The sequence below is a fragment of the Physcomitrium patens genome, chromosome 16 (assembly GCF_059467195.1).
Source record: "Physcomitrium patens ecotype Gransden chromosome 16, ASM5946719v1, whole genome shotgun sequence".
NCBI lineage: Eukaryota > Viridiplantae > Streptophyta > Bryopsida > Funariales > Funariaceae > Physcomitrium > Physcomitrium patens.
This window is the reverse complement of record NC_143425.1, coordinates 6,726,031-6,870,209: the sequence shown is the minus strand read 5'-3', so window position 1 is coordinate 6,870,209 and position 144,179 is coordinate 6,726,031. Positions and strand designations below refer to the sequence as shown.

The window sequence follows — 144,179 nt, the reverse complement described above, 5'->3', positions numbered from 1 at the left end:
CTCTACGTCTCAATCAATGTTGCTTATCGAAGCGTGCCTTGTTTTGTAACCTTGCTCTTTTTAACCTTTCCAATGCTATCTGCACATCTTCCGATCTTTGCTCCAATTGTCAAATCCTAATAGCCAGAAGTTCTTTTCTTGTCAATCCATCTTCCTATGGTAACATACTCCAAGTAAGGACCTTTTCTTCAATCGACATAATTGGTTTTCGACCTGTCATAAGTTCTACTCTCATATATCCTATCACCAAACTATGTACTGTTCGATCACTCCATAATGCAAATGACAAAAGCCGTAGCCACTCTCTAACATTCCCATTACAAGCTTTAACTAATGCTTTCACAATCGGTGGGTGACCACATTTACTTTTTGCATTCCCTTCCATATTATAAGCAGTACTCAGTGATAGTTTAACTCCAAATCTTTCAAAGAACTTACGAGCTTCTTGTGCATTTAATTATCCATGATCTGCAGTGATTTTTTCTACGCATCCGTAGCGGCAAATGACATCTTCAAGCAAAAACCTACGAATCCCCTCTATAGATTTTGTCCTCAATGCTCTTCCTTCTACTTGATTTGATAAATCTTCACGACCTAAAACCAAATATCTCATTTGTCATAATCCAACTAGCATAATAATCAAATCAACAATCCATTTAAAATGAATAGCCAGAGGATACGTAGGATGAAGACCATCTCGATGTCGGATATTAGAATACGATTGACAGATTTCACATGACTCTACAAATGAGAGCACATCTCGATACATATTTTTCCACCAATATCGTTCCTTGAGTTTAGCAAAAGTAGCCCAGATTCCTCTATGCCCTGCCCATAAACTATCATGAAACTCCTTTAATAATTTTAGTTTTTCTTCTTTTTTGCCTATCACTCGTTGTGGCATCCCAATTCCTTTCTTCGGTCTCTTCCATAAGAATCCATCTCGAAGCAAAAATCCATATGCTTTTTTTTTAATTTTTTTAAATTTTTCTGTAGACCAATTCTCCTACTTTGTCAAGGTATTCAAATAATGACCAATATCTAATAATTCTCTTTCATAAGATTCTTCAAAAAATAGCTTGTCTTCTTTGTTGAGATTTGATATTGAATAGAATTTCAATCCGATGTCATCAATGTCTTCAACCATTTTGTCCTCCCTCTTGTATCTTGCTCGAGATAGCATGTCTACTACTAAATTGTCCTTCTCAGTAACATACTTAAATTCAGGATTTAGTGACTTAATATAAGCAATCCATCTCAACATTGCAATATCTAGCGTTGAACAGTTAATAATCATTCCAAGCAATGGCAAGCAATCTGTTTCAATTACTACTACTGCCTCAATCAAATAGTCGTTTTCAGCTTCCATAGCAGAAACAACTCTCCAAAGTTCTCTTTTGACTTGCGAATATGCACACTGACGAATACTTAAAACTTTAGCTCCAAATCAAACTGCACATCTATTTCACTTGAATCATCTTGATCCATAGCCCATCCAATGGCAATAAGACTAGTGTCTACAGTAAGAATCACTGGTCTATTGCACTTATAATCAATCTTCCTCAATATTGGAGTTGACATCAATAATTTCTTCAATCTTTGCATTGCCTGAATATGCCTTTCTTTCGATTTAAATCGGTAGCCCTTGCGTAACAGTTCATATAATAGATCCGCTATGTGAGCAAAATGACAGATCCTGATTCCATAAAATACAAATGCACCCAAAAACCTGCGAACCTCTGTTAAAGAATCACAATCCTCTTTCATCCTTCCAATTGCATCAACTTTAGTCGGATCAGGTTTTCTTCCATAAGATCCACATAAATCTCCAATAATCACAACCACTCATACTCCAAATACAGACTTCATATCCAATAATGTAAGATGAACTTCTCTAAGCCGAGTTAAAATCTTTTTACAATCTTCTATATGATCAACAATATATTTGCGACACCCCCTCTTATCTAAAGTTTCATCCTTGTCTCCTTCTCAGCACCCTTTTATAGGAACATCATCCAAAAAAGGCATAGTTTTTTTTGGAATAAAATCTCTCAATACCTTATTCATCCCATTCATCATATGCGCAACTGAGTTGGTCACGCCTTGAGGAAGAGTGCACATTCTAACCAATCCAAGTGGTGTCCTCATTATTGTCATAACTCTAATTACTTCGACAAGTTGAAATTGATCATAACCTAAATACAAGTCACCCATAGAATAGATCGCCCTTTCAGCACACGCCTCAGCAAATTCATCTACAATAGGTCCAATTCCTGCATTCTTGACAGTTACTGCATTCACCGGTTGCATATCTTGAATAAACTATAGTGACCCATTCTTCTTAGGTACCGTAAACCATCGACTAGAATACGGCGCAAATGAGGGTTCCAATATTTTCATCTTCATCTTTTCTTTTAATATTTCTACCAATTTAGAAAAATGTGCCCTCGGTACTGGAATCGGTCTTAGATTCTAAGGTACATGCGATACAGTGAAGATCACCATAGGTGTTATAATATTGGATCCACATACCCAATTTCATGAGATTCAAGGGCAAACGATCTACCTTGTTTAGCCAACATCTTTTTGAAGCAAGTAATTTCCTCCCGCAATAAAAAACTATCAGAACCAATCTTCAATTCTTCAAACGTCTCTTTAGTAAACTAATGTCCAATACTCATTGGATCTCTTAAACTTGCTTCTTTTGATGCTTCTCCCATTTGTTCCTTAGAATCTTCTAGTAATGCTCCGGCAACAGGCTTTATCTTCTTATCTGCTATTTTATATCTCGTCTCGACAGTGACTTTTGGTACTTGAAAAGATTCAAGTATGGTATAAATCACTCTTGAATGAATCTCAACAATCTTATCATTATCCCCTAACCCAATAGATGTAATCGATTCCAATGAATCTTCCTGTCCGTTTTCTTCATAAACACCTAAAATCCTCTCATCATCTTGCAATGTACCTAACTTGCATAACTCTCCTTCAATATTATATAAGCTTTTTTTTTTTTTTCTTTTAACATCATCAACTTTCTTATATATAATATTTCCATTCTCCAAAATACCAATAAAACTCGCATCAAAGGCACCTTCATCTCGCGAGAGTACCTCCTCTTTTGTACCTCCATAATCTTGCTTTATAGTGGTACCTCCCCAAAATCCTTAAACCCTTCAACAATCTTTGGCAATGGTTTCTCCCTCAACCTATCTCGATTCTGTTCATGGTTAGGAGGTACTATTAGAAATTGTACAGCTTTCCTCCCATCTTTGCTACGTACCCTTGCATAAGCAAAGCCATCGTCAAGTACGTTTGTTTCCATCCGTGTTGCTGTAATATAAGGTTGTCCTAAAATCAACGGATAAGACGTTGTATCTTGAACAAAAAAATGTTGCTCTGTCCCAACATCCCCAATCCAAATTTTGACATCTTGACAAGCTCCATATAATTCGCCCTGTGTGTTATTAGCTGCTCGTATTGCCCATCCATGTTCTATATCAATTAGCCATTTTTGCTTCTTATAAAGATTTTTAGACATGAGATTTATTTCAGAACCATGGTTGACTAAAGCAACAATTGGTTCTTCTATATCTCCTACTTTCACCAATACCTCAGTAGTTGCCCTTGTCCAATGCTTTCGAGTATAATGGCTCAAAGTTTCTATTTCCTTATCACTATAATCTTCGAAATGTACTCGTTGATTATACCCATTCTTTTCATTTGTTGGTTGCTTGTAACCAATATCAACCTCTTCTTCATCTTTATATATTTTTGCATCGATAGCATGACTCATTCTAGTTTCGCCCATTAATTGCCTCTTTCGCTTAATGTTGTAAATGGTAACATCATGAAACTCCTTCTTTGCAATTCTCAAGACTTCTTTTAATGTAAATTCCACCTTAGCATTTAATATACGTTCTTCCAACACCCCTTTCAAATTTGTTGCCGCTTCAATGTCAGAAAGTACTTTATAAGCAATTGATTTGCCCTTATTTTATGTCTTCCTTGTTTTTTCTTCCAATAATGATGAGGTATCCTTTACAGGCAATTCTTGTGAAGCTGCCTCCCAAGCCTTGTCTCCTCGAGGTTGCCTCTTAGAAAAATTTCCTTCTCTCGTATTATCAAAATTTCCTTGTCTCTTTTCTTCCATCAAAGCTTCATGTTGGCTCTTAGCAACATATGCATGAACTGAAAGAGACTCAACAGGAACCTCCCAATCTGTTGCACCTTGTATTGTAGCTGCAGTCCTTAATAACGCTTCTTAAGGTAATTTCTCTTCTTGTATTGTAGAAATGGCAGAAGCCCAAAACTCACTAGTTTCCGTACTTCCACCAAAGTCATCATCTACTCTAGCACCATAACTTGCACTTTCTCGTGCTACTGTTTCATGCTCTTTTAAGTAATCTTGAACCAATGCTCTCAATCCCATTACATCTTCAAAGTTCTTCCACTTTGTTGTCAATCCTTCATCTTCTTCTTTGTCTTCAAGAAGGAGTTCTAATTTCCCTTGCAATTTTCCATCAGCAGCTTAAAGAAATAGATCAACTTTGTTCAGCTCCAATGTCAACTTTTCTACCTTCGATAATTGAGAGTACTGCCTCTCAAATTCCCTTAGTAGCTCTGTTGCTTGAAAATTCTTATTAGGCCGTTCAATCCATACCATAAACAACTTCTTAGTAATGTGATCAGCATCTTTCAAGAAATATTCGTCTTTCAATGCATGTGAAAAAACCTCCCATGAATTTCTATAACGATCTGTAATCGATGTAATATGGTCTCTTATCTCCGGTATCGTGGCAAGTCTAAATAATTCAACCATTTTCTTCTTAGAAACCCGATTTAATTCCATTTCACGAACATAACATCTTAAATACCTTGAAATATTCCTTCCATCAAATTGATCAATTTTATTGACCACTGCTTGCAATGCTTGGTTGCCAAAGCTTCCTTTCGATCATTGCTTTGCTGTTGCTGCATTGATAATGAAAAGGCTTGAAACATACTAGCAATAGACGGATCCATATCCATACCTTGTCCTTAGGAAGAACCCCCACCAAAAACTCCTCCCAAAGATCCTTCAAAATTTTTATTTTTATTTTTCATAAAAATAAAAATAAAATCAAACGAAATCCAATACCTTCCACCTCAAGCTTTCAGGTCAGGTTCACCACTTTATGTCGTATTACATGCTTTCCTGCTCGAGAACACGTCGAGCATCTGGGTGTAGAAGGTAGTATGGAGATTCGCTAATATTCAAGTAGTTTATCAATTTTTGATTGTTGAAATATAAACAACTACAAGAATATACCGTAAATCTATACGGATGTCCTTCGACTGCTCACCAAAGTCCTTTTTATCCCAGTCAGTAGGTCTCTAGACGTTAGAGAGAATCCCGAACAACCCAAACTGCTAATCTTCGATACCACTTTATAGTCACGATCTTGTAACCATTGACTGTCTTATTAGATTAATCCAATAAATTTCATTCACTCCGCATACTCAATCCTATAAACACCCTTTTAATTCTTCATCCTAGACGTAACTCAATTTCATAAAACAGTCAAGAGTAATCACCCCTACTTCATTAAAATCCCAATATACCAATACAACACTTCGACTATTTAGCAACGATTGCCTCAGTCTTCCCAAAACCCTATGAAGAAAAAAAAAAAAAAAAAAAAAAAAAAAAAAAAAAAAAAAACCAATTCTCTATCTTTTTTTTCCCCGCCCGAAGCATGAAGCTAGCTCTCCGACCCTTCTTCCCCAAAAACTTCTTCTCTCCCCCTTTCATTTCTTAACTTAACCTCCCCTTTAACCCTAATTCTCTCCTCTTTCAAACCCTAGCCTCTGAATTTCTTCAATCTTCTGTCTTAGATCCGGAATTGGCTCCCGCCATCAGAGCTTTCTCCTCCGTTTTTACCTTTAAGAGATCCTCTTACCAAAAGGACGTTCCTGAAACGGCACAAAGGACAGAACAGCCTGAAACGGAATCGAAACCCCATAATCGGGACCACATTAAGTCGCCCGACCAATTCAGGTCTCATATTGGCTAAGAGGCTCGTAGTAAGACCTGGATGTTCCCGCAATTGGATCAAATTGGTCCTTCACATCAGATTGGCTAAGAGGCCCGTAGTAAGACCTGGATGTTCCCGTAACTAGGCCCAATTGGGTTGCCTGACCAAGTCAGGTCTCATATTGGGTAAGAGGACCCGGATTGGATGTCTTGAAATTGGATCCAATTGGATCTTCGAACCAGGCTCACCCGTTGTCACGGCCATAATCATGTAAGCTAATAATTACATATAGAAAAAGATAGAAGTAAGTAAATATAGGTAAAAGTAAATTAATTCTATATTATTTATTATGGAAGCTTCCTAGAATTTTTCTAGACGCTGCTTTGACTTCATAGGTGTCTTTAATTGATTTTTTGGATTAGAAACGTGGTCAACAAGTTGGCCATGTGCCACACATATTGTTAGCTTGAAGATCAAGCTAACTATGTGGCCCACACGTAAAAAAACTTGCCTTGTAAGTCAAGGCATGTACCCTACAAAGTCAACACATATTGAAGGTCCTATAGAATGTCGCCACGTAGCCCCTAGTTAGATAGTATATATAGAGACAAGAGTGAAGGCTTCTTCACTCTTGTCAACTCCTTTCTAGCTTCCAGTCTAGTTTCAAAGATCTCTAGTTTTCTTGTCTTTTGGCAATAGCCATTCCAGTTTCTCTTTCAATATACATACTTGTTTATTTATATTTTGTTACCTTTCTTTGAGTGAAGGCTCACTTGTCTGAATTTTTTTTTTCATCGAGTTCTTGTCCTTGACGGATTGACAAGAGTACACCTACAATATCAAAGCTTTGTCTAATCTTGATTAAGAGTAGATTACCCCTTTTTCTTGATAAGATTTAAGCATATTAGAAGTTGCGGATTACCCTCTTCTAAATTGATATCGTCCTTAGCATTTTCTTTGTCCGCAAGTCCTCTCTTCTATTTGTCTTGAGCGATATTAGACATCTTCTCTCTTCTAAGTGTTATCATGGCAAAACTTCTTGAAATGAAGAGTGCAATGGCACAAATGCAAGAGCAATTGAGGGAGTTAATGCTTGCAATGCATCAACTCAATTTACCACCACAAGGAGCAACAAGACTGGCAGGAAGTGAAGATATAGAAATGGTTGGAGCTGCTTCAACATCTGCACTAAACCATGTCCTATCTCCTATGGTGGAACATCCTTCAAATGTTAGAGAACCAAGAATTGCCCTACCCGAGAAGTTATATGGCACCAGATCCAAGTTTCAATGATTTATCAATCAAGTGCAACTTATGATTGAACTTCAACTCCAAAGCTATCCAACTCCAAGATCACAAGTTAGATTCATTGGTACGCTTCTTTCAAGTTCGGTACTATAGTGGTTTTCATCTTTTCTTGAACGACGAGATCCAATATTAGATAATCTAGAAGCTTTTTTGGTGGAGTTTTGATCCATGTATGGAGTACATGATGCAATTCGTGTTGCAACCAATAAGATCCGTATTTTACAACAAGGCAATCGATCAGTAACGTTATATGCTTCACAATTTTGACAACTTGCAACTGATATCAAGTGGGATGATGCTGCACTTATTAGCCAATTTCTCTACGGATTATGAAATGAGGTAAAACAATTAATGCTCAACTTATCTGATCCTCAAACATTGAGTCAAGCAATTGACTTTGCTGTGAAGTGCAACAATCACCTTTTTGAATTTCGATCAGAAAACCGTATAAGTGGACTTCAACATTACTATAATTCAATGGCAACACCAACACCTCTTCAACACATACAATCAAAAGTAGAGGATATACAAATTGATGTAGTACATTTCAAACCTCTTACTGAGCAAGAAAAGATTCGTCGTCGTCAAGAAGGATTATGTTTATATTGTGGAAAACCAAAGCACACTGCTCAATATTGTCCAAAGAAATGACGCAATTATAAAATGAGGAGTATGGCTGTGAAAGAAGATAATATGTCGAAAAACGAGTTTGTCCAGCTACAATAGGGACCCTGCGGCTGGAACCTTGTACAACTTCTAGTAAAGGTCCTATTCTCTCCTCAGAGCCCTCTCCTTGTTTTACATTAAATGTTATTTTAGGACCTAAACATTACAAAGTCTCTGCCTTGTTAGATTTAGGAGTCTCAGCGTATTTTTTAGATGAAGAATTTACTAAAAGACATAGCATATCTTTAGTAAAGAAAACTAAACCTGTTCATGTAGAAGTCATAGATGGTCGTCCATTGTCTTCTAGAGATATTACTCACGAAATCCTTCCTATAGAAGTAATAATCAATAGTCATAATAGTTTTGTAGTATTTAATATCATTAGATCGCCCTCTAATCCAGTCATTTTAGGTTTATCGTGGTTAGAAAAATACAACCCTCAAATAGATTGGATTTCCCGAACTCTTATTTTTTCTAAAAGTATAACTAACAATGTAGTTAAGCAAGTAGAGAGTCATAAGTCCAGTTCAATTAAATCCGTACTTATAGGTGCAAAAGCTTTCTTGCATGTTGCTATGAAAGAATCACCATACATTATTTATGCTACACCCGTTTCTACTGGTGAAAAGACTTCAAGTCGCATTCCAAGCCAATGTCAAGAATTTCAAGATGTATTTGAAAAAAAGAATGCAGATATACTCCCGGAACATCGTCCCTATGATTACTCAATTGACCTTCAAGAAGGAGCACAACCGCCATTCGGACCAACCTATAGTTTATCACAAAATGAATTGGCTGAACTCAAGGAGTATATTGAAGAAAATCTAGTCAAGAATTTCATACGCCATTCTAAATCTCCGGCAGGGCTCCAACTCTATTTGTGAAGAAAAAAGATGGATCATTGCCAATGTGTGTTGATTATCGAGGACTCAACAAGATTACCATCAAAAACAGGTATCCACTACCTTTAATATCCGGACTTCTTGATCAGCTAAATCAAGCTAAGATCTATACAAAAATAGATCTTCGGAGAGCATACAATCTAGTACGCATCAAAGAAGGAGATGAATGGAAGACTGCGTTTTGAATTAAGTATGGATATTTTGAATACAACGTCATGCCTTTTGGACTTACAAATACACCCGCAGCTTTTCAACATCTAATGAATGATGTTTTTCGAGAGTTTTAAGACGATTTTGTGGTATGTTATCTAGACGACATCTTGATCTATTCTAAGAATCCAAAAGAACATGAACTTCATGTTCGTCGTGTGTTACAAAAATTAAGAGATCCATGACTCTATGCCAAGATAGAAAAGTGTGTATTCCATACTACTCAAGTCGATTTCTTAGGTTACATCATTTCAAATGATGGACTTATGATGGATCCTAAGAAAGTTCAAACTATTATAGATTGGAAGATCCCAAAAATGGTAAGAGATGTCCAATGTTTTTGGGATTTGCCAACTACTATCGGATCTTCATCAAAGACTTCTCTCGAGTTGCAGCTCCACTTACACGTTTGACTTGTAAAGACAAACTCCAATGGAATCAAGAAGCGGAAGTTGCTTTTGAATCTTTGAAGACAGCATTTGTTTCTGCACCAATCTTGTATCGTGTTAATTTTTTCAAAGCATTCTTTATGGAAATAGATGCATCAGACTTTGTTTTGGATGCGGTTTTATCACAAATGGGAACAGATGACAAACTTCATTCAGTAGCCTTTCATTCAAGAAAATTCTCAGCAGTAGAAATCAATTATGAGATCCACGACAAAGAACTTCTTGCAATTGTGGATTCTTCTCAAGAATGGCATCATTATCTAGAAGGCACTTCTAGTCCAGTCACCGTGTATACGGATCACAAGAACCTCGAATATTTTATGTCAGCACGCGTATTAAATCATCGCCAAGCTCGTTGGACCATGTCTTTATCAAGATTCGAGTTCATCATCACTTATCGGCCAGGAAAACAATAAGGTTTATCCGATGCCTTGTCTAGACGTTCTTATCTTGTACCAAAAGAAGGAGATGCAGCTTTTGAGCAACAAAGAATGGTTTTCTTGAAGTCGGAATAATTTTATCTTCGAGCAATAAAATCAACATTGACTGTTGATTTAACTTTCCTTAAACAAGTCCAGTTAAGTATGTTTGCAGACCCTCTTGTTCATGATATCAAGAACAATTCTTCTAAATCTCATGATCCATCTAAATTTGAATTCAAGAACAACCTACTCTATTTCGAAGGACGCCTATATGATCCAGAAGGAGAAGCACATTTACGTGTTCTTCAAGCTCGTCACGACTTCCTAGCAGCAGGACATTTTGGATATAATAAGACTTTGGAGTTGATATCTAAGGATTTTTGGTGCCTCAAATGTGGAAGGCAATTAAAGATTTTGTACAATCATGTGATGTTTGTTCAAGATCGAAAACTCCTAGTTATCAACCTTTTGGACTTCTTCAGCCATTACCCATTCCAGAACAACCATGGTCTTCTGTTTCTATGGACTTCATCACGGATCTTCCAATCTCAGGTTCTTATGACTCTATATTCGTGATAGTAGATCGTTTTACCATGATGGCACATTTTATACCATGTACAAAATCTATCACAGGTGAAGAAACAGCTAAGCTCTTTCTTGATAATATCTATCGCTATCATGGATTACCCAAGGATATTATATCAGATAGGGGAACTCAATTTGTATCAAGATTTTGGCGGACTCTTTTCAAGATTCTTAAAGTGGATATAAAACTATCTTCGACATTCCATCCTCAAACTGATGGACAAACGGAGCGTGTTAATCAAGTTTTGGAGCAATATTTAAGATGTACCATTAATTACGAACAAGATGATTGGACAACTCTTTTGCCATTAGTAGAGTTTGCTTACAATAACACGGTACACTCTTCTACAAAACAAACACCTTTCTTTGCTAATTATGGTTATCATCCACGACTTGATACTTTTGACTTTTCAAAAGTTGATAATCCAGCTCCAAAAGATTTGGCAATTCATTTATCAGAGCTACATGCAACGATGAAGGTGCAGTTAAAAAAGGCTCAAGAATAACAAAAGGCCAATGCAGATGTCTATCGAAAGGAACAACCATCATTCATCTTGGGTGATAAGGTATGGGTACTTTGTCGCAATATCAAGACCACTCCTCCTTGTGACAAGTTGGACTATCGAAGGCTGGGACCATTTTCTATTTCTGCACAAATCAATCTAGTTGCATATCATTTATATCTACCGGAGTCAATGAAAATCCATCCAGTATTCCACGTGTCTCTTCTTGAACCATACAAGATAGTGGACATACCAAGAAGATGACAAGTTCCACCTCCTCCTATAGAAGTGGACAATAATGAAAAGTTTGAAGTAGAAGAAGTGTTAGATTCAAGGCGACGCCGAAATAAATTAGAATATCTTATCCATTGGCGTGGATATGGTATTAGTGAATGCACATAAGAGCCAATAAAGAATCTTACAAATGCAGCAAAGGCGGTGGAGGCTTTTCATCGACGACATCTATCAAAAGCAAGATGAAAACCTTCTTTATAAAAGAAACAATATCTAGGCAAGATAACATTCTACTTTCAATTCTTCTTTATAGCTTCGTTGTAGTAGTGGCACTCAGGAGATGGAGAAACAACTACCAACGGATTCAACTCAAGAGCCTTCATTTACTGACCTACCGGACGAGACATTACGATTGTCACAACCTTGAAGATGACGCAATTGAGATGAAGATCTTCAAGAACGACATGTTCTTCCTCGAATAGATGGTGAGATACAACGTGTTTGGTATCACGATTTGGAAAGGGACTCCCGATGTTTGGTGATTTTACTAGAGGAAGAAAAACTCCTGATGGTATTCCAAATATTCTATTCGAAGGAAGTTACGAAGGCCTCAACAATAATCAAATAACTGGGTAGTCTTCCCGCCCTGGTATGGGATACTACCAATTGTTGAGAGGCCCTATCAATCATCTTCGAAGAGAACAGAGATCAGAGTATGTGGCGAATACAATTCATCGCATCATAGATTTTCTCAACATATGATGACCGCTCCTCGTAGAACTCGTCCCTAGAAGGGGGGGTAATGTCACGGCCATAATCATGTAAGCTAATAATTACATATAGAAATAGGTAGAAGTAAGTAAAAGTAAGTAAAAGTAAGTTAATTCTATAATATTTAATATGAAAGCTTCCTAAAAACTTCCTAGATGCTGCTTTGACTTCATAGGTGTCTTTAATTGATTTTTTAGATTAGAAACGTAGTCAACAAGTTGGCCATGTGCCACACATATTGTTAGCTTGAAGATCAAGCTAACTATGTGGCCCACACGTAAAAAAACTTGCCTTGTAAGTCAAGGCATGTGCCCTACAAAGTCAACACATATTGGAGGTCCTATATAATGTCACCACGTAGCCCCTAGTTAGATAGTATATATAGAGACAAGAGTGAAGGCTTCTTCACTCTTGTCAACTCTTTTCTTGCTTCTAGTCTAGTTTCAAAGATCTCTAGTTTTCCTGTCTTTTGGCAATAGCCATTCCAGTTTCTCTTTCAATATACATACTTGTTTATTTATATTTTGTTACTTTTCTTTGAGTGAAGGCTCACTTGTCTGAATTGTTTTTTCATCGAGTTCTTGTCCTTGACACCCGTTGTTGAATTGGTCCTTTCCCTTTCTGCTGACTCCCGTTATTAGAATCGAACAGAGCATTTCAGTATGCCCCGGTTCACTGTAATGGGCTGACTGAACCTAGCCTCTCAGTATTTGCACTGGAATTGGTCGTTGCCCCTAATATTCGAGGTAACTGGACATTAATAAAAGTCCCCTCTCTTTATATTTTCACGGTATACTTGTGTTCCAACACGACAACGGAGCATTTCGTTATTGCATAATATGCCCCGGCTGACTGTAATGAGGTGACTGAACTTGGCCTCTTAATATTTGTACGAGAATTGGTCGCCGCTTCTAACATCCAAGGTGACTAAATATTAATAAATCTTCTTCATTTATATTTTCATCATATAGACGTATTACAACACGACACCGCACTCTTCATTTTAAAGTTGTGTCATTTCTTTGGACAATGTTGAGGAGTGTGCTACATTCTCCATAATATAAGCACAATCCTTTCTGATGACAACGAGTCTTTTCTTACTCAATAAGAGGTTTGAAACGTATCACATCAATTTGCATATCTTCTACTTTTAAATGTATGTGTTGAAGAGATGTTGGTGTTGCCATTGAATTATAATAACATTGAGGTTCAATTGTAAGATTCTCAGATCGAAATTCAAAAAGACAATTGTCACACGTCACAGCAAAGTCAATTGTTTGACTCAATGATTGAGAATTAGTTAAGTTGAATATTAAAGTTTTACTTCATATTATAAATTATAGAAAAATTGGCTAACAAGTGGAGCATCATCCCAGTTAATATTAGTTATAAGTTGTCAAAATTTTGAAGGGTACAACATTATTGATTGATTGCCTGGTTGCAAAATATGGATCTTGTTGGTACAATACGAATTGCATCATGTTCTCCATACATGGATCAAAATCTCACCAAAAAAGTCTCCAGATTATCAAATATTGGATCTCGTCGTTCAAGAAAAGATGAAAACCATGATAATACTGAACTTGAAAGAAGCGTACCAATGAATCTAACTTGTGATCCCAAAGTTAAATAGCTTTGAGGTTGAAGTTCAATCACAAGTTGTAATTGCTTGTTAAATCCTCTAAACTTTGATTTGGTGCCATCAAACTTCTCGGTAGGATAATTCTTGGTTCTCTAACACGAGAAGGGCGTTTCACCATAAGAGAAGGAACATGATTTGATGCAGATGTTGAAGCAGCTCCAATCATTTCTATATCTTCACTTCCTATCAATCTTGTTGCTCCTTGTGGTGATAAATTGAGTTGATGCATCGCAAGCATTAACTACCTCAATTGCTCTTCTATTTGTTCCATTGCATTCTTCATTTCAGCAAGTTTTGCCATGATAACACTTAAAACAAAAAAGATATCTAATATCGCTCAAGACAAATAGAAGAGAGGGATTGAAAGCAAAGAAAATATTAAGGATAATTTCAGTTTAGAAGAGGATAATCCGCAACTTCTAATATGCTTATGTCTTATCAAGAAAAAGAGGTAATCCACTCTTAATCAAGATTAGATAAAGCTTTGATATTGTAAGTGTATTCTTGTCAATCTATCAAGGACAAGAACATAATAAAAACAAATAAACAAGTAAAACTTCTCTCAAAGATAGATGAAAAAATAGAAATAACTTGATATGTATAATAAGAAAGAAACTAGAATGGCTATTGCCAAAAGTCAAAAAAACTAGAGATCCTTGAAACTAGACTAGAAGCAAGAAAGGAATTGACAAGAGTGAAGAGGGATTCACTCTTCTCTCTATTTATACTATCTAATTAGGGGCTATGTGGTGATGTTTTATAGGACCTCTAATATGTGTTGACTTTGTAGGACACATGCCTTGACTTACAAGGCAAGTTTTTCTACATGTGGGCCACATAGTTAGCTTGGTCTTTAAGCTTTCAACATGTGTGGCACATGGCCAACTTGTTGACCACGTTTCTAATCCAAAAAGTCAATTAAAGACACCTATAAAGTCAAAATAGTATCTATAAAGCTTTTAGGAAGCTTTTATAGTAAATATTATAGACTTAACCTATTTCTACCTAAATTTACTTACTTCTATATATTTATACATGTATTAATTGACTTACATGTGTATGTCTTTAACAGTCTTCACTTTCATTAATAATGTCTCAAAGTTCTAATAAAGCCAAGAAAAGCTCCATTTTTTTCTTCCAATGGTAAATGTTGTCACTCCTAAACTTCTCAATTACTCTTAAATCCTCATCATCACTTATAGCCATGTCTATAGAAGGGATGTATCAAAGAAAATCAAGAAAATGGATGAATGAACTCTCAAAAATCAAGAAGAAGATGTTTGCTGCCTTTGAAACTCAGAGTGCCTTCTTAATGAATAAACTATTGTTTATTCTGTGCAATCACTGCCAACTTTACTTGTAAGACTTTTCACAAGTCTGAAAACCTCTTCAATAAGCTTTGCCTCTCTTTAATCACCTCTCTTCTTTCATAAAATGCTTCTAACCTCACAAAGCACCTCTTATCACAATAAGTTGATCTCTTAAGGAGATTAATATATAAAAGTACAAAATTAGAGCACCAATGATGGAACTCAACAAGAATACACATTACAAGTATCCTTAAACATCAATCCAAGATATCTAAAAACCTCCAATATTATGAATACACATAACAACAAGTAAGAGCAAAACTACATCAACAACTAGATGCAAAAGGAGATTTAGAAGATACCAAATCCTAACATCAGCAACAACTATAAGATCTACTCTTAACACCAACAAAAGCTTCAAAGAACTTCAAAACTCTCACCTAAAGGTGTATTAGCCCATAATCTATTGAAGAACAAGCACTTTGAAGTCACAATACTTAACATCAGCAAGGTTGCACACAAAAGGCCGTATGGAGTAAGATAATTCTTACTTCATATAATTGTTACTGATAGGTGGTGGTTGCCAACCAACAAGACAACTTCCATCGACGTTACATCCATTTCTACTTCATTCAACTAAACCTTAGATTCTTTCTTAAGCTAGCCGCCACCTACAAATCCTAGAAGCCACCATAGTAACTTCCTTATATTCTTTGCTTCCTTTTGATCAATAGCAACTTACTTAAGGTAATACCTTTTATTAAGTGACTTACTTCAACAAACATTTCATCCATAATAAGAAAAGTCCTTAAGACAAGAATATTTATAAAACAGCATTAAAGGTCTAAAGTTGGATTTTATAGCCCATATTAAAACCATCATACGACTAATTAATATCAAGATAATTGATGTGAATATAATTGATAAAATCTTATTACACAATGGTTGATGGTGATAGTAGCTTAAACATCAATTTAATCCAAACTGCAAAAAAATTAGGATCAAATACTAATAGAAATTTTTTATATGTATTAAATATAGCTATTCAATGCCAAGATATATTATTAGGATAAATTAGTTGTTCTAAAGTAGTAATGGTGGCAAAAAAATAATCCTTTGTCTTTTATATTATTTAAATACATTCAAGTAGGAATTTATATCCTTTATTATTAATGTGTCTTTAATTGAGAGTTACAAATGCTAAAATAGATTAAATTTAAAAAAATCCCGAAGATAAGAAATGAATTTGCTGTTTGTTTTTTTGGTGATAAAAGTTAAAGGTGAATCTACCTATCCTATAAATTTGAGACATACTGAACGGCTAGATCAAGAGATATGAATTTCTAAAGTTCAAGACAAGAAAACTATTTGCGGAAAAAATATGTTTTGAAGGGATTTCGTTATATTTTGAGTTTTATGCAAAATAAAGGAGCTTTGGAAGCTAAGAAAAGATTAATATAAAGGTTTAAGCTACCTTCTCTATGACTAGATACCTAGTATATTCTCAGATAGCAAATCACGCCATATGACAATGTACAACTAAATTATTGGAGATTATGCATTTTGATGTTTGTGGACCAATGAAGATACCATCAATTGGAAGAGTAAGGTACTTTGTCACATTTATTGATGATTTTTCAAGAAAATTATAGATTTACATCATTAAAGCTAAGAATGAGTGCTTTTCAAGATTTAAGGAGTTTAAAGCTCGTGTAGAGAAACATTATGAGTGCAAGATCAAAATATTACACATGGACAATGGATGTGAATACATATCAAAGTATTTTGATGAATTCTTGAAGATTCAAGGTGTTGGAAGATAAACCTCTACTCCTTACACTCCACAACAAAATGGAGTTGCTAAAAGAATAAATTGCACAATTGTGGAGATGACAAGGAGTATGCTTCATGCACAACACTTTGGACATGAGTATTAGGCTGAAGCTGTAGTTACTTCAGCGTACATAAGGAATAGGTGCCCTACAAGTGCCCTCACATCAATGAGTCTATAAGAAGCTTGAAGTAGCAAGAAACCTTATATTTCATACATGAAGATCTTTGAATGCGTTACTTATGCAAAGGTACTAGATTGCATGAGGTCCAAACTTGATGCAAAGAGTACAAAATATGAATTTGTTGAATATTGTGAAGATACAAAAACATACAGGCTAATGTGTTTAGAAACTTAGAAGATTTTTAAAAGTTGTGATGTTGAGTTTTTGGACCATAAGAGTATTTGTGAGCACTTGGAGATGTATCCAAGTAGAAGTAATAGCGTGTTTGTGGACACATCATCTATTTAGGCAAAAAAAAGAAGAAGAAGATGATGGTGATAATGAAGATGGAAGAAATACAAATCAAGGTGAAGTGTCAAAGAAAGTAGACCATAATATGCTTTCAGTTGTTAGAACCATCAATGAATACAATGAAGATATTGATGATAATGATGATGATGAGGAGTATCAACCTTTAAGTGAGAAAAGACAAGCTTTAAGGAAAAAGAAGCTTGGAATAGAGCATGAAGTGGAAGAAGATGAAGCCTCTTCAAATGAAAGAAGATATCCTTTGAGAGAAAGAAAACCATGTTGTGAATGGTGGAAGGACCATATTTTTCCTCAAGTAAGTCAAGAACATGCCAATGTTGCCCTTCTTCGTGATCTACTACATTTGTGTGATGCAATGAAGTCCACGGATGCTATGAAGTAGAAGAATGCTATAGAAGAAGAATATAAATCACTCATGGACAATGAAACATGGGAATTGACTCAACTTCCATCAAATCAATCTTCAATTGGTTATAAGTGGGTGTTTAGAACCATAAAGGATGCAATGGATAATTTTGTGTGATACAAGGCTAGATTGGTTGCCAAAGGACTTTCACAAGTTGTTGGAGTTGATTTCAATGAGACATTTGCTCCTATGGCCAAATTCACTACTATTAGAACCATTGTGGCTATTGGGGCAGCGATGGACTTGGAGATGCATCAAATGGATGTGAAGACGGCATTCTTCAATAGAAGCTTGAAAGAAGACATTTACATGGATCAACCTCAAGAATTTGTACAAGAAGGCAATCAACATCTTATTTGTAAGTTGAAAAAATCTTTGTATGGACTAAAGCAATTTTCAAGGACATGGTACCAATGCATTGATACATTCTTTGTAACTGAAGGATTTGTAAGGAGTGAGGCTGATCATTCCTTGTATGTGATGCAATCAAATGAGTTCATATTGATTGTCATCTTATATGTTGATGATCTAATTATCTTAATCAATACTATGAAGATGATGGATTGGTTGAAGGTAAAGTTAGAAAGAGAGTATGAGATGAGTGATTTGAGAGAGCTTCACTATTGTTTAAAAGTGGAGTTTGTAAGAGGTCATGCTAAGAAGACCATTACGATGAGCCAAAGCAAGTATATTGAAGAGGTATTGAAATGATTGAACATGGAGAAGTGTAAGCCTATTGGAACACCTTTGGAGGCCAATTTGAAGTTGATGAAGCTCACGGATGAAGAAATTTGTTGAAGTTGAAAGTCAAATACAAGGAATTCCATACAAGGTAGTAGTGAGCTTACAAATGTATGCAATGGTTGACATAAGGATGGATCTTGCATATGCAGTGAATGTTGTGAGCCAACACATGTCAAAGGCTGGACCAATCCATTGGACAACCATCAAAAGGATCATAAGGTACTTAAAAGGCACTTTGAACTTCAAATTGTACCTTGGAGGTGATAGCATTACTTTGCATGGTTATTGTGATGTAGATTGGACTGGAGATATAAATGATAGAAGATTAACAACAAGGTATGTGTTCTTTGTTGGAGTGGGAGCTAAATCATTAAATTGTAAGAGACAACTAATAATTACAAGTTCAACAATGGAGGCAGAGTACATGGTAGCAAGCCATGGTACAATGAAGGCAATATGGCTAAGACAACTTTTAGAGGACATTGGAGATGTGCAAATAAAAGCAACTCTAATGGAGTGTGACAATCAAGGATGTCTTGCATTTACAAAGAATCCCAAGCATCATTGAAGGACAAAATATATTGACATTCAACATCACTTCATAAGAAAGAAGATTGAAATGTGAGTGATTGATATGAAGTATTGTGCAACGAAAGACATGCTTGCTGATTTATTGATAAAGGCATTAGTAAAGAATAGACACCACATGTTGACAAAGGCATTAGGATTGAAAGTCTTTTGACTAATAGCAAAGTAGGAGTATTGAAGTAAGTCACTTAGTAAAAGGTATTACCTTAGGTAAGTTGATAGTGGTCAAAAGGTAGCAAAGAATATAAGAAAGTTATTATAGTGGCTTCTAGGATTTGTAGGTGGCGGCTAGATTAAGAAAGAACCTAAGGTTTAGTTGAATGAAGTAGAAATGGATGTAACGTCGATGGAAGTCTTTGTTGGTTGGCAACCACCACCTATAAGTAACAAGTGTATGAAGTAAGAGAATTATCTTACTCCAAACTCCTTTTTGTGTACAACCTTATTGATGTTAAGTGTTGTGACTTCAAAGTGCTTGTTTTTTAATGATATCAAGGAATTGAACAATTTATGCCTTAATTATATCTCAATTAGTCCATAAATCATAGGACTTTGCTATTACTACACTCTTAGAGTATAATAATAATCTTAATTGCATTCTAAAATTTTAGGTCCTTACCACTTTTCTTCAAATATTTCTATATATACCTCAATATATCTTACATAATTTGATAAATCTTTTACTATAATTTTTAGCTTTTGAGATCAATTATTGGAGCTTTCAATGGTTGTCATTTCATCAATGGTAGCTTCATTAATATTTAAAAAGTAAATACAATCTTTTGATATTGTTGTTATTTTTTGATTTATTGTGTTTTATTTTGTTTATTTTTAGATAAAATTCTTGATATTTTTTCTTATATTTTATCTCATCTAATAGATTTCAATGTTTTTTTCGATAAAAAAATATACCTTTTTTTTTATAGACCATATGAAAGATGAGAATTTGGTTCTTTCTATTCTTTTAAATAGTTCCAAATAGTTGTCATATGTGAATTCTACCAATGGATCTTAATTAATACATTGGTTAAAAGTATAATATTATATCATTTAGTTGTGAAAATATTAATATTAAAAAATATTTTTAATTATTTAATTATTTATTATAATTTAAGAATATTTATAAGTTACAAAAGTCTTTTAGAAGAAAAGTTATAAGAATAGAATTTGAATAAGTCTTGGAAGCAATTATCTTAATTGATTTAATAATTTTTCTTATTTTTAAATATTAAGATTTAATTATTAAGACCAATGTCTATATTTAATTTTTATCTATATATTACTTATAAAAGGCCTATAAATTTTAATTAATAATTAAAAATATCATAAAAAAGAATTTTAGGTCTAACTAATTATTGATATAAAAAATTAAAATTTTAATTTATTTAAATTTATTTTATTATTACAAAAAAATCACCAATTTAGGAAAATATAGCCTTGATTTGATTTTAGAACTATAAAAATTTATGATAATTTTAAGTATTTATTTAGAATTTATTTAGAATTTTTAAAGAATTTTTAAAGAAAATTTCAAGACTTTTCAAAAATTGAGTTTTACCACCTTGGAAGCTATTATGAAGAAATGGAAGGAGTTTTGAAGTCCATACAAGGTTCCTAAGCCAATTTGATGTTTTAAAAAACTATAATAAAGTCAAAAATATAAAAAATAATTATACTAATAAAAAATAGGAGGACTAGCAATTAGTATAGATCTTGTAAGAACAAAGATACAGAAGTTCTATATAAATTGTAGTACCTTAGATGTATATAGGAAGATAATACAAAGACATTGAGGCTTTTCTAAGACATCCTTATATATTACATGTGAGCCTTGGTAAAAGTCGAATTCTTAATCTATAAGCATGTTATCTTTGAGGTAAAATATTTACTTTTACTTTTATTAATTATTTAATTCCTATCTTTAAAACTTCATAAATTATTCATAATAAATTGAATTTAGAGATCTCTTATATCTCTTATATCATTAGATAATTAAATTAATTATATAAAAATATAATTTTAAATTTTTATTGGTGTAAACTTGTAATAAGGTATAGATAAGATATTTTTTATTGTTGACATATAAGGATAGATAGTTGGAATCATGGTTGAAAAGTTATAGAGGTTTTTAGAATTGGAGTTAGATTAGTGGACCATGTAGGATCCATTGTGGAACATTCTACAAAGAGCTTAAGGTGGTTATCTAGATAGGATCCACCATGGAACCTTCTAGAAGGAATTTAGAGTAGTTATCTAAGTAGGATCTACTATAGAATCTTCTAGAAGGAATTTAGGGCGGTTATCTAAGTGCGATCCATCATCTTAGAATATTTTAAAAAGTCTAAGATAATAGAACAAGTATAAATAGGATTGGCCAAGGCTTTTTGGGCATTTAGTCACATATGGCTTTGAACCTTCTCTTTTAATAAAGTTTGATTTTGCATCTTTTTATTTAGTTTTTTTTTTTTTTTTTTTTTTTTTTAAATTTTATTTCAATTTATACAATCTTTTTTTTTATATTCTATTCTATTTTATTCTATTCAATTTGTTTTTAGTTTATTTTATCCTATTTTGTGATGAAATTTTATGTTGTTGTGGATTAAAAGAGTTTTAGACTCTTAACATAGACTGGTTTTGTTTCATTGGTAATAGAGCGAATATTAGATTGTTCTTTGGTAGTATATCAATAGCCATCATCTAGTTTGAGGTCAATTGTTATGATTACACTAGATATTGTATTGAGGCTATTATGAGCTACTTTTCAAAAGTCAATCAAAAGATGAAAATGTATTATAATAGTAGAATTAAACAAAGAAATTACAATATGAGAGATATAATAGAGCAATTCCAAATAGAAGCTCAAATACAACATCTCTTAGGCCAGACAACTACTTTGCAAGGGCAAATAGAAGCCTCTAGGATAAAGAAGTCAAAATTTGCTAGGCTGAAATTAAGTAAGCTTAGTACATATTTTGGGACTTCAAGACAAGAAGATGTATGTCAATGGCTCTTCAACATGCGATAATACCTCCAACTATTTGGAACAAATATCACTAAAAGAATTATGTATGCACTCAACTATTTGAAAGATGTGGTAGCCATTTGGTGGCCACATGAAATTTAAAGCTATGGAATTTAAGGTAGATTTTGTGATTAGAAGAAGTTTGAGACAGAGTTTAGAAATTAATTTTGGCCCATCAATATAAAGAAGATAGCACGCAATCACTTGGCAAATCTTACACAATTTAGATTGATACAAGATTATATCTCTTGAATCAAGTTCTTATGTCTCTAAATTAATAATGTTATAGAAGCAAAGATGATAGATCAATTTCTACGAGGTTTGAAACCTAAGGTCAAGCGAGAGGTGGAACTAATGAATCTATAAATATTTGAAGAAATAATTAAGATTACTAAGAGGGTCGATGCTATAGATTTTAGAAATTGTGGAGTACAACCTATAATACAAAGTTCTATGTTGTTATCTAATACTATGGCACAACAATTAATACTAATAGAGTTTAATCCCTTACAAGGATCATTGATACTACAAAGATAATAAATATTGGTGCAAAAAAAATTATATTTTTATTATTGGAAGCTTTGCAATTAGATCAAATATTATCCAAAATATCAATATTAAATCACCAAAAAACAAGGCGAGTTCATAGTTTCAAAATTCATCAAGTTAATAATGAAAAAAAGTAAAAAATGAGGCTTTCCAATAAAGGTGCCAAAGGTCAATATTGGAGATAGTTATTGTCTCTCAAAGATAAATGGCATGATCTCAAACAACTATAAAAAGAATCAATTGATGCATCTAATGAGACTATTAAGAGGACAACTACGTCAAATGCTTATGAATTGTGGCTCTACAAAAAATTGCATGTTGATTGAAATTATTGATTGACTTGGAATCAAAACTAAGATAATTAAGAAAAAAAAAATATACCTTATAGATGATCAAGAAAACGTACTAAGTGAGATATATGAAGAAGAAATCTTGAAATTGAGTAACATGTACATCTTAAGATAGAGGTTCAAGGTAACAAAGCTAAGATATGATGTTATCTTTGGTATGCCATGACTAGAGGTGAGAAATAAGCAAGTTGATTGGATAGCAAGGACAATCTTCTTCAAAGTTGGTGGATGCAAGATGATTCTTCATACCTCTATATTAAGTATAGAAAAAAAATAATCTATAATTAAAGACTTATTTGTAGAGATGATCTTTATGAAGAAGAAAATATACCATAAGCAATTGGTGTATGTAGTGGTTCCAAATCTTGAATCAATGATAGAAAAGATATTCAAAAGAATAGAGTAGGCAAAGTAACCCATACATAAATATTGGGATGTCTTTTTAATTGACCTACCTAGTGGCATGCCTCTTGATTAAGGTACTCCCTTTCAAATAGAACAATCATCTAGAGCCAAACCAAAAAATTAGCCAATTTATTACCTAACACCAAATAAATTTGAAGAATTACAAAAAATATTAGATGAATTTTTAGAGAAGGGCCTTATTCAAAAAAGCACATCACTATGGAGAGTACTTATATTCTTTGTACTTAAGAAGGATGGTGGACTTTAGTTTTGCATTAACTATAAAAGCCTCAATAAATAAATTATTAAAAATACATATTAATTTTTATAGATGGATGAACTTCTTGATTAACTTCAAGGTGTGACCATCTTTAGCAAATTGAATCTTTAGAGTAGATATTGGAAAATACCTATTGCAAAAGAGGATATTAAAAAGAGAGCATTTTGTATGCGCTATGGACATTTTGAATGGCTTGTTTTATCTTTTGGAGTCACCAATATTCTAGTCTCTTTCATAGATCATATGAACAGATTGTTTCAGGATCTTTTAAACAAGTATGTAGTTGTTTTTATTAATAATATCCTCGTATATAATAAAATATTTGAAAAGCATGAATAATACCTATAAGAAGTATTATATCGACTATAAGATAGTTGCTATTATTGCAAGCAATCAAAATATAAACTTTAAAAGTCAAAAGTCACCTTTTTGGGACATATGATGTCCTCCAAAGGTATTTACATGGAGCAAAATAAGATGATAGCAATGGAGGATTGGCCAACTTCTAAGAATGCTTCTGAAGTCCGCTCATTTTTAGGCCTTGCTGGATATTATTGCTATTTTTTTGGCAATTTGTGTACATTATTACTTCATTGACAAATCTATTGGAAAAAGTTGCCCACTTGAATGGAAACTGGAGCAAGAAAGTGCCTTTGATAGGTTGAAGGAAGCACTCATTACTACTTTAATATTGCAATCATATGATTCCAACCTTCCTTGTATACTTAACATTGATGCTTTTGACTTTGCTATTAGACTGACCATTGATCTTTGTTGTTGAGATTGACCATCAATTTTTGCTATATAATTTTTATCTTAAAAAATATGAAATCACAACATCATTGTTGGAAAGAATAGTTGTAATTTTTTGATATCTAACTTAAATATAAACAAGGGCAACAATTTATTGTGTTAGATAGCTTATCATGGAGACCAAATTTCAAGGCTAAATCAGAAGATAAGACAAAAATCATTGCCATTAGTAGTGTTATTTCAAATTTAACCAAAGAGGCAAAATAGAAAGAAGCTATGCATCAAGATGCTTATTTCAAGATGGTTAGCAATTGGCTCAAGGTGGATAATATACAATATCAAGCTTACAATCTTAGTGATGGCTTACTCTATTTCAAGAAGCGGATTTATATACTTGACAATGCTATACTCCGAACATGCATATTTCAAGAAAGATATGACATCTCAATATTTGGACATCTAAAGTGAAATAAGATTCTAGAATAGATCACAAGGATATAATTTTGGATATATTTGGATCATGATGTTTAAAATTTTGTACATTCTTGCAAGTCATGCCAACGTAATTAAACATACAATGTAATGTCTCTTAGACTATTGCAACCAATTCCACTACTTACAACATATTGGAAACATGTGACTATAGATCTCATTACGTATTTGGTACAAATGCCTCATAATCACATTGTAGTTGCCATCTTTGTAGATTGGCTTTCAAAAAAACTTCACTTGGCTGTAATATACTTGAATATAATACTCTAGCACTTACATAAGTCTTTTTTGATACTACCTTTTGTCACAATGGATTATTTTGTGTCATTTTTTTAGTTAGTGATCCATGCTTTACGAGAAGCTTTTGGCAAGCTTTGTTCAAGCTATTAGATACGTGACTTGATAAGTCTATAATCTTCAATTTCTAAACAGATGGATAAATAGAGCATGCAAATTGGACCTTACAAGATATGGTGCAAGCGTTTGTAGTTATTCATCATAATGATTGAAATGAATATTTAATGCCCTTGGAGTTTCATTACAATGATAGTATTCAAGTAAGTATAGATCATTCACCATTTTTGTTTAATATCAATTAAAATCTGATTATGCTAATAATTCTTTATCGTCCCATTCATACCAATAATCTGACAATGGAAGAGTTTATAAAATGACTTACAACAACCTTACAAAAGACTTAGCATTGCCTTTTTACTACACAAAATCAATAAAAGCAATATGTGGATAACCACTAGCAATAAAAGATCTTCCGAGAGAGTAACTAGATGTTATTTTTCAATGCCAACTTGCTGCTTGCTACATTAAACCAAATCTATAAATTAATACTTTGGTGGCTTGGACTTTTTTGTATTTTTATAGTAATTTTTGATGTTGTATACCGCATTGAGCTTCCACTACATATTTGGGTCAATCTAATCTTCTATGTTTCATAACTAAAGGAATTTTATACTGAGTCAAAGCACTTTTTGGATTGACACCAACCACCATCACCACTAATTATAGTTGATAATCAACAAGAATATAAAGTAGACAATATTTTGGAGTATTGTCACTTTTGTTGTGGCAGTGGACGTCCACAATTTCAGTACAAAGTTCTTTAGAAAGGTTATTCCATCCATAATATGATATAAGAACGTGCATAAAACATCACCCATTGCCAATAAATGATTTGGAGATACCATCAAGAGCAAAACGAGGATGTTCTACATTAGTAGAAGGAGATTAAATGTAATAGGGTATAAATAAGATATTTGTATTGTTGATACATAAGAATAAATAGTTGGAACCATGTTTGAGAAGTTATTGAAGTTTTTAAAATTATAGCTAGGTTAGTAGACCATATAAGATCCATTGTGGAATATTCTAGAAAGAGCTTAGGATGATTATTTAGGTAGGGCCTACTATAGAACCTTCTAGAAAGAGTTTAAGATACTTATGTAAGTAAAGTCCATCATCTAAGAACATTCTATAAAGTCTAGGATAATAGAATAAGTATAAATAGGACTTCTTAGGGCTTTTTGGATATTTAGTTAGGTATAACTTCAGACCTTCTTTCTTAATAAAGTTTGATTTTGCATCTTCCTATTCAATTCTGTTTTATTTTATTTTTGTTTGCACAATTTTGTCTTTAGTATCTTATTTAGTTTTATTTTATTTAGTTTTATTTTAGTTCATTTTTTCCTACTTTGTGATGAAATTTTATGTTGCTATTGATTAGAAGAATGTTAGAATTTCAAGATAAAATGGTCCTATTTAAGAACCAAAATAATTCCTCTACTAGTTGATAGATTATTTTAATTTATAATATGAAGTTAGTAATAATTTTATTATTTTATGATTATTATTTAACTAATACCTAATAAGTTCTAATATTTTTTAATTATAAATTAAATAAAATCTTTCTAATTAGTGATTTATTCTAATCCATCACAATTAATTATTATATATTTTTCTTGTATGAAATATTAATCTAGTTCTTATTAAAAATCTCCATGTTTTTTAAACTAGTTCAATGAACTATTAACACATACTATAATAATAATACAAGCAAAAAAAAATAATTCAAGAACCACATAATTTAAACGGATTTTTATTTTATTTTATTATTATTTATTTTTATTTTATAATAAATAAAAATCTTCCAAGATTAAAATTTTATCTAAGGATTATTTTTCATCCATAAATAGTAATTCATCTATTTTTATTCATCTAAATTCAAAAAATCATGTAATTCAATATAATTTCATCCAATTTTAACTTAATTTATCAACTTTATTTAAGTCAATTCTTAGTTAATGATTCAATCATATTCAAGTATTCAAGTATTCATTGATTTTTTGTTTTTATATTTTTTTTCTCTTAGAACACTACTTTGAGACCCCTTATGTCTAAAAGATTGTACATAGCAGGGAAACTTGTACTTTGAAATATAATAACTTTAATGTAGTAGTGTTGTATGATAACATGATTATAAAGTGAAAGAAGAAAAGAAAGATTATATTATAGAGGAACTTAAATTAAAATATTTTAACAAATTATCTTAAAAATATAGATAATAGATAAAGAGGTAATAAAAATGAATAAATATTAATAATAATTTTTTTAAAGAAGAGACTTTTATTTACTCTATAAGAACATAAGTGAACTAAATCAAAATAAATGAGATAAAAAATTGATATAGGTATTTTTAAGAAAAAATTAAGAATAGGTTTTAATAAAATTTACCTCAAAATATGAAGAATTAATATCTAGAATGGATTAGTTGTGAACCAAGATCAAAATAAGATCTCAAGGCACAAAACAATACATCTATAATAACTTTGGGATTCTTTGGTTGATTAAAGAATAGGACTTGAGAGCAAACTTGTGAGAAGATTTTTTGAGAGTTTATTTTATGTGATTCAAAGGCATATTGAGGTTTTGAGGGCTTTTTAAATTGATAGATGTATTCAATGGCTTTGGATTTTGAAAAATAAAAAGAAATTCACAAATTTGAGGATTTTATAAGTGACCTAATATATTTAAGGATAAAATTTTATTAAACTATAATTGTATTTTTCTTAAATATATTTAAAAAATTTGATGTTAATTAAATAGTTAATTTGATGGTTATAAGAATTTTTATAGGTTATAATCTTGGATATTTAAAATTTAGGATCAGCAAAGATTTTTGCAATCTCTCAACATTTATCAATTCTATTGAAGCAAAAATTGGTGATAGCTTTATGGACTTAAAAAATATATACACCAATCAATTTTTAAAGTAATTTAATAATTCAACAAGGAGAAAACATTGTTGGAAGATCAACATTCAAATTAGAGAAGAAAGGCAGCTAACATTCAAGAGATTTTGGAAGTGAGCCATAAATTATGCACCAAAATTTTATTTAGTTAATTTTTGGTGTTTTGATAAGACATAGTATTATTTATTAATTGTCAAAAAATAGAGGTTGTTAGGAAAAATGAAGTTAGTTGTAGTCGGAGTATAATTGAAGAAGATAGAATTACTTTGCTCTTGAAGCCACAAGTGATTGTGAAGAAAGAAGATGGAGAGCTATTTTACTCTTCAACCATTACTTCCATGATAACAAATCAAGTTGTTTCCTAGAGTATCTCTTTCAAAGGTTAATATTTCTAAATTAGTAAATTATTTTGCATAAGTTTTGGCTAATTAAGTTATTAGGAATTAAAAATCTATGCATTGATTGATATCCATGGTGATTTTTCATCAGCTTGTTACAAATGGATGCCAACCATTGGTCCTTTCCATAAAAGACATTGGTTGGAGATTATGGAGGGTGTAGGTTGAATTCTTAATGACAAGTTGTACTACTTGCATGGATTAGCTTGTAAAAAGGTTCTTAAATCAATATATTTAAGGATAAAATCTTATTAGTTACCAACAATGATAATTGCCAATAAATAGCTTGAAGGCTTGGGTATATAAGGTCCTTTCAAAGCCTTGTTCTTCTTTTCTCACCTTTGGTTTGAGCCCTTGGTAAGGGTGGCCCATTGAAGAACCAAAGAGTTGTAGTATTTTTATTTGTTATAAACTTATGAAATAAGTTGTTTGTTCCATACCCTTGCTGATCCTCTTAGAGCTCATTATTAGTGGAATTATTTTCTTGTTTAGACATGTCCATTGTGTAGGAGAGAATTAGTAAGGTTGGGTGAAAGAATCATCAGATTTGGAATTGAAATGAAAAAGTTATTAGGGTTTGAAGTTGGGAGGTTTTATTTGTTGCTGCTGTTGCTCTGCCCCTGGTGGTGGCTACTGCTGCTCTATCCTTAGGCTATTTTCATCCATCTGCATCTGTTTCCATCCAGCAGTGCTGTCTTCATCCGACTGTGCTGTTTCCGTCCAATTGAATCTGTCTTCATCCGACTGTGCTGTTTCCGTCCAATTGAATCTGTCTTCATCCGACTGTGCTGTTTCCATCCAACTGAACCTATCTTCATCCAATTGTGCTGTTTCCGTCCAACAAAGCCTGTTTTCATCTGATTGTGCTATTTTCATCCAACAATACCAGTTTTCATCCGATTGTTTATTCTATCCATTTTTTTCCTCATCCGGCTACTTCCATTTGCTAAATCTATCTAATTCTTTTCTTTTTCTTATTTTGTTATTTATCACTTGTTCTATGTTAAATCAATTGGTAACCATTGCTTGGAAGGCATTATCTAGGTAATTACAAATCAATTGATTAGATAATCAACCATTAAAGTAATCATACAATTAATTCCTACTACCTTCCGAACTTGTTGTATAGTTATTTTTTTATCTTAAAGTAAAGTAGGGAGGATTTTTAGCTCACAAGAAGTTTTTTTTTTTAATTGGTGAGTTTGATTCTCCTCAAATTTTTTGTTCTTGTTAATTGCTTGTGGATTGAAATGAAGCTGAAACTTTTATTAAGATTAATAATTTGATTTATATTTATTGAGATTTTAGAATAGCTTTAGGAAATAATTAAGATTTATTCAAGATTTTTTTGGATTATTTAGAGTTTAAGAATTGATTAGGATTTTATTAAAATTTGGTTTAGGATTTAGGATTTGATTAGAATTTAATTAATATTTGGTTAGGATTTCATTAGGATTTCATTAGGATTTGATCTAAATTTTTTTTAGGATTTATTTAGAATTTAATTAGAATTTTGTTAGAATTTTATTAAGGTTTGATTATAGCTATATCAAGATTTTGTTAGGATTTACCTTAGATTTACTCAAGGTTAATTTAGGATTTTTATTTTTAATATTTATTTTAAATTATTTGATATATTTTTAATTTTTTTTATTTTTAATATTTCTTTCAGATTTTTATTTTTATATTTCTTTGGGATTTTTTTACTATTATTTTTTTGAAATTAATTTATGAATTCTTTATGTTTATTTTGTAATTTTGTTTGATTTTTTTTTGATTAATTAACGTTTGATTACACAAGAATTCACGTTATATAACAACAATATGACAAAGGTCTAACCAGTGGCTTTGCTACTACCATCAGATTGTAAAGAAAAGATGACTAGAGCATCTATACCACTAAATTTAACGGATCCTAGAAAGATAGGGCATGAATTTAAGGATGCTACATTAGATGGATTAAATGTTGGATATGATGGATTTTTGACAAAATATGAAGAAAAATGTTTTAAAGATATGCTTGGATGACATAGAAAGGCTTTTGCATTTGAGGCACATGAAATTAGATGTGTTGATCCAAGTATTGTAGCACCTATTGTTATTTTTACTATTCCTTATGAACCATAGAATTTGCAACTAATTTTAGTATTGAGAGCATATTTATCCAAGCTAATAGATTTATTTAATGAAAAAATTAAAATAAGAATTTTGAAATTGTCTATAGCACCTTATTCTAATCGATGGTTTATAGTGTCAAAGAAAAATGAAACAATGAGATTTATACAACACATGCAACCTGTGAATAAAGTGATTATTAGAAATATAAGTTCAAGTTCAATTGTAGGTGAATTTATAGAAGCATTTGTTGGAAGGACTACCTATTCAATAGATGATCTTTACTCAAGTTATGATAAATTTCAATTGGCAATGCAAAGTAAGGATTTGACAACTATAAAGACACCATTAGGATTGGTCAAAATGTGTACATTACCACAAGAAACTATAAATTTTGTAGCACATATGATGAATGGAATACATAAGGTGTTAATTGAATTTATTCTATAACAATACGTTTTTTAGATGATGTGTTAATTGAAGAATGTGAAGAAGAAAGAAAAGATGAAATATTGGATTCAAAGGGATATAAGAAGTTTGTAGCAAATCATATTGATGATTGTGAGAAGATTTTGATAAGATTAGAAGAAGTTAATCTAACCTTATTGGAGATAAAATCAATGTTTGGAATAAAGGAAGTTTTGGTGGTAGGACTCATATGTAGATCATATGGATGCAAGCCAAGTATGGAAAAGGTTGATATTATTAAAAGGATGAAAGAATGTGCAAACACAATGGAAGCTCAAAGGTTTTGAGGAGCATGTATTTTCTATTATATATGGATACCTCATTTTGCAAATGTATCAAATCCATTGTATAAGTTGTTGTGAAAGAATAAAAAATTTCATTAGAAAGAAGAACAAAAAAAAACTAGGGAAGAATTGAAAGAACTTCTTTCTTCACCTCCAACTTTGAAGAAAGTAAATTATTCATGTAGAAGGTTAGTGATATTAACAATTGATGCAAGTCCAATTGAAATAGATTAGGCAATTGGATAAGATGATGAACAAGAGAATAGATATGTAGTAAGATTTGGGCAAAGGTTTTAAATGCTAGGCAAAGGGCATATGCACAAATTAAAAAAGAATTTTGGAATATAATAATAGCTATGAAAAATGAAAAGAAGTACTTGATTGCAAGAATTCAAGTTATACAACAACAGTCTTATTGCAAGATTTCCAAGCAATAGCCAAATCATGAAATATGAAGAGCCAAATGTCCATCTTGTTGATGATCAGAACTACTCTACCGGTGGTGCAAACAATCTCGCATCCACCCACAATGTTACCTACAAGACACTTTACTCTTGCTTGAAGGAAGTCTATCTTAGATGCCAATTCCTGAAAAGAAGACTTTCACGAGCATTCTGCCAGACCGAACTGGTCTCTGTGGTAGATCAGGTGCTCGTTTTTGGTTTCCTCCCAGTTCCGTTGTCCTCTCAATTACAACACATTTGGTTGGGATTCCTTCCTGAGGTTGTTCTAGATATAGATCTCAACCACCTTCAAACAACGAAATGTAACTACGACCAACAAGAGGCTGGACAAAGTCACAATTGACAACCTTCGATCGCAAACCGACCAAATCTACCCACACGCTTCAAAATTCATTCTGCTAAGCAACTCCACAAGCACTTCGACAGGCCGAAACTCGGGAAAACCCACGACAATGTGTTTTTTTTCCTGCTTTTGCTTGTGGTGCTTAGGTATACATCTAGTAAGTTAAGGGATTCATTTTATGCCACTATTTCCACACTCAAAAGGTTGATAGAGGACAAATCTTTAGGTGGAGGTGCTCAGCTGAATGCACATTGATTGACAACGATGACACTAACAGCGAAGACACGAGCAACGCACAAGTTCAAGTGTCACCGGCAAAACCGATATCTTAGATTGCGACACAGACTACTTGAAGAACTTGACGACGAGCAGCTTGGTTCCACGTCCACGACCACATGCAAATAACATCTTGAAATAAGTTCTTCGATCGAGTCCCTTCTTAATGCAAACTTGTGGAATTCGCCTCCGAAGCACCGCCACTTCAGCCGATCAGCACTCATCCACACCGAAATTACATGGAAAGAAAATAATTGCACGGACAACCTACAGCCACTGCTCCGGACCTTCAAAGCGAAACTTGAGTGGAAACTAAGCAACCGCACGTTACTCCTGCGAACCGAGTTGTCGATTGCTCCTTGATGAGGTTGCAGCTTCACCCGACATTAGTGCACACCCAACAGCTCTACCGGCAACGTCCTTAGAACACGTAGCCAACCCCGAGATGCGACACCCAGATCATCGAAGGCATAAATGGTTGATGCATACACAAAGACTGCCACCACGAAGGTTCTTCAAAACTATCATGCGCACTGTATGACTTGGAGATATTCCAACTGGAATCAATTCAATAGAACAAAAGATCGTCGTAAGGTTGTAGCTCTACCATAGCAACCGAGCCACAATTGATCCTTGCTCGTGGCAGTGGCAGATCCGTTAACTAAGGACCTGAACGATATTTTTATGAATTGATGCGAACAGTAGCAGACGTCATAGATACGCTCAGTTGAGTTGTGCCATCTTGGTGATATAATTTCTTGTGTGTTGCAAAGGTACTCTCCTATAGCTACTGCAATATTTTGTTGATACCTTCTTGTAGCGGATTGCTGCCGAAATAAGCACAAACCGTATACGAAGAATCAATCAATTTTTTCTTGAATACTGGTCCAATTGTATATTGATCTTCTCGAGCTGCTTCGTATCTCCAGTGAGGAGGTGCCTATACAATTTTGACGACGGCTCTATTGAAGTACCTTTTGTTGCACAAATTAAGTTTGTAGTATACATGGAAAAACTTTCTGAGTTGTGGGTGTCGCATTCCAAGGGCAATGAACCTCCTTAGCCCTCTACGAGCGCTGTGATGCACAAGAGCTTTAAATGGAGGAAAGAACAGCTCTAGCCGCAGTACTCCAACACCTCCCAGAGCTCTGACAATCCAAGCCGCTCTCCAACCAGCAACCTCGGCCAACCGTATCACCACTGCAGTCACGTAAAAAAAGCCCTTGGTCATTGGCAACAACTCAATCCAGCCACAATCGCCGCCGGTAAGAGAACAACCTAGATCCGCCTGATACTAAGTTCTTCCAAAGCATAGAACGTAATAAAAAAACTGATCACCACTGCACTTCGGAGCTCCACGTTGACCAAACCCGAACAAACCACTACACCGTAGTGCCTCATCAAAGGCGGACACAGCCGCCACCACCCCTGAAGACGAGCAACTTGCACAACCGGAACAGTAGCGAAAAAAAAAAACACAGATTCTTTCGGCCACCAGCACGAGAACAACGATGTAGGTAAGCTGGTAGTATCCCCATAGTCCTTGCGAATCCAAAAGAAGAAATAGATACAATGCCCCAGCTTTCAATCACTGCGATAGGCACAAAAGGGGAAAAAAAAAAATTAAAAAAAAAAAACTCCGGAGCTCTTAACGACGTGAAGAAAAAAACCAAAAATAAGAGAGGTGGGATTCGGGCGGCCCAGACCCCTATCAGCAGAGAGGCTACCAAAATTTAGGGGCAGCCCCTTGCCTCTCTTCCTCATCGTTCCTTCTCCATTTTTTCTATTGTTTTGTTTGTTTGTTTTTCTTTTTCTCCTCCCTTCTTCTCTTATTTATTTATTTATTTATTTATTTATTTATTTTCCTTCTTCTCCTTTTATCCTTCTTTTATATTTTATATTTTCTGATTTTTTTCTTCTTATTTCTACTTTCTTCTAATTTTATTTTTCTTACCTTCCTTCTTTCTATTTTCTTTCTATTCTTTCTTTTTTTTCTTCTATTTCTTTCTCTATTTTTTTTCTATTTCATTTATAATTGATTATATTCGATTTATATTTAGTTTTTAGTCCAATTAACCTTTTAATGACAAAATCTACTATAAAAAACATCATAAATTTCTATTAGCTAAATTAAAAAAGTTGTGTAATTTAAAATCTTTTTTTAAGGAAAATTCTACAAAAGATCCATTTTTGCAACTAACAATATATTTTATTTTTTATTTTCTATTTATCTCAAAACTATTATACTAATTTGCTAAATTAGTCACTTAAAACACCTCAAGTGCATTTTTAATACTAAAACATACCAGTGAGTCAATTTTGTGATACATATACATATAGATGACTTGCCTTTCAAGTTAAGATATGTGTTTAATAAGTCAATATATGTTGAAGGTCCTACAGAATATTGTCACATAGCTTCTAGTTAGAGAGTATATATGGAGACAAGAATGAAGATTTCTTCACTCTTTTCAACTCTTTTTTAGCCCTTAGTCTTGTTTCAAGACTTTCTAATCTTCTTGTCTTTAACAATAGCCATTTTAGTTTAATATATTATCATCTTTGAGTGATTTCTTAGTCTTTCTGTAGCCCTTGATATCACGCAACGTGTTAATAATGATAAGTTCAAGGTGGAAGGAGACCTTTTATACTTTGAGGAGCGGTTGTATATTCCAAAAGAACGAGCACGACTCCGAGTTCTCCAATCTCAACATGACTTTCTAGCTACGGGACATTTTGGATTCAATAAGACCTTGGAACTTATTTCCTGAGATTTTTGGTGGCCCCAAATGTGGAATGATGTCAAGGATATTGTCTTCTCATGTAATATTTGTTCAAGATCCAAGAACCCTCGGCATCGTCCTTATGGTCTTCTTCAGCCATTGCCTATTCCACATTGGCCATGGTCTTCAGTTTTCATGGACTTCATTACGGACCTACTGCCATCAAATTCATTTGACAACATCTTTGTTGTGATAGATCGGCTTACAAAGATGGCACACTTTGTCCCTTGTAAGAAAACATCATCAAGCAAAGACACAACAAGGCTCTTCATTGATAATGTGTATCGATATCATGGTTTATTAGATGATATCTTGTCAGATTGAGGAACCCAATTTGTATCAAAGTTTTGGAGATTTTTCTTTGAGATATTGAAGGTGGATATCAAGCTTTCTTCGGCTTTCCATCCTCAAATTGACGGCCAAATGGAATAGATGAATCAAACTTTGGAGTAGTATTTACAATGCAGCATCAACTTTCAGCAAGATGATTGGACTACATATCTATCGTTACTTGAGTTTACATATAACAACACCCTTCATGCGTCGACTCAACAAACACCATTCTTTTCCAACTATGGATATCATCAGAAGCTTGATTTGTTGAATCCGTCAACCAATAACAACCAGGCAGCTGAAGAATTTGTGAAACAACTATTGGAGCTTCAAACTACATTGAAACTTCAATTACAAACTGCCCAAGAAGCTTACAAGGGATCCACAGACAAATTTCGGATTCAGGCACCTACTTTCAAAATTGGAAATAAAGTATGGCTACTTCGACGGAATATCAAAACCAAGTAGCCATGTGATAAGTTGGACTATCGAAGATTAGGACCATTTGTCATCCAAAAGCAAATCAATCTAGTGGCATACCATCTGGGATTATCGGCTGCTATGAAGGTACACCTAGTCTTTCATGTTTTTTTATTGGAGCCTTATCGAGAGTCGTCTTTTCCTAGAAGAGTATAATGTTCACCACCTAGTATTGAAATTGAGAACCATGAGGAATACAAGGTGGAAAAGGTACTAGATTCACGGCGTAAGTGAGAAATTGGAATACCTAGTGCATTGAAGTGGCTATGATATCAATGAGCGGACATAAAAACCAGTAAGAAATCTTACCAATGCGTCGCAATAGGTATAGGAGTTTCATTGATGCTATCCTCAAAAACCTAAGCCCTTTTGATGAACTTTAGAGAAAAACTTTTAGAGAAAGGATTAAGAGGCTTCAAGGATTTTTGAAGGTTTTTTTGAAGTTTTTCTCTGAAGTTCTCCTTGAAGCCTCTTAATCCTCGGCCTTACAAAGAAATGGAAGAAAGAACCTCTAAAAGACATAGTTAGAGACTATAAATCTGTAATTTGAGCCCATTCTTCCATGTTTAGTGCTTGTATTTTTCGATGTGATATAGATAGTCAAGAGATAGATACTATATCAGTTATGTCTTTTCAACCGAGTATCTCACAAAGACGACCCCGAGATGAAGAACAACCTCTACAACAAAGACGATGAAGGATACCTAGTAACAGGTCACTAGTGATTGTGTTTGAGATAGAACCTACCTACGGTGATCTTCTCGAAGGAGTGTTTGCAAGGCATTTTCACAATGAAGACACAGAAGTTCATGCCTAGTCGAAAATTGAAGGCATAGGATACTATCGTTGTTTACAAGGATCAATGAACTACTTACCACGCAAATAATAATTGGAGTATATTACAAACACTATGCGACAAATTTTCAACTTCTTACGTTGGTATTGACTTACAATAGGAGTGCTTCTCGAAGACCTCGAAGCTAAAGAGGAGGTGATGTCAAGGACATACACTAGGAAGTTGTAGAAGATTCTAGAGAAGCTTTTTAGTTTGTGGAAGCTACTTGAGAAGCTTCCTAGCTTGTGGAAGCTGCTTGAAAAGCTTCTTAGATTGAGGAAGATGCTTGAGAAGCTTCATAACTCATAGAAGCTGCTTGAGAAGCTTCTTAGTTTGTGGAAGCTACTTAAGAAGCTTCTTAGCTTGTAGTATATATAAGAGCCGAGACTGAGGCGATCCTCAGTCTCGACAATACACCTCTTGGAGCTCTAGTTCACCTCTTTAATGTTGTTCTTGTACTCATTTAATTAATCTAGTTCTTGCCAATTCTTCTTGAGCTTCTTGTGTAGATTTCTAGTCAGTATTCTAAATTTGTAACACAACTTGATTTATATATAAAAACTTTATTAAAAAATAAGAAATATCATTAATTAAAAAAACTAAATCTATATATGTAGAAGTCATAGATGGTTTTTTGCTATCTCTTAAAGATATTACATATGAGATTGTTTCTTTAGATATAACAATTAAAGATCATAATAGCATAGTAGTATTTAAATTAATAAGATCTCCATCAAATTCAAATATTTTAGAATTATCTTGATTAAAAAAATATAATCCTCAAATAGATTGAATTTTTTTTAACCTCAATTTTTGAGATAGTGTAATCCAAAATCTTATTAGTTAAGTAGAAATACATAAGTTTCGTACATCCAAATCCTTATTGATAGATGTGAGAGCTTTCATGCATATTATAAAAGAAGGGTCATCTTTTGTTATATATGCCATGTCCATTTTTTATCGTGGAAAGATGTCAAGTAGTATTTTTAGTTAATATCAAGATTTTTAAAATATATTTGAAAAAAAAAAATGCATATACTCTTTCAAAGCATCATCCTTATAATTATTCCATCGATCTTCATGAAAGATCTCAACTACCATTTGAACCAATCTATAGCCTATCACAAAATGAATTGATTGTACTCAAGAAATATAATAATAAAAATTTGGCTAAAACTTTTATACATCATTCCAAATCTCTAACCAAAGCTCTTATCTTATTTGTGAAGAAAAAAAAATAAAAAATCTCTACAAATGTATGTGGACTATCAAAGACTCAACAAGATCACCATTAAGAATAGGTATCCTCTATCTTTGATTTTAAGACTTCTTAATCTACTCAAATAAGCAAAGATCTATACAAAAATAGATTTACAAAGAGTATATAATCTAATACGTATTAAAAAAGGAGATAAATAAAAAACTATATTTCAAACCAAATATCAACATTTTGAATATAATGTCATGTCTTTTAAACTCACAAATGCACCAGCTACTTTTCAACCTCAAATGAATAATGTCTTTTGTGAATTTCTTCATAATTTTATCATTTGTTATTTAGGTAACATCTTAATTTATTTTGAAAACATAATAAAGCATAAAATTCATGTTTGTTGCATATTACAAAAATTTAGAGATACATGATTATATGCCAAGTTAAAAAAAGTGTATATTCTATACTACTCAAGTTAATTTTTTAAAATAAATCATTTCTAACAAAAGACTAATGATAGAACTAAAGAATGTCTATAATATCATAGATTGGAAGATTCCAAAAACAATAAGAGATATGCAATACTTTTTGGACTTTGTCAATTATTATCAAATCTTCATTAAGAATTTTTTTCAAGTTGCAACTCTATTTATATGTTTGATTGGTAAAGACAAAACTTGAGTAGAATAAAGAAGTCAAAGCATTGTTTGATACTTTAAAAAAGAAATTTGATTGTGAATTAATTTTATATTGAATTGACTTTTCTAAGGTATTTTTTTAAGGAAATAGATGCATCAAACTTTGCCTTGAATATAGTATATTAGCAGATGACAAATTCCATCTAATAGCTTTCCATTCCAAAAAAATTTCAGCAACCAAGATTATTTAGAAGATCCACAACAGAGAACTCCTTGTAATTGTCGAGTCATTTAAACAATGGTGTCAGTATCTAGAAGGCACCTTGAGTCTAGTCACTAGATATACAAATCACAAGAACCTCGAGTACTTCATGTTGGCATGTGTTTTAAATCATCACCAAGCTCATTGGAGTATGTCTTTATCAAGTTTTGAATTGAAGATCACTTATTGAACTATAAAATATCAAGATTTGTCTGATATTCTTTTTAAACGTTTTTATCTTGTATCAAAGAAATAATTACATCTTTTAATCAATAAAGAATGATTCCATTAAAACTAAAGTATTTTCACCTTCGAGCAATAAAATCAACATTGTCTATTGATTCAACCTTTTTTAAGTAAATTCAATCAAGTATGTCCTCTAATCTTCTTATCTATGATATCAAGAATAATTCTTTTAAATATCATGATAATTCTAAGTTTAATTTTTAAAACAACCTATTCTATTTTGAGGGATGATTATACATTCTAAAAGTTGAGAGATAATTACATATTTTTCAAGCTCATCATGACTTTCCACCAATCGAATATTTTAGATACAATAAGACTTTGGAACTAATATTAAGAGATTTTTAGTGGCTTCAAATATAAAGGGCAGTCAAAGACTTTGAACAATCATATGATATTTGTTCAAGATCCAAAACTCCTCACCATTGACCTTATGGACTTCTTGACCTATAATTTATTCTAAACCAATCATGGTATTTTCTTTCTCTAGATTTTATCACAAATCTTCTAATTTCAAGTTTGTATAATTATATATTTGTGATAGTAGATTGTTTTATGAAGATGGCATATTTTATATTATGTATAAAATCTATCAAAAGTATAAAATGGCTAAGCTTTTTTTAATAATATCTATCACTATCGTAGATTGACTAAAAATATTATATTAGATAGGAGGATCCAATTTATATCAATATTTTATATAATCCTTTTTAAGATTCTAAAGGTAGATATAAAGCTTTCTTTGGCTTTTTATCCTCAAACTGATGGACAAATAAAACAAGTGAATCAACTTTTAGAGTAGTATTTGAGGTGTACCATCAATTATTATCAAGATGATTGGATAATTATTTTGCCATTAGCAGAGTTTATATACAATAATTCAATACATTCTTCTACTAAATAAATACCTTTCTTTACCAATTATGGTTATCATCCATGGCTTGATACTTTTGAATTTTCAAAAGTTGATAATCTTGCAGCAAAAAATTTTACAAACCATTTGTCAAAGTTATATGCAACAATAAAGGCAAAGTCAAAAGAAGCTCAAGAAAGACAAAAGATCAATACAGATGCCTATTGCAAGCAACAACTACAATTCAACTTAGATAATAAGGTATGATTATTCCATTGTAATATCAAGACTATTCATCATTGTGACAAGTTGGACTATCATAAGCTTGGACTTTTTCTTATTTGTGAACAAGTCAATTATGTTGCTTATTAATTACATCTACCAGAGTCTATAAAAATCCACCTCATATGTCATGTATTTTTTCTTAAATCATATAAGATAGTGAATATCTCAAGAAGAAGATAAATGCCACCTCTTCATATAAAAGTGGATAATAATCAAAAAATTTAGGTGAAAGAAATTTAAATTTAAGGTTGCATTGAAATAGGTTGAAACATCTTATTTATTAGTACAAACTTGATATTAGTGAATGCACATAGAAGTCAACAAAGAATTCTATAAAAATAATAAATAGAATTGAGACTTTATATTGACGACATCCATTAAAATCAAGATAAAGAATGGAAAATATTTATCATTAAAGAAATAAGATCCAAAAAAGGTAGCATTCTACTTTCTACTTTTGTTTCTAGCTTATGTATATTTGTCACATTAAAGAGATGAAAAACCAATAACCTGCAAATTTAACTTAAGAGCTTTCATTTGTTCACTTATTAGACAATACATTGTGATTGTCACAATCTTTAAGACTACGTAATTGAGATGAAGATTTTCAAGAATGACATGTCTTACTTCAAATAGATGGTAAAATACAATGTGTTTGATATCATGACCTTAGAAAAGACTCTCAATGTTTGATGATTTTATTAGAAATAGGAACAACCTCTAATGGAGTTTCAAATGTTTTGTTTGAAGAAAGTTACAAAGGTCTCAACAATGTCCAAATAATACGATGGTCTTCCTGCTCTTGTATGAAACATTATCAATGGCTGAAAGGACCTATCAACCGTCTTTGATGAGAACAAAGATTAGAGTATGTCACAAATATAATTTGACGCATCTTGGATTTTTTCAATATATGATGATTGCTCTTCATGGAACTCATTCTTAGAAGGGGAATAATATCACAAACATATATGTTTATTATGATATTTACCTATATGATTAAGTAGAAGTAGATAAAAATAAATTTATTTCATAATATTTTTTAGATGAGCTTTCTAAAAGTTTCATAGAGGTTGCTTTAATTTTACATATATTTGTAATTGATTGGTAGGTTAGAAACTTGGTCAACAAGTTAATCACATATTAGTAGCTTACAAAATAAGCTAATTATATGGCATATATACAAAAAATTTGCCTTGTAAGTTAAGATATGTGTCTTGCAAAGTTAAGATGTTTTAGAGGTCCTATAAGACATCACCATGTAGTTCCTAGTTAAGAATATATATGGAGGATAGACTAAAGCCTTCTTCACTCTTGTCAATGTCTTTCTAGTCTTTAGTCTTATTTGAAAACTTTCTAGTCTTCTTGTCTTTGGCAATAGCAACTCTAGTTTAATACCATATCATCTTTGAGTGACTTTCTTGTTCTTTTAAGTAATACATGACTGTATTAAGGATTTATTTCTTCAAGATTCATGTCCTTGACATTCTTAGTATTGTAAGGCTTATGACAACCTTATGATTGTTGTTACGTCTACTGCAATTATCCATGTAGATAATCTATGCTTCTAATATATTGACCTCAAGAAAATTGTGTAGTTAAGAATGAAGTTCTTTAAGCTATTTTAGCCACACTTCTTTTATTATGAAGGCTTTCTTAATCAATTAATAAGATATGCTAAGAATATTGTTTGATATGTCAAAGATTAGATCTAATTATTTCTTGTTTTAGAAAATTATAAAGAACATGTATATTATTAAATACAAACCACTAATCATATGGACAACTATCATTATGCCTATTCCTTCAAAACCTTCATGTACATAAGCATTATTATTACCTTGAAAGTTGAGGATTCTTCATTATTCATATTAATCACAAAATACAACTTATCAACGTTTTTGAATAGACTCTTATTTAACACCCTTAATTGAAAATTGCCTAAACAACACAATAGAATGTTAGTGATATCAATTAAATTGAAGTATATCTTATTGAATGGAATATTGGATAACTTATATTTGAGGAATAGAATATTGAATAACTTATTGTATTGTGTAAAAACTAATTTGAAAATGACTTGAGCATTTGATTTGATTGTAGTAGGTAAATTGTATTTGCAACAAACAAAGAACATAACAATTCTGTAAAAAAAAATCTAAAAAAACCTTAATTCAACCATAAAAATTTTAATCAAACTTTGATGGCATCTTCATACGACGACCTCCATTGACCTAGCTCCAAGCAGGGTAGGATCCGGACCCACAAGCACGCAATCCCTGTACCTCCATACCCAAACCTTCACGTTTTTCATCTTCGTACAAAACACACACACACACACACACACACCCCTTTTTGACAACTGACAGGCAAGTGAACACCTTGCAATTCAACCATCTCTTATGCCAGAAACAACAATCGCGATCAACATTCACCATGCAATCGCTTTTGTCCGCAATCCACCATCCGATTGTATTTCTGTTTCCAAACAGATCGTTGAGTGGAATGATCCGTCTCCTCTACTGCACTCTTTCCTGCAGAACGTGTGGGGACACACCACCTGACGGCATTGAACTGTCAAGTTACTTTTGGGAGGCAGAATTCAGACCCTGAGTAGAGGAATCTGCAGGTGGGATCGTTCCGACCTGCCGGTGAGCCATTCTGAAGTCGCAAGCTGCGGGGCCACCATGTGGACGGTGCCGATGGGCAGCTAAAACGAGACTGGTGCCAGCGGATGCGATTATGGCGTCCAGTCGCCAGCCACTTGGGAATGGAATCCGTCCCACCTGCTTGAATCTCGCATAGACTCGATCCATATTCTCTCTTTCTCGCGCACACACTCGCACCCACTTGCAGTGCAAAACATCATATGTGGGGTCTGTGGATGAATCCTATGCCACTCTGTTCAAGGAATGAATCGAGGGCTTCGCATGTATTTCGTGTCCGAATACAACAATCGTAGTCACTTGCGTACAAAACAGGCTGGAAAGGATCGTCATCGAGTGTTTGTGCTGCAGGAACTATTGAGGGGTGTGTGACTTATGGGTTTTATGGCAGAAGCTGTATTAAGGGTTTAAGATAATGAGTTTTGGTGATGCTGTCAGTCGTTAATTGTGGATCTTGGGTTTTGCATAATGAGCACAGGTAGTGGTGTTGGTAGGTACTTGTGGAATTTTAGGGAGCTGTTCCAGTGAGGATTCAATCACTTTCTTCCTTCTATTCTTTTGATCCTCTCCTTCGCTTGCTTGAAGGTTTATCCGGATTATTAATATTTTCATAAAATTCCAAACAACTTTAACTTCAAATACTACAACTAATGAAATAATGAAATATAGACAGTGAAGAAAGTTTTCTGGTTTGTCAATATGTTGTGTACTTCTTTCAGCCCATCATGGCCATTGCAATTTCTACTATCATTTTTTTACTTTTTTATTTGATTTCTTTCTTATTGAGTGTTAAGTCTTATCAATCTTTACAAGTATGGTAAGGTAATTGTTAAAAGGTTAGTGTATCACAAAATATTGATCATCTTTGACTGGTTGATGGCCATCACTAAAAACATGTACTATTTTATCTATAGTACGATAGAACCTTTCTAATTGAATAAAGCCGAGATCTGAGGTTGGGCATTCACTTAGGGAGGTTATTCACTTGTAGAGGTCAAGCAGGTACTAAAACATAATGCACATGTAACATATTGCTACATCTATAATATTTGCATATGTGAATGCCTCATATTACACTTGAAATCTATACATTATTTAATTATTCAATGTAGATGGACCTCAATAAAATAATGCAATAACCACTTATGTAGGTTTATTCATTCTAAGTGTGTGCCCAAGTTTAGAACCAAGACGCTAATATGCATTTAAAGAGGTTATGTTTTAGTATATCACACAAATTATACTCATTAAATCAAAAATATATTTTTTTATTCACTTTTTTCAATAAAAATTTATAAATATATATATATATACATATTTATTTATTTACATATATATACAATCAAGATTATAAATATGAATAATCTTTTTATTATATTTTGTATACAAAAATATATAAATTATATTTTCTGTTACATATAAGTATAAACATATGAATGTTTATGGATAAATAACCTTAATGTACATATATTAAAAATATTATATATATATATATATATATATATATATATTTAATATCTTTTTCTTTTTTTTTCTTTACCTTCTCTACTTATTACAATCATGAAATTTAATATATGAAACAAAATTATAGATATATATCTAAGAATTTACTTTTGAACATCAATAAATATATATATAATTTATATTTAGCTATATATATTTATACACAAAATTTAAAGAAGGTTTAGCCATATTATTAAAATAAATAGGATCATGTTGAGTATGATAATATAATATTTACACAAACTACAAAATAAAAGTTTTAAAATTAAATCTTGAATTAAAAAATATAGGAGTTTTGTACAAAAAATAAAATAAAAAATATAATTTCATTTCTTTATTTTTTTACATATTATTTTGTATCGTTTTGCATGTGAATCTATAAAAATATTATCATATGAGAATGATATGTATATATCAAATATTATAATTAATTTCAATGATTTAGTTTTAAATATAAATATATATATATATATATATATATATATATATATAATTAAATAATTTTTTTTGTACTTAAGTTTTAAATTAATTTTTATTAATTTAATTTTATAATTTTTTTTAAAAAAAAAAAAATTTTGGTTTACTTTTTGTTTACATGATTCAAAACTTTAGAAGCAACTGTTAGAGACATAGTCCTTAGAACCTTCTAGAGACAAGTTTCTAGAACCTTCTAGAAGCAAGTCTCTAGAACCTTCTAGAAGCTTCCTAGTTGATAGAAGATGTTAGGGACATAGTCCTTAGAACCTTCTAGAGACAAGTTTCTATAACCTTCTAGAAGCAAGTCTCTGGAACCTTCTAGAAGCTTCCTAGTTGATAGAAGTTGCTTGAAAAGCTTCCTAAATAGGAGTATATATTGGAATCAAGGTTGGAGAGTTCTTCAGTCTCGACAACACATCTCTTGGAGCTCTAGCTCACCTCTCTAGTGTTGTTCTTGTATTCATCTGATTAATCTAGTTCTTGCCAGTTCTTCTTGAACTTCTTGTTAGATCTCGAGTCTATATTTCTGTGTCCGTGACAATTTGTTGAGAATTCACTCAACTCAGATATCAGAGCTAGTTTCTTCCTCATTAGAGTGTGGATTACCCCTCTTCTTGGAAGTGTACTAGCATTTTAGAGGTTGCGAATTACCCTCCTCTAAACTGATACTTCTTTTGTTATAATATTGGAGTCTTATTCTTGTTGGAGAGAGTGGATTACCCCTTTTCTTGAAGCTCTTAAGGCATTTTAGAAGTTACAGAGTACCCTCCTCTAAACCAATATTGTCTTCTTGTAGAGTCATTTTTGTCCTTCTCTTAGAATGGTCGGGGGCCAAGACATTAGTATGACGGAAAGTTCAGAGTCCAAGTTAGATGCTATCATGAATGCCCTCGCTACGTTATCGCAAAGAACTGCAGAGATTGAAGGAATCGTGGCAAGGCTTCATAATGATGGAACATCTGGGATGGCACAATTTAGATTGTATCAGCCTCAAACTTCTGCACTTGGAGAAGCAACTTTTCCTCAGATTCGACAAGCACCGCTGGTTCTACAACATAAAGAGCCTCGAGTTAACCTTCCGGACAAGTTCGATGGTACGCATTCTAAATTTTGAGGATTCGTCAACCAAATCAGGTTGATAACAGTTTTACAGCCCGAACGCTATCCAACGGAGGAGTCACGTGTTGGGCTTATTGGAACCTTACTTACATGGCAAGCTCTATCATGGTTTGCTCCTTTGTTTGAGAAATGATCGTCCATACTAAACAACTTTGAAACCTTTTTGGAGGCGTTTGCGGAAGCATTTGGTAAACATGACAAGGTTCAATGGGCTACAACAAAGATCTAGTCACTACGACAAGAGATGCGTTCTACATCAATCTATGCATCGGACTTCAAGCAATTAGCATGTGACATCAATTGGGATGAAGAAGCGTTGATGAGTCAATTCTATTGGGATTTAAGGGACGATGTGAAGGATTTGCTATTTACTCTTCCTGATCCGTAAATGCTCAACAAAGCTATTAGCCAAGCTGTGAAGTACGATAACCGCCTATTCCAACGTTGTCAAGACCAATGTTGAAGACAACATACGGTTCACCACGTCCCAACTATGTCGACAAGCAACGTGAATTCACATTTAGAGGTAGAAGACATGCAAATTGATGTGGTACGTATCAAATCCCTTACTCTAGAAGAAAAAAAGCGGCATATGGAAGAAGATCTATACTTGTATTGCGGTGAAGAAGGCCACAAAGTTGGAAACTGTCTCAAGAAGAAAAATCGACGTATTATCAGGACTACGGGCACGTTTGTTTAGGAAAACGAGGATGCCCAGCCACAATAGGAACCGTGCGGCTAGACAGTGAAATATCGCAACAACAATCAAGTTCATTTCTTTCTGCTCAACCTGTCCTTTGCTTTACAATTCCTTTGCTTATTGGCCCTCATAAACTGAGAACCTTAGCATTATTAGATTCAGGAGCATCTGCTTATTTCTTAGACGAAGAATTTGCGAAGCATCATAAGATCCCTTTAGTATAAAAATTCAAACTTGTTCACGTTGAGGTCATAGATGGGCGACCTTTATTGTCTGGTAGTGTCACCCATGAATCAGAACCTATAGAAGTGATGTTTACGGGCCATAGTAGTCATATTATTTTCAATATTATTAGAACTCCATCAAATCCTGTTATTCTTGGTCTTTCCTGGTTGAAAAAGCATAATCCATCTATAGATTGGAAGTTGCGGAAGATGACCTTTCCCACAAAACCACCTAAGAGCAAGCCTAGTAGAAAACCCTGAATAGAGAAATCCTTATTTATTGGAGTAAGAGCGTTTATAAGATCGTCCAAGGAAGGCACACCGTTTGTCATTTATGCGGCTCCAACTACCGAGGAGAAGATCTCAACAGCAAGTATACCTAAGCAATATAAGGATTTTAAAGACGTGTTTCAAAAGAAGAATGCCGACATGCTACCGGAACACCGACCATATGATTGCACCATAGACTTGCAGGAAGGATCACAACCTCCTTTTGGCCCAATCTACAATCTATCGCAGACGGAGTTAGCGAAGTTGCGAAAGTATGTCGATGAGAATCTAGCCAAGAACTTCACTCGTCATTCAAAATCGTCAACTAGAGCACCCATCTTATTTGTGAAGAAGAAAGAGGGCTCTTTGCGGATGTGCGTGGACTATCGAGGCCTCAATAAGGTAACAAAGAAGAATCGTTACCCATTACCCTTGATTTCTGGTCTCTTAGAACAACTTGGACATGCAAGGATCTTTACAAAAATTGATCTAAGGGGAGCTTACAACCTCGTACGAATCAAGGAAGGAGATGAATGGAAGACAGCATTTCGTACAAGGTATGGCCATTTTGAGTATAATGTCATACCCTTTGGTCTTACCAATGCTCCAACGGTCTTTCAACATATGATGAATGACATTCTCTGAGAGCACGTTGACAATTTTGTTGTCATCTATTTGGATGATATTCTGATATTCTCCAAAAACGAGGAAAAGCATCAAAGCACGTTCGTTTGGTCTTGGAGAAACTACGCGAGTGAGGACTATATGCCAAGTTGGAGAAGTGTTTATTTTACCAAATAGAGATGGAGTTTTTGGAGTTTGTTGCGACTACGGAAGATTTGAAGATGGACCCCAAGAAGGTGGAAGCAATCATGTTCTGGGAGGTTCCGAAGACAGTTAGAGACGTACAATGCTTTCTTGGTTTTGCCAACTTCTATCAGATCTTCATCAAGAATTACTCTCAAATTGTTGCTCCTCTCACTCGGTTGACATGCAAGGATAAGCTAGAATGGGGACCTCTAGCGGAGAAGGCGTTTCAAGACCTGAAGACCACATTTACTACGGCTCCAATCTTGGTACATCCAGACTTTATAAAGGCTTTTTATTTAGAAACTGATGCTTTGGATTTTGCTTTGGGAGCTATACTTTCACAAATGGGAGAAGACAAGAAGCTCCATCCGGTTGCATTCTATTCTCAAAAATTCTCTGCTGTTGAAATCAATTATGAGATCCACGATAAGGAACTTCTTGCTATAGTAGATTCTTTCCAAGAATGGTGTCACTTTATTGAAGGAGCTGCACACCTAGTGATCATATACACAGATCACAAGAATTTGGAGTATTTCATGTCAACTCGAGTTTTAAATCGACGTCAAGCTCAGTGGAGTATGTTGCTATCTAGGTTCGATTTTGTTATCACTTATCGACCTGGAAAGTAGCAAAGACTATCTGATGCCTTATCGAGGAGATCGTATCATATACCAAAGGCTGGAGAAGCAACGTTTGATCAACAATGTACGACATTGTTGAAGCCAGAGCAATTTTGGCTTTGCGCTACTATTATGCCAATTGATGCTGACTTCTTGAATCAGGTACGTGTCGTGACCATTGAAGATTCAGTAGCCATTGATATCAAGCAGCATGCCAATGACCACAAGTTCAAGGTGGAGGAAGATCTTTTATACTTTGAAGAGTGATTGTATATCCCAAAAGGACCAACACGACTTCGAGTTCTTCAATCTCGCCACAATTTTCCAGCTGCGGGACATTTTGGATTCAACAAGACCTTGGAGCTTATTTCTCGAGATTTTTGGTGGCCCCAAATGTGGAAGGATGTGAAAGATTTTGTCCTCTCTTGCGACATCTGTTTAAGATCCAAGAATCCTCGGCATCGCCCTTATGGACTCCTACAGCCATTGCCGATTCCACGTCGACCATGGTCTTCAGTCTCCATGGACTTCATCACAGACTTGCCATCATCGAACTCATTTGAGAGCATCTTTGTCGTAGTAGATCAGCTTACAAAGATGGCGCACTTTGTCCCTTGCAAAAAGACATCATCCAATAAAGTCACAACAAGGCTCTTTCTTGATAATGTGTATCGATATCATGGACTACCAGATGATATCATATTCGATCGAGGAACCCAGTTCGTATCAAAGTTTTGGAGATCTCTCTTTGAGATACTAAAGGTGGATATCAAGCTTTCTTCGGTTTTTTATTCTCAAACAAATTGCCAAACGAAACGGGTGAACGAAGTCTTGAAACAATACTTACGATGCAGCATCAACTATCAGCAAGACGATTGGATCGCATATCTGCCGCTAGCCAAGTTTGCATATAACAACACCCTCCATGCGTTGACTCAATACACACCATTCTTTTCCAATTATGGATATCATCCGAAGCTTGATTTATTGAATCCGTCAACAAATAACAATCCAACAGTTGAAGGATTTACGAAACAACTATCAGAGCTTCAAAATACATTGAAGCTTCAATTACAATCCACTCAAGAATCCTATAAGGCATCTGTAGATAGATTTTGGAATCAAGCACCTACTTTAAAAATTGGAGATAAAGCATGGCTTCTTCGACGGAATATCAAGACCAAGCGACCATGTGATAAGTTGGACTATCGAAGATTGGGACCATTTATCATCCAGAAGCAAATCAATCCAGTGGCATACCGTCTGGAATTACCGGCTTCTATAAAGGTACATCCAATCTTTCATGTTTCTCTATTGGAGCCTTATCAAGAGTCGTCTTTTCTTGGAAGAGTGCAATGTTCACCACCTAGTATTGAAATCGAGAACCACGAAGAATACGAGGTTGAAAAGGTACTGGATTCACGACAAAGATAGTATAAGTTGGAGTATCTTGTTCATTGATGCGGCTACGACATTAATGAGCAAACGTGAGAGCCAGCTGAAAATCTCGCCAATGTGTCGCAAAAGGTACAGGAGTTTCATCAACAACATCCTCATAAACCTAAGCTGGTTCGATGATAGCTTCCTTCTAAAGCTTGGTCACCCAAGAATATAAAAAAAGGGGAGAGCACCATCAAAATTCGTAGTTGATGTAATTATTTTCTCCAAGATAAAGTAAATTTTTTTCAGTAGCCATAGTTTGGTCTTCTGATATGGATAGCCAAGAGATAGATACTATGCCAGTTAGATTATCTCAACCAACTAGCTCACGAAGGCAACCCCGAGATGAAGAACTGCCTATACTACGACGACGACGGAGGATATCGAGTAACCGATCATTGGTGATTGTATTTGAGTTTGAGCCTGCTTATGATGGTGAGCCAGAAGGCGTGTTTGCAGGATAATTTCACAATGAGGACACGGAAGTTCATGCTTAGTGAGAAGTCGAAGGCATGGGCCACTACCATTGGCTTCAAGGGCCAATGAACCACTTGTATCGTAAACAACAGTTGGAGTTCATAGGAGCCGTTATGCAACAGATCTTCATTTTCTTGCGTTGGTACTGATTAATAATAACATTGCTTCTTAGAGACCTTGAAGCTAAAGGAAGGGGTGATGTTAGGGACATAGTCCTTAGAACCTTCTAGAGACAAGTTTCTAGAACCTTCTAGAAGCAAGTCTCTAGAACCTTCTAGAAGTAAGTCTCTAGAACCTTCTAGAAGCTTCCTAGTTGGTAGAAGATGTTAGGGACATAGTCCTTAGAACCTTCTAGAGATAAGTTTCTAGAACCTTCTAGAAGCAAGTCTCTGGAACCTTCTAGAAGCTTCATAATTGATAGAAGTTACTTGAAAAGCTTCCTAAATAGGAATATATATTGGAATCAAGGTTGGAGAGTTCTTCAGTCTCGACAACACATCTCTTGGAGCTCTAGCTCACCTCTCTAGTGTTGTTCTTGTATTCATCTGATTAATCTAATTCTTGCCAATTCTTCTTGAACTTCTTGTTAGATCTCGAGTCTGTATTTCTGTGTCCGTGACAGTAACATGCTAAAATCAACATATTTATAATTATGATTTAAAATAAATTTATAATTTTTTTATATAAAAATATTCTAAATGACTAAATTTTATATATAAAAAATAATATATTCTTTATATAAAATATTATTAGATTATATATGTACAATTAATGTTGTGAAGTTAGAAAAAGAATCTAGTCAACACGTAAGTAATTTATGAAATTTATCTCTTACTTTACATTTATAATTTTTCTCAAATTTTTCATGCTTGTTTTCAACTAAGAAATTAAAAAATGTAAATATTTTGAGTTAAAATCAATGATTAAATTATTAATTATTGAGGTTTCAATTTGCTTTAAGATTTGATAAAGGTTTGATTATGATTACTTAAGATATAATTCGAATTTGATTAGGATTTTTTTAAGATTAATAGAATTTATTTAAAATAATTGAAAGCTTATCTAAATTATTTAAGGTTGCCAAAGTATGTTTCTAAACACTTTATGTATTTTTTAGAATTATAAATCAAATTTTAAGGCAAGTTCAAAGCTTTTCACAATCAAATGCTTAAAATACTCCTAAGTTATTTTTTACATTATATGACAACATGCACTTATAATCCTAATTAGAAGAAATCTATCAAGATATTGGAAATAATATAACATCAAATAAAACTTGATTTGTTGTTGAAATCTTTAAAATAATAATCTTATTCCATCAAAAAATATTAGCACACCAATCTTTGCATCTTACATATACATTTACAATAAGCCTTTTTAGATTTACTTGTGAAATTAATCTACTTGCTTCTTTCAATAGTAAAATTATTTAGTATGGATGTTAGACCTCATTATTAACTTCTTCTATTTGCATAGGAATAATACTTCCATGGTTATTATTGGTAGTTTGTAAAACTTTTGCTATAAAAAAGCTAATAAGCTTGTGAAGATCTATAAGTGAGTGTAAATATATACTCACTTATATCAACCATAGAATCTATAATTTTACCATCTATTTTTGTAATAAACCACTTTAACAAATATATAAGTAAAACTATAGGAAAGTGATTCACAACCTTTAATATCAAATAAAAATTTCCACAAAGAAAGATAGTATCAAAGACAAGAACTAGATAAAAATAAATTCAGACAAATGAGCCTTCACTTGAAGAAAGGTAACAAAATATAAATAAACAAGTATGTATATTGAAAGAGAAACTGGAATGGCTATTGCCAAAAGTCAAGAAAATTAAAGACCCTTGAAACTAGACTAGAAGCAAGAAAGGAGTTGACAAGAGTGAAGAAGGCTTCACTCTTGTTTCTATATATACTATGTAACCAGGGGCTACATGGCGACGTTCTATAGGACCTCCAATATGTGTTGACTTTGTAAGACACATGCCTTGACTTACAAGGCAAGTTTTTCTATAAGTGGGCCACATAGTTACCTTGATCTTCAAGCTAACAACATGTGTGGCACATGGCCAACTTGTTGACCACGTTTCTAATCCAAAAAGTCAATTAAAGACACCTATGAAGTCAAAGCAGCGTCTATAAAGCTTCTAAGAAGCTTCCATATTAAATACTATAGAATTAACTTACTTTTACCTATTTTTACTTATTTCCACCTATTTGTATATGTAATTATTAGCTTACATGAGTATGTCCGTGACAAATAGTCTATTCTTTTTAACAAAAAAATTGCTATTAAAAATTTATTTTTTAAATTTCAAATATGGATAATTTAAAAATTTTAAAACACAAAAATAAATTATATTATTTTATAAATTTTAAAAATAAAATAATAATAGCTAATTAATATTTTTATTAAAATTTTAGAAATATAAATCATCAAAAAATCAAAGACTCAATATACTCTTGGGTCTTTAGAAAAGAATAAATATGTAATTAAAGATAGTTTTAACATTGAACTAGAATGATTATTGCAAAAGACAAGAAGACTAGAGATACTTGAATCAAGGCTAAGAACAAACAAAGCATTAACAAGAGTGAAGTAGACCTCACTCTTACTTCTATAAATACTATCTAACTAAGAGTTATGTGGCGATCTTCTATAAGACTTCTAATACATGTCTAATTTACAAGACCCATGTTTAACTCGCAAATCAAGTCTCCTGTCTATGCAACACATGGATAATTTATTGGACTAGTTTCAACCTATTAATCACTTATAGACACATTTAAAGCCAAATTTGAGTCTATTAAGCTTCTAAAAAGCTTTTTTATAATATTTTATTTAATTTACATATTTTTATTTAATTCTACTTAAGTTCTTTTATTTAATTAATTATTAGAATTCATTTTATTTGTGATAATATTCATCTTTGTTTATTTTCTCCAAATTGGTGATATTTCTTTTATATTTTGTATTAGAATTGTTAAATCTTATACATATTAATAAATTAATAAAAAAAAAAATTCATCTAAAAAATATTAATTTTTTTCCAAAGAAGTAATTACATAAAAATTAATTGTAATAATTGAGTATTTATTTTAAATATATAAATAAAAAAAATTCTATTAGATACATGGAATTTTAGAAAAAAATTTAAAAATCTTAGAATGACTTCAAATTTTATTTTAATATTTTATATAGAAGATTATAATTTTTTTTAATAAAATTTTTAATATTTTATTATCTAAAATTTTATATAAAATATTCATAATCAAATTATTTTTACAAGTCTTTTAAATAATATAATAAAATAATAAAAATAATGATAATAATCTCTTAAACTTCTTTCTAAACTATTAAAAGAAATATTTTATATTAACTTATAAATATAATTTATGGATTTTTAAGCTTCATATTCTAAGTTTTGTAAGTGGTTAAAAATACCACTTTCTTGAGAGAAAACAAGAGAGGTTCTCTTAAAGGACCTTCAAGAACCTATATCCCTTTTTGCTCTAAAATTCCATTCTTTGATGGACAAAAGATTCCCTTATTTGTTGTAAGCATATAGTTTTATATCCTAAGATTTTATTTTGAACCTCATTTACGACCAATCCTCCTTGGATATTATTCCATGGTTTTTATAAGAAAATTTTATCAAAAAATATTCTTTATAATTATTCAAAGATGCCTATAGTATTATTTTTTAAATTTATCTTATTTTATTTTATTTATGGTTCTAAAAAATATTAGTATTTTTTATTAAAAAAATTATGTTAATACTAATTTTTTTATCTTGATATTTTTATCTATATTTTTTTAAAATAAATTTAATACTATATTTTTAATTAAATTATTATATATTATATATTATATATATATTTTATCTAAAAGCTATATTAAAAAAATATTACATATATGATAGAATTCTATTTTGATTTGAATCTTTAATAGAAAAGAATTTACAACCTTCATATTATCTAAACTCATTTTTGGAAGTATTTACAATCTTATTTAGAGAAAGTGATCAAAAAAGGTTGACATAAATAAAACTTCTATCTTTACGATAAGAATTACAATCAACTACCATCTATGCTTATAATATTCCAAAACCTTGCTTGCAACATAGATTGAAATAATAAAATCCTTATCAACTAATTTTAATATAGATTAAAAGATAATGTCAAAGATTTATTATTAACAATGTTGAAAGCAAACTTATTGGAAAAATTTATTATTCAAACTATTACATCTAATAATTATTTTTTTGAAAGATGTTAAGCACAAAGACTTGGTTGAAGAAGAACAAAACAAGTCATGATAATAATCCTTAAGTTTTCAAAAAATTATTTTTTAAGGTTGAAACTTATAGAAATTAATATAATATATTTTAAACCTTTAATTGAGAAAGAAAAGACTTAATTTTATCAAAAAAGATTGTACTGTTATTATAGAATTATATACTAATATTTTATAATATTATACTAATATTAGAAAATATAAGTTTATATAAATAGAAATAAAAATTATATCATAGATGTGGTACAATTTATATTAAATTAAATTTTATAAATTTGTTGATAGATGTGGTACAATTGTTTTGCTATTGCTGCATAGATAATGAAAAATCTTGAAACATACTTGCAATGGTTGGATCCATGTATATACTTTGTCCTTTAGAAGAAACTCTACTAGAAGCTCCACTTGAAGCTTCACTCGAAGCTCTTCATATAGCTCCTTTATAATTCTTATTCTTGTTCTTTATTAAATAGAAATAAAAATAAATAAATTCTAATACGTCCTACCTCAAACTTTTGTATCAGGTTTATTACTCATTTTTTATTATGTGAAGCCTAACTTGAGAAAGCACTGATGTCATATTACATATTGTCTTGCTTGGAAATGCACCGAATACCTAGTTGTAGAAGGTGAGGTTGTGTTTCACAAACATCCAAAAAACCCTAATAAATTTTACCCATATGAGAAGAATATAATCCAAATTCCAATTCAAAAGTGCTAAAAAATACTCTTCTTAGTAGTTTCAAATACACATAAACCTCAATTATCTTATTACTTTCATATTCAAGAAATTTAGATTTTTTTTATAAGCCCCAATCCTAATCAATGAGCTTTAATAAGCTATAACTTCTGATCCCACCGTCCACTTGATGTAAAATTTTGCATGCAATTGTCAATATAAGTCTTCTATACACTTACAAATTTTCAGTCGAATCCAACTTATAGATTGTGAGAAAACCTCCAAAAATTGCACTAATGTCACTCAGCTACCAACTTAAAAAGTGAAGCAAAAATCTCAATAGTGATTTCTCCTTCTCAAACCGTTAACTTTGACTTAAAATTGGTGTACAGCTTGATCTTCAAGTCCTTCAACATCATGCCAAATTTCATCTTGATCCAACTAGTTGATCTCTACATATCATATAAATTCTAGCCAACTCTAAACTACCAACTTCTGAAACCCTCTCGTACTAAAAACCAAATATTTGTAAACCACACTATTAGATTATTACAAAATTTTGTATACACTTAGCGCACCTAATAATCCAAATAATATCAAAGTTTGAAATGTAGATGTTACACCAATTGCACAAGCTAGCCAAAATTGTTAATCTTAATTATATTATATAAAATCCAAATCACCAAAACAAACCCTAACTTTGAATAACAATTATCAAATCTCTAAGAATCCTAAAAAAACAATCCTTATGCCTCTAAAAAGAACTTTAAGCTAGCTCTTAAATTCTAATCTTTGATCTCTAAATGAATCCCTAATTTGCCCTAGGTGGTCGTTTTAGTGACCAAAGGTTTGATTTCGACCTTGTCTCACAAATAGTCGATCCTTGGGTATCAATCTAACCTATCCTAAGGATTTTTTAGCCCAATCCTACCCTCAACTTGACCCTAGTATCAATCATATCAACCATTTACCTCTTCTATCTTGATTTTATCAATTAATGACCTTTCTAAGATAAAAAAAAAGAATTTCTATATCTTACAAGATAAAATTACTGACTAATTTTTATCTACTTGCTATTAAGACAAAAAAAATAGGCTAAGAGACTTTCATAAAAGACTTATTAAAATATTTTGAATTCTTGTTTAATTAATATAATAAATAATTAATAAAAAAAATATTTTAGTCATATTTTCACCATATAATCATGTCACAACATGATACCAAGCACCTAGCTGTGGAAGGTAGAAGGAATATTGCAAAAATAAGATTTTAATTCTAATAGGATCCTAAATGATTCCAATTAAACCTTAACCATGCTAATTAAGCTTTAATCAATCCAAAAAAACCTCAAAGAAATTATAAAAGAGGCATGAAGAAATCCTAAAGAAATTCAAATAAAGTATTAAAATTAAATCTAAAATATATCTTAAATAAATTTCAATAAAATCCTATTTTAATCTTATTTAAAATCTTAATAGTTCATACTTAAATCTTAATTCAAATCTTAACGAAATCCTTAAAAAATCCTAAATCAAACCTTAATTAAATTAACTTAAGCTTAGGGTGGTGTAGAACCTGAATATCTATCAATTAAACCTGTTGATCTTGCTTAATATTTTATACACCTTTCAATAACTAAGTTGGCAATAATCACACAAAATTTGAAGTAAATCAAACTTACCAAATACAAGATCAACTCTAAATTCTACTTGGGTGTTGGCTTGTCTCCTACTCCAATTTAAATGTTAAACTTTTAGTACTATTGTCTCCTTCTTGAACCATTAAATTACCCCTAAAATACACTTAATTATAGAAAATAAAGTCTAGTCTTTATAAAAAAAGGATTTCACTTTAATCTAATCAAAAAATTGCTAAAGATCTTAAAAATACTCGCTAATCTTTAAATTCTAATTTTTGAAACCTCAACCCAAAAAAATCTTCATATAATTTGATCTAATCGTTCAATTGACCTCAAAATCTTCACAAACACTAACAACTAGAACACCAACACATTGCTCAAAATTCACTTGTATACACCACAAAACTCAAAAAACCTTCAATTTTGTAAACATAATTTTATTTTTCAAACTCTAATCTAATCAAGAATATTACTAACTTTGAAAATCTTCCAAAACCTAAATATTAACTTGATTGATATAAAACCAATGCTTAAAATTCTCTTAACTAGTCTACTCTCAAATTCCACTCTTCAATTTATCAAAGAACCTTGGAGTTACCATAGGTATGTACTTTTATGCCTCAAGGTCTAATTTTGATCTAAGTTGACAATTGATCTTTATTGGATATCAATATTTGATAATTTGAGATAACTTTTGCTTGAATCTATTGATAATTTTCTTATAAATATATTTATATTAATTATTTATCTTATTTACTTTTATTTAAGGTATTTATGCTCCTACAAAGTAAATAGAAGTTTCTCCTCTAAAAGACAATATTAAGACTAATCTTTTTATTATCTTACTATCATTTATCCTTATTTTTCTATCACATCTTTCTACTAGGCTCTTCTATAAAAACATCCATATTTTTATTTTTTACCATATAGTCATAGTACTATACAACATTTATCTCCTATGAACTTGTTCATCCTTTGATATGCACCAAATAATTCAAACATTATTTGATTCACATTATATTCTCTATGCCTTCATTCAAATCTTTTTTATCATTTTTTTTGTTCAAGTTAAATTCATCCTCTTATCTTGGAAGATTCATGTCATCAATAAGGTCTTCTATATTTATTTCTATTTGTCTTTGTTTAAAAATCTTCACTTATTTCTTTGTAATTGATATTTTTAACCTTATTCAATCTAATTCTTGTAATAAATAAGTTATATTATCATGCAATTATTACCACATATGGTCCATTCCATGGTAGCACATTCCAAGTCAATACCTTCTCTTTAATTGATATAATAGGTTTTTGACCTATCATGAGTTTAATAGGTATATATTCTATTATTAAACTATGAGTTGTTTTGTCAACTTACAATGCAAATGGCAATAGTCATGGCCATTCTCTAACCTTTCCATTAGAAGCTTCAACTAATATTTTACAATTAGTAGTTGACCACTGTTGTTCTCGTTGCGTTTAAGCTTCAGTAGACCAAAGCAATTGAACTAATAGAGGTGGGTTCCAACACGAGGAAAGATTGGTTATATGAATTGGGTCTGTTAGTGTCACAATTGATTGTACTTTGGCTATTTGAAATCAATTATCAAACTACAAAACACCGAAGCTTACTACTTCCATCTTAATTCAACTCATAATCCATTCTATGATTATCAATTCAACAATACTTCTCTCAATCACAATTCTTCATAAGCAAATAATAAAGAAAATAAAGAAGTAGCACTAAGCTTACCTCGGCTTATGACTCTCATAGTCTAGCTCTCGGCTTACCTTTTCTTAACCTATTTATCCTACCAAAAGATGATCCGTCGGGCAGTGAATTCCAAAGGTTATCATCCTTTGAATTTTTAACTATTTATTCTACTAATAACCTACTGTTACTAACTAAACTGCCTAGCCATCAGTCTAATTCTCAAGGTTGTCAATAACCAACCAGTAACTTATCACAAAGTTTATTTACCTATTCTACATAGCCTCACTCTTAATTGTGCAGCATCCTCGCAAATATTATTTAGCCTCAATTTATAAAGACGTAACAGCGTTGGCTTACCACCCTTTGAATTGGTGACCTTCTCTTCTTTATATCTTCGTCATGTGCCTTAGTGTTCGAGGATTCTCCATCCAAACGCACCGTCAGATCTTCATTCAACAAATCCAATTTCCGTACCTGAGACTCACATCGGGCAATTTAATTGTCATACTCCTCCAACATCTTCTGCCATTCTTCTATCGATTTCAAAGGTATCTTCGAAGGTGTTGTCACTAAAACTGATATATTGGTTTGCACTAAATTATTGGCCTCCTTTGCTAATGCAGCTAGTTTAGTCTCCAACATCGTAACCTCTACCTACACTCGTTCTTGCCGTTCCTTCCAATCGATCTCCATCCTTGCTTTCTTAGACACCATGTTTGCCATCTTCTCCTTAACCACAAAAGAAAACACGATGCTTGTCAAGAGCCCCCCTCCTACTTCTTACTATGGTCCAATCAATTGGGTCGACTCTCCCTTTTGTAACAAAAAACCTATCCTGGATTTATATATAGTAAAGTTTAAGCCGATTGCCATTGATCTGTGTCATAAATTTAGCACCCATAAAATCTTCCAATTGTACTGAATCATTTGGAAATCCGTCAATAACTCGATATGGCCCATGCCATCAAATTTGAAATTTTCTTAAAAAAATTTTAAATCGACTATCATAAAGAAGTACTAAATCATTTGGTATAAAAGCCTTTGATCTAAGCTTACTATCATAATAAGTCTTCCTTCGTTTTTGGATAGTTTCCATTACCATTAATGCATTAGCTCTAGTTTCATCCAATTTTTCTAATTCTTCTAAATGGTACCATAATGAATCATGATCTCCCAATCTTATATCTATAGCAATTTGTAAACTTTGGACTTCCAATTCAATAGGTAATATTGCTTCTTGGCCATAAACCAATTGGAAAGGGGTAGCATTGGTAGTAACTTTAAACATAGTACGGTATGCCCATAAAGCTGCGAACAACTTAGTATCCCAATTTGTTCTCGCTCTTAAAACCGTTTTTGTTAAGATTTTATATAAAATTCTATTAGTCTTTTTCATTTGTCCCTTGGCTCTAGAGTGATACGGTGTAGTCTTCTAATGTTTTATCTCATATTTAGCCATGAGTGCTTCGATTGTACTATTTATAAAATAAGTTCTTTGATCACTAACCAATTCTTGTGGACAACCAAACCATGTAATAATATTTTCATACAAAAAGGTTGCTATTGTACTTGCACTATCGGTTTTTGTAGCTACGGCTTTAGCCCATTTTGTTACATAATCCGTTGCTATCAATATATACCATTTTTGTCTATTTCTCGAGGCTAATACAATTCGTCCTACAAAATCAATTTCTCATTTTTTAAAAGGCGCTTGAGCCAGAATTGGTACTAATCGCATTGCTGAAGTTCCACTAGGTCGACCCGTTCTCTGACATGGATCACAATGACAAACGAATTGGCGGGCATCTGCAAACATTGTTGGCTACTAATAACCAGCTTGTAAAGCTTTAGGAGCCGTACCGTCCCCCGCAAAATGTCGACCACAACTGTCCAAGTGGCAACCTTCCAATATAGTACGCACTTCAATCTGATAAATACAACATCACAAAACTCCATCATTGCCTTGTTTATATAAAGCTTTATCAATCATCGTATAAAATGCTCATTTTAATATTAAGCATCGTTTAAACTTTTCATTGAAATTGGGTAGGAAGGTTTGAAATGTCAAGTATTGAATTATTTCACTATACTTCGGAGTAATTACATCTACCGCAAACAGTTTTGTATTGGATAGTGTATCGTTAATGGATTCATTATCCAATATATTAGATGACCGAGATAAATAGTCCGCATTGGAATGTGATTTTTTTGGTCTTACCTGAATAGTAAAGTCAAATTCCTGCAAGAGTAGAACCCATGGTACAATATGACCACTCAATTGAGGCTTATTAATCATATATTTTAAAGCATCATGGTCGACATGGAAAAAAAATTTATAACCAAGAAGATAATGTCAAAACTTTTGTACAGAATAAATCATCCTCAATGCTTCTCTTTCAGTTGTTATATAATTTCTTTCAAATGCTACCAATTGACGACTTACATAATAAATAGGGTGATAAAAACCTCGGTCATCTTTCTGGCTTAGCACAGAACCAATCGTGACATTAGATGCATCCACATAAACTTGGAATGGTTTTGTCCAACAAGGTGCCACCAATATTGGTGTTGAAACCAATTTTTGTTTCAATGTTTTGAATGCAATTGTACATTCTTTTGTCCAAAATAGACTGGTCCCATCAATTGGTGGTTTCTTTAAGAGATTTTTCAAAGAAAGGCATATAACTACGAATAGATAGATAAATCATCGATAATAATTGACATGGCTGACAAATACTTAAACACCTGTAACAGTGTCTGGTTGCTTTAATTGTACTATAATCTTTATTTTATTCAAATCTGTAGCAATGCCTGCCATCGAAACTATATGATCCAATAGTTTACTAGAAGACACACCAAATTGGTATTTTTTTGAATTTAAAGAAATTTCATATTTGGCACATTGATTCAAACATTGACCTAGACATTCTAAATGCTTGGCTCTTGTACTAAATGTATAAAAATCATCTAAAAATATTTCCATTGAAATTTTTAGATAATCTTGAAACGCTTGCGTCATTATCCTTTGAAATGTAGTTAGTGCATTATAAAGCCCAAACGGCATAGCCTTATAGGCAAAGGTCCCCTAATCCGTAATAAAAGCAGTTTTTAACTAGTCTTCTTTTGCAATCTTAACTTGATTATAACCGGAGAATCCATCAAGAAATGAATAACATTCATATCCAACAACGACATCCAATATACTATCCGTGAATGGTAAAGGAAAATAATCCTTCTTAATAGCCGCATTTAATTTTTAAAAATCTTGACAGATGCAAACTTTTCCATTTTTTTTTGGTACTATAACAATTGATGAAATCCATTCATTGAAACGAATTAGATAGATAAATCCAACCTCCAAGAATTTATCCAGCTCTTCTTTTACCATAAATGAGTATTTTGGATTAAGTCGATGTTATCTTTGGCGTACTGGTGTAGCATTCTCCTCCAATATAATTCGATGCTCACAAACTTCAGTTGAAATTTCTTTCAAATCTGCATATGACTATGCGAAAGTAATTTTATGCATTAAAAAGTAATCCACCTAAATTTCTTTCTTCTTGTCTTTTATATCGTTATAAATCTGAATGATTTAGGGAGCCTCCTCTATATCTAAATTAATTGGTTGGCATCGTGGAATTTCAGGAGTCCATGGACTGATATTCTACTCAATTCCAAAAAACTTTGTAAAATCCGACACATTAGAACTTTTCAACTCCAGTTCTATAGCACTAACGTGATTAATATCCCATTTATTCATCCAATATGTAATTATATGATCAAAATCGTGAATAACATCTGGAAGAACTAAGTACTCTCTCGGTCCTCTGCATTGGTAGTTCATTCTAGTGTACTCAACAACTTTCCTTGTATCAGCATAAATTGGATCAAGTGCACCAATTTCTTCTTTTGTAGACTCATCTTTACAATCCGACATGAATTCTGAACTGACAACTTGAGTTTCTCTGTGATATTGAACAAGGTACATTTGAAGCACAATTTTATCATTACCTTTCCTAATTGTCAATATACCATGGCCCCAATCATTTCGAGCTTTAACTTGATACAACCACGGTCATCTCAATAAAATTGGGTATGACAATATAGAGCTTCGCAATTGAAAAATAATATAATCAATTTTGTAAGTAATCTCTGTAATTATTATATCAATACTTCGTAAAATATCCATAGATTTAACTTGACTGGAGTCAACCATTTTTAAAACCACTGTAGTAGGCAATAAGTGATCCAAACCCAACTCTTTCATTGTAGCGGCATTCATAAGATTTACACTAGATCTTCCATCTACTTGCACTCCCAATAGTAACACTCCATCAATTGAGACATCAATCGTAGGTGCACCCGAATCGGGATTCAAATTTACTTCTCGAATTTCTTTATTTCAAGTTTTGTGACAAATTAATGAGAAATTCAAGATAGTTTGGCACTCAGGTCCTACCGCCAATAGTTGCTTCATCGAGATCGTGGACTGTATGGTGCCCAAATCTTTTAAAATATCATATGATTCTATATTAGTGGTAATTTCTAATGTTTGTTTCTTCTTCCCAGTCTTAGACACCGACACAGGTAAATTGATTTTCTCTATATTGGAAATTGGTAAAGCTACTGGAATTGAATTTGACGGAGCTTGTAAAATCGTTTCTTTCAATAGGTAAGATTTTTCTCCCAATTAGGCTAATATTGGTTCCTTGGAATTCACGTCTCTTAGAGGATCTTTCAACAGAAAGGATGTTTCCTAAAATTGTGTAGAGAACGGAACAGCTTGACACGGAACCGAAGCCTCCGTAATTGGTACCTCATTAAGATGCACAACCGATTCAGGTCTTATACTGAGTAAGGGGCCCATATCAGGACTTGGATTGGATGGCCCCATATTTGAATTCAATTAGCCCTTCGCTTCAAGATCACCCAAATATTGAATTGGTCCTTTTCCTATTTGTTGACTTCTTATAAGGACAGCTTGGACTACTTCTACCCGATGAACTGGTGAATCTTGAGGACCTGTCAGGGACAAGAACTCGATGAAAGCTAAAGAGTAAGTGAGACTTTTCTCAAAAAGAAATAGGACAAAATAGGAATATGTATATTAAGAAAGAAACTGGAATGGCTATTGCCAAAATACAAGAAAACTAAAGACCCTTGAAACTAGACTAGAAGCAAGAAAGGAGTTGACAAGAGTGAAGAGGGCTTCACTCTTGCCTCTATATATACTATCTAACTAGAAGCCACGTGGCGATGTTCTATAAGACCTCCAATATATGTTGACTTTCTAGGCCACATGCCTTTGCTTGCAAGGCAAGTTTTCTATGGATGGACCACGTAGTTAGCTTGTTCTTTAAGCTTCCAACATGCGTGGCACATGGCTAACTTGTTGACCAAGTTTCTAACCTAAAAGTCAACTATAGACTCCTATAAAGTCAAAGCAGTGTCTATGAAGCTTCTAAGAAGCTTCTCTAGAAGATATTACACAATTAACCTACTTTTACATACTTTTATCTATTCATATAGGTAATTATATGTATGTCCGTGACATTACCCCCCCTTCTAGGGACGAGTTCCACGAGGAGCGGTGATTATATATTGAGAAAATCTAATATGCGGCGAATTGTATTTGCTACATACTCTGATCTTTGTTCTCTTCGAAGATAGTTGATGGGTCCTCTTAGCCATCGATAGTGTCCCATTCCAGGGTGAGAAGACCACCCTGTTATTTGATCACTGTTGAGGCCTTCATAACTTCCTTCAAATAATACATTTGAAACACCATCAAGAGTCGTTCCTATCTCCAATAATATCACCAAACATCGAGAATCTCTTCCAAGGTCGTGATACCAAACGCGTTGTATCTCACCATCTATTCGAGGAAGAACATGTCGTTCTTGAGGGTCTTCATTTCGGTTGCGTCGTCTTGAAGGTTGTGACAATCGCAATGTCTCATCCGGTAAGTCAGCAAACGAAGGTTCTTGAGTTGAATCCGCTGGTTGTTGGCTCTCCATCTAATTAGCATCACAAAATGCAAAGAAGTTACAAACAAGGATAGGAAATTGAATGTTATCTTGCCTCAATCTTGTCTCTTTTATAAGAGAGGTTTTCATCTTGGTTTTGATGGATGTCGTTGATGAAAAACTTTGACTTTAGCTGATGCATTTGCTAGATTCCTGGATGGCTCCCATGTGCGCTCACTAATATCATATCCGCACCAATGAACAAGATATTCCAGCTTATTTCGGAGCCGCCTTGAGTCTAATATCTCTTCCACCTCAAATTCTTCATTATTATCTACTTCTATAGGAGGCGGTGGCATTTGTCTTCTTCCTTGTATATCCACTGTCTTATATGGTTCAAGAAGAGACACGTGGAATACAGGATGGATCTTCATTGACTCCGGTAGATGTAACCGATATGCAACTGGGTTGATCTGTTCAGAAACAGAAAAGGGGCCAAGCCTACGATAGTCCAATTTGTCACAAGGTCGAGTGGTCTTGATATTGCGACGAAGTAGCCATACCTTATCACCCACGTTGAGTTGTGGTTGCTCTTTACGATATACATCTGCATTTATCTTTTGTCGTTCTTGAGCTTTCTTCAACTGCGCCTTCATTATTGCATGTAACTCTGACAACCGATTTGCCATATCTTCTGCTGCAGGATTATCAACTTTTGAAAAATCAAAAGTATCAAGTCGTGGATGATAGCCATAATTGGCAAAGAAAGGTGTTTGTTGCGTGGAGGAATGTACCGTATTATTATAAGCAAACTCTGCCAATGGTAGAAGGTTTGTCCAATCATTTTGTTGGTAGTTGATGGTACACCTTAAATACTGTTCCAAGACTTGGTTTACGCGCTCTGTTTGTCCATCAGTTTGAGGATGGAAAGCTGAAGATAGCTTTATGTCCACTTTTAAAATCTTGAAAAGAGTCCTCCAGAATCTCGACACAAATTGAGTTTCCCTATCCGATATGATATCTTTAGGTAATCCATGATAGCGATAGATATTATCAATGAAAAGCTTAGCTGTTTCTTCACCTGTGATAGATTTTGTACATGGCATAAAATGTGCCATCTTGGTGAAACGATCTACTATCACAAATATAGAATCATAAGATCTTGAGTTTGGAAGATCTGTGATGAAATCCATAGAAACAGAAGACCATGGTTGTTCTGGTATAGGTAATGGCTGAAGAAGTCCGTAAGGTCGATGTCGAGGAATTTTTGATCTTGAACAAATATCACATGATTGTACAAAGTCTTTGACTGACTTCCACATTTGTGGCCACCAAAAATCTCTTGATATGAGTTCCAGAGTCTTATTATATCCAAAGTGCCCTGCTGCTGGAAAGTCATGACGTGCTTGAAGAACACGCAAACGTGCTTTTCCTTCTGGAACATATAGGCGTCCTTCAAAATATAATAGATTATTCTTGAACTCGAACTTAGAAGAATCATGAGACTTGGAAGAATTATTCTCGATATCATGAACAAGAGGGTCTGAGGACATACTGGACTGGATTTGCTTGAGAAAAGTTGAATCAACAGTCAATGTTGATTTCACTGCTCGGAGATGAAATTGCTCCGGTTTCAAGAAGACCGTTCTTTGTTGCTCAAAAGCTGCATCTCCTTCTTTTGGTGCAAAATAAGAACGTCTAGACAGGGCATCGGACAAACCTTGTTGTTTTCCTGGCCGATAAGTGATAATGAAGTCGAATCTTGACAAAGACATACTCCAACGAGCTTGACGACGATTCAACACGCGTGCTGACATGAAATACTCGAGGTTCTTGTGATCTGTATACACAGTGACTGGACTAGAAGCACCTTCTAGATAATGACGCCATTCTTGAAAGGAATCCACGATTGCAAGAAGTTCTTTATCGTGGATCTCATAATTGATCTCGGCTGCTGAGAATTTTCTTGAATGAAAAGCTATCGGATGAAGTTTGTCATCTGTTCCCATTTGTGATAAAACTGCACCCAAGGCAAAATCCGATGCGTCTGTTTCCATAAAAAATGCCTTGGAAAAATCAACACGATATAAGACTGGTGCAGAGACAAACGATGTCTTCAAGGCTTCAAATGCTGCTTCCGCTTCTTGATTCCATTGGAATTTATCTTTACTAGTCAAGCGTGTAAGTGGAGCTGCAACTCGTGAGAAGTCTTTGATGAAGATCCGATAGTAATTGGTAAATCCCAAGAAACATTGGACATCTCTCACAGTCTTTGGAATCTTCCAATCCATGATTGTTTGGACTTTCTTAGAATCCATCATAAGACCATCATTTGAAATGATGTATCCTAAAAAGTCAACTTGAGTAGTGTGAAATACACACTTTTCCATCTTGGCGTACAATCCTGCATCTCTGAGTTTTTGTAATACTTGACGAACATGTATTTCATGTTCTTCAACATTCTTAGAATAAATCAGGATATCGTCTAGGTAGCAGACGACAAAATTGTCTAAGAATTCACGAAATACATCATTCATGAGATGTTGAAAAGCAGCTGGTGCATTCGTGAGTCCAAAAGGCATGACATTATATTCAAAATGCCCGTACCTGGTTCGAAACGCAGTCTTCCATTCATCTCCTTCTTTGATCCGTACTAGATTATATGCTCCTCTTAGATCTATTTTTGTATAGATCTTAGCTTGATTTAACTGGTCAAGGAGTCCTGATATCAAAGGTAATGGATACCTGTTCTTGATTGTGATCTTGTTGAGTCCTCGATAGTCAACACACATTCGTAAAGATCCATCTTTTTTCTTTACGAATAAAATTGGAGCTCCTGCTGGAGATTTTGAATGGCGTATGAAATTCTTCGCTAAATTCTCGTCAATATATGTCTTGAGTTCAGCCAACTCATCTTGCGATAAACTGTAAATTGGTCCAAATGGTGGCTGAGTTCCTTCCTTGAGATCGATTGAACAATCGTATGGGTGATGCTCAGGAAGAATATCTGCATTCTTTTTCTCAAAAACGTCTTGATAATCCTGATATTGACTTGGAATGCCACTTGAAGTCTTTACGCTTTCAGAAATAAGTGCAGCATAAATAGCAAAAGTTGATCCTTCTTTTGCTGCGTGTATAAATGCTTTTACACCTATAGGTGTGAGTTTTACTATACTAGACTCATGGTTTTTTACTTGGTTAATAGAACTGTTACTAATGCTCTGAGGAAAATCAAGTTTACGAGAAATCCAATCTATTCGAGGATTATACTTTTCTAACCATGATAAGCCTAAAATTACTGGATTAGAGGGAGATCTAATTATATTAAAAATTACGCAACTACTATGACCATTTATTACTACATCTACAGGAAGTGTTTCGTGAGTTACATCTCCAGAAGACAACGGACGACCATCTATGACTTCTACGTGTACAGGTTTAGTTTTTTGTATTAATGATATTCTATGACATCTAGCAAATTCTTCATCTAAAAAACAAGATGAGGCTCCTGAATCTACCAAGGCAGAGGCTTTGTAATTATTAGGTCCTAAACGCACATCTATTATAAAACAAGGAGATGGTTTTGAGGAGAGGATAGGACCTTTATTAGAAGTTGTACAAGATTCCAGCCGCACGGTCCCTATTGTAGCTGGACGTACTCGTTTTCTGACATACTGTCTTCTTTGACATCCGTACTCCTCATTTTGTAGTTACGTCGCTTCTTTGGACAATGTTGAGCAGTGTGCTTAGGTTCTCCACAATATAAGCACAATCCTTCTTGTCGACGACGAGACTTTTCTTGCTCAGTAAGAGGTTTGAAACGTACCGCATCAATTTGCATATCCTCTACTTCCGAAGGTATGTGTTGAGGAGACGTCGGTGTTGCCATTGAATTGTAGTAACGTTGAGGCCTACTTGTGCGACTCTCCGATCGAAATTCAAAAAGTCGATTGTCGCACTTCACAACAAAGTCAATTGCTTGACTCAATGTTTGAGGATCAGGTAAATTAAGCATCAATTTCTTTACCTCATATTGTAATCCGTAGAGAAATTGACTCACAAGTGCGGCATCATCCCACTTGATATCAGTTGCAAGTTGTCGAAATTGCGAAGCATATAATGTTACTGATCGATTGCCTTGTCGCAAAATACGGATCTTGTTGGTTGCAACACGAATTGCATCATGTTCTCCAAACATGGATCGAAACTCCGCCAAAAAAGCCTCCAGATTATCCAATATTGGATCTCGTCGTTCAAGAAAAGATGAAAACCATGACAATGCTGAACCTGAAAGAAGTGTACCAATGAATCTTACTTGTGACCCTGGAGTTGGATAGCTCTGGGGTTGAAGTTCAATCACTAGTTGGACCTGATTGATGAATCCTCGAAACTTGGATCTGGTACCATCAAACTTCTCGGGCAAGGCAACTCTCGGTTCTCTAACACTCGAAGGGTGTTCCATTCTGGGAGAAGGGACATGGTTTGGTGCAGATGTTGAAGCAGCCCCAATCATCTCTATATCTTCACTTCCTACCATTCTTGTTGCTCCTTGTGGTGGTAAATTGAGTTGATGCATCGCAAGCATTAACTCCCTCAATTGTTCTTGCATCTGTGCCATTGCACTCTTCATTTCAACAAGCTCTGCCATAGTAGCACTTAGAAAAGAGAAGATGTCTAACAACGCTCAAAACAAATAGAAGAGAGGAATTGATAACAAAGAAAATACTAAGAACAATATCAGTTTAAAAGAGGGTAATCTGCAACTTCTAATGCGCTTATGTCTTATCAAGAAAAAGGGGTAATCCACTCTTAATCAAGAAAAGACAAAGCTCTGATATTGTAAGTGTACTCTTATCAATCTGTCAGGGACAAGAACTCGATGAAAGCTAAAGAGTAAGTGAGACTTTTCTCAAAAAGAAATAGGACAAAATAGGAATATGTATATTAAGAAAGAAACTGGAATGGCTATTGCCAAAATACAAGAAAACTAGAGACCCTTGAAAGTAGACTAGAAGCAAGAAAGGAGTTGACAAGAGTGAAGAGGGCTTCACTATTGCCTCTATATATACTATCTAACTAGAAGCCACGTGGCGATGTTCTATAAGACCTCCAATATATGTTGACTTTCTAGGCCACATGCCTTTGCTTGCAAGGCAAGTTTTCTATGGATGGACCACGTAGTTAGCTTGTTCTTTAAGCTTCCAACATGCGTGGCACATGGCTAACTTGTTGACCAAGTTTCTAACCTAAAAGTCAACTATAGACTCCTATAAAGTCAAAGTAGCATCTATGAAGCTTCTAAGAAGCTTCTCTAGAAGATATTACACAATTAACCTACTTTTACATACTTTTATCTATTCATATAGGTAATTATATGTATGTCCGTGACAGGACCTTGATTTATCTCCTCTATTTTTCCTTGGCTTTCGATCTACTGATCTCAATTATTGAAATTAAACAGAGCATTACATTGCTGATGAGTATTATCTACCTGCTTGTAATTTGTACATACTAACACATAATCATCACTGGCTCTAGAATTGGGACATTCACTGGCATAATGACCAATCTGTCTGCAACGGAAACAATGAAGTGGTCTTCTTGTACCCCCATCCGGCTTATTCGGTGTCTCCATCGATATATACCTATTAGGCTTGTTCCATGTAGGGTTAGAAAATGATCCTGGTTGTCCCATTTGTATGGAGGATACTTGATTCGATGATGCCGGTCGAGCATATTGCTGATACCTCTGTTACTCCTTCCTGTAGTTTCGGGGGATTGATATAAACCCCTGATTAAAATTGGAACTTTGAAAATTATTGAATGTTCAATTTTGACGATTAGATCGATTTCCATTCCATCCATATATATTTTCCATTTGAACTTGATTGACTTTCCACTGAGTCGGTGAGATCATGATCTGATTACTGAATTATTTTTGCCTTTGTAAATCCTAGCAGTCTTGAGTAGGGTGCTTTCCTCCGCAAAATGTACATTGAACACCCATTTGTCTAGGTGATGGACATTTCGTATCAAAATGACCTTGTCCCTTACAATTATTACACCATACATTAGGTCTCATATTAGAAGGCTTATGTCATTTCTCCTTATCTTTAGCCAAATTCACGGCCAATTCTTCCATTTTTTTTGTTAGATTTAATAGCAAGGCTTCATTTGGATCTTTAACAGTCGCATTTGTGAACAACTCCAATTGTTGATAGGTTGGCAATGTAAAATAAGGTGTCATCGTTATTGGCGCTATTGCTTAGAATGGTGTAGCATTAATTGGTTGTTGCAATATAACATTCTTCACATTGGAGGCAGCCATTTGTGGATAATTAACCATCGACACATTTTTCGGTTATATTTGTTGGCTTTCTAAACTTGGAATCATCGTGGCCCCCACTATTAATAATTGGTCATGATGACATTCTTTCTACACCTTTGCTCGTGCCAATGATGCCTCTATCCTAGCTGGTCGAGTCTCTTTTACAAACATTTTTAATTCTAGTAGATGCAAATTATTAATTAATATCGACAATATAAACGCATCTTACATTTGATTATTTGACCATTTACAAACTATATGCGTGATCCAACCATAATAAGACTCTACAGATTTTCCCACAAACATCCTGCTATTCATAAAACTTTCTCGAAGTCGATCTTCAAATCTAATTGGTCTAAAATGGGTTAGGAAGGCGTTGCTCAAGGCCTTCCAATTGAGAAATCTACCCACTAGTTATCGAATATACCATTCAAAAGCTATATCTTTTAAAGTTGTTGGCAACCATCTCAACCAAATGTCTTCAGTTCTACCATTATTAGCCACGTAGGCTGTCAAGAATTGAGATATATGGTGATCGAGATAAGAGCCCTGCCAACCACTAAAAGTAGGTAATGGTGCCACACTTGTAGTTTGGTCTCCTACTGCTCCTATTTGTACTGCAATTGGTACTTCTGGTACTCCTGCAACTATTGGTGTTATCACTAGTCTCCTTACTATTTGAATCTGAATTTTTCTTCTTTTGGTTTTTCTTAGACCTGCAATTCTTTTTTGTCATTCTTGTAGGATATTTCTTATGCGTAATCGCTCCTGTCTTTTTTTTGTTTGTCAATTAATTCTTTGATAATCCTCCCCTTCCATGATTATCACTCATAATCTTTCATTCTTCTCGGTAAAATCAATACTGCCTTGAATTATAACTCACATATTTGTAACCCTAAAATTGGTTCTTCTCACGTTTTCATTCAACATATAATTCCATCTCCTATATAATTAATTTCTAACATTTCATATTGTTATCATTTCCCCGGCAGCTGGGCCAAAATATTGTTCTCGTTGCATTCAAGCTTCAGTAGACCAAAGCAATTGAACTAATAGAGGTGGGTTCCAACACGAAGAAAGATTAGTTATATAAATTGGATCTGTTAGTGTCACAATTGATTGTACTTTGGCTATTTGAAATCAATTATCAAACTACAAAACACCGAGGCTTACTACTTCCATCTTAATTCAACCCATAATCCATTCTATGATTATCAATTCAACAATACTTCTCTTAATCACAATTCTTCATAAACAAATAATAAAGAAAACAAAGAGGTAGCACCAAGCATATCTCGGCTTACAACTCTCACAGTTTGGCTCTCAGCTTATGACTCTCAGTCTGGCTCTCGGCTTACCTTTCCTCCACCTATTTATCCTACCAAAAGATGATCCGTCGGTAAGCGGATTCCAAAGGTTATGACCCTTTGAATTCTTAACCATTTATTCTACTAACAACCTACTGCTACCAGTTAAACTGCCTAGCCATTAGTCTAATTCTCAAGATTATCAATAACCAACCAGTAACTTACCACAAAGTTTATTTATCTATTCTACAACCACGTTCACTTTTTATATTTCGTTTAAGATTATAAGTGTTAGTTAATGATAACTTAATTCTATATCTTTCATAGAATTCACAAGCTTCTTATGTATTTAATTCTCTATAATCTACAATGATTTTTTCTAAACATCTATAGCAACAAATAATATTTTCAAGCAAAAATCTAGAAATCCCATTTGTAGACTTTATTCTTAATATTCTACCTTTTATATGGTTTGATAAATCTTCATATGTCAAGATCAAATATTTTATTTGCCATAATCTTATTGGTATAATAATCAAATCAACAACCCACTTAAAATGAATAGCTTAAAGATATGTAGGATAGAGACTATTTTGGTATTATATTTTAAAATACATTTGACAAGTTTCAAACAATTCTACAAATAAAAGAACATTTTGATACATATTTTTTTTGCCAATATTACTCTTTAAGTTTAGCAGAAGTAGTCCAAATTTTCCTATGCTTAGTCCATAAACTATCATAAAATTCTTTTAGTAATTTTTGTTGCTCTTCTTTATTTCCTATCACTTTTTGTGGCATTCTAATCCCTTTCTTTGGTCTCTTCTATAAAAGTTCTTCTTGAAGTAAAAATCTATATGTTTTTTTTTCTTATTTGTTTAAATTATTCTATAGACTAATTTTTTTTATAGTAAAGGTATTCAAATAATAATTAATATCCATTAATTCTCCATCATAAAGTTCTTCAAAAAAATAACTTATCTTCTTTATTAAGATTTGATACTAAATAGAATTTTGATCCAACATCATCAATGTCTTCAACTATCTTATCTTTTCATTTATATCTTGCTTGAGACAATATATCCGCCACCAAATTGTCTTTTTTAGTAAAATATCCAAATTCTAGATTTAATGATTTGATATAAGAAATCTATTTTAATATTTTAATATTTATTATTGAATAATTAATAATCATTCCAAATAATAGCAAGCAATCTATTTCAATTACTACCACTATTTTAATCAAAAAATCTTTTCGAGCTTTCATAGTTGAAACAACTCCCTATGGTTTTCTTTTGACTTGAGAATATGCATGTTAATGAGTATTTAAAACTTTAGCTCTAAATCAAACTACAAACCTATTTCCACTAGAATCATCTTGACCCACAATCCACTCAATAGCAATAGGACTAGTATCCATAGTAAGTATTATTTGCCTATTACATTCATAATTAATTCTTCTTAAAATTGGATGTATCAATAATAATACCTTTAGCTTTTTCATTCTTTTAGTATACTTTTTTTTACTAATAATAATATTTAAATTATAAGAAATATAAAAATTTATATTTATTATTATACTTATATAATATATATATATAAATAATAAATTATCATTGACTAATACTTATAATCTTAAACGAAATACAAAAAGTGAATGTAGTCATCTGCAAATTGTAAAGCATTAGTTGAAGCTTCTAATGAAAAGGTTAGAGAATGGCCATGACTATTGCCATTTGCATTGTAAGTTGACAAAATAACTCATAGTTCAATAATAGAATATATACCTATTAAACTCATGATAGGTCAAAAACCTATTATACTAATTGAAGAGAAGGTATCGACTTGGAGTAAGCTACCATGGAAAGATAATTTGATAAGAGAGGAACTTTTAGCTATTAAAATTCAACAACTAGAACAAAAACTAGAAAATATGTAAATAATATTAGAAAGATTAAAAAGTACACAATTACAAAACAAGGCATAATTTGATAAGCAACATTGATTGACACCTAAAGCAATTGAAGAAGGTGATTGGATATTGGTCTATGATAGTAGCTTGCACAATCAATATAGTTCTTTAAAAAAGTTTTTTAAACAATGGTTTGGACCATATGTGGTAATAATTGTATGATAATATAACTTATTTATTACAAGAATTAGATTGAATAAGGTTAAAAATATCAATTGCAAAGAAATGAGTGAAGATTTTTAAACAAAGACAAATAGAAATAAATATAGAAGATCTTATTGATGACATGAATCTTCTAAGATAAGAGGATGAATTTAACTTGAACAAAAAAAATGATAAAAAAGATTTGAATGAAGACATAGAGAACATAATGTAAATAAAATAAGGTTTGAATTATTTGGTGCATATCAAAGGATGCACAAGTTCAGAGGAGGTAGATGTTGTATAGTACCATGACTATATGGTGAAAAATAAAAACATGGATGTTTTTATAGAAGAGCCTAGTAGAAAGATGTGATAGAAAAATAAAGATAAATGATAGTAAGGTAATAAAAAGATTAGTCTTAATGTTGTCTTTTAGAGAAGAAACTTCTATTTATTTTGTAGGGACATAAATGCATCAAATCTACTTATTTTGTTTTAGACTACCTACTAGATCTTTTTTGCCTTAAAGAAATTATTTAAAAATCTTATAGTTATTTTTATACTACCTAGAACTAAGTCTAAGGTAGCTTATCTTTTTATTATCCTTGTTTTATGATTTTGGATATATTTTATAACCTAAAGTAGATATCAAACATATAATTTTAAAAGATTATATATTAAATTTATATAAGATGTTACAAACTTCTATTGGAATAGAATATAATAGAAAGCATCCTTCACTATTTCTAATTTTAAGAATTAATATAGCAAATGAAAATAATCATAACTTTTAAATTAACATCTATATTGATCTAATGATGTTGTTTAAGAGATTCTCTATTGTATTACCTCCCAATACATAAAGGGCATCAATTTCACCTAATTTCTTAAGATTTAATGGATTTATCAATAAAGTTCAAATAGTCCATATAAAAATATTTATAAAGGTACTCATCACAAGTTTAGTAATTAATTACAACTACTATTTAATATAATTTTTAACAACCTTGATGGATATTATATATACTTGATATAGATTCTTTATAGAAGAAGCATTCACTAAATGGAAAAAACTTCTAGCGATATTATTTTGTTTGTATAGAATTACGATTGGCTAAGAATAAGCCCTTTTAGCCTTAACAAACATGAGACAAGGTACTTCTGAAGATATTACCTCTTATATGAGGCAAATTTAAATAGTATATACTTAATATATTAGTAATTTTTTAAATAAAGATACTAAAAGATATTATTTTATCCAAGATTTTATCATAACTTTTATAATTTGAAATATTATAAATAAGAGACCTAAAGATTTAAAAAGAGTCATTTAAACTGCTTTAAAAGTAGAGGTCATTGATAAAAAAGAATGATTGCATGTTTAAAAAGAAAAAAGAACCAATATCTCCTATTATGTGGTAATACGATTATATAGTAAAAAATAAAAATATGGATGTTATTATAAAAAAACCTTGTAAAAAGTTGTAGTAAAAAAATAAGAATAAAAGATAAAAAGGTAATAGAAGATTTAATCTTAATACTATCTTTTTATAGAAATATCTTCTATTTACTTTGTAGAAATATAAATGAGCCAATTAAAAATAAATGAGATAAGAAATTAATATAAAAATGTTTGGAAGAGAGTTTAAAATATGATAATACAAAATTTACTTCAAATTATCAAAAATTGATATCAGGTGCTTGGTGTAGAAAAATATTAATGAAAATTTGGCTAAAATTTTCATACACCATTTTAAATCTCCAACCAAGGCTCTTGTCTTATTTATGAAGAAAAAAGAGAGATCTCTATGGATGTGTGTAGACTATTGAAGATTCAACAAGATCATGAGGCACTGATATTCCACACTACTTAAGTTGACTTTCTAGAATATATCATTTCTAATGGAGGACTAATGATAGATCTAAAGAAGATCTATAATATCATAGATTGGAAGATTCCAAAAAAAATAAGAAATATACAATACTTTTTGGACTTTGTCAATTATTATAGGATCTTTATCAAGAATTTTTTTCAAGTTACAATTCTATTTATATGTTTGACTTATAAAGAGAAACTTGAATAAAATAAAGAAGCCAAAGCATGGTTTGATGCTTTAAAAAGAAAAAAAAATACTTAAGCATTAATTTTATATCAAGTAGGCTTTTTCAAGGTATTTTTTAAGAAAATAGATGCATCAAACTTTTCTTCGAGTGCAGTATTGTAACAAATAAGAGCAGATGATAAATTCCATCTAATAGCTTTCTATTCCAAAAAAATTTCAGCAGCCAAGTTTATTTATAAGATCCACAACAAAGAGCTCTTTGCAATCGTGGATTCATTTTAAGAATGGCATCATTATCTAGAAGGTGCCTCAAGTCTAGTCACCAAATATACAAATCACAAAAACCTTGAATATTTTATGTCAATATTAATTTTGAATGGTCTCCAAGCTTGTTAGAGCATGTCTTTATGAAGATTTGATTTCAAGATCACTTATCGACCTAAAAAACATCCAAGTTTGTTTGATGCCCTTTTTAGATATTCTTATCTTATATCAAAACAAGGAAATGCATCTTATGAGTAATTTTTTCTCTCATCACTTAAGTTCAATTTGATTCAATTGTAACTTAGATTAAAATTCAATATTAACCAATATAGATACTTAAATCATAAATATAAAAAATAAATAAATAAATAAATATAAAAATAAATAAATGATATAATAATCACAATTAATCCAATTAAATACAACAAGTTAAGTATATAATTTTTATAATTTCTTAAATATTATAGTCTAATAAGTTAATTGCCTTCCAAGGTTTACTTGATCAAGCTTAAATTCTGAAAATTATGAAAAAAAATAAAATAAAATAAAATTAGAATTAGAATTAATCACTAAAAATTGAATGAAGAGTTTTAAAATAACCATAATAAAATAATTGAAGGTAAAAATTAAAAGTTATAAAGTAAAATAAAAAATGAAAGGTAAAAATAAAAAAGATAAGATTAATATTTATTTTGTTTTACCTTTCAAAGATAAAGATAGATGAAAAGATGAAACTTCACCATTAATTATTGGAATGAAGGAAAAATTCTTTAAAATTATTAAATAATATTATTTAATAGAAATAAGATTAATGAGAAATTATATAAAAGACTAGATACTAAAAGAATGTGATTAGAGAATGATTAGAGAAGAAAAAAATAACATACCTTAAGTATGTCAAGTTGTACGCAGCCACCCTTGCTACTCAAAATTTTACCAAAAATTCCTTGAAATTCCAATGGATGTGAAATTTTATATAATCAAAGTTAACTCTAGTATGCTTTTTTTCTTTAAATCTTGTGGAAATCTGGCTCAAAATACTTGAGATATGGTTTTTTCTAAATAGAGCCACTTGAGCTACCTTGGTAGCAAATCCCTTCTATTTAAAAATTCACTAAAATTTGGTTAGTGATTTAAAGTTAAGAACTCTAATTTTTTCTTAAAATTATATTTAATAAGCTTCTTCTCCAAAAAAATTGATGAAAAAATTTAAGTAGATATTAAGCTACATTTTTCTAAAGTTGATTATTCTAAATTACCAAGGTAGAAGATCCGTCCTCACTTTAAAAATTATCAAAAAATTATTATAACTTGAAAGTTAAAAAATCAAATTTTCTAATAAATGAAACTTCAAATTTCATTCATAATAGAAAGTCGTATTAAAATTGAGTTAGAGGTCATCAAGTTACAAATTTTCAAAGTTGATGCTCTTATTTTGCCAAGGGCAATAGACACCCTACTACTTGAAAATTCGCCAAAAATCCGTCTAAGCTTCAAATTGCTTGTGGCTTATATTGTTGAAAAGTTGTTAATTAAAAAAAGAAGAATATCAAATATTGCTAAAAAACATAAAAAAAATTAAGTAACTGAGAGAAAAAAAAAATACCAAGGCAGGGACAAGATTGGAGAAAATTCCTTCAATTAAAAGTCTAAAAATAATTTGGCAAGGCTTTGCTTTACAAAAGGGGATTCAAGAGAGAGGGAATTTGGCCACCCAAGCCTTCTTAATCAGGTGGTAGGAGGCCCAAAGGTGGTGGCCACATCTCCACCATCCAAATAAAAAAAATCCCTAATTAATCACTTTAAGCCTAAATCCAATCTTAAGGCTGGAAATGCCTATAACTCAAAAACTAACACCTTTACGGAAAAATGAATACTACCAATGTTTCTAAAATAAATTTTTATCCTAGGGTTGACTATTTACAAGCCCAAATCCGAGTTCTAAATCATAAAAACCAATTAATTTGCTAATTTAGTTGTAAGTTCCAACTATAATTCAAATTTAACTCATTCAACTTGGAGATCAGCAAGGTTTCTTGCCATCAAAGCCATCATGATTACCATTCTTAAATTTAAACTCCCTTAAATACAAACTCTTAGCAAATCTAAGATCCAATTTCAATTTGGCCTTGAATTAATACACTTATGATTTTTTTCTTTTTCTTCAATTTTCAACTTCAAATAGTGATTAAAATCACTAAAAGAGAAAATTCCACTACAACAATTAGCTCACCTCCATCTTCTAGAAATCATCATTAATTTAAGAATTAGACTTTATATTTTTAATCTATTTAAATTATGGCATCAAATTTAAGATTAAAAAATCTTAAAATTAAACAAGAAGATAGAACAATTAGACTAAAAAACTATTTTTTAATTATAGCCAAATTAGGAATTAGTCTTACAAAAGAAAACAAAGATTGTGGATAAATTCAAGATATAATTTTTAAGACTTAGAAGAGAAATTCTACCAAAATTCTAATTTGAGCACTTAAAAAGAATTTAAATCAAATAAAAAAAATTATAAATCTTCTAAATTTATTATTCTTAAAATTTTAAATAATAATTTAATCTAATAATTAAAAGTATCTACCTAATTAAAAACTTAAAAATACGAATAAAATCATAATTTATTAAAAAAACTAATTCAAATCCATAAATTAATCATATTAAGATTAAAATTAATAAAAATATGTTAAAAATTATAAAAGTGATTATAATTAACTATTGTGGCTATTAATTAAGTTCACACATCTTTTAATCAACAAAAAATGATTCCATTAAAACTAAAGTATTTTCACCTTCGAGCAATAAAATCAACATTGTCTATTGATTCAACCTTTTTTAAGTAAATTCAATCAAGTATGTCCTCTAATCTTCTTATCTATGATATCAAGAATAATTCTTTTAAATATCATGATAATTCTAAGTTTAATTTTTAAAACAACCTATTCTATTTTGAGGGATGATTATACATTCTAAAAGTTGAGAGATAATTACATATTTTTCAAGCTCATCATGACTTTCCACCAATCGAATATTTTAGATACAATAAGACTTTGGAACTAATATTAAGAGATTTTTAGTGGCTTCAAATATAAAGGGCAGTCAAAGACTTTGAACAATCATATGATATTTGTTCAAGATCCAAAACTCCTCACCATTGACCTTATGGACTTCTTGACCTATAATTTATTCTAAACCAATCATGGTATTTTCTTTCTCTAGATTTTATCACAAATCTTCTAATTTCAAGTTTGTATAATTATATATTTGTGATAGTAGATTGTTTTATGAAGATGGCATATTTTATATTATGTATAAAATCTATCAAAAGTATAAAATGGCTAAGCTTTTTTTAATAATATCTATCACTATCGTAGATTGACTAAAAATATTATATTAGATAGGAGGATCCAATTTATATCAATATTTTATATAATCCTTTTTAAGATTCTAAAGGTAGATATAAAACTTTCTTTGGCTTTTTATCCTCAAACTGATGGACAAATAAAACAAGTGAATCAACTTTTAGAGTAGTATTTGAGGTGTACCATCAATTATTATCAAGATGATTGGATAATTATTTTGCCATTAGCAGAGTTTATATACAATAATTCAATACATTCTTCTACTAAATAAATACCTTTCTTTACCAATTATGGTTATCATCCATGGCTTGATACTTTTGAATTTTCAAAAGTTGATAATCTTGCAGCAAAAAATTTTACAAACCATTTGTCAAAGTTATATGCAACAATAAAGGCAAAGTCAAAAGAAGCTCAAGAAAGACAAAAGATCAATACAGATGCCTATTGCAAGCAACAACTACAATTCAACTTAGATAATAAGGTATGATTATTCCATTGTAATATCAAGACTATTCATCATTGTGACAAGTTGGACTATCATAAGCTTGGACTTTTTCTTATTTGTGAACAAGTCAATTATGTTGCTTATTAATTACATCTACCAGAGTCTATAAAAATCCACCTCATATGTCATGTATTTTTTCTTAAATCATATAAGATAGTGAATATCTCAAGAAGAAGATAAATGCCACCTCTTCATATGAAAGTGGATAATAATCAAAAAATTTAGGTGAAAGAAATTTAAATTTAAAGTTGCATTGAAATAGGTTGAAACATCTTATTTATTAGTACAAACCTGATATTAGTGAATGCACATAGAAGTCAACAAAGAATTCTATAAAAACAATAAATAGAATTGAGACTTTATATTGACAACATCCATTAAAATCAAGATAAATAATGGGAAATATTTATTATTAAAGAAATAAGATCCAAAAAAGGTAGCATTCTACTTTCTACTTTTGTTTGTAGCTTATGTATATTTGTCACATTAAAGAGATGAAAAACCAATAACCTGCAAATTTAACTTAAGAGCTTTCATTTGTTTACTTATTAGACAATACATTGTGATTGTTACAATCTTTAAGACTACGTAATTGAGATGAAGATTTTCAAGAATGACATGTCTTACTTCAAATAGATGGTAAAATATAACATGTTTGGTATCATCTTTCGTCTTGTTTCAAGGCTTTCTAGCTTTCTTATTTTTGACAATAGTCATTCTATTTCAATACTATATTATCTATGAGTGACTTTTCAAGTTCTTTCTAATGACATAAGAGTTTATTGAGAATTTCTTTTTTTAAAATTCATGTCCTTGATAGTTAGTAAGGGATATTATATCTAATAGAAGAACTTAGTTTTTTTCAAGGCTTTGAAGATTTTTTTTTGAGATATTTAAGGTAGATATAAAATTATTTTTGGCTTTTTATTTGTAAATTAATGAACAAATAAAATAAGTATATCAAGTTTTAAAGCGGTATTTATGATGTTCTATCAACTACCACAAAGATGATTGGACAATTCTTTTGTCATTAGCAGAGTGTTTCTTATAATAATAAGGTACATTTTTCTATTCAATAAATAACTTTCTATGCTAATTATGGTTATTATCTACTACTTAATACTTTTGACTTCTCAAAAATTAATAATTCTATGGCAAAGGATTTGACAAAATAATTATCAAAGCTATATAGGACAATAAAGATATAACTAAAAGAAACTCAAGAATGACAAAAGATCCATGCAAATGCCTAACATAAAAAATAACTTCAATTCTATATTGGCAACAAAGTATGATTACTTTGTCTTAATATCAAGACTAGCCATTCTTGAGACAAGTTGGATTACTATAGATTTGGACCATTTTTATTTGTAAATAATTTAATCTAATTATATATTAATTATACCTATTAAAATCTAAAAATATTTATTATATATTCTATATATTTTTTGTTAAATCATATAAGATAGTAAATATTTTATAATAAAGATAATTACCATTTCTTTCTATTAAAGTAGATATTAATCAAGAGAATGGAATAGAAAAAATCTTAGATTTAAGGTGATGCCAATTATGAGTGTAAAATTCATTCTTCAATCCAATTACAAGATGGCCTCAATTAAGAGTTGCTTGTAATTGGTGGTATGAAGTGGAAGTAGCAAAAACAAGAACAAAAGAAGCAAAATACAAAAACAAGTGAAACAAGTACAATCAAGCAATTGCACACTACAAAACTAGTCCCAATAAGTTCATTGAGTTTTTATCCAATAAAAAGTAAAAAATAAAAATAAAAAATATATTTTTTAAAAGATAATTTTTTATCTTTTGAATGATATAAGAAAAATATAAATCTGAATTACTATAAGTAAGTTATGAAGATTTAAAAATAACAAGTAAATAAATAAAAAATTAAATAAAAAAAATTACCTCAAGGATAACTTATTTAAGAGATCAAAAATTTGAGCCTCACCAAGGCTCATAAGTAGTGCATATGGATCTCTAAGAGAGACTATGAGGCCTTAGACTTATCCTCCTAACTACCTTCAAGGTGCTACAACTCATATGGGACTTGTACACCTCTATTCTTACAAAGACTATACTAGCTACTAGTCCTCCGATTTTCTACTAGTAAAACCATTAATTTTATATTTTTGACTTCAATATGTTATTTAAAAACATCCAAATAGTCTAGATACCTCACTTGGACTTCAAATCTTACTCCATTTTATCATAATGGCTCCCAAAGTAGTAAAACTCATTTTTATCAAAGTCTTGGAAATTACTCTAAAAAATCCTAAATAATTCTAAATAAATTATAAAAATTCTTATAATGGTTCTATAATACTAATATTAGTTTAAGGCTGTAATTTTCTATCTTGATTATTTTTATAGTAATAAAATCAACTTAAATCTACTTTAAATCCTACTTCTTATATAACTAATTAAAAAGACATGAGGTTCTTTCTCATGTTTCTTTCAACTACTAACTAATATTTATAGATTTTCTTATAATTAATATGCATAAATAGAAGACCAATATAAATATTGATCTTAGTAAATATCCCTCAATATTCAATAATAAATAAAAAATATTAAACCAACTAAGATAATTATCTCTAAGACTTACTAAGATTCCAATTCTACAACTAACACTCTAATTTTTTATTTTTTTAAAGAGTTTTATACTATTCACCATATATTATAGTTCTAAGTATTCTAAATATATTTTTTTATTCTAAAAAAATCAATGAATCAATTTGATGATTCATACCAACTTAAATTAGAATATCTTATTCATTGATAAAGATATAATATTAATAAATGTACATAGGAATCAACTAAGAATCTTACAAATACAATAGAGAAGATCAAAGCTTTTCATCAATGACATCTATTTAAATTAAGATGAAGATTCAAAAAAAAATATATCATAAAAGAAACAATATTAAAAGAAGATTATATTATATTATCTATCTTTGATTGTAATTTCTTTTTGTATCATTAAGGAGATGAAAAACCAACAAAAAGTAGATTCAACTCAAGAGCTATTATTTGTAAAATTATTGAATGAAACATTACAATTGTTACAACCTTCAAGACAATGTAATAGAAATAAAGACCTTTAAAAACAACATATTCTTCTTCAAATAAATGATAAGATATAATGTGTTTGGTGTTACGACCTTAGAAGAGGTTTTTGATGTTTGGTGATACTATTAGAAGTAGAAACAATTCTTAACATTTTTATAAATGTTTTATTTGAAGAAAGTTATAAAGGCCTTAATAATAATCAATAATTAAGGTAGTCTTCTTGCTTTGGTATCGCATACTATCAACGGCTTAAAAGATCTATCAACTACTTTTAAAGAAAATAAAGATCAAAGTATGTAGCAAATACAATTTGATACATCTTACACTTCTTCAACATGTAATTACTACTTCTTGCCAAACTTTTTTTTAGAAAGGGAGGTAATATCATGAACATCCATATTTATTTCAATAATTACTTAAATAATATGAATAGATAGAAGTAGATAAAAATAGATAAATTTGATAATATCTTATAGAAAAGCTTCATAGACACAACTTTACTTTTATATGTGTCTACAGGTGATTGATAGATTGAAAACTTACTCAATAAGTTGGCCATGGTTTGTACATATTGATAACTTATTGTATAAATTCGACATATTGTGCACATATAAGAAGTTTTTTTTACAAGTAAGACATATATCCAAGAAGTTAGACATGTATTAGAGGTCTTGTAGAATGTCACCACATAGCTTTTAGTTATATAGTATATATAGAAGAAAGACTAAGGCCTTTCTTACTCTTATAAATTCATTTCTTGCTTTTAATTTAATTTGAAGGATCTCTAGTTTTTTTTGTCTTTTAGTAATATCCATTCTAGTTTTTGTTTTTTAATATATGCATATGTACTTATCACTCTTTTGTTATCTTTTTTTATAAAAATTTTTATTTGTTTATTTTCATTCATCAAGTTCTTATCTTTGACATCTATTTGATTCTCTCAATTGTACAACTTCTTAGCATAGATATTAGACTTCATTGTTCACTTCTTCTTTAGGCATAGGAATAGTTTTTTAATAATTGACATTAATAAAATGTGAAATTTCTACCTTAAAAGTATTAGAAAATTTCTAAAGATCTACAATAATTATAATTCAATTTTTATTTCTTCCAAATATAGTCTCCATATTTTTTTCTTTGATTTCTATAACAAAATATTTTAACAAATCTACAAATCAAATTAGAAGAGGATAATCTATAATTTCTAATATCAAATAAAAATTTCTACAAATATATATATATATATATATATATATATATATATATATATATATATATATATATAATAAAATTTAGAAAATAAAATTTATTAATTTAAAGATGGATAATCTATAAATTTTAAATTATAAAAAAAAATCATCGACTTGTTTCTAAAATAAAATAAAAATAATAAGTTAATACTCTTATTATATTATCAAAGATACAAATAAAAAATAACAAAAGAATTAATATAATCTTATGTCATTAAATAAAATAGATGTTCACTTAAAAATAATATATTATTAAAATTAGAATAGCTATTATAAAAGACAAGAAGACTAGAGACTCTTGAAACATGAATAAAAAGAAAAAAGACTTTGATAAGTTTAAAAAGGCATTATTTTTGCTTTTATATATACTATCTAATCAAAAACTACATCATAACATTTTATAAAACCTCTAACTTGTTTCTAACTTGTAAAATAAGTTTCCTATATGTATGCCATATGGTCAACTTGTACCACAAGTTACTAGCATGTGTGACATATGGCCAAATTTTTGGAAAAAATTTCAACCTATTAATGACCTATAAATATATATAAATTCAAATCTACATATATAAACCTTTTCAATAAAATATTATCAAATCTATATACTTTTATTTACTTCTACCTAATTCTTCTTTTCTAGGTAATAATAATTGTCAATTATGCCCATGACAATGTATAACAACTTAGAGTATATTTATATCTTAATCTTAAGAATAATTCTTCTAAATCTCAAGATTCTTTTAAGTTTGAATTAAAGAGTAATCTTTTCTATTTTAAAGGATGCTTATATATTCTAAAAGATGAAGTACATTTATGAGCTCTTCAAGCTTGTCATAATTTTTCAACTACATGATATTTTAGATGCAACAAGAACTTAAAATTAATCTGAATAGATTTTTAGTGGCTTCAATTATAAAAAATAGTTAAGAACTTTGTATTTTTTTACATTTTTTAAAAATCAAAAATTCCTTGTCATTGATCTTATGAAAATTTTCAACCACTATCTATAGTAAAACAACCATAATCTTTTGTTTCTATTGATTTTATCAAAGATTTTTTAATTTTAAGTTCTTATGATTTAATATTTATAATAGTAGATTGTTTCATTAAGGTGTAATATTTCATATTATGTATAAAGTTTATTATATGTAAAGAAACAACTAAGATTTTTTTTAATAATAAAAATTATTTTTGTAGATTACTAAAAGATATTATATCAAATAGAGGAATTCAATTTGTATTTAGACTACAAAGGAAAAAATTTAGATTTTGAAAATAGACATAAAACAACCTTTGGCTTTTCATTTTCACACTAATGAATAAACAAAATAGATAAGTCAAGAATTGAAGCAACATTTGAAATGCACCATCAACTACCATCAAAATGATTATATAATACTTTTGCTATTAGCAAAGTTTTTCTATAATGATGTGATATATTTTTTTATTTAATAATTATATTTTTTATATTATCAACCATAATATGATATTTTTAGTTTTTTAAAAGTTAATAATCTTATAAAAATAGATTTAATAAATAATTTATTAAAATTATATACAATAATAAAGGCATAATTAAAGAAAGATCAAAAACAACAAAAGATCTATACATATGTCTATTGCAAGAAACTACCTTAATTCTAAATTGGCAATAAGACATGATTATTTTGCCTTAATATTAAGATTATTTTTTTTTGGGACAAGTTGGATTATTATAGATTTAAAATATTTTTTTATTTATAAACAAATCAGTCTAATTGCATATTGATTATATATATTGGAATCCATGAAGATCCATTTCAAATTTTATATCTCTTCTTAAGCCATACAAGGTAGTAGATATATTGGAAAGAAGATAAATATCATCTCTTTTTGTAAAAGCAGATAACAATGATGAATTTGATATAGAAGAGCTTTTAGATTCAAGGTGGTGCCAAATAGGTTAGAACATCTTATATATTAGTATGGATATGATATTAGTGAATATACATTTGTGTTATCTAGAAATAATAAAATTGTAGCAAAAAATGTCAATATTTTTATAACACCATCTATCAAAATCAAGATAAAAAGTCAAGAAAAGCTTTGCTTTGAAGTAAAGAAGGTTTAATGAAGATTGCATTCTATCTTCTATTCTTATTTGTAATTTTTTTTATTTGTAGTATTAAAAAGATAAAAAAATTGGTAATTGATATATTTAATTTAGAAACTATTTTTTATTAAATTATTACACAAGAGATTGGGATTATTATAGTTTTTAATATGACATAATAAAAATAAAGACTATCAAAAATAATAAGTTCTTTTTTGAATAAATGGTAAAGTACAATGCATTTGATATCACAACTTTAGAAGAGACTCTCAATATTTGGTGATACTATTTAAGATAAAAAATCATTCTTAATGGTATTTTGAATATTTTATTAAGAAAGATACTATGAAGGCCTCAAAAATGACCAAATAACAAGGGAGTCTTCTTGCCTTGATATAAAATATTATCAATGGCTGAAAAGGCCTATCAACTATTATGAAAGATAACAAAGATCAAAATATGTAACAAATATAATTTGTTACATCCTAGACTTCCTTAACATGTGATTATTGCTCCTTTTGGACGTTATTTCTAAAAAAATAATAATATCATAAGTATAATCAATATTAATAATTATTTAAACATAAAAATTTTCTTAAAAGCTTTATAGATTCAAATTTGACTTCATATGTATTTGTAAGTGATTAATAGATTAATAATTAGATCAATAAGTTGGCCATATATTGCACATATATAAAACTTGTCTTACAAATTAGACATATGTTCTACAATTTAGACACATGTTAGAGGTCTTACATAACTTTTCCATGTAATTCTTATTTAGATAGTATATATAGAGATAGAAGTAATATCTTCTTCACTATTATCAATGCCTTTTTTTGCTCTTTGCCTTATTTCAAAAATCTTTAATCTTTTGATCTTTGACAATAGTTATTCTAATTTAATATAATAACTATCTTTAAGTAAATATTTATTCTTTTGTCAAGGCACAAGAGTGTATTGACTCTTCAATTGTTTTGTAATTCATGTCTTTAGTATTATTACAATTAAAAAATATTTAATAACATAATTTAATTATTTAAAAATAAATAAAGATTACAATAATAATTATTCTAGTCTTTTTGTTAATATATGATAAATTATAATAATAAATGTAGCAATAATATTATTGTTATCTATTAGTAAAAAAATAAATCAAATAAATAAGTATTGACTAATTGTATTATTGAATTTTCTATTGACATTGTAAAAATTGTATTATGTATATAACACACATATCAAAATTACATAAAAACTTAATCCAAGTTTCTATGGTTAATAATTATTATTATAAAGAAAATTGAGTAGCTTTATTAGATAAAGATAGAACACATTTAATTTATAAAGGTTGATTATGCAACTTATAGTGGTTTAAATTCAACAACTAAAACAAACAATTGTTTGTAATAAATAAATAAATAACAGAGAAGATAGCAAAGATTTGAAAAAAGGTTGAAATGTTTTAGGAATTTTTGTAATTTCTTTACAGCAGCATGTTAATCATTAACTACAATATAGAATTGAGTTTACCTATCCCAATTGTATTTTATGTTCTAAAAATATCATCAGTATTGTTATTATTTTTTTAATCTTCTATCGTCACCATGATGAGATTATTTCTACAACACTTTGATTTGATACAGAATTAACACACAAAAAAAAAAAAAAAAAAAAAAAAAACGAATGTAGACGTCACTCTAATTATTCTGTTTTACATCGTCAAAAACACAAACAACGTCCACCACTCTTCCAACACACGAATCACTTCAGAGTTTTTGAAAAACACAGACATGCAATAAAATAATAATAATAATAAAAGCTTTTTCGTATACATTTAAATTTCAACCTAGGTCACCACGTTATCCAAATGGTTGACACGTGGACACCACCACCGTCAAATGTTGTGTCCAATGCCCCAATCTATAAATACAAACATGGCACTGGACCTGGCATGTAAAGCATCCCCAACTAGGACACATTCCACCGCCCAAATTCGCCCAAATTCGCCCAAATTCGCACACTTCCTCGTTTCATTAGAACTATTCATCTTATTCTTCTTCTTTTGATTATTAAAAATGTATTATGGTTCCCCCCCTCTCTCCCTTGTTCAATCAGCCTAGTGGGGGTGCCCTTGAACCCACGGTGCAGTTGCAGTGATTTTGCAGGCAGTGGCGAGCTCAGATCAGTGAGCACATGTCGGCTGAAAAAGGGAAGAAGATGCGGACGCCGTAGACTCACTGAAATCTGCGCTGTCCACGACGAGAGGGACACAGGAAGTGAAAAAGAAGCTATAGAAGAGCAGATTTTTGCTGATGTAAGTGAAGATGTTGTTTGAAAGCATGATGTGAGGTTTGATCGGAGGGCTGGGGCGGTAAAACAGTTGCGGGGGGGGGGGTATTTGAATGTGGCCCACCGATGTTGACCCATATGCCAGCTGCCAGGACGGCGGAAGCGGAGGGCCCATTTATCGCACTCAACTGGCACCGTTTTAAAACTTTAGGTTGCTATGGAGCCCGAAACAGAGCTCTACCAGACGTCTCTATTGTTGACATAGTCTCGGTTTCGTGCTCCTGCTCTGACGCTTGGCTGCAGTTGCAGAAAAACATTTCGTTTGGGACAGAGATTCATCGTTGTCGATTTTAGTGCCAATGTGTGAGGCGTATTTGAATGGTGTAGTATTTGCTGGTGCTGGTATGGCGTGGTAATCACTTTCAGATTGAAGGAGTCGTGCAGATCGGGAGGGGATTTTTGGGCTCTAGTGTAATGAGTTCCGAGGAGATGGATATGGCGGCGCCCGTGGAGGCAGGGGGAAGCGAGGGTGTGGTGGCGGAAGAGGTTAATGATGTTGCTGCGGCTGTTGACGAGCGTGTAGTGAAGAGTGAACCTGCCTTGGATGAATTGAATCGTAAAGTATCTCACGATGTTGAGAAGTCTGAAGAAGTTGAGGGGAAGGTCTCTGATGAATCTGTGAACGAGAGTGTTGATACAACTGTGGAAGCTCCATTGAGTGTCAGTGCAGAGGAGCCTCTTGAGGTAGATGCAGAGTTTAACCCTTTGAATCACATTCAAGATGCGGCGGAGATCACAGAAGGCGAGGAGTTGAGTGAAGCTATTGAAAAAGCCGTTCTAGATGATGAAGAGAGCTTGAAACCTAAAATTTCTGAGGATGTCCCTGCTCCAGTATCGGATAACTCTGTAGAGTGCGTTGATTCGGTTGTAGATTCGGCAACCACTGCTGAGCCTTTGGAGGATTCAGTAGTGGTAGGACCTGTATCTACTTCTAATGATGTCGAAGATGAACCCAAGCATTCTGAAGATGCCTTGGAGCCGCACTCAGTAGTATCTTCGGAAATTGGTGACAATGAGGGCGTGAGAGCGGAGTCTTCCGGAGAAAATTTACTTGAGAATACTGATGGTGATACAGTCGATGATGTTGGCGAAGAGGACAAGGAAGTTGTGGAGGCAACAACGAGTGAAGATCTCATAGAGGAAAATTCAGAAGGAGTGGAAACTGTGCCTTCTGATGATATTGAAATGAAAGTCCCTGATGTGAATTCTGAGGACCTGAGTGAGACAAATGCAACATCAGAAAGTCCAGACAATGCGAAGGAAAGGGCTGAAATTATTGGTGAAGAAACACCTGCCACAGTTAGTACTGATGCTGTTGATCCATATGTTGAGGAGGGCGAGGAGACTGTGGAAGCAACCACCGGTAAGGATCTGAAAGAGGAGGTATCAGCAGAAGTGAAAACTGTGCCGCCTCCCTCTGACGATGTTGCGGACAATTCTGTTGAGGTGAATTCTGAAGATCTCAGCGAGGTGGCTGCTGAAATGCCTTCGAAGAGTACTGACTGCGAGGACGTAGGAGCTAAAGTTCTTAGTGAAGAATCAGCTGACGTAGTTGACAATGAACCAGTCGAAGCTCCTGGTGAGGAGGCTGTAGAAGCGGCACCCAGTGCAGAGCCTATGGTGGAGTCACCAAGTTCGACATCAGTGTCTGCTCCTCCTGATGAAGTCGGAGTTAAAGATGTTGAGGTAAATTATGAGGAAGCGGCACCTAGTGCAGAGCCCATCGTGGAGTCACCAAGTTCGGAGGCAGCGTGTGCCTCTCCCGATGACGTCGAAGTCAAAGATGTTGAAGTGAATTTTGAGGTTGCGAGTGGGATGACCACAACGTTGGAGACCGCTGACCGTGAGTACGTAAGACCTGGAATTTCTGCTCAAGAATCAGATGACAAAGTTGATAGTGAAGCAGTTGATGCCACTGTCGAGGAGGTTGAGAAAGATAACGAGTATACGGAAGTGACAACTAATGGAGACCCCGATGAAAAACCAGTAAGTGTTGAACTCGAGCTTGCTCCCTCTGATATTGTTGATGACAAATCGGTGGGGGAGAGTCCTGAGAGTGCTGGTGAAGTACGGTCTTCGAAGGGTGCTGGAAATGAGGACCTAAGCCCTGCACTTCCTGCTGAAGGATCAGTTGACATCGTCGATAGTGAGTCAATTGATGCTCAAGTAGACGAGAAGGAAGTTGTTGGAGAAACAACTAATACGGAGCCTGAGGAAGAATTGGTTGAAGCGGGACCTGTTCCATCTCCCTCTGATCATGTTGAAGACGAAGCAATAGAGGCGGATTTTGAGGATGAGTCTGATTTGACTACAACGTTGATAAGCGCTGATAGTGAGGACACAATAGCTGGAGCCTCCGCTGACAGCGTTGACAGTGAAGCAGTTGATGCTCTCGTTGAAGAATCTACTGAAGTTGCAGATGCAGCCACCAATATGAAAACCGATGAAGACTTGGCCAGTACAGAATTCCGTACTGTTCCTGATGATGCTATTAGCATAACTGAGGAAGTGAAATCTGAAGTGTCTGCGCCAGAAATGGATGACGAAAATATCAATGCCACTTTTGCTCCCTTGCCTGTTGAAGAGGACATCTTTGATCTCAATGAATACTTATTGTCAACTCTCGAGCACGAGGGTATCTCTGATGATTCTCCTAAACAAAATGGTTTGGATATGGCAGCTGATGTAAAAGAAATCGTCGATGCTGAATATTCTCAAGTATCTTCACAGGTTGCCTCGTCTGCAGATTTTCTGGAGGAGGCAGACGATGTGTCTTCAGAAAGACATCATCAGAACTCAGGGCTAGCAGAAGAGGAAATTGTCCAAACTGACAGAAGCTCGCACGAGGAGGAGCTTCCACAAGAGAGTGATGCAGACCCTCCAAGCGAAAAATCAGTTTTAGTAGATGCTGAGGTAAATGCGAAGGATGCAAAGAGTGTTGCTGAGGGGAAGGATTTTATCAATGAAGAGAGACCTGATACCCAATCTGAGGAGTTCCCAGAATCTTCAGTAATCCCCAGTCCGGAGGAAATTTTGAGGAGTCCTGTTGTGCTTGCCTCTAAGGACCGGTCTGATGAGTTCGCTGAGCCATGTGATGAGCATCCTTTGGCTGAGGAGGTTGAACATCCTACAACAAAGGCTTCTATTGTGCCCAGTAGCATTGGAGTCGAGAGGAAGGAGTTACCCAGTATTGAATCAGTTGACGATGATGGAACAGATGTGGCCCCTAAAGATGTATCCCGTTTGCTTCAGACCGAGATGACAGACGATGAAGTCAAGTCAGCAGTCATCCATGTTCCAGAAGAATATGTTGAAGTTGAGCCGTCACTGCTACTTGCTGATGCTCTTGGAGTTCCCCATTCAAAAGAAGTTGAATCCATTTTGAGAGAAATCAACTTAAACGATTTTAGTGAGGCTCCTACCACTAACAAAATATTGAGGGGTGAACCAAGCGTTGATTCAGACGGTGGCATGATTTCTGATGAAGTGGTCACTCCACTATCTGTTACATCACTTGGAACTGCGAATGGTGAGAAGGAGCAATCTCTGGATACAGCTGGAAATGAGAGTGAGGTGGCATCCAAGTCAAGTTACAATCATCCAGACCTTGATGAGGTGGCTGCTAAACTTCACCATGTTGCTGAAGATATTATGTTAAGTGACAATGGGGAGGCACGAGGCTCTGTGTCGCAGAGCGTGGCTCAAATAGTGCTCGACGAGAGTAGCAGAGCTGCAGACTCGGCGGAGTATATTACAGGAGTCGTCCAACACGTTGCACAATTTGCACAGGATGCAAGTCGGGCTAATTTAAATATGTTGTCGGAGACTGTGGCTCGTGGCTTTGTTGATGACACCACTGATTCACCTGCAGATCGACCAGTCAGCCAACCCCAGGTGAGTTTTTCGATTCCAGAAATATGTAGCACCTGCTGGTGTTGGTTGTCTCCTATTATGATTCACGAACTGAGGATCTTAATTTTTTTTGATACGTGCTTCCATACATCCTCGCATGGCTTTGTTTGATACTGCTTGTGCATGGTTACAAATGTCTCTCTTGACGATTAATTTCTTTTTTCTGTTATAGGGAACTACAAGTTTGGGAAACATGGTGTCACTTTTCATTGTGTGGTGTGTATCGCTTTGTGCTTCACACATTTCGAGCAAAAACATGCCCGCTCCTGCTCTCAAACTTGGAGCGGAAGAGGTAACTGCAGTCCTTCATTCGAATGTTCAATCACCACCTGCTCCAGCCCAAGAGACTGCTACCTCAAGCCATTAAAGAATCCACAGTCCAGTCCTCGTGAATTCTGCAATGATAAACCTAGGTAAAAACCTGTTTGACTACTAATAGTTTTAATTGAGCCACTCATTGTAGTCGCTCTTTTGTTTCTATCATGAAGTATCAATTAGGCCTAATTGCCAAAACACGGCCTTGGTAATCAACAATCGTTGCATAGACTGCATAAACTGTGTGTTTCCACCTATTTGTTTCAGAAGTGGCTTGCTCACTGGAGTTGTAGAGAACTATTACACTTGAGTACGCAGCAGGTAGAAGTGGTTTGGTATATGATCTCCAGCATCGTTAAGAGGGTTTCTTGTGAGTCGCTTGTGGGCGGTTTCTTATAATCGCTGTGAAGTAGCCGAAAGCCCTTCAAGGGAGTTTTTACGGCGATAATTTGTATTACTATCTACTCAAAGTGGGCCGGGGGACTTTCTGCCTGCACACTATTTCTTCACATTTTGTAATCATGCCGGAATTTTTTCATTCGGACCTCAATCCAGGTTTTCGATGGTGTCCATCTGAATTTCCTCGGAATGATGTTGCTCTCCGAAATTGTAATAAAGTTATTTTCTCAGATCAAAATTTGTGCCAACTACAGTCATATGCTACATCGTTTGAATTAGACCTCTAAACTCGGGCGAACTAGCTGTAGAGGTTCTAACAATTTTCTCTATTTAAGTTTTGAAGTCTGCGAACAGCAAGAGCTCATTCACACCTCATTCAGCGGCTGTCGGGCCTTATCTGCATTCATCTCCGGCATAGGCTTGGAATTCGGAAAAAGTGATCACTTACAGTGAAGCTCAAATGGTTTGCTCCTCTTATGGAACCCAGTTTCATGTTCAATTCTTTCTTGAGTAACGATCAGAGATAAATGGAGACAGACCTGGCATACGAATCCAAAGAGATCCATTTGAATGTCCCTACAGCAACGGTGCGCAAGTGCAGCAGAGGTGCGGCACAGGATCAGCCAATGTGCGGCACATTTGGTTACAACGAAAATTGATCTCAAACAACAGATCACAATACAACATAATACATTCATGGCACAACACACAGTACATGAAACTCAGCAGGGTGGAGGATATTATGCTTGCCATTTGATACATGCATCTACGGCACATACCTTGTAAATCAGAAAACATGATCAATTGTATTGCACTTGTACAAGACGTCTTAATGTAGAACAACATTGCAAATGTATCAACATGGTGACTAATGACCGCCTTCACGTGCTGGACTTGAGCAATTCGGGACGTGAACGCACATTTCGTACCGCATTTCACTACTGTACATCCTCTTGCGATGAATAAAGTTTTGAAAGTGGATGCAGATATGATGAAGAAACGTTCATTCATTCAAAATCCGGAGGTCTCGAGTGCCCGTGCCCGTGCCCGTGCCCCTCTCTTGACCGCTGCGACGTGAAGACAGACATGGATGCGGACGTTATGGCGACGGTGCTAACGGAAAGGAGGTCGTCGGCTTCGTGGGGTTTTGGAATTTAGTGTTGTGTAATGCGTTTGCGGCGGATTTGACTCAGCGGAATGGCTTGGTGACGTCTCCACAGCCTTTGAATAGAGAGAAGAGCTTCAATGCGCGGTCACCGAAAACAGGTGATGCAGGCGTCGGTGGATTACGACAGTGCGTCGATTTGATACGCTGGCTTGGAGAGTGTTGTCACGTGTGGTAATGCCGGTACGGTTCATCGCAGGATTGAGGAAATGTAGTGTTGAACTTGGAGAAGAGTTTCTAACAAATCTCAGTCGAGTGCGCAACTTATTTTTCCTTTTTTAAATCTTGTGTTTTATTGTTTTGTTTTCCTCGAATGTGATGCGTGACGTGATTTATATGATGGGTTAAAATGGTGGGTTTGAAGCGGTTTGGGGAAGAGAGATTTGAAGTCGCGCTGTAGTGAAGGTGCATTTTGTAGCCTACGAGGATTGATGGTTGAGATGGTTCTGCGAGATTGCTCAGATGTTTCGATTTCAGTGAATTTGAATTTAGCTTCGGAGTGAGTCCAATTGAGTTTTTGAGCGGATATTGGTTGTTACCAACAATTGCTGCGTGGATCTTCTTCTCATCTTCGGGAAGTTTTTTGACACAAATAGCAGTTTAATCAGGATATCTCGTAGTTTCCGGCCTGTGAACCACATGTTTCATTTTTGGAGTAGGGTTAGGGTTTTGGATATATTATTTGTCCTCCATGTCAATGTATATTCCTGCATTTGTTGACTGATTTCCAGGAGTATGCGTAAAATTGACGAGGCTGGATGTATTTAAGCTTTGCAAGAAAGCCAAGTTTCGTTGTGAAAATGATACATTACCACATGTAATGATGTTATCACATGAGTAATATGTTTCAAGTCCACCAGCAACCTAACTCATGGCGAATTGTTAATTGGACTATGTGATGTATTTTGCTGATTAGATTTGTTTGGTTGATCGTACGCAGATAGAGCTATTCCACTGACACTCAGATTGACAAGTGCGATAGCCTTGTGTGGTAGTAAAGTGATCGTGAGATGAAAATCACTTGAAAACATCTCTGAGCCTATATACTACAGGAACCATGAAGTCTCGTCGAGCAGCGAAGGGATTGCTTAGTACCGCATCTTCCAACTTTGGGGAGAGGGACCAGCTCTTTAAAATTGCCTGGTCATGCCAGTGGTACCCAACTTCATGCTCGTGTACTGCGAGGGAAGGTTCCGCACATATGCCTCAGGTTGTATCTAGAACCCTGGTTTCGAAGGCAGGTTCAGTTCCTGTAGCTACTGGGTCCAAGGTTGAATCAGAAGCTGCTCATTCGACCGAGAAAAAGAAGCAGATTCTCCCTCAGGAGTATAAACCAAGCATGAAGCCTCCGAATTTGAGGAAAGAGATGCTTGGGCTTTATGGATATGAAATCCTGAAGACTGCCAAAGGATTCCGTATCTTCGCTCAAGATGCAATTGACAAGTAAGGCGCTGATTGATGATGTCTCATTAGGGAATTTTGATGCTGGAAAGATGTCTGATAGAAAATTGTGATGGTTATAATGTTGATCTCATAGCTCTAGGTGTTTTCAATTTGTAGAAACTACTACAAATACAATCATACTTGACCAAAGAATGCGTTTTTACCTCTTAATACGGATAGACCATTGTGTGTGTTTTGTTTTGTGGGGTATCGGAGGTGGGTCTTGAGCACTCGGTCTGTAGTATACGGACACAAGCTACGTGAGTATGGACACTTGCAGCTCACCTCATTTCTAGGCTGCGAAGGCTATGTTCACAATCTGTCAAGTTTTTTGGTGACCTGAGTCGAGCGTGGGTGTGTAGATCAGAGATTATAATCCGGAACATCAAAGATATGCCTCCGTCGATGGGCGTCATTCGTGCTATGGACGATATATCGGACACGGTAAAGAATACTGACCTATGAGGCACCGCACACCTGCAAGCTTAAACTGTTACTTGTCATTTGATTAGAGAACTTAGACTGTCTTGAGTACCTGCTGCATATACGAAAATATGATGTCAAAAATGCAACTTGTTTCCCTTCGTCAATTCTAGGATTGACAAAGAATTTGTGTGAAATGGGTTAGGTTTGCTCAGTTGTGGATGCAGCTGAACTATGCCGGAACACGCACCCTGACAAGTAAGGTGTACCTCTTGCATCCCTTCATTACATCCTCCTGAAGTTTATTTTTTATTTTTTTTTGTTTGATACTTACCACATTAGATGATTTACATAAAAGTATGTATTATTTGCTGCGAACATATTCCTCTATCTAACTATACTCTTGCATTAAACTTTGAAGTAAAACCTTTTTTCAATAGTTATTAAGCTTTGCAGTACTTGAAGTTTATAGACTTCTTAGCTATTTGGGTCTTCTGATGTTCTAAGGCTACAAGTTTGTGTTCTCGAAGTTTTAGTCACACAATCACTAAGAAGATTCTCACTGAAAGTACTGTGTCCATTCATGACTTCATCGTTGTTTGTTGCAGGGAATATGTGGAAGAATCCAACCACGCCTCAATGAAAGTCTATGAATACTTACAGGTAAGGCCTGGTTATCATCATTGTGTGCAAGACTGTGTAGGTATCACCCATAAATTTGACGCTTTGTGAATGACATCCATGCGTTTATAGACTGTGATTTTTGTGATGATGAGTGCAAACTGGGTTTTTGTGTTCGAGACTTCAGATGGGGTTTTATTCTTTTTTCCCCTTCTCAACGTATTCTTCAATTTTGAACGTGTTATTTACATGGTTGTTGGTTGCTTTGTGTCAGTATTTGAATTCTCATCCGGTTCTATACAAGGCGATTGTTGGAGTTGAAGAGTCTCCTGATATTCTTACCACTGAAGAAGCAAGAAGGGCTGCTAAAACTCTCCGTATGGATTTTGAGAGGGGTGGAATACATCTTCCTTCTGGTAGGTTGTCCCTTCTTTGAGGGCGAATGGAACATGAAGCAATAAAAAATTTAATATTTTTTGTGCAGCCTACTTGGATTTCCACTTGGATCAAGGTCTCAATGCTGTGGAAATAGTTAGATGACTGGTTCCTGTATGCCAGAACGAGGTCTGAGGCTAAGGTCAATGTATCGGAATTTTTACATAGATACCTGCGTATGCTTTAATTGTATCGGACATTGGCTTTATAAGCAGAGCATATTATCGATATCAACACCCAACTATTTCAATTAAAGTATATCTTCTTTTATTCTTTCTTGGTATCCACCTCATCAGCTGTGATTCAGGTTTAACTGTTGTTAACTTTGGACTTGCAGACAAATTGAAGCGAGTGAATGATCTGAATCTTGAAATCACGAGACTAGGCAGAGAGTAAGTGCGTTCAGGTGCTTGGGCTTATTGACTTCGTTACGATAGTGCTGTTATCTAACTTCAACCGCAAGGTCTACTTCTAATGTTTGTACTCTTAGTCGCGTTCTTGTGCAATGTTTACTTATCTTCAATTGGATATCTGTTGTTAAAAATTACATTCTGTTATTTTGTTAGGTTTGGGGAGAACATGATGAGGGATCAAGGTCAGCTGGATATTTTCCCAGCATCCGTGATACCAAAAAGTATCCAACATATGATGAAGCCCATATGGATGGAAAAAGATGGTCGAGTAGGCTGGTCTCGTCGTTCAAAGTTTGTGGCAGCGGATGACAGTAATATGGGTTTGCGTGTGGTTACTGAACCTGCTGTTCTCTCCTCTGTACTCAAATATGTGGCAGACTCTGAGGTATATCTCGACTCAGTACTTCTTTTCAGTTACTAAAGGTAATTGTAGAAGAATTTTTAGAATGAGTGAGACTAATAAATATATTATTATTGTCGTTTTTATCTTCAGGTAAGACGGCGGGTGTATATGGTTGGTCACTGCGTACCGAAAGCTAATCTGCGAGTGCTGGATCACCTCATTGGTGCACGTCACGAACTTGCTCAGGTTAGATCTGTTACTAATCTTCCATCGGGCCATATGGTGAACTGTCATAGGAAGGTTCAAAGTTTGGAACATCAAGACGTAGTTGTATAGTACTTGTCACAAAATTATCTTACAATTTGAAGTAGTACATAATTATTTTATTTGGTTATACCTCAGTCCAAGCGATACATTGCATCTGACATACATACAAACATGGATTGATTGGGGTGGTAACCTAGCTCCTCGGCTACAACTCTTATGCGGAGTTTGCAACTGCCCCTACCATGGCAGAGTCACCGAACGCTGTTGTTTCTTTCCTTGAAGACATCAGCATTCGTATTCGAGGCAAGGCAGATGAGGTTAAGTTTACATTATTTTCTGAATGATACAATTTTGATACTCATAGGAATAAGAACCTTATATTTTAAAGCATTTATTTGGAGAAGCATTAAGTAAGGATGGAATGGATACTGGATTGTGACAGTTGTACTTTTACAGCATGTCTGATGAAATATTGAACTGTTCATTGCTCGAAGCATTGCTTTAGATCGTTACCCAGGATTCTGACGTTGATCGTCTTCAAATTGGTCTCAGGAAATGAAAACACTCGCGGAGTTTTCAAAACAAGTGGATACGTCCTGCAGCAGCACTTCAATAAATGCTTGGGATGAATCTTACTATGCTGGTCTGTTGAAAGCTCGAACCTATGACTTGAACGCAGGGGTGAGTTTTGTGACTTTTTAACTCTGACCTCTTTCGTTCTATCTTTGCTCCAGAAACGTTGCTTCATAGCCTCATGCTTCATCTGACACAATTTGTCGGTGAAGCAGGTTGTGGCATCTTACTTTCCAGTAGGACAATGTATTGAAGCCCTCAGGATAATTTGCCAGACTTTATTTGGGGCTACGTTTGAGCAAGTACCATTAGCTCCTGGAGAAGCATGGCATCCAGCGGTACAAAAGATGTGTCTGCGTCATCCCTCTGAGGTATTTCGTTTGATGTCTTTATCACCTGAGCTGTCTTTCTGGGGCATAGCTACTAGTACATGTAAAGAACTGCAACTGATTATAACAGTAAGCGTGATAGACTTTCTTCATGGGTTTTGTGATATATTAGATAACCTATTTGCTGACAAAACATGTATTTCAGTACGTGGTTTTATATCATTCTGTCACTTGATAAACAGTGAATTCCACAGATACCCTTCTTTAGAGTAAGGGTTACTACACTACATGGGCACTCCGTAATTATTATTTTTGAAGGGTTTTCAGACGTATAACTCTCCTAGTTGCACAACTTTTTATCGAATTTCACAGGGTGAACTTGGACATTTGTACTTGGATCTTTATGCACGACCCGGCAAATTTCCCGGCTGTGCGCATTTTACCCTAAAAGGTTGTCGAAGGATATCCGAATCCGACTATCAGCTTCCAGTACGCTCACTATTCCATTTGACTAATTACTTTCTTCTTTTGAGCTCATCTAGGATTGCTACAGGATTTACACATGTGTTTGTTTGTATAGGATGTAAGTTTTATCGCTCTAGACTGATGAAGTGATGTGTTGGTTTAAGTCCTAATTTGGTTTGTATTATTAATATTAGATCCTATATCTTAAGCACGACGAAACTTTCTCAGCAAACGGTATCTTCACGCTCTTAATTACTTTTATCAACAGCATCTTGTTCTTATTTTGTGGTTAAGAATCTTCACAAGTGTGAACGGGGATTTGCATTGTTTAACAATGGTTTCAAGAAAATCCTGATTGACTTTCGGATGCAGGTGGTAGCTTTAGCATGCAATTTTGCCACTCCTGATGGAAACACACCTCCTATTTTGAATCACTGGGAGGTCGAAACATTGTTCCACGAGTTTGGGCACGCATTACACTCGTTACTTTCTCGTACAGTATGTGTTCATTCGTGGCTTTTGATTTTTGTAGAAAGTTTTGGTCGTGGAATTGAAGTAATTAACGTCTTTCCGTGTTGGGCCAAGTTCATGACTACACGAGAATGAAGTGCAGAAGTTTTTTTTCTTTTGGATCTCTGCAATGTTGTGAACAAATGATTTGAACATTCTTTTGTTATTACTTCAACACAGTATCTATACTAATATGCTTCTGATTTTTGGTGTTTTATTGTTTGAAGTTCGTCAGAGGACTTGAGATTATTATTTGTCAAAGATATTCAAACTGCTGTGCTGGTATTTTTACAGGAATTTCAGCACTTTTCTGGCACGCGAACGGTGCTTGATTTCTCAGAGACACCATCTCAATTGTTCGAGTAAGTTATATCCTAGTCAAACACCCTTGTTTTTCTCTCCATAGCAAGTGAATGTGCATGTGGCATTTGTTGCAGAGGCTATCTTTGGAAGTTCATGATATCACAAAAGAGATTGTTGTAGTCTATTCTTATTGAATATTATTAGTAGTATTATTAGTATTTATTGTCTGGTGTGATCTACCAGCCATTCTGGGGTACATGATTCTCAATGTTTCTTGGCATTTGAACGTATGGAGTTAGGCACTATGCTTGGGACTATCGGTTACTCCGTCAATTTGGAAGACATTATCTTACAGGAGAGACCATTCCTGAGAAGATGGTTGCATCCATGAATGAGGCCAAGAGAATGCTTTCTGCTACTGAGATTCAACGCCAGGTTAAATGAATTTCCTTTTACTGTAAAGCTCTTGGTATATCTGTACTGTTGCTCCTAGTCATTAAACACGTTTACTGGCATGAGTAGTATCCACTAATCTCTAGTTTTTTGTTCGTTTTTGAGTCACAACGAAATGAACTTGTCGTGGCTTGCAGGTGCTGTATGCTCTTATTGATATGACTTTATTTGGAAAACAACCGCTTCCAGCCAAGGATACCACTGCAGTTATAGCAGATTTGAAGCTGAAGTACACTGGAGTGAGACATGTGGAAGGCACTCATTGGCATACTCGGTTTAACCATCTTGTCAGTTATGGCGCTGGTAAGATGGTGAAATGATTTTGGTGCTGCATGCTTTACTGTCCTGATTTTTTTTTTAAATAACACTGTATTGTTCGTCAATAGATTAAGCAACATTTGTGTGCAATAATTATGCATTGAACGGGACATTCGTAATACATCCAGGATCAGAAATTAACTTGGTCTACACGTTTTAATAGCTTGAAGTTATTTGAAGTTATGGATCTATGGTTGATAGCTTCAAGGAGGCATGACATTTAGACACGTCACCAGCATTGAGACACGTCACCAACGTGGTCTGGTTTCTTGTGCAGGTTATTACAGCTACTTGTATGCTAGATGCTTCGCAGCTAGCATATGGCAAAAGCACTGTATAGAGGATCCCCTAAATCTTGCAACTGGAGATAGTCTGCGGCGAGGTTTCCTTATGCATGGAGGTGCCAGAGACCCATCTAAAATGATGAGAAAACTCCTTGGAGAAGATTCCCTGATATGCACTGCAGCAGGAGTTCGTCCCTGCACTGAGCAACTCCTTGCAGACATAGGACTTGTGGCAAATTCGTGATTGTGAGTGACAAGATTTTATCGTTATTCATATGAATCGGCACTGCATAGTCAGCCAATTTGACTCAATCAAGCATTAGTTGAAAAGAAGGAACGTTCATTTCTGATAACTTGTACTCGGTATTACAGTTTGCTTCAGGAGCCACAAGCTGTTGCTCAAGACATGGACTTAACAACACCATCTGAGTATACATTTACTTTAAGTGACAATAAATTGTGGGTTTCATCTTTGGTTTCCGCTCGAACGTGTTGGACAGCATGAAAAGAGGTTAAGTGTTCCTCCACAGGAGCCAAGAGGGTCTGAATTCTTTGCTGTACTGTGATGAATTCTTTATCAATTTTTTTGTCGTGATGTAAACTTTGGTATGTATATACTTATTTTATCATATAGTAATTTAAATCATTTATTGAAATTAAAGAAAATGGTTTTACATGTTGAGCAGTAATAACTGAATTATTTCATTCATATTGGCAAAATAAAGCAGAAGGAATAAATTCTCGTGTTAAAATATTAGAAGACAAATAAATAATTCAGAAAATAAGGTTATAAGGACTAGAAATGTATTAAAAGTGTAAAAAAGCTAGCATAGTTTTTAACAGCAATAATTCACCCACAATTACCAATATATATACACACATGCGTAAATGTTTAAGCAATCCCACCAACTGAGAAATGGGGACTTCTGTGGAGCTGCTTGCATCGAAAAGCGAACGAAAAAAGTCTTCTCGTTCGTTGTCCGATCCTATAACGAATCTCGACGGAAGAGTGACGAAGTTCCCGTTGGTAGGACTTTCGTAGAAGCAGGGAATCCGTTGACGGTTACGCCCAACTTCTCTCCGAAACCTTCGGTTGTGGCACCTCCTTCACTAGTATGGTTACATCTGCGTCGCACCATCGCCGTTACAATTCCAGGTTTCAGATGCTCAGAGAGTTACGCGTGATTACCCTCATAAACTCAATCCAGACACCAGTGCATTTACAGCTCAATTACAGCTGTAAACACTCTCGATTTCCCCGCACATCGGTCGTGAGAATGGCAAGGAGAGTGAGGAGATTCTATTTACCCGATTAGCAGAGTTGAGGACAAGCGGAAGTTCTCCGGTGTTATCTCGAGTCTTTCCTGCTCATCATCTGATGAGTTAGCAACGGACCTGCGATATTTTTCTGGTTTTGGCTGACAGTCGAGCTTCATCATGGTTAGCTCCAAGAGGTTCATCTCTACTCTAAGGAGAGGGGGTGCACACGCCATTGTTGTGCCTTCTGCTGGAGTGTGAAGCAAATCTGGCAAGTTCGCTTTGATCGAGCTGAACCCTTGCGTAGACATGTGAAAACTTTCGACAATAGCATGTCCGTGCTCAAGGATTATCAAATTTAGATTGATGAAGGAGTAGCCGGCTGAATTGAATAGCATTTGGAACCCATTGTACAACTCATGTTCGAGAGGAATGCGTGGATTTGCAGAGCCGTTTAAACGCAGGATATTTTGGGCATCGGTCGGAAGTAATGCAACGCTCTCTCGTCTCGTTGACACTTAATTAACCTACAATATCACGATCATACGCAGCGCCGGATAATTTGAGTTAAAGGAAATCTGCAACAATCTCCACAATCAATACTGGGGTGGAAGACCACTTACTGGAATCTAATTCACCCCGTCTCTCATCCGAGAAAGCAGGCTACAGCAGCTCGCATCTACCGCAGCGACGGTCTGGCGAATCTCTGCAATTCAAAATGACTGTTCCGGCCGAGTCATCTTCACGCCGTGCGATCCAAATCAAGGCCACCCCTTCTTTCAAAGTCAACAGTGGTGGAGCTGCGCGAGATTCCAACGCAGCAATCCCCTCGCTTGCCAGTGGAGTGGGGAACTCTTCTAAAAGCAGCTTTGTTCGCTTCCTGCATCGTGATATCCCTGAGGCTCAAACCAGGCAGGTCTGTCCTCAGATACTCAATTCTCAGGTTCCAGTGCTTCAAAAACTGTTTCATCAACTCCATCCATTTTAATGATTTATCTACCCCTGCTTTTGGCAAGGGGATAAGAGGTTGAATCAGAAGATCATTGCATCCACATGTGACATCAGTATCGAACCGAACTGGCTTCTATGTTTTGATGTTCTTTGGTGTGGTCTTGCGTACCTACGTATCGAAGTTATTCACTAACAACGATAGAAAATTTCAGGCGACGTTGCCACTCTGGCAGAAGCAACGAACGAGCACAGCAGCAGGGGCAGCCGATGAAGAAACAAAACCACATGCACACCCAACAAAGAAAAAGAGTAGCATCTTTCAGCGGCACAGATCTTGCGAGTTTAAAGTGAACTCTAGAGACGACCTTACAATTACATGCTCACCGTTTGCTCACAAGGAAATTTTTCCCGGCAGTAGCCCAGATTCACCACAGATTCCATCCCGTGATAACAAAAGTTGCGAGTTTGGGCTAAGGATGAGAGAAATGAAGGAAAGTTTGAGCATGATAGAGGAGCTAATTCTCCCCGAAAGAGATCAGGCTGTAAAGGGGGAAAGTATGTCGATTGAGTCCTCGAACCCTTCTTTTAGTGTTCCTGAGCCTGAAAATGGAACAATCAAGTCATCATATCCATCACCCCTTGCCAGATCAGATTCTAAGTGTAGCGATAGTGATTCCAAAAAAAGACAGAGGAACCCATCAGTAGACGACGTCGAGCACAAAGAGCTGTAAAAAGGAAGGGGAGAAATGATACGTCCATGACATGTGAGATGCCCTCCAGTTGTGATCACGAGGTAACACTGCAGGAGGAGATTAATCAGAAGGGAAGATTGATGGGGTCGGATGCTGAGTGCTGGAGTAGCTATCTGCCATTGTACAGACTCGGCTATGGTTCCGTCAGTGTTGCATCCACTGAAGAGGGCAAGGAAGAGAATTCTCGCAGAAGGTGGGCAAACGTGCCGCAGTGCTTTTCTAACTCCATTGCATGGATATGTGCTAAGAAATCTCCATCCAAGTCAGAGTGGTCGTTTCAGAGCACCACCACCCAAGCCGAAACCGAAGGTTGTTCGTTTGGCGAGCAGCGAGACGCTTCACAGGGATGTTTGTCTTCATTAATGGATAAATTTGGGGAATCGCGGTGGTCCAGATCAGAGCAAGGTGATCTTGCAGTGGACGGGACAGCAACAGCTCATGAATCGGTTGAATGTATAGAACCAGGAGACGAAAGTAAAAGACTACAGGATGATATGGTATCAAATGAGAACTGGAACGAAGGATTAGAGGAAGAAAATGAAGTGCTGCGCATCACTCTCTGTCACGACAGAAAGGAGAAAGTCAAAGGACAAGAAAATGTTAACAATGTAGGAACTTCTGCTCAACACGAGGATGCCGATAGGTCAAGCCAACTGACCTCTGGAAAAGATGAGACAGTAATTGTCCTTCCAGCACAAGCAAATAGGCGTACAGTGCAAGCGATACAAAAAACATCTCAACACACCAGGACGCAGCAGCTTTTATCAACAAATTAAACGCAGAGACAGCAGCGGCAATTCTCCGATGTACCGAATGCAGGAACGTCGCAAAAAAAGAACCGCAAGGAGGGCGAAGCTGAATTAGACGTTTCCCTTCCGCAAATAGAGAAAAGAAATCATGCCCTAAGCTCAGAGAAAGGGTTGACACCTCAACTATTGTTCATCCATTATGAAGTCCCGTCTACCGCATCTGAGAGTGCACAAGGAAAGTACATCGATTACAGCAATAATAAGAATCAAGATGATATGAAATTAGAGTCAATCGGTGCCTATGATAACGGGTGCATGTACACACAGCGTGCATATGAGAGAGCAGGCCCAGCGGAAGTCAAAGCCTCTATTTCAATTTTGAATGCCAGTAAAACTGAGGAATACGATAATACATCACTGATAACAGAGAAGCCATGCGGCATTTCATCATACCATGGTCAAGCAGAGGAGTCCAACCTTCAATGGAAATTTAAGTTAACCTCAGAGAAAGGATCAAAGCCAAGAGGAGAATGTTATTTCAATCTAAAAGACAGCAGTTCACCGCGAGCGGTTTTGGACCATGCAGAGGAAGCAGTGTCACTCATAAGCTCCTCACGAATGGCATACTCTAATTTCCACTCAACAACAGAATCCAGAACCACTAATTCCAATCCTGCGATTGCCGCCACCACGGTCTTCGACGGTGTCAGGAGGAAGGTTCAGGAGCTGAAGGACAGGATAGCTCAACAGGAGGCCGAAATTTCTGAGTTAAGAGTCGAAAATAAGAACCTAAATCGTGTCAGGGATGAACATATGCAGATGTAAGTTTCCTAACATAACAGTAACTAAACAAAGAATGTGTGAACACCATCATAAAAATCTTAGGATTCCTTGACTTCAGATGCAAAGAACTGTCAATCTAGGGAAAGAGTGAAGTACCACAAGCAGCTGAAGGATCAAGCGGCAGAATACAAAGTCATAATCCAGCACCATCGATCTGTGAACGAGAAGATATTAGTTGACAAAGAGCTTTCTCAGAACTGTTGTAACCTCGCTGCTATTCTCTGTGCTGCCGAGTCCAAGGTAAACAACTTCCGGGTGAAAGATTTATCTGTTCTGATGAGTTACGGTAACAAAACATCTGCGTTTTGCCGGCTTAAATTATGTTGACGTTATTGCAGTTTGAAGAGGAAGTGAAGGAGCTATATGAGCAGTGGTGTCACAAGATGAAGAATGTAAAGACCAGAACAAGGCCTCAACAGATTTACTTATTTGGTCGTCTATAACTCTTTAAGATCCAACTGAACAGATGATTGTCCACATTGGAGCGCACAATCCTTCTCACCATTAACACTAAAACGCAGGCCAAGGAGCTCTGGACTGTTGGGGAAAAGAGCAGACAGGAAGATTGGCAAGAAAAGAAAATTAAGGAGCTAAAGGAGACTGCAATCCGAGGTCTGGAGCCGCACCTCGATAATATCAATGACGTATGCTCACCAAATGTCTCTTCCTCTCAATTCTCACTCACTTTCCTGGCGTTGCAAATGCCACCATCTATCTGGAACTTTGCTGATATATATGACATTACGCCGAAACCACCAATTCTAGAGAAGCAGACCATTGCTCTTACACGCTCGTATGATCGAGATTATTCCAGAGGCACAGGCAAGAACTTGCAAGGGTAGAGGCACGACACGCAGAGCATATGCAAAGTCAATTAGCTGCCCAGAACCTGGAGCATAGACGCCAACTGTGCGTATTGCGAGACAGCATGCGACAGGTTTCTTCTTTTACGCCTTACGAATGTATCCCAAGTCTGCAAATTATTACTGGTCAGATCGTTTAATTTATGACATGATTGGCTTGCAGGAATTCAACTAAGAAATACTCATAGTGCACAACTTTACAAATTACGAAACACGCTATACGTCTACATCATGCTCCATGTCTTCTCATCACATGCATAGGCAATCCTAAAAACATTTAAGCTAACCCACATGCCATCTTATGCCTAATTCTGTTGATCGTGTGAAACTTCGGAGCAGGAGGGAGATAAGATCTTGAACATCGAGAGCCTTGCCGCTCATGCTCGAATGGCTGAATTAGTAGTAAAGTATGTCAGTTTTGTATTGCTTTTTTGTTTAACAGATTCGGATACTCTAAAGAAAGATGCGTTCATAGCCTATGACCATAGAGCACCTGCAACACTGGGGGACTGATGGACAGTGTGCTGTGAGAGGGGTGCCAGGTTGGAGCAACAAGCTATTGATCAGCGTATGCGAGTAGTCACCGAGATAACAACCGAACTTGAACGGTCACAGGCAGGACGTCGAGAGGACAATGAACATTTCCAGAAGTGTCTTTCTCGTCTTCAGAAAGAGACTGCCGAAAGGTGTGTTGTACGTTCTTTAGTGCCAACAGTAACAGTTTCAATCTGAACGATCAGTATAGTAATCTAAACTAGCGGAATGTGCAACACGGTAGTTTATGGATTGATGATGCAGAGAGGAGGCATTGAGGAAACAAATGAAATATGTCGAGGAAATAGCAAAGTATAAGGACCGCCATATCGAGCACCGGAAATTCCAAATGGTTGCAACATCTCACGAATTTCAACAAAGGATCAAAGTTCTTGTCAATGAGGGAATGAAAGGCAAAGAGGTAGAGATGCGCTCCAAGTACGTGAGATTTACTCCCAGCCTCAGTTCAAAACATGATATCACAAATCGTTTGCACAGCGCTGCTATTTTGTAAGCACAATCCTTCCGGAAACGTTGAGCCGATATGGTAAAACGTGATACAATGTAGTATGTCTGGCAACGTTCATGTCAGAAAGATGTCTAGAGTTTGCTCCGACGGTGGCATGGACTATATCAGGTTCACCAAGGAACGAGACGAACGGATCGAATTGGTGGTGGAAATGCTTCAGAGCGAGAAGGAGAAAATCATAGGACAGCACAAAAATGAATTGAAGGCCAAAGTGGAAGCAGTAATTGCAGATAAACTTGAGATCGAAAAAGATTTGAAGGACAACAAGTCAAAATTCTCTGAACTGAGCAACACTTTACTTCTGGTATACTCATTTCTGGAAAGTCCACTTTGACTTGGATCGCCAAGTTTCAGAGACTATTGTGATGGATTTTATGTTGCATTTCTCAGGAGGGAAGCAAAGGTCTTAGGTCGTCATCCAACCAATCAGACAGTGTTTGTCAGTTGAACATATTCTTTGTGAAGTCACTGTTCTTGTTTCCAACTTCCCGGAAATGAAATGATTGAACAGTATCACATGTCATATTAGTCAAGTCTGTTAGAATCGTAATCAACAATAGATCTGAAATAGATCTGCTAGAATGCCATCTTCACATTCAATCAGTATCTTACGACTGTGCATGGCGTTGCCTAAATTAACCCTAGCGCAAAGTGGAAGCCAAAATGGGGCTCGAGGAAGCAGGGAAGAAAATGGCGTCGTTGCGTACAGAAATGCAGACTCAAACTCGTTTAATTATGGACCTTCAAAACCAGGTTTGCATTCTATCTATCTGCTTCGCACAAAAAAATAAGACAAGTTGCTCTCTTCATCTCTTTGTCGTCCTTAATGCTGAGCGAATAAAAGCAAAGATTCTATGCCCCCCCTTAGCATTTTAGCAGCATAATTTTTAATTGTCGTGGTCTGCGGTCTGAGATGTGAAGGGGTGAGCGTCTAGGTAGTTTTGAAGAGAAAACTAACTCCACACAATTGATTCCAATGACATCACAGCACGACGCTCAGCTTAGGAACCAAGAGGAAACTTTCGAGGCGCGACTGGAGGAAGAGCAGAGACGATTGCAACAGACGAAGACGGAGTAAATAAGGGCAATATCAAAGTTGATGTACTGCGCACTGACAAGGTCCTTCTAATCGTAAAACAAAACATTGTGATATAACATGGTTCTGAAGTGAACATAAACATGTCTTACCATGACTAAAAAGACGAACCAAAAAGAGAGTTTTTGTCTAAGATTGTGTAGAATAAAGGCTTTACTGTCAACTTCGATAAAGAACTAATCCGAAATGATTTTCTTCTTGAAAATCAGCAAAATCAAGTGACAACAAGCTCTCCATGTAACCTGACAAAATCATGTGGGTGTGATCCACGCAAAAGAGATGGTAGAGGTCAAGGCCCAGGCGTGACAGGCAGTGGCGGAAAAGGATGTTGTGATTGCATACTTGAGAAATCAATTATCATCGGCCCACAGACAGATGAAGCACACTCAATGCCTTCTTCAGCGAATTCAGAGAACACAACGCTTTTCTCTGAGATTCTTGATAATCCTTACAAGCACTTTACTTCTCTCTTTTTTCTTTTTCTTTTCGACACAACCTGGGTTTACCCGTTGCATTGATTAGTGTTTGTGTGTTATGCAAGCACATGTTCAGTGTTCAAATACACAGCAGATGACGAAGTTAACAATGATACGCCCTCACCCTGAGAAATTGATTTACAGATGAAGATAAGTTACAACCCGGGAATTGATGGAATTCCATTACGTGGTCAACGACCTCTACCTGCTCATTGTTTAAATAGTCTACAAGCAAAGTCTTAGGTCACAGGTTACTGATCACACAACCATTTACTTGTACAATGTTCAAAGATAAGATAACGGGGCACTGATGCGATGATAAAGGATTACCAATTTCTAACACATCTTGAACAGTTGAGAGTTGAAGCAACACAAGCCCCAGCATTATGTAGCTTTTTACACATAGAGGGCATTAGATGAGTATGTAGACTTCAAGATGTTCACCAACAACAATGCCAAAATTTTACCGACAGCATTAAGCAAAGTAGAATGCCTTGCGAAAATTCAAATTACTGCCGTATTTTCGATAAATATGTTCAGCCGTCTACGTATTATTTATACTAACAACTTGTCCTACACACTCAAGAATCTAAGTGTCCTTAGTTTGGACAGTAACACCATCAGAACCTGCAATGATAACAGCGCTGGCCATGTTCAAGAAAAGCCCATGGTCCACCACACCTTCTAATGCGGAGATAGCCTGAGCTGCAGCGTTGGCGTCTACAATAGGCTCCTGAAAACAATTCGGAAGGAATAAGAAAACCCAACAGATTACATGTTCAGTAAGATCAAGTCATTTGGGCAGAATTTTGAGTCACAAGCAAGCATTGAAAGCCTGAATATACTAAAATATTGAAGACAGTTTCAGAGACTGCGCAAAAAATCCAATACCTCGAAGTAAAGGTCGATGATGTAATTCGAATTGTCAGTCACATAGGGCTTGTCGCCATCCATGCGAAGTTTAACCTGGAAAAATAGTACATTTCCATTCGTTAATACGTGGTGAATAGAAACCTAATCAAACTAGGAGCAAATGAACACCAAGTGGTGCTGATCAGACAGTACGCCTACACATAGCCTACAACTAGGAGCGATCTCAAGCCAGAAATACTCGAACATTGACTCCAAATAACCCAGTCTCGCTTACAATAGCAGTACGAAACATAAAATTGGTGAATCGATGTACCTCGCAACCAGCAAGTTCTGGAAGGTTCTTCAAGCGCTCGGCATTATACTTCCAGCAAAACTGGACAACCTCCACAGGCATGGCCAGCTTGCTGCCTCCAAGGCCCTTCACTAACTGGGGAATTCACAACACAAACAATGGTGTTAACATAGAAAACCTGTAGACATTCAGAATAGGTTCAAGAAAGCAAAATGGCAAAGCAAATGAAGAGTAGCCTGGGGTGCTTCGGCAAAGAGCGTGGTCAAAAGCCCTGCAAGGCTTATGGCCTTCCTTCTTTATGAACGCAAGCATCCAATTCGTGGACTAAAATTCTTGTTCCATGAAGTGAAAAGAGAAACAGGAGATAGCACTGACCTTGGTTTCATCAACAATCACTACAAACTTTGCTGAAGCAGCCTCCACCATCTACATAGAAACAAACCATAAAACTATTAGGCTTCATATTGCAGCAAAGCAGCAAAACAGTTCCAAACAGAAGAAACAGTAGTTGTACACCTGACAAACATCACAATTCCTGTGCATTGTATCGTGTCATGATGTGAAATACAGCAAAATTTGACTACCATAGATTCAACGTAATATTATTTCCTAGACTGAGCACTTAAGTAGTCTGAACAGTAAGTAAACACCAGCTAGCGGTAGTGTATAAAGAATTTACCTTCTCACGAAGTAAAGCACCACCCCGTCCTTTCACAAGGTTGAGATCGGGATCGACTTCATCAGCTCCATCGATAGCTAGATCAATCTGATGTGAATGAAACTTCACAAATTTTAGAAAAGAGACAGCCAAACTGTCGCTCCTGGACACTTTCAGCTTTCGTCGTAAGCGATCCCTCTCCATTTAGCGGCTAGGCCTCAACAATTAGTACCAAAAGTTTACAAGCTATGTAACAGAGAGAGCTCTATATAAAAAATTAAATAAATAAGAAGGTCGTCCATCATCCCCATTATTATCATCATCACTCGGATACTTTCAGAACAAATCTGGACTGTGCTGCAACAATTACCTTAGGATGATCATCCAAAACAGATAGAGGGATGCCCAGTGACGCAGCCTGTTCTGCCGTTCTCTGTAACATCAACATAATATCAGAACAAACTGCATTCGTTCACATTCTTCTCTGCCTTCAACAGTATTCTACAATCCATTCCAAATAAGCGAACAGAGAACCACCAGAACAAGATGCTTTGCACCAAAAAAGTTCTGCAGCAAAACCACACATATAACACGATCGAATCTAACCTTTGAGGTAGGCACTCCAACAATATCCGTCAGCTTTCCTTCCTGCAACACATACAAATGTTCAATAATAGTATTTCTTTGCTCAAACAAGGTAAAAGTGCTTTACAATTGATAATTCTCGGTTCAAAGCATAACCACATGCCACGTAAACATCATTTGTTATGGAACAGAAAGTCTACAAGCTCGATCTAAAACTGAAACTATATCTTATATAGAGATGTCTCCATATCTTATACACAAAACTGTGCCACAATCAAGACAAAAATACAAACCTTCAAAAGCTCGCCAATCTTTGCCACTGCAAATGCAGCTGTAGAACCTGTGCCCAAACCCAAGACCATGCCACTCTTGACATATTCCACAGCCTACATCCACGACACACGAATCACGAATAAGTGACGGTTTATTCACAGGAACATTTTGTGCAACCGGTTTACACGGATTCGACAGTACCGGTACACTGGGTCAAAGAATGCCAAATAAAAAAAGGAAAGAATCATTTGCGAGTACGTTTGTGAGCTTGCTACAATATTGACGTGAACTAAGTGACTTGCCATGCGCGATCAGGCTGGCGACGTCTAAGCCTTCTATGTCCGAGGAAACTCGAGTTAAATAAAAGCTTTATTAAATCGGACCGACACAACACACGATCACAATCACGAAGAAGTAACTTATTCTGGACCAAGAAGAAAGTCATGCCACGACCTTCTCGGCAGCAATCTTCTTGAGTTCATCCTGTGTAAGCTTGGTACCTGCATCCGATTCAGAAGCAAATCCGTCAGGCACAATTGCATTCATTTCGTCTCCCGGCTTCACACCCTTGCAAAGTGTAAAGCCGCTTAATGCCAGAGATTCATCACGTAAATAATAAAGCTATTAAGAGACAGCCAAGCAGTCACATGCAATTTACTTTTCGGTCCAAGTATTGGGAATTCTGCACGCAAATGCTGTACTGCTACTATTCTGTTGTTCAGCTGTTACACTCGACGATCTGTTTCGGCATTCGACTTCCTAATCTAGTCAAGATCGATGACCAGAAGTCGAGCGCGTGAAAACTTGTGATAAACTGTCAGAAAATCAGGAACACGAGCTTAAATCTTAAATCCCAAATATAACTGGACGAGAAACAGTGCAAATCACTAAATGCTGGCACCAACTAATTTAATAGCTTCCACCAATAGGCCACATACAATTCGCAACCTGGTCAAATAGCATACATCAATTATGGTCAGTGTCCGAGACGACCACGTTACCACTGCTCATAGAACAACCGAATAGATGCGGAAAGCGACAGAAGAAACAACTCATGACTCGTTTCCGTTTCTTTTCTATTCTTTCTTCCTTATTTTAATTACCTATAATTCCTTCCCACCACCATATCTCCACCTACGAGATCACACATTCACTAACCAAAACATCCTACCTACAAATTGCAAACTGCCCGACATCCACCCCACCCAATGCCATGGCCGGCAATCAAATCTCAAAAAAAATCCTCCACGCATTCTCTAAAAGTTCACTACAAATTGACATAAAAGTCGCTACTACATTCAACTAAGCGCGAACATTTGATACCATCGCTACAAACTCCTCAGAGCCAATAAGAAAGACATCCCTACACGACTCGGCATCACCTTGCGATTGCGCACGGGGACGGAAGGCCATCGTGCAAGGCCTTCTGTGCACAGCCACGAAACCCGTCCTCAGTTGCCCGCCACGAAGCAACGTAGATGACGACGCTCCCAGTGCCTTGCAAGGCACAGCCTGCGCTGTGGCAGAGGCCGAGGCCGAGGCTGCCGAATTGCGAGGTGCTGCTGCTACCCGCAATGTGACGCTAGAGACCAGATGAGACTCCAACATGGTGGACGCCATAGCTGCTGCTGCTGCGGGGACACTATGCAATTCGGGATGGGAGCGAGCAATTGCTATGAGTCCTGCTTCTTCTTCTTCGTCGTCCTCCTCTGCAATGGTGGCTGGTTTCTCCCTCTATGGCTCAGCTCGAATCATCTGCTCATCCTCATCCATCCATTTGAGGTTCTTTCCCCCGATTCTCATCCTTCTTCCCTCATCCACTCATTCTGGGTTCTTTCCCCCGGTTCTCATCCATGCCTCTTCAACCGTCCAGTTGACGTTCATCGCCAACCTCTTTGATACCATCCATTACATTTGCCCAAATTATGCCCAAGTTATGCCCAAATTCCTTTGGTGGGGCCACTTCATCATCCAAACCGTTCAAACCCCTGACCATTGACTATGGAAATCTACGGTAGAACATAAGTATTGCCAAAACGGAGGGGTGAAAACATTTATATTTATTTCAAATAATCTTACAATAATCCTCAAGGAGTAAAACTTTGAGACCCAGTTCTTTCTCTTTATTTTATCATCCTAATTTTTAACAATGAAATATAGACTGCAGTAAATATAACTAATATTGAAGAAAACAAATTAAGAACGTATGCAGATAAATAAAACAACTATTATTTCAAAATCATAATGGTGAGAAGAAGAGGAAAAAAAAAAAAAAAATGATATACTACTAAAATAAAATGATAAATGTCTTCTAAATTTAGTAAATAAAAATATTTAAAAGATTACAAAAACATGATATTTCTGTAAATGATTACAATTGAAAATTAGTGCAAAGAACAAATTGCATTGAAATCCTCAAAGAAATTAGTTTGTTTATAATTTTTATTACTATGAAATCACCTGCTTATATAAATATCAATATTTTTCGCAATATTTGCAATATAAACAACAAAATTAACCGTTCTACAAAAGTTAACATAAAATAAAAATATTTTTTCAAGCGCACATGAGTGTAATAGACACATGCGGTTTTGATATTTTATAATAGTACATTAAGTGTATATACGTTAAGTGAATGCTATTGCTATGTTTATAATATATATGGCATGCGCAACTTTAAGACTAAATGCATTCAGGAAGAAACTACCAAGCAAAAAATTCAATAAATTTTGATTGCAATGCGTAATATTTAATCTACATGATACACACAATGAAATTATTTATAAAAAGAAGCAATACTCCACCTTCCCAAGTATCCCAAATAGACATTAAGAAACCTTTCAAACAGAATATACCACAGAACATGACAAACGATTATCGTCGATGGATGAACTTAATAACACGTCGCGAACACACATATCGTTCATCCATCCCTTGCAGGAAATGCCACACTCGACAGGGCGGGGTACAACAGAAGTGCGGGAGAACGTGGGGTTTGTCGAGGGATGGCGGGGCAACTTCCCGCCAAACGCCAACACTTCCCGGCGCAAAGAGGGAGGAAGAAGCTGCCCACAAATCCAACTCGTGTGGGATTTAAAAAGTGCCACATCATAGGAACGGAGTCAGCAGATCGGGACGTCAACCGTCTCGGCCGGTGGCCTGGTCCATGCGTCCAGAGGCCACCCCTCCCCCCCGTTGTCCACCATCCCGCCCGGCCCGGCCCGGCCCAACCCGACCCGTGGGGGAGGGAGGGTCTCACACTCGCGCGCTCTCTCTTGCTCCTTAGCGTGGAGCCTGTGCTTGAGAGGAGGCAAACCCTTTCTGAAGCCCAACGCACGCTCTCGCTCTCACTCAGCCTTCCTTGCCTGTCGTGAGAGGTTTCCCGTGTTCTCTAACTGGCCGTAGTGTGTTGTGGTGCTCCTCTAGCGTTTCTGCTCGCTCCCGATCTTCCTCGCGTCGCACGTCCGGCTCGCTCGCCCAGGTGCGTTCATTCCCCCCCTTCGTTTTCTTCTAGCCTCCATCGCCGCACTCTCGTTGCAGTCCCCCGCCCCCTTCCCCTCTTTCTTGTGAGCCTCAATTCGGAGTCTTTTTTTTTTTTCGTCTGACTTAGGAGTTGATTGTGTGTGTTTTTTTTATCGAGTGTGATTTGCATGGGTGTTCGTGGTAGAGCGCGCTGATACAAGGGCTGGGGTTAGTTGTGTCTTGCGAGGTGGCTAGCCTTTATGGCGTTTCTTATTGGTTGTTTTTTTTCGAGAGGGTCAGTGGGCTTGGTATAGTGGACCAGGTTGTGGTCATGAGTGTGGTTTATGTGCTTCTTAGTGTTTCGTAGCTGGTTTTCTTTATGTGCGGGTTGAAGTGGGGGCTTCGGGGTGTCTGGCGTGCGTTGTTTTAGGTCGTGGTGCTTCCTGGGTTGGATATGCGTGCGTCGTGTGCTCGTGGTTGTGGTCATGACTCCATGCAGGCGAATTCGCAAAATCGCCAGCTTGATTGTAGGCCTGTTTGGGAGTGGTCGTATCCTGGTCTTCGGGGTTTGGTTGCGGCATTCTGTTTTGATTTTGTGTGTGCTAGTTTCTCGACGGGCATTGTGGAGCAAGAATTGATTGGAGAAATTGAAGTTTGTTGCTTGATCGCGATCAGTGCATCAGTTTGGAAGCATAGCGCAGAAATAGTGTTTGACTTCATTAGAATATTGCACAAATAATTCGTGTTCTCAAGCGATGTTGCGCAGACAAGGTCGTAACTCTCGCAACAATCTCGTATGTTCTGAAGAGGCTTGTTGATGAGGATCTGCGATGTGTGGCGAGGCTGAGATTGTGCATGGGGTGGCAATGCAGGTGTTGCACAAGAGATAATTGGGGGGAATTGTCGGGGGATGGTTGCTTAAGCTTGGCATTGGATCATCATCGCTCCGTTGGCGCAATCTGTGAAGATGAAGGAAGCAAAGGGCAAGAAAGGAGGTGGTGCGGTGGCGAAGGAGAGGGTGCCGAAAGTCCAGGACAAGTAAGCATTGTGGGGTGGATGATGGGCACGTGTTGTGGTGGTGTGCCTGTGGGAAACGAAAACATATGGCATGTGATGCCATGTGACGTGACGTAAGGTGATGTGACGGCGTTTTTGTGATGGTGATGGTGATGGGGGTGGTGGTGGGGGTGCAGGGACATCAAGAAGCGGAAAGGGGCGGTGAAAGAGACGAAGGCGAAGAAGCCGAAGGGTGGCAAGAAGTTGAAGGACCCGAATGCGCCGAAGCGGCCGCCGACGGCTTTCTTCATCTTCTTGTGAGTTTGGGGTGTGGTGCAGATGAGGGGAAGGTGATGGGAGATGGGGTGTTGTTGGGAGGGAAAGCGGGGGGACTGATGGGGACGGTGGGTGGCGGTGTGGCAGGAACGAGTTTCGGGAGGTATTCAAGAGGGAGAACCCGAACGTGAAGGGAGTGACAGCGGTGGGAAAGGCGGGAGGAGAGAAATGGAAGTCGATGTCAGAAGCTGTGAGTAGGCTCGAAGCTTGAGTTGGGTGGTGGTTTGAGAAGGAGGGTGGGGGAGTGGACGATGTATGTGTGGTGGTCGGGGTGGATGGGTGCTGAAGGAGTGGGTTATGGGTGTGCAGGAGAAGCAGCCTTTCATGACGAAGGCGGTGCAGAAGAAGTCGGAATACGACAAGACGATATCGGCGTACAACAAGAAACAGGTGGGTTGGAGGAGGGTGGAGGTGTATGAGGGAGTTTGGGGGGGGGGGTGCGGTTTGGAGGGAATGGGTCTGAAAGTGGTGGGGGTTGTGGAACAGGATGAGGACGCGGAAGAGGTAGAAGCGGAGGAGTCGGACAAGTCAAAGTCGGAGATCAACGACGACGAAGACGAGGAGGTGGGAGTGGGAGTGGGTGTGAGGATATGAGTGGTTGAGTTGTGGGGAATGTGGCTGGTTGAAGTTCCGTTGCTTTATGGATGTTGCATGTTATGTTTTTTGTGTTTGATAGTTGTCTGAATCTATTGGGGTTTTTTTCAGGAGGACGAGGATTTGGAGGATTGATGATTGATGAGCGGCTAGAGGGTAGGCGTTGGAAGCATTGGCTGCTGGCTATCACCAAGACTGAGCACTTTGCGTGATGTCCCCCGGGGGCGTATCTTCGTTAGCGGTTGTTACATCTGCAGACGACATTCGGCTTGGGGATGTGGAGGTGTCAGACAGTGATAGGTAGGATCTTAGTGGAACTTAGGTGTGTGAGTGAACTCTTCTTTTTTGGATGGTGGAGGTGTTGGGCTCTTCGCGGCTTGGCTCGGGCACTATATATGGATGAGTGCGGGCGGTTCAGGAAAGGGAGGGGAAAGGAAGGATGGGAATCTTTGGGATTTGGATATGCTGGAGATTTATTTTGCTGGCAGACGCGTATTTGTAAATGTCTGTTCAGGTTTTTGGGGTTTTGTTTAGCGGGTAGGCAATGGCAAGGGGTGTTAGTGCTTCATTATCAGGCGATTCTGTTGGAAGGAGATTCAAGGGCAGGATTGGATTGATGGAATGATTATGCAATCGCAACTCCTTAATACCTTCCCGGATGTACATGATCCAAGTTTTTGTCGGTTGGGTTCTATCCGTTAAAGGATTGTTAGTAGGAATGTGGTCTTGAATGGATTATGCCGGTGTGCCTGTGCTTGACATGGATGGTCAATATACTTTCCCTTTGTAATGGGAGAATATCGTCGTGGACAGTATGTTGGAGATGCCTCTTGTTAACACCGACAACCAGATTTTCGCATTGTGATGTATCACGATATCCTGGGAGTTCGTCGATTTGTTGTCTCTCTCCACCTTGGTGTAGTTTCGTGTGGAGCCTAAGTAGTTTTTGTCTTTGATTCTCTGTACAGTATGGGAGGAATGCGAAGTCTGTTGTTTCCCACGTTTCGCTTGCCAACAGCATCAAACATTTCATCCTCCTTCCGTTGCACAAGGCGATTTCTCCATAAGTTGAGTCACCAAAACTTTTAGAAATAGTAGTCACCTCTGTTCTGCCAGAGGCATTTAGTTGTTCTGATTGCAAACAATATTCATTCCGTGTCAATCATTCGCCTCGTGACAATCTGCGACCAAACCATGCTCCACGGTTAGATTTCCAATCATGACCGGCCGTGCTTGGTGGCCAGATATTCTGTTGGGGAATCCAATGCTGCAATTAGACGGCTGGGGTCGAGCAGAGGCAAGTTGCACTACTGGGAACCCGGCTGGAGCTTGGGGCTTCTTTTTCCCCTCTTGGTTCCACGCCCTGTCCTTCCCTCGGAATCGCGGGTTGCACCGCCATTATTTTACGGAGACGTTGAGAGGACACGCCGAAGCTTCTGGGTGCTGTGCACCAGGAAGGATCCGTTGAAAAGTTGAAGAAAGGTTCAGTATATTCTGTCTGAACTGAATGGTGCTGTTGGCTTGGTGTAGGTACGAGGTGGGTGACGATATTTCTGTGCGTTAGAATGGTAGCATCCTCAGAAAAGCGAATTGGTTATCCTTAGTCGTCGTCGCTTGCTAATGCCAGAGTGTGAGCTTGTCGAAAGGAGTACCTTCGCCATCGCGATTGTCATCATCCACCTTTTCGTGCTGCAAACGAGCAGCAGCAGCAGGGAGCTATGCAGACTATAGGGCAAGGGCAAAGCTCGAGCCATGGTCAATCCTTTCCTGCAGTGGTTAGTGACAAAGAGCCCTCTTGCTTGTGGGGTTAATCTACTGTAGCCCCAGAACTGGTCTCTCTTGTCCGAGGACAGAAGACTTGCTCTTGGCTTGTCGGTCTGGTATAACTATAAATAATGAGTTTCCAAAGGAAAAAAATGTATGTTAATGGAACACTGAACACATAAACAGTTTTACATCGTTGGTTTTATTTGTTTCTTGTTGTTGTATCTATAGTATTTTTTTATTGTGTTTTATTTTATTTTATGAGGAAATAGCTTCTTGTGATGAGAATTACATCATTCAAACTATTCAGAAAGAGGTTTCGTTTTGTTGGCCTGGTCTTGAATGAAAAATTACAAATGATTTGTCTCTGAATTCAATATTGAGGTGCTACTTGTTGAGTAGCCAATCACAACATGTCCAAGAGTTAGGATGGAGGTAATTAATTTTGATGGAAATGTGCATTAACTGAACATGATGAAATGCGTACAATGGTGTGAGGTTTATTCTTTAGTGCCGCGATGCAATTTCGTTTATTTTAACAACATTGAATTGATCATTAACAATGACAAAAAATATATATGTACAAATTATTGACGCATCATACTGTAATACAACAAACTTTTGTACAAATATTGATTTTAATGATGGCAGGAGCTGTGAATGCAAGATAGTGTAAATACAAGGTATCACAACACCTACATTAATCATGCAATATAAATCAATATGAATGATAGATAAAATGTTTTGTATACAAAGCTACATGTATATATATATATATATATATATATGTATGTGATAAAAATAGATCATTGGTGAATGTTGGATTTGAACATGAATATAAGGATTCATATAAACATATAAACACAAGTATTCTATTTAGTAATAAAATTTTAAACATTTCCTTTAAGTACATTTTCATACCAACAAGTATATTCTGATGAATAAAGTGAATTTATTTTTCTATTTTAAATAATCTCATGCTAAAAGCAAGATTTATCTTATCAAATGTGCATGTATATATGTATGTATGTATGTATGTAAACATTTGCTTTATAATATTAATGTGATATCAAATACATTAATAGTCACTTAAGTTGTTTTAATGTACCTTCAAAGAACACAAATAAAATAAAATAATATTCAAAGATCACATTTTTTAGAAAAAAATCATATGTATGTTTGTATGTATTTATGTTTATACATTTATATACACACATGCAGTAATATACTATATTTCTTTATTGAACTTTTTTTTATGAAAGAAATTTGTCCTTTTGAAAAAGATACTTTGATTTTTTGCCTAATTTTGTTGACCAATAGTTTGATGAAATGTTAATCAAAATAGTATCAAAAAACATTAACAATTAAAATTTTAAAAAAGCTTTAATTTATTCTTTATTTTTTTTGTTTTGATCGTGATATGTTTCTCTACAAATGTATCATGAAGGTTCTGCTTAAAGTAATTTTTAATAATAAGTCAATCATATTGTGTTGTTTACATAATATGTCTTTAACTACTTTTGTTTATACTTTTAGTATTAGTAAGTATAAAAATACCATTGAGATGTACCAGAATAAAACTTCAAGTAATGTTAAAAAATTGCCTTTGATGCTAAAAAATTTCAGGTGCATTAGCCAATCCAAAGTTTACAATTGTCAGTGAGAATGACACATGATATGCTAAATGATTCCTTACATTTAGATTCCATTTAAAAAAAATTAGAAATATGTAATGAAATCGGATAAATTAAAACGAATTGCAAATTTATATTCTTGATATTTTAAAATTTGAATAGACATTACATACATACATACATACATACATACATACATGATATACTATTATAAAAGAGATATGATTGAAAAATAATCAATTTAATTATGATATTGTATGACAACTTGTAATAACCATAAGTAGCTTATTGAACCATTTTGTAGCCTAACAAAGAATATATATTTTTATTTTTATTTTTTTATTGAGTTGAGACTAAATAAATGAAAATTTTATATCTTTTCTAATTATATATATATATATATATATATATATATGTGTGTCAAAATTAGAATATTAAATTTTTATTGTATTAAACAAAAAATATATTACACATTTAAAAAAGTTCTTCTATTAATTAGCTAATATTTTTAAATAACACACATACATAATAACATACACACAAACAATTGGGTAGACTGTGAAAAGAACAACAAAAATTATGATAATTTGTTCATGGAACATGGAACATATCAACGGAACATGGAAGCATTGGGACAATAAAATGCAACAAGCATCTTACTTTTAGAAAAAATACATTAAAGAATGTGGAGATGGAAGGAACCCAAATTTCTAATATTAGAATGCAAGTTATACAGAAAATTTCATGTAGCCCAAAATTCCAAGGTTGACCAAGCAAACATAATGAACATACAGTTCTATAATCGTTTCAAAATGCTGAATGAATGTGAAGAGACGTCATGAAATTTGGAACTTTACAACACTTGAGAAACACATGTCTTTTACTTTTATTTGCATATCTTCATGTCCTGTCGGCCTCAACATATTCCACCTATGTAATATTTTCAACCCTTTATTTCCTTAAGAGAAGGGCTAGTGGTGTTTGTATGTGTATATATATATATATATATATATATACATATATTAACACATGAAAAAATATAAAAGCATCAATAAATGTTTCCAAACCACAATTCATTAATATGTTTCTATTTTTTTTACTTTCATTTTATTCATAAAATTATTTAATTGGTTTTTTGGTAGTATATGAAAGTATTATTTGAATTGGAAAATGTGAGGTGAGCTTACTTTACAAAGCATATAAGGAATATGGACTGTGTCATGGTGGAGGACTAAATTCTATGAATTTAAATTCTTAGTTGTACTAAAATTTGGAGCTTTTATACGATGAAGTTTATTCAATGTACAAGTGTAGTATTATGTATTATAAGTTGAAATTACACTTCATTAAATAATCACATAAAAAACCTACAGATGTAGTTTGTTTAATGTACACAAATGCAACAATATTGTTGCTAAATTTGTATACAATAAATAAAAATGAGTTCAATCAAGTAAGTTTATATAATTTTATCTTTGACGTCACTCACAAAATAAAATCATGGATCTAATTAAAGTGTATTATGAAAAAAGGTTTTATTATTATTCTTTTGCCTATATATGTTTCTCCTCAACCAGAATTGTTTTTTTTTTGTAATTTCTGCACTTGGACATCATGTAGTTTCTAGAAAAACACCTTTTTCTGATATTTCCCATATATGTATATATATATATATATATATCCACATTTGGAAAAATAAATAAATGACAATTGATTGTTGAGGTGGATTAAAATGAGTATTTTCTAGTTCTTTCACATCTTTATCTTGTATAACTAAGTAGTGTTTTAGAGAAGTGGAAAAAAAAAAAAAAAAAAAAAAAAAAATCAACAAAAAACAAACTTGCCAGCTAATGTGAAAGCTGTAAATAAAATCACTATCAACAAGGTACTTGTAGTGGAAAGTCTTCTAGATGCTAAACAATCGCAGTCAGGTTCCAATAAAGTAACTTTTATTACTAAGCTTTATTACGAATAAACTTATAAAAATGTTTAGAAAGCGGGTCTTCTTAAAAACATGCATTACAAAAAAAGTTGATCACACTGGAATTTTTGGTTCACCAAAATGATAATTTAATTATTACACCAATTTGATTTGTTGGAATCAAAGATTGAAATTTTATCATAAGGTATTAGAAATTTTCTCATGGAATTCATAGTTTTAATTAAAAATACGAGGATTGCATAAAGGAAAAGTTTTTTGAGGGAGAAATTCAGTTCAGCATGTATATAAATTATTTGCATAGATTCAGAACTCCTTGAAGGTATATGTAAAAAGCAAATGATTATTTTGTGTGATTTGTTACACAGAAACCCTGATTATACATTTTTTTCATATGATAAAATTTGAACAAGTGTCGTATTAATAAGTTTCAAAATAATTATTACATAATGATTTGCAAATAGAACATATATGTATATATACAATTAAAAATCAGTATTATAAATTTAATTATTAAAAGGCATTAATTTTATTTCAGTAAAAAAAATAAACAAGAATGTTGCAAAATCTTTTAAAACTATATATATATATATATATATATACATATACACACATAATATATTTTAATTATTTAAATAATAAAATAAAGTATAATTAAAGTCATATGTATGTATATATACCAGTAGAAATCTATGTTGTTGGGCACTGCAATCTTTGGCACATCTATCCATTTCCTTGTTTATCCATGCTCTATCATTCCCATATATTCCCAAGTTCTCATGTTTCCATATTTCCATATCTCCTCATTTCTATGTTCCCTTGTTTGTATGTTCTGTAAGTTCTCTAATTTTCCTTTGTTATGGCCAATCAAAAGACTTATTTCTCTTTTTGTATTATATCCAAGTTGTCTTATATTTTTATATATATATATATATATATATATATACACACATTTGTATTACAGCAAAAAAAAAAAAAAAAAAAAATTAACATCCAATGAGTGACATAAAGTTGGTATTTTTTATGTTATAGTATTTTTTAATCAAAGTGTAGATTTTAAAATATAATTTATTATAGAAAAGATTTTCTCAGTATTTCAAAAGTAAATTAAATTATGTCTTAAAATTTGATATAGATTCTTAAATGTTACAAATAGTTAAATAACATGAACTATGTTTATTTAATATACTAAAACTCTTGGAAATTATTGATTATGTCCTATTTATTTGTTTATTGATTTATTGTTATTAAAGTAGAAAGTATCTTTTACTTATATCTTGTACTACCAATACCAAATATGTTATCACTATCAAATATATTTGTATAATTAAAAAAAATTGGTTTATAAAATTATTTTACTAATATATTTTATTTTGTGTTAGACATGTTTTTCTTTAAGAATCATCTTTTTTGTTTTGTTATGACTTTTGTGATGGTTAAGAATTTGATTATTAGAAATAACAGAATTTGATATGACGTTGCTTTTCAAAACCTTTAAAAGGTCTAATTAATTTGCTTGTAGTTTTTGCATGACCCTTTTTGGATGTATACAAGTTAACTTTAATGAAATGACTATAAACTTCCATTAAAATTTCAACCATTTTTTTTTGTAAAAAAAGATAAAAATAAATTTTAATTATCAAAATCACTATAATTACTTAATTGACATTCAACATCATAAAAAGTTACAACCTATTTTTTAATTCATGTTGACACTATCATTACTATACAAAAAATATACATAGAATACAGATATTCTGTTTATTGTTTGAATTATTTATGAAAAATACTCATAAAGCCAATCATGGTGTTTTTATGCCAACAAAGTCTACTTAAGTGAGCTCATTTTACAAATTTATTATGCCAAGGCTTTTCTAATGACTTTAAATCTTAACTATGATGCATCAAGTAAAGAAGCATGCATTTGAAAGAGATAACATCACTGATGTGAGACAGAAATTAGAATTTGGAGGAGTGGTGATTCTGCGAAATTAACTTAAAAGTGACTAAAAACACCAACATATGTGAAAATACCATATTACCACAAGAAGAAGAAGAAAAGAAATTAACAGAAGACAAGTCAAAGGTAGAAAGTAGAAACCAGCAAACCGAAAAAGCTCACCTCAAATGAGCATTGTTGCACATCTGTCGATATGCCTACTGATGGAAAAACGAAATGAAGCGGCTTCTTTCGAACTCTTGCGTGCTCCTTCTAACAGCAATGAATGCCATACTTATCAACCAATTCTAAATATCCATATCAATACATTAAAATTTTGTTTCAGATCCAGTTAGGTTGCTGTTCGCCACTACAAGATAGAGAGGGTCAGGTGTAATCCTCAAATTCAAAATACACATCACCACAGAGAACGACTGCAGTGTGAGCGACATACTGCTGTGACAACGATGCTTACAGTATCAAGACAGATTTTCACAACAGTCATAACCGAGGATCTGGAACAACCTGAAACGAAGCGCACTCCCAATCCGCACCGATTGGACAAGTACAGTAATCAAGATTAACGAGCAGAAATCATTTAGCAAAAACCTCGGTGCGATCGCATAATCTTCCATTTTCTTGCACAAAAATATAAGCCACCGATAGACGAAGAATACACAAATAAGCGAAACGTGAGGGCCAGAGTGCCCCCCGGAACTCAACATGAAACGGAATCGCAGTGAGCCTCCGTCAGGCGCCACAAGAGAGCAACAAGCGCGCGTAATTCAAACTTCAAATATTTGGAAGCGGGCAGGGGAAGGGGCAGACCGAAAACACTCGATCCAGCAAAGCAAGCGGGCAGGAGGGGCAGGTTGCCAGAGAACCCGGAAGAAACCGCCTGAGACGGTCACCTGCTCCCGTCTGCCGGTCCCGCTACTTTTCTGAACGCGCGCTTCGCAAGTTTCCAGGCACCCGACCCGGTCCAGCGTGACCCGTCTCTCGCCCTTGTCTTCCCTTTGCGTTGCTTGAGCGGAGTCGTGTTCCCTTTACGCCTGAAGCAAACCCTCTCTCTGTGTAGTCCAACCCACGCACGCATGCTCGCTCGCTCTCTCGCTGGCTCTGCCTGCCTCTCTGTTGTGAGCTTTGTTGGGAAGAGAGTGTTCTGAGACTGGCCCCTTCGTTGCTGGCCTGCCTCCGTCGCGGCTCCCCCCGTGAGCGTCGCTGCTCCTCGTCGTCGTCGTCGTCGTCGTCGTTGCTTCCCTTCTGCCTCGCGCCGCGCGTCGGTGTGCGTCATCCAGGTGCGTTGCATGGCCCTTCCTGTCTTGTACCCCCTGTCGTGGCACTGCTGTTGCAGCGTCAATTGTCCTGACGAGTCCGAATTCGGAGTGGCAGTTTTTCTTCGTGTCTGAGTTGGGATGATTCGTCGTGGAGAGTGGTTTGCATGGGCGTGTGTGGGGAGGCGTTGTGGTATTGAGGTGGGGTTAGGTGTGGTGTGACGCGACTAGTTTTCGCAGCCTGTTTTGTCGGGGCGTGTTGGGAGAAGGTGAGTGGAATTGGTGCAGTGTGTGTCGCTTGTTGTTGCGAATGTGATTTTTGTGGCTGGCGGTGTTTTCGAGCTCGTGCCCTGTGTAAGCGGGCTCGGGGCGGAGGTTTGTGGGTTGTGTCTCTGTGTGTTTATGTGGCTTGGACCGGTGTTTGTGCGGTCATGAGACCATGCAGGCACGTCGCCAGAGCGGCGAGCATGGTTCCGTGTGGGGTATGAGATGTTTATGTGTTGGGCACCATGGGTTTCGTATGCGCGGTTGAATATGTGTTGCGAGGGTGGGGCTGGTTGCATAGGGGAATGATGGTGGAAGTGGTAGCGCATTGAAACGTTGTTGGTTTGGATACGTTAGGATGAGTTGCTCGTGGTTAGGATGGCAGAATTAATGTTTGGTACGTGGTGGAAGAAGGGAAAAGTGAGTGGAGTCGTTGAGTGGCGTTGCGCAGGCAAAGTATGATGTTTGGGAAGTGTAGAGATGTGGAAGAAGTGCGCAATTGGGTGGAGTGCGCAGGAGTGTGGTTGATGCATGGGGCTTGGTTTGATGGCGTGCTATGGTGCGAGGTGATGAGATTTGTGGATATAGACGTGCGATGTGTGGCGAGGCTGAGGTTGTGCATGGGGTGGCAATGCAGGTGTTGCACAAGAGATAATTGGGGGGAATTGTCGGGGGATGGTTGCTTAAGCTTGGCATTGGATCATCATCGCTCCGTTGGCGCAATCTGTGAAGATGAAGGAAGCAAAGGGCAAGAAAGGAGGTGGTGCGGTGGCGAAGGAGAGGGTGCCGAAAGTCCAGGACAAGTAAGCATTGTGGGGTGGATGATGGGCACGTGTTGTGGTGGTGTGCCTGTGGGAAACGAAAACATATGGCATGTGATGCCATGTGACGTGACGTAAGGTGATGTGACGGCGTTTTTGTGATGGTGATGGTGATGGGGGTGGTGGTGGGGGTGCAGGGACATCAAGAAGCGGAAAGGGGCGGTGAAAGAGACGAAGGCGAAGAAGCCGAAGGGTGGCAAGAAGTTGAAGGACCCGAATGCGCCGAAGCGGCCGCCGACGGCTTTCTTCATCTTCTTGTGAGTTTGGGGTGTGGTGCAGATGAGGGGAAGGTGATGGGAGATGGGGTGTTGTTGGGAGGGAAAGCGGGGGGACTGATGGGGACGGTGGGTGGCGGTGTGGCAGGAACGAGTTTCGGGAGGTATTCAAGAGGGAGAACCCGAACGTGAAGGGAGTGACAGCGGTGGGAAAGGCGGGAGGAGAGAAATGGAAGTCGATGTCAGAAGCTGTGAGTAGGCTCGAAGCTTGAGTTGGGTGGTGGTTTGAGAAGGAGGGTGGGGGAGTGGACGATGTATGTGTGGTGGTCGGGGTGGATGGGTGCTGAAGGAGTGGGTTATGGGTGTGCAGGAGAAGCAGCCTTTCATGACGAAGGCGGTGCAGAAGAAGTCGGAATACGACAAGACGATATCGGCGTACAACAAGAAACAGGTGGGTTGGAGGAGGGTGGAGGTGTATGAGGGAGTTTGGGGGGGGGGTGCGGTTTGGAGGGAATGGGTCTGAAAGTGGTGGGGGTTGTGGAACAGGATGAGGACGCGGAAGAGGTAGAAGCGGAGGAGTCGGACAAGTCAAAGTCGGAGATCAACGACGACGAAGACGAAGAGGTGGGAGTGGGAGTGGGTGTGAGGATATGAGTGGTTGAGTTGTGGGGAATGTGGCTGGTTGAAGTTCCGTTGCTTTATGGATGTTGCTAGTTTGGAAGAGCGGGATGTGGTTGTGTAGGTGTATGTGTCTGATCGTTACATGGTGGTATTTGCAGGAGGATGAGGATCTGGATGGCTAGGTGATCGAGCACTGATGCTGTAAGAATTAAGTGACTGATATGGTGGGAAACAGTTGCTTGGTGGGGTGGGTATTGAAGCAGAGGCGTGCGATTAAGTGGGATGAGAATTCTCATAAGGCGGGAGGAGCTCGTGTGTGACGCGTCGGATTGGAGATGAATAGGAAGTCACGGTTTTTGGGGTTGTAGTTCCGGCAGTGTCTTCGGGCTAGCGCGGTCTGTGAAGGGGACGGGAGGGAATGGAAATGAATCGAAAGGATAGTGGAGGATATGTGGTAAGGTGAAGTTGGTGGCACGGTCGTATTTGTAAATGTTGGTCAGGTTGGGGTGTTAGTAGGGGGTGGTGAGAGGAAGTTTGACAGTTGTGCTTGGTTAGCGGTGATCCTGTTAGTAGGAGACTGGATCGATTGTATTATGATGCAAGAGCAGCTCCCTTGTGGGGATCTGTATGTTGATCTGTATGAAGGATCCAAGGTCATTTTCTTTGTGTACGATATTGATTCTCTTTTTATTTTGATTTTCCGTCTTGTTTTCAGTTCTGAATTTCTTACTTGGCGTTGCTTATTTTTAGCTTTGTTAGCTGCTGGTGTTTTCGTCAGGTGTTTGCGGTTGCATTTTCAGGTCTCAGTTTGTTTGAAGTTGAGTTGGGCTTAGTGATGCTGGTGTGATGTGGTTTGATTGCATTGTTTTGGTTTTTGTTGGATATGGGTGGATGAAAGTTTAGTCGGGGAATCTTACTTGTGGGTTTGTCGTCAGTTTATGTTAGGATGAAATGAGGAATATATATATATATGTATATGTATACACACATGCATACACTTAGACATGTCCATGGTGCTGGTTAGGGAATGTTGCATCTTTTGGTCATCTGAATGTTCTGGATGTTTCAACATGTGTTGTGGTTGAAATTGTGCAACAATTTGGAATGGATTTATAGTCTGTTGTTTTCAAGTGCAATTATTATTAATTGCATAAATGCATAGGAGGATGACTCCTCTCACTCTTTCCATTGGCTTCAGGATTATAAGTAGTCAACTTCAATTGAACTCTGTATTTATTGAAAAATTCTCTTGCTTCAATGGCATCCAATTCTCTTCTATCAGCTCTCATCTTCCCAATGTTACCATATTTGCTAAAGATGTCTTTCAAAATAAATCTGCATATTGCCTTTGTAGTCTTGGTTCTCAAAGCCCTCCCTTCAACATAATTTGACAGCTCTTCTCTTGCCAAAACCAAATATTTCATACTCCAAAGTCCAATGGCATAGTTACCAAATCAATCACCCATTGAAAATATATTAAAGGTGGATAAGTAGGATGTAATCCATCTCTACACCTAACTTTAGATTGTAGTTGGCATTCTAAGCAGGAGTTCACAAAGTCTTCTACATCTTTGTATAAACCCTTCCACTAATACCTTTCCTTGATCTTGGTATATGTAGCCAAACTCTTCTGTGCCCTGTCGAAAGTGTATCATGATATTCTCTTAAAACCTTAAACTTAGTTTCAAGATCTCCTACTATCTTCAATGGGATTTTATCACCCCATTTTGGCCTCTTCCATAGGAATCCATTCCTAAACAAATAACCATAGGATTGATGTCTAATATCTTTGAAGGTTTTATCCATCCACCCTTCTTATTTCTTCATTGTACTTAAATAAATTCTATTATCCTTCAATTTGCCTTCATACAAACCTTCATAGAATTTTTGAACCTTATCACCAAAATCCATTCCACCAGTAGCAAATGAATTTCCATAACTCTTCTCTTCTTCATCTTCACCTCCTTCGTGTGCCATCATTTCTTCTTCAAAGGTATATCTAGCTCTAGACAACATATCTGCCACCAAGTTTTCTTTGCCAGTAATATGTACTAAGAAAGGATTCAATGTTCTTATGTAGGCTATCCATCTTAACATGGCAATGTTTGAAGTAGTACAGTTAATTATCATTCTAAGTAATGATAAACAATATGTTTTCAAAACTATACTTGTTCCAATCAAATAATTCTTCTCAACCTTTAAAGCGGTGAGTGCTCCCCAAAGCTCTCTTTCAACTTCTAGATAAGTCCTTTGCCTCTTTGTAAGAATCTTGGTTCCAAACCTTATAGCAAACATTCTCCCTTCTACATCATCTTGTCCAATAGCCCATCCAATTGCTATGAGGCTTGTATCCATTGTTACAACCACTCGTCTTCCACATTGATAATCCACTTGTCTAAGCACAGGTGGTGAACTCAACATCTTTTTTAGGTTTTCTATAACTATTTTTTGTTCTTCTTTCCAAACAAATCTCTTACTCTTCTTTAATAACTTATATAGTGGCTCTGAGATATGGGCAATGTGAGGCACCCAAATGTGATAGAATACACATGCTCCTAAAAACCTTCTGGCTTCTATAACATTTTTACAAGCCTTCATTTTAGATATAGCATCAATTTTATCAAGGTTTGGTTTCCTACCATACCTGCCACACATATGTCTCACCACTAGAATCTCATCAACTCCAAAGCTTGATTTCTCCAAAGATAACGTGAGATTAAGTGACTCCAATCTCTCTAATATTTGAGCCACATCTTCAATATGCCTCTTAACAAACTTCTTACAACCTTCAACATCCATAGTTTCATCCTTATCTTCTTTTTTGTCTCCTTTTATAGGTATATCATCCAAAAATAATATGGTTTTTTTAAGAATAAATTCTTTCAATATTTGGTTCATAGCATTTTGCATATGAGCCACTGAGTTGGTTGCACCTTGAAGTAAAGTACACATCCTCATTAAATCCAAAGGACTCTTCATGGTAGTTAAGTCCCTACTCTCTTTAGCCAATTGAAATTGGTCATACCCAGAATATAAGTCTCCAATAGAATAAATGGTATGACTTGCAAATTTTTCAGCCACTTCATCTACTATAGGACCTGATCCCATCTTCCGAATAATTACTCTATTTACAGGTTGCATATCCTGAATAAACCTTAATGCCCCTGACTTCTTGGGTACTGTGAACCATCTATTAGAATAAAGAGCAATTGAAGGTTCTAAAATATCCATCTTCACCTTCTCTTTTAGTAGTTCTATCAACTTTGGAAGTAAAGCTCTGGGCATAGGTATAGGCTTTAAATCCCATGGAACATGTGGTACAATAAAGATTACCATAGGTACTACAACATTAGGATCCACACATCCAATTTCATCAGAAGTTAAGGCAAATGCCTTACCATGCCTAATAAGCATTTCTTGGAACATAATTTTCTCTGTTGATGTCAAGAAATCACCCCTTCCAATCTTCAATTTAGCCAATGATTCTTGAGTAAATTCATGTCCAATTCCACGTCTTTCTCTTAGACTTGGCTCTTTAATTGCTTGGTTGATATATTCCATAGTATCAACTGGTAATTGGATAGCTATAGGCTTTACTTTTCTTGCCACAACTTTATATTTAGTTTGTACTCTAGTCTCATGTTTCAATCCATAGCTTGTAGCAAGCCCACCAATTACTACTATCTTTTCTAATTCTTCATAAGTTTCTCTTGAATATATTTCTACTATAGCATTTCCATCTATGCTTATAGCTAAATTCTCCAAAACCTTTATCAAATCATCTTCCAAACTTATTTCTTCTATTACTCCAATTATGGCTTCATCACTTAAAACTAAACCCACTTTTTTTAAGTTTTTCTCTTCTTTCTTCACCCTTCTTCTATATACAGAATCTAAATCTTTAATCTTTCAAATACTCACAAATCCATTACTAGTCAAGTTTGAAAATCCAAAACTCATATTATCTACAATGGGGTTTGCAGATGACTTATTTGCACCCATGTGTCCCCATTCTACAAGGGTGCTTTCTAGAAATCCACAAAGTTGTTTCCTGGCTCCAAAGGCATCCCTCTTAATTGTTCTCTATGCCTCTCATGAATAGGTTTCACAATAATAAATTATACAGCTTTTCTTCCATCCCAACTATGAATCCTAGCATAATGTAAACCATCATCTAAGACTCTAGTTTCCATTCTAGTAACTGTAATATAGGGTTGATCAAATATTATTAAATATGTAGCAGAGTTTTGCACGAAGAAATTTTGCTCCACGTCCACATCTCCAATCCTAGTCCTTACAGTTGAGCAAGCTCTGTATAAATCACCTTGTTAGTTGTTTGCAGCTCTAATTACCTAACTATAATTGGTATCAACTGGCCACTTATTTTTCTCATATATCTGCCTTGACATGATATTGATTTCAGATCCATGATCAACTAAGGCCAAAATTGGATCTTTAGAGTCTCCCAACCTCACATATGTCTCTATAGTAGCTCTAGTACAATAAGGAACTGAATAGCTACTACTAGCTACTTTGTAGCTAAATCACTTGAGTTTAGAAAAGGAGGTATTCTTGACATGTTCACAATTCTCTCTGATAATAAATCTATATATATATATATATATATATATTTTTTTTTAAGAAGAACAAAAGAATTAAAATTTGTGATGTTATAGACTTGAATTATAAATACATATTTTTAATGTTGTTTTTAATAGATCCTATCAGTTGCATGAATTTAAACCAAATTAATTACACTTGTTTAGTTCATTGTATGGAACTTTTGTTGTGTTTGGAAGTGTAAGCATTAGTTTTAAATTCTTTCATGGACATGGTCTTTAAGAATCTTAGAGAGTATAGAAAGGCCAACACTAATGAAGTTCTGACCACCAGCAATTTATGATATTCAAATATGCTTGTTGTGTATATATATATACATATATAAATATCTTGCCATGATCCAAGAGCAAAATAATAAACCATTTTAAAAGAATCATTTTTACAAATAAATCAATTGGATCTGCTACTTTTTAGTATACAGATTTGTAATATCTTAGCAAGGATATCCAAATGATTTCATATTGAGTGTAGAATTTTAGATTAGATAATTTTGTACATGAAAAAAAACTAATTACAATAGTGATTCAAAAGGGTGTTGGTGTTGACTTAGTGCTAAAATTCAAAGATTATTCTTGCTTGGAAACGTAAACAAAGAGTTTTGAATTTGCGGAGATGGTGTTGCAGATTTGGCATATATGTTTGTTTAATATATATATTTATATATATTTCTCTTTATACATGAATCCTTTAAATTTTCATAAAACTCAGCGAAATTCATGAACCATATTTTTAATTAAATACAATTTCAGAATACATGGCAATACAAAAGGAATTCCAAGCACTTTTATATTTAAAAATACAATAAGGTTAATGAAATTATATATATATATATATATATATATATATATATATATATATATATAATGTATTCCAAAATTACTTTAATTATATATAATATAAATATAGACATAGATATATTTATATACATAAGATTTTTTAAAACTTTTTAGCAAGAATTTCAAATTTTCTTTTATTTTTCTTATTTAGATTCTTCAACCCAATTCACAATAGAATGGTATTGAGTTTAAGTATGCAATAAGTGAATGTAAGTACATGAGTTTAAGTATGCTATTTATAGTGGTGCTTTTGTGAAGAAACTCAAATAAGTTGATGTTGCTTAAATATATATGCAAGTAAGAAAATATAGAAGGTTTGATATACATGTATTGTTTTAAAATACTGTTGGTGGAATTCTATTTTGTGGTTTTAAATATATAGCGTGATATTATTATTACTATCATTACTATTATTATCAAGCATGTTATTTTAAGTGAAATATTCCGCTACGTGCAAATTTCAAGTACGTAGTAGTTTCTCCGGTGTGAAACCAAGGCCGAGTTGCCCGGTTGATTAATGTCGAATTCGACGACGGTGACCGCCGGCGATCGGAGGGAGAACGAGAAACGGCAACGAGAGCGAGGGTTCGACGAACGAAGTGAATTTATAGTTGGCTGTTCCGCAAGCCTCACGAGGCAGGGCCTCCACCTCCGACGCAGACCTACGCAAAATCTGGCTGCCTTGCAGCGTGAGTCGACGTCGACTCACTTCGACGTGCGAATTCTTGCCTCGCACCACCGCTGCTGCGTTTCCCCTTCATTCCTTTGCTTGCAATGAGGGCTTGGTAAATGAACGCAAGCCATGCGTTCATGGATTGATAGGGAGGGTTAGGTTTCGGGTTTTTGAAGGAGGGGTTGGAGGGAGTGGAGGTGGAGGATTTTGATAAAGAAGTTGATGTTTTTGGATTGCGGCAGGGATGTGAGGCGGATTGGTGTGCTGTTTTCAGGACATCTGCTGATGAGAAGTCGGGGATTAATGAACACTTGAGTGGATCGTTAGGTATTGCAGGATTTTTGAGTTAGGGAGTAGTGGCGATGGCGAGTAGCACGATTAGGGTGGGTGTCGTAGCTGGTGCGATCGCGTCGGCTTCAGCTGTGCTTGCTAGTAATCCTGCGTCCACTCAAAAGAGTTTCGGGTCATTGTTCGGTTTGTCCTCTTCTGCTCCAGCACTGGAAATTCCAGCTCCTGTGCAGGAGCAACAAGAGAAGCCTCGTAATGGTGCTCCACGTACCTCGGCTGTGCATACTGGTAATCCTGCGCCGACTGGGAAGAGTTTCGGATCATTGTTCGGTTTGTCCTCTACTGCACCAGCACCGGAAATGCCAGCTCCTGCGCAGGAGCAACAAGAGAAGCCTCGCAATGATGTTCCGCGTACTTCTGCCGCTGGCTTTGATCCTGAGGCATTGGAGAGAGGTGCCAAAGCGCTGCGAGAGATTAATGCGTCGGTTCATGCGAAGAATGTAATTATGCTGTCTTACGAACAATTTGATTTTTGCTAAAGTTTCATTGGTTTTGGTGATAAATTTTGTACGAAGTCTCAAATTCATCCCTGTGAAGAAGTGAAATAGATATTGTTTATGCCTGCACATTTTTGACATCATTAGCAGGTATCAGCTCTATTGTGTGAATTGGTCTATGCTAAACCCTAGCGAGGGTTTAAGGTTTAACAGGTGTATTACCTGACCGATGACTCTTGTACTTCACGTCATACAATCTCCAGGTAGATTTTAAGTCTTAAGAGATGGGGTTTGCATGGCTCCTCTGAATTAGTGTGCATTTATGACCTTGGGGCACTGGTGATCGTCATGTTCATGATCAGATTGGGACTCTATTATTTGAAAGCATCGTTGCCATTGGAGCACGATGACGGTAATTACAGAACAGAATGAAGTAGGTACTCTATCTTTTGATAAGACAAGGATTTTTATATTTCTCGCTACACCTATTCGCTCTATAATTACTAATGTGAAGCATGCGTAATCTTTGACGACCGACGTTACGCCCTTTGCAGGTGTTTGAGTTGATGAAGAAGCAGGAAGAAACTAGGCAGGCCCAAGAAAACTCCCGTAAAGCCGAGTATCTAGCCATGCAGGCTCAACGCGACACGGTATTGTGCTTCTTTTACTGAGTACTTGAACTCAAAGTTAAGTGATGGCACCAAGTTTGTAGAGTCGACATAGCTTGTTATTCACACGCCAATATTATAGCTTAAAGTTTATGTTTGTTTATATATATATATATATATATATAAATGAAGAAGCAGACACTTTATTGTAGCACTACGATAGAGCGTTTGTTATATGGTTTTCCCCAACTGATGTCCCATCGACTTTATTCATATGTTGACTGAGATGGCACATTTACGCATGCTTCATGTTTTAATGTTTTTTGCTACTTGTGGGACTAGATCGTCTTGGTTATTTGACATCGAAGTGGTCGGTTTTTTAGGAGTTGACGTTTAACAACATGTGTGGGTTTTGAATAGGAGCGACAAAGGGTGATGTATGAGGAGCAGATTAAACTGGCCCAGCAACAAGCTAATTCCAAAGCCCAGCTGGCTCGCTACGAAGACGAACTTGCGCGCCAGCGAATGCAGGTAACTTTGAGATTCTGCTCTTTGCTTGCCTACCCTACAGATCTACTTGAATAAGGTGTTGAAGCCAATGCATTAGCTTTGCAGTGCTGAATATGAATTGAATGTGAGCAGTAACGCAAGTACCTCCGTTTATGATGAATAAAACATTAGCATGAGAGATAATTTCCTTCAAGTGCATTCGTATTGCTGTTTGTCCTCCTCATGAAAATTAGCTGAATTATGGTCAAGTTGTTTCTCATTTTCTGTGCTGCTGCTTGTCAGAGTGAGCATGAAGCAAACAGGCAACGAAATCAAGAGTTGGTGAGGATGCAGGAAGAAGCAGCAGTGCGACAGGAGCAGATTCGACGGAAAACCGAAGAGCAGATTCAAGCACAAAGGCGTCAAACAGAGAAGGAGAGGGCTGAAATTGAGAGGGAAACCATTCGAGTCAAAGCAATCGCAGAGGCTGAAGGTCGAGCTCATGAGGCTAAGTTGGCTGAAGACGTGAATAGAAGACTTCTGGTTGATCGTGCTAACGCGGAGAAGGACAAGTGGCTTGCTGCTATTAATACTACATTCGGTCATATTGGAGGTAATAGCCTCTGTCTTGGATGCTACAACTTGTTCACTATTTTTTGTTGTTGGATTGGTCATAAATAACTGATTTGTGTTCATACTTAAAGTGAGGATTAACATTGTAACTTTCTTTGGTGAAGGCGGAATATACGCAGTACTCACTGATAAGCACAAGCTTCTTGTTGCTGTTGGAGGAGCTACTGCCTTGGCAGCTGGAGTATATACTACTAGGTCAGAAGCTTTTGTGCCGCTTTTTACAATAGTATCTGTTTCAATTACTACGGAAGTTGGATTGTAGTACTCATCAAAATCTTGGTAGTCTCCGTAAGTTTTTTTTTTTTATTTGTTTATTTGTTTTTTTTTTTGGTCATGCACACGTCTCTTAACATGACACAGTTCAGCTTTAAAATAACAGTGTGTTACTCTTGGTTTGCTCTATTTCAGGGAGGGAGCTCGTGTAGTGTGGAGTCATATTGATCGAATATTAGGGCAGCCGTCTTTAATTAGAGAATCATCGCGAGGCAAATATCCTTGGTCAGGTATTATTAAGCGCAAAAGCAGCTCTCTTACGGGAGCCGGTGGCACCCCAGCTGTTGGAGGGGCTGCCGAGAGGTCAGAAGCTATGAAGAGTGGGCAAGGGTTTGGAGATGTGATACTCCATCCGTCATTACATAGCAGGATTCGACAGCTAGCTTCAGTAACAGCTAATACAAAATTACATGCGGCTCCCTATCGCAACATGCTTTTCTATGGGCCACCAGGAACTGGAAAGACTATGGCAGCCAAAGTACTTGCTCAAGAATCGGTAAGTTCTTTTGAATTTGGTGTCAGTTGAATGAACGAAGATTTTCTATGTCTCGTTGGAAACTGAAACCCATATTACATCGTAATATCGCAGTAAGCCGATTAGGTTTGTAATTCAAGCGTCATATATGATGTCTCACTTTCATCATCGAAGTTGAACATCGTTTGTTGGGTGTGTGTGTATGTTGTTGTTGTTGTTGTTGTTTTTTTTTTTTTTTTTTTTTTTAATTTTCATAGTAGTTAATGTGATTGTGCAGGGCTTGGATTATGCATTGATGACAGGTGGTGACGTAGCTCCACTGGGTGCCAATGCTGTGACAAAAATCCATGAACTTTTCAATTGGGCTGGCCGAACCAGGAGGGGTCTCCTCCTTTTCATCGATGAAGCTGATGCTTTTCTGTGCGAGTAAGATTGTCAAGTTCCTTCCAACGCCATTTACAACCTCGATTGCAGTGTTCTCTGTGTTGAGTCGCTGAAGTTGTGGTGATCCTAACCAGTGCATGCGATGCAGGCGTAACAAGACAAACATGAGTGAGGCCCAGCGAAGTGCATTAAATGCGTTGCTCTACCGCACTGGAGATCAATCACGAGATATAGTTATGGTACTGGCCACAAATCGACCAAGTGATCTGGATGCAGCTGTGCTGGACCGTGTAGATGAGGTGTTGGAGTTTCCACTTCCTGGCGAGGAAGAGCGTCTCAAACTTTTGAAGCTATATTTGGAGAGGTACATTGCCCGAGCTGGGACTCAATCCCGGGGCTGGCGGAGTTGGTTACGAGGCCGGCAAGATAAAATTGAGGTCAAGGGAATCACAGAAGAGGTCTTGAGGGAGGCTGCACAGAAGACTGAGGGTTTCTCTGGGCGTGAGATTGCAAAGTTGATGGCTAGTGTTCAGGTAATGGTCACCAACGTCTTTTGTACATGTATGCGCAAACATCATATGAATGTCTCTTACGTTATGTAGAATGCGTTTAGTATGTTGAAAATCAAGAATGTTGATTTATTTGTATTTACATTTTAAAAAAAATCTCATATCATTGGTCGTATGTTGAATCGTGGTTTAGGAGTACCTTTGTATTGGGCTGCGTATAATCCTCAATTTTACTTGGTCCTTCGTGGAAAGGTACTCTCACTTGTAGAGCAGAATTATGAAGATTTTTCTAATTTTTATGACAACTTACAGGGTGCTGTATACGGAAGTCAATTAAGCGTCCTGGACGCAAATATGTTTAGAGAGGTTGTTGACTACAAAGTTGCTGAGCATAATCAGCGACGTGTGCTCACAAGACAGGACGCAGAGGTTAAGGAGCAGCATATCCTTTAACTGGGACAATTGGGTACGTCTGAGACTACAGGATGATTCAATTTTTAAAGTTCAAATTTTGGATATAAATTGAAGCATTTCAAACGCCTTGGGTTTCTTTGTCCAAGTGGATACATGGACATGAATGCACACGTCGATTTTTCATTGCTGATGAAAAAGGATGACACATGAATGTAGACATGAGGTTGACTATTTGATGAGTGGTATCTTTTAGAGATCCTTGATATCATGTTTTTTTGCAAGTATTTATCACTCAAATTACTTTACAGAGTGTTTTATTTTTATTTTTATTTTTTTGTTTTCTACTCCTTCCATTCTATATCTTCAAAACAAATTTCTATTGCTACACATTTGAATGAAATCCTATCGATGAGGGTTAGGATGCAAACTTGTAATTATTATTACATACTGAATTCCATTTCATTACAAAAAGCAACTTAAACAGCAAAAGAAGAATGCATATGCTGTTTTGATTTTACAGTTAAATTACATTAAGTTATTATAATGCATTGGTAGGTTAGTTTCATTTTTATAGTAAGATTGTTATTTAATTAATCATTTAATTGTTTTCTTGGAGATTGGATCTTAATTCTTTTTATTTGTTATAGTTGACTTTGAGTAGTTAACATTTGCATGTAATTGACATTTTGTATTATGTTTTTTATGACTAGTTTTAAAATAATTTAAGAAATAATAAAGTAATATCTAATTTCAAGTTAAATAACTTGGATTTCTCTAATTGTAATATTTCAATTTATTTTAATATATGTAATATTTATGATTCTGTTTTCTACATTATTAGTAGAAATCCATGCAATAGGGCACAAAAAAGTTGTTTATAGATTATAAATTGGAGGTATTTTTGTAGATTGTACATGGCTATTTGTTGGTTAACAATTTTTTTGATTTTATCCAATTAGAAGGATTCTTTATCTCATTATATTATATTGAAGTTTTCTTATAATATGAATATGTTTGTATATAGAATTAAATTATAAAAATAATTATATGTTATTTTTAGATATTTAAAAATCAACCAAGGCATTTACTAAAATGACCCATCCATCATTAGTGGTTGCAAATCCAACCATTTTTTTTTTTTTTTTTTTTTATTGGTTTTCAACTTATGTAGATCAAATAGTAGAGACTATTTTGATGATGGTTAGAAAGGTGGACTGATTTAATAAATGCTTGGATCAACAATATATTGTCTAAAGCTTTCACATCTATCATGACAAAAAGGCACATAGATTGTTGAATTCATGATCATCAGCATAACTATCATCTAAATTTGGATTGATACATTCATGGTTTTAAAAAAATGGAGTTGGTACAATCATGGAGATATCACAAGTAACAATGATTAATTATCAATAACTAACGTGTGCTCCTTGGTTTGACCATCCTTTGAGATACTGTCCTCAAAACCTCTGGTCGTCGAATCGATAAAGAGCGCCGATCAATCAGCCTGTGAGGTTCCCGTAATCAAGTTCTTAATGAAATCACTACGGTGAAGGCTGAGCACCTACTCGTACTGGAAGGAGCACTTGTTCATCTCAGCAGCCTCCTCCTCCCAACTTTTAGAAAAGGAGACCGGGGGTACTTGACTTCCGGAGTCGACATGGCAGATGACCACGATGTTAATGTCAACCTTCTCCTTACTCATCTTAGTTTACCTGCAAGAAGTCCTAGAAAATAATGGATTTATTAGAATCACTATCACTGAGTAAAAACAAATCCATAATGGAAGAACCAGGACGTTAGCATATACAAATCAAAATGACTTGCAACTGCACCTTCTCCTTCATGGTTAGGTTGAGAATGGATTTCTGGTTGCTGGACAAGGAATGAGCTCCAGCCATTCAACACGCATTGGTGCCCCGTGCTTGATTCAGCATTTGGACCGCTGGTGGGAGGCGCTCCATGCGACTGAAGTGATCACCCCCGATTGGAGCCAGTTCTTGCAGGGTTTGAGGTGAGGGAGCTAGGTTCATGACTTGCGTGGATTCGGCCACGAGAATTCGATTGCCGACTGTATGGCCGACGGCTTGACGGTGCACTCTCATCATCCTCCACACAAGCGTCGATTTTGCGCCAAAAGCCGAACAGCAGCTCTCAAGATGTAAATGACGCGCCCATGTGGGTGAGGAGGGTGGAGAGCGAGAGGAAGAGTTTAAGGCTTGGAATGCATTACGCAAGGCACGACGACACAAAGCGAAGCCAAGAAAAGCAAGACGCAGCGGAGGCCAAGGGCAGCGCGGGGTAAGACGCTACATAACGATGCAAGAGGGAGATGAAGGAGTGGCAAGAAGATTGTTGAGTGTTGTCTCCCTCTTCAACAAATCTCTGTGGCAAGCCAGAAAAACTGGAGGTGGCAATCATGATGAATAGGTTGGTTTTCATCATGAGTGGTTGGTTTTCATTGGTTCTGAATTCAGTAATAGAGAATTGAATGTAGAAGACATTTTTTTAATGGTGGTTGCGATGGGTGGATCAATTTAGTAAAAACTTGGGTCAATTTAACATTTCTCTATTTTTAATTCATGATATGTATATATATATATATATATATAATATTATTTCTCACATTTTAAACTATGAGTACAAATATCAATTTAATAAGTTGAGCTTTGGTTAAAAGAAAAAAATTGAAAAAAATATTTATTTTCATACTTAATTTAAAACGTCATTGAAAACTTCATATATTTGTGCATATGTATTACACATGAATTTAAAGAGATATTCAAAAAGAAAATATATTCATGCAAAATTAAGAAAGGAAGCAAATAAAAAAGAAATATTCATAAAAATAAGAAGATAATAAAGTAGTTAATGTCAAGTACACAAAACTTGAAAGTTTTAAAAAAATGCTAGAATACAAAAAATTATAGACAAGATTGAAAATGGTATTAGTTTTACTTTTGTATATACTTGCTAGTAAGAAAGCTATATTAAAGCTTCCTAAAAACCACAAGGTTTTTTGATCAAGTGTCAAAGTTGTAAGAATTTTTTATAATAGTTTTTAATTTTTTTTTTTTTTATATATATAGAAGTATCTTCAAATATAATTTGCATCTAAAGAGTCTCTTTAGTGCTTCTTTACAAAGATATTATTAATCTAATATGTTTCTATCTACTTCTACTTTTATTTACTTAATTAATGTAAGTGGTTGATAGATCTTTGTATACCATAGATAATGTCTCATAGCCAAATTAAAAGACTACTTTGTTAATTGATATTATTAAATTTTTCATAAATACCATCAAATAGCATATTTAAAATATTATTTGGTGTAATATTTATCTCTATTAGTATCACCAAACTTCAAGGTTTCTATCCAATATTATAATATTATACATATCATATATTATGATCTATTTGAATTAAACTTTGTCTTTTCTAAAGATCTTCATTTTAATTTTAATGGCAAAAAAGGTCAAACAATCTAAATAGAATATCTTGCAATTTTTTAAGTAATAATTTTAAAAAATAAATTAATAGGATATTTATTCAGACTTAATAAATAATAATAGATTTATAACTTTATTAAATAGATAAATATACTATCTATTAATCTATTATAATAGATTATAATAAAGCAAAATTTATAAATTTATTTATTTTTTAAGAAGATGTGATAAATAATTGAATTGATTTTTTTTTGTTTATTTTGAACCATCTTATTATAAATTATTTAAGTTACTATTATTAGATTTAATTTTTTTATTTTAAAAATTAGCTTTGCTATTAATAGAATAAGAAATAAAAGATTTATTTCAAATGTTAATTTTAAGTAATTTATCTTAAAATAAGATCATGAATCAAATTAAATAATGGCTTTTATTTATAAATATAGCTAAAAAATACTATATTAAGCATAACTTGATAACTTTTTATTTCTAGTATTAATATTTATTGATCAATCTTCTTCAATTTTTAATAACTTATATATTAAATTATCATAATAAAGTAATAGATTTATTATTTAATATCAATAAATTTAAATTTTTATTATAATTTTTTGATGTTTAAAAAAACTCACTACATTTTATGTATTTAA

The 144,179-nt window shown here is 34.8% G+C and overlaps 8 protein-coding genes and 5 long non-coding RNA genes across 18 annotated transcripts; 7 read left to right on the top strand and 6 right to left on the bottom strand.

Annotated features, from left to right (window-relative positions):
- Positions 1 to 64,201: 64,201 nt before the first annotated feature.
- LOC149987622 (uncharacterized) lies at positions 64,202 to 67,127 on the bottom strand. The gene is made up of 2 exons (XR_016497854.1): positions 65,648 to 67,127; positions 64,202 to 65,135 (listed from the first exon to the last, which is right to left on the bottom strand). It is a non-coding gene; the product is annotated as an uncharacterized LOC149987622 (long non-coding RNA).
- Positions 67,128 to 89,936: 22,809 nt separating this feature from the next.
- LOC112293468 (uncharacterized) lies at positions 89,937 to 94,683 on the top strand. The gene is made up of 2 exons (XM_024542914.3): positions 89,937 to 93,713; positions 93,904 to 94,683. The coding sequence occupies exons 1-2, from the start codon at positions 90,234 to 90,236 to the stop codon at positions 94,096 to 94,098; spliced, it is 3,675 nt and encodes a 1,224-aa protein (XP_024398682.1). The 5' UTR covers positions 89,937 to 90,233; the 3' UTR covers positions 94,099 to 94,683.
- An 837-nt stretch (positions 94,684 to 95,520) lies between these two features.
- LOC112293047 (mitochondrial intermediate peptidase, mitochondrial) lies at positions 95,521 to 103,264 on the top strand. The gene is made up of 18 exons (XM_024542086.3): positions 95,521 to 95,711; positions 96,663 to 97,053; positions 97,416 to 97,497; positions 97,682 to 97,734; positions 98,085 to 98,139; positions 98,372 to 98,513; positions 98,870 to 98,924; positions 99,099 to 99,330; positions 99,439 to 99,534; positions 99,753 to 99,872; positions 100,108 to 100,236; positions 100,344 to 100,499; positions 100,830 to 100,946; positions 101,295 to 101,420; positions 101,727 to 101,794; positions 102,035 to 102,170; positions 102,326 to 102,491; positions 102,784 to 103,264. The coding sequence occupies exons 2-18, from the start codon at positions 96,668 to 96,670 to the stop codon at positions 103,032 to 103,034; spliced, it is 2,370 nt and encodes a 789-aa protein (XP_024397854.1). The 5' UTR covers positions 95,521 to 95,711; positions 96,663 to 96,667; the 3' UTR covers positions 103,035 to 103,264.
- Positions 103,265 to 103,322: 58 nt separating this feature from the next.
- Positions 103,323 to 104,445, bottom strand: LOC112293049 (uncharacterized). Its single transcript, XM_024542090.3, has 2 exons — positions 104,099 to 104,445; positions 103,323 to 103,915 (listed from the first exon to the last, which is right to left on the bottom strand). Exons 1-2 carry the CDS (start codon positions 104,443 to 104,445, stop codon positions 103,777 to 103,779), a joined length of 486 nt encoding a protein of 161 aa, XP_024397858.1. The 3' UTR covers positions 103,323 to 103,776.
- Positions 104,446 to 106,582: 2,137 nt separating this feature from the next.
- On the bottom strand, positions 106,583 to 108,558 carry LOC141046339 (uncharacterized). The gene is made up of 5 exons (XR_012219225.2): positions 108,497 to 108,558; positions 107,969 to 108,315; positions 107,439 to 107,496; positions 106,953 to 107,262; positions 106,583 to 106,719 (listed from the first exon to the last, which is right to left on the bottom strand). It is a non-coding gene; the product is annotated as an uncharacterized LOC141046339 (long non-coding RNA).
- Positions 106,583 to 110,935, top strand: LOC112293048 (uncharacterized). 4 transcript variants are annotated; one of them, XM_090256839.1, is made up of 12 exons: positions 106,583 to 107,320; positions 107,423 to 107,582; positions 107,681 to 107,734; positions 107,864 to 107,986; positions 108,157 to 108,279; positions 108,545 to 108,612; positions 108,748 to 108,891; positions 109,004 to 109,177; positions 109,377 to 109,572; positions 109,914 to 110,021; positions 110,257 to 110,369; positions 110,574 to 110,935. In XM_090256839.1, the coding sequence occupies exons 1-11, from the start codon at positions 106,776 to 106,778 to the stop codon at positions 110,344 to 110,346; spliced, it is 1,785 nt and encodes a 594-aa protein (XP_090112965.1). In that variant the 5' UTR covers positions 106,583 to 106,775; the 3' UTR covers positions 110,347 to 110,369; positions 110,574 to 110,935. The 4 variants fall into 4 exon arrangements, 3 of the variants coding, with proteins under 3 accessions (XP_090112965.1, XP_073395711.1, XP_073395709.1); XM_073539610.2 differs by having other exon boundaries at positions 110,257 to 110,387; positions 110,642 to 110,935; XM_073539608.2 differs by having other exon boundaries at positions 110,257 to 110,387.
- A 380-nt stretch (positions 110,936 to 111,315) lies between these two features.
- LOC112293051 (putative ribose-5-phosphate isomerase 3, chloroplastic) lies at positions 111,316 to 115,220 on the bottom strand. The gene is made up of 10 exons (XM_024542092.3): positions 114,904 to 115,220; positions 113,975 to 114,021; positions 113,542 to 113,634; positions 113,270 to 113,311; positions 113,034 to 113,096; positions 112,685 to 112,771; positions 112,381 to 112,431; positions 112,027 to 112,140; positions 111,732 to 111,806; positions 111,316 to 111,573 (listed from the first exon to the last, which is right to left on the bottom strand). The coding sequence occupies exons 1-10, from the start codon at positions 115,139 to 115,141 to the stop codon at positions 111,430 to 111,432; spliced, it is 954 nt and encodes a 317-aa protein (XP_024397860.1). The 5' UTR covers positions 115,142 to 115,220; the 3' UTR covers positions 111,316 to 111,429.
- Positions 115,221 to 116,791: 1,571 nt separating this feature from the next.
- LOC112293050 (HMG1/2-like protein) lies at positions 116,792 to 119,568 on the top strand. The gene is made up of 7 exons (XM_090256838.1): positions 116,792 to 117,002; positions 117,856 to 118,021; positions 118,177 to 118,296; positions 118,403 to 118,505; positions 118,625 to 118,705; positions 118,802 to 118,879; positions 119,021 to 119,568. Exons 2-7 carry the CDS (start codon positions 117,951 to 117,953, stop codon positions 119,042 to 119,044), a joined length of 477 nt encoding a protein of 158 aa, XP_090112964.1. The 5' UTR covers positions 116,792 to 117,002; positions 117,856 to 117,950; the 3' UTR covers positions 119,045 to 119,568.
- Positions 119,569 to 119,875: 307 nt separating this feature from the next.
- LOC149987621 (uncharacterized) lies at positions 119,876 to 120,878 on the top strand. Its single transcript, XR_016506991.1, has 2 exons — positions 119,876 to 119,976; positions 120,440 to 120,878. It is a non-coding gene; the product is annotated as an uncharacterized LOC149987621 (long non-coding RNA).
- Positions 120,879 to 125,984: 5,106 nt separating this feature from the next.
- On the bottom strand, positions 125,985 to 126,945 carry LOC141046382 (uncharacterized). The gene is made up of 2 exons (XR_012219295.2): positions 126,711 to 126,945; positions 125,985 to 126,493 (listed from the first exon to the last, which is right to left on the bottom strand). It is a non-coding gene; the product is annotated as an uncharacterized LOC141046382 (long non-coding RNA).
- Positions 126,946 to 127,232: 287 nt separating this feature from the next.
- On the top strand, positions 127,233 to 130,053 carry LOC112293060 (HMG1/2-like protein). 2 transcript variants are annotated; one of them, XM_024542112.3, is made up of 7 exons: positions 127,233 to 127,483; positions 128,361 to 128,526; positions 128,682 to 128,801; positions 128,908 to 129,010; positions 129,130 to 129,210; positions 129,306 to 129,383; positions 129,539 to 130,053. In XM_024542112.3, exons 2-7 carry the CDS (start codon positions 128,456 to 128,458, stop codon positions 129,560 to 129,562), a joined length of 477 nt encoding a protein of 158 aa, XP_024397880.1. In that variant the 5' UTR covers positions 127,233 to 127,483; positions 128,361 to 128,455; the 3' UTR covers positions 129,563 to 130,053. The 2 variants fall into 2 exon arrangements, with proteins under 2 accessions (XP_024397880.1, XP_090112963.1); XM_090256837.1 differs by lacking the exon at positions 127,233 to 127,483 and adding an exon at positions 127,523 to 127,728.
- A 5,436-nt stretch (positions 130,054 to 135,489) lies between these two features.
- Positions 135,490 to 140,205, top strand: LOC112293426 (uncharacterized). 2 transcript variants are annotated; one of them, XM_024542803.3, is made up of 9 exons: positions 135,490 to 136,297; positions 136,849 to 136,944; positions 137,323 to 137,433; positions 137,695 to 138,004; positions 138,129 to 138,219; positions 138,433 to 138,793; positions 139,050 to 139,198; positions 139,305 to 139,689; positions 139,978 to 140,205. In XM_024542803.3, exons 1-9 carry the CDS (start codon positions 135,872 to 135,874, stop codon positions 140,116 to 140,118), a joined length of 2,070 nt encoding a protein of 689 aa, XP_024398571.1. In that variant the 5' UTR covers positions 135,490 to 135,871; the 3' UTR covers positions 140,119 to 140,205. The 2 variants fall into 2 exon arrangements, with proteins under 2 accessions (XP_024398571.1, XP_073396027.1); XM_073539926.2 differs by having other exon boundaries at positions 135,501 to 136,727.
- A 1,003-nt stretch (positions 140,206 to 141,208) lies between these two features.
- LOC112293427 (uncharacterized) lies at positions 141,209 to 142,506 on the bottom strand. Its single transcript, XR_002973025.3, has 2 exons — positions 141,915 to 142,506; positions 141,209 to 141,794 (listed from the first exon to the last, which is right to left on the bottom strand). It is a non-coding gene; the product is annotated as an uncharacterized LOC112293427 (long non-coding RNA).
- Positions 142,507 to 144,179: the final 1,673 nt, after the last annotated feature.

What these genes read in the sequence shown, in the direction of transcription:
- LOC112293050 (XM_090256838.1), top strand. Translation starts at nt 117,951, where the DNA reads ATGAAGGAAGCAAAGGGCAAGAAAGGAGGTGGTGCGGTGGCGAAGGAG. An exon ending in ACGGCTTTCTTCATCTTCTT is followed by an intron (nt 118,297 to 118,402) that starts GTGAGTTTGGGG and finishes GCGGTGTGGCAG; the next exon opens with GAACGAGTTTCGGGAGGTAT. An exon ending in GGAAGTCGATGTCAGAAGCT is followed by an intron (nt 118,506 to 118,624) that starts GTGAGTAGGCTC and finishes ATGGGTGTGCAG; the next exon opens with GAGAAGCAGCCTTTCATGAC.
- LOC112293468 (XM_024542914.3), top strand. Translation starts at nt 90,234, where the DNA reads ATGAGTTCCGAGGAGATGGATATGGCGGCGCCCGTGGAGGCAGGGGGA. An exon ending in GACCAGTCAGCCAACCCCAG is followed by an intron (nt 93,714 to 93,903) that starts GTGAGTTTTTCG and finishes TTTCTGTTATAG; the next exon opens with GGAACTACAAGTTTGGGAAA.
- LOC112293048 (XM_090256839.1), top strand. Translation starts at nt 106,776, where the DNA reads ATGAAATTAGAGTCAATCGGTGCCTATGATAACGGGTGCATGTACACA. An exon ending in TGAGCAACACTTTACTTCTG is followed by an intron (nt 109,573 to 109,913) that starts GTATACTCATTT and finishes AATTAACCCTAG; the next exon opens with CGCAAAGTGGAAGCCAAAAT. An exon ending in TTATGGACCTTCAAAACCAG is followed by an intron (nt 110,022 to 110,256) that starts GTTTGCATTCTA and finishes ATGACATCACAG; the next exon opens with CACGACGCTCAGCTTAGGAA.
- LOC112293060 (XM_024542112.3), top strand. Translation starts at nt 128,456, where the DNA reads ATGAAGGAAGCAAAGGGCAAGAAAGGAGGTGGTGCGGTGGCGAAGGAG. An exon ending in GTGCCGAAAGTCCAGGACAA is followed by an intron (nt 128,527 to 128,681) that starts GTAAGCATTGTG and finishes GTGGGGGTGCAG; the next exon opens with GGACATCAAGAAGCGGAAAG. An exon ending in ACGGCTTTCTTCATCTTCTT is followed by an intron (nt 128,802 to 128,907) that starts GTGAGTTTGGGG and finishes GCGGTGTGGCAG; the next exon opens with GAACGAGTTTCGGGAGGTAT.
- LOC112293051 (XM_024542092.3), bottom strand. Translation starts at nt 115,141, where the DNA reads ATGGCGTCCACCATGTTGGAGTCTCATCTGGTCTCTAGCGTCACATTG. An exon ending in TTGGAGTGCCTACCTCAAAG is followed by an intron (nt 113,097 to 113,269) that starts GTTAGATTCGAT and finishes TTGATGTTACAG; the next exon opens with AGAACGGCAGAACAGGCTGC. An exon ending in TCATCGACCTTTACTTCGAG is followed by an intron (nt 111,574 to 111,731) that starts GTATTGGATTTT and finishes AATTGTTTTCAG; the next exon opens with GAGCCTATTGTAGACGCCAA.
- LOC112293426 (XM_024542803.3), top strand. Translation starts at nt 135,872, where the DNA reads ATGGCGAGTAGCACGATTAGGGTGGGTGTCGTAGCTGGTGCGATCGCG. An exon ending in CGTCGGTTCATGCGAAGAAT is followed by an intron (nt 136,298 to 136,848) that starts GTAATTATGCTG and finishes CGCCCTTTGCAG; the next exon opens with GTGTTTGAGTTGATGAAGAA. An exon ending in GCTGATGCTTTTCTGTGCGA is followed by an intron (nt 139,199 to 139,304) that starts GTAAGATTGTCA and finishes CATGCGATGCAG; the next exon opens with GCGTAACAAGACAAACATGA.
- LOC112293047 (XM_024542086.3), top strand. Translation starts at nt 96,668, where the DNA reads ATGAAGTCTCGTCGAGCAGCGAAGGGATTGCTTAGTACCGCATCTTCC. An exon ending in GCTCAAGATGCAATTGACAA is followed by an intron (nt 97,054 to 97,415) that starts GTAAGGCGCTGA and finishes GTGGGTGTGTAG; the next exon opens with ATCAGAGATTATAATCCGGA. An exon ending in TTCGAGGCAAGGCAGATGAG is followed by an intron (nt 99,873 to 100,107) that starts GTTAAGTTTACA and finishes AATTGGTCTCAG; the next exon opens with GAAATGAAAACACTCGCGGA.
- LOC112293049 (XM_024542090.3), bottom strand. Translation starts at nt 104,445, where the DNA reads ATGCTATTCAATTCAGCCGGCTACTCCTTCATCAATCTAAATTTGATA. An exon ending in TCCTCAACTCTGCTAATCGG is followed by an intron (nt 103,916 to 104,098) that starts GTAAATAGAATC and finishes GGTGCGACGCAG; the next exon opens with ATGTAACCATACTAGTGAAG.